Source organism: Spea bombifrons, chromosome 2 (genome assembly GCF_027358695.1).
Source record: "Spea bombifrons isolate aSpeBom1 chromosome 2, aSpeBom1.2.pri, whole genome shotgun sequence".
NCBI classification, from domain to species: Eukaryota; Metazoa; Chordata; class Amphibia; order Anura; family Pelobatidae; genus Spea; species Spea bombifrons.
The window spans coordinates 26,497,448-26,611,004 of NC_071088.1; the positions used below are offsets into that span (position 1 = coordinate 26,497,448).

Below are 113,557 nucleotides of genomic sequence, written 5' to 3' on the forward strand. Positions count from 1 at the left end.
GACAAAGAAAGGACCCTACAGCAAAATAAGTAGGGCTTGAGCACCTATCACTGACGATAATACACACACAAAGGCACTGTAAAGATACTTCTTTAACTAATAGAATACATTACATCCCATTGACCTGGTTTTCAGGCACTGTTCCACTGTCCTGGGTAGCAAATGCTACCGGAGCTCCAACTTGGCCGCTTCCTGACACTCTACAGCAGAGAGTGTATGGTGGGCAGGTGATCTGCCCCAGACCCTGTGTCCTCCTGGATCTGACCATGCCATTCCCACCTCCTGCTACATCCCAGCACTCCCAATTTGAAGAACTGAAATGTTGGCGAGAGTTCAAAGAAGGGCTACTAAGATGGTTAATGGTTTGCAGACTAAACATGTGTAAACATAGGAGGTGTGATAGAAACATTTCAATACTTTAAGAAATGTAAACTATTTCAGATATATAGACTAGAGCTTTTAATTTGAGAAACAAAGAAAAACTGTTGCTGCTATTAAATGTCTGAACATTCAAAGACAACAATTGTTAATTATCCTAATTGTACATGATTTCAAAGGACAACTGTGAAAAATGGAATGGAAAAGAACTCAGTATCAAGGAACCATTTAGATGTATTAGTCCCTCATGGTTAAAATCTGATAAACCCCTTATCCAAAAAATAACATATTCATTCTCCATTTAATGGGTCAGAGTACTATGCACACATAGCTTGGCCCACAGCCATCCACAACACTGGTCCATTCTGTTAAGTGGAGTTGGGAATTAGAGTCATCTTGATGCCATAATTTGGATGCAGTTGGCAGAGTACAACAAACCAAGCCCGAACTCCTGCATTTCACGTGGATAATCCTCATTACCTGTATCCGTGTTTCATTTATTTCTTATAAATTATTTGAATGTCACTAAAGAGATCCTTCAAATAAGATTTTTTTTATATATATTTAAAACCTAAGCAGGTTTGGTCTTATTCTGACAAAATGCTAGTGGCAAAAGAATCTATGTATTCACCACCATGATATAAGTAACTTAGATTAGATGAATCAGATATTTACTGCTTTAAGGGTTTCCTGAAATGTTCTGTTTACTATGAGGTTACAAGAGTAAATTCTGAAGACCTCTAAAGATGGCTTTAACTGACTAATGCCAATAGATCAGACCAAAGGTAATTTTAAGGTTGTCTGGACAAGTTTTACAGAAGGAATATGCATATGGGAATCTGAGAATGAGGCTTATCCTGGTGATGGGCAGCTGGGATACAGAATACGATTATAGTTCTAATATTACCTTCAATGGCAATCAACACTTCATTAAATATGCCTTCGGATGGATATTAAATCTTTTTATTAAGTTGTAGAGTCTTCTTTTATTAAGGTAGGTGATACAATTTTAATTGCCATATGATTTCTCAAGAGAAGTAAAATAAAAAAAATCTAGTGACCTAATTTAGTCTGCATTTACAGATGATGTAAGATTATATAAAATAGAGCCGGATTATTTACATGATTGGATTTACATTTGTGTGGTAGTGTCCTTTCCTAGGTCTGGTCATCGAATCCCCCAAAAGCACACAATATTTTTGGGGAAATACCCTGATTGAGCCACTTGTGCTTTAATGAGGACATTTAAAAACATACACTGCTGGGTTTATTTAATATTGAAAGTTGAAAAACCAGAAGCTGTGTCAAAAGTTTCATGCCAGGGTCAAGCCAAACCAAGTTGACCAGTGATAAATATGGCAAATACCAGTTTTACCTACATAGCTAAATATAATCCATATGTATTGTGTCTGTCAGGTCCATATGGCTGGATGAGTCTGGTGTGGTAGAATTTGGGATGAACGGGAACGGAGATTGCGAGCCAGATCTTCTGTTCTAGTACCTGACCTCACAAATGCTCTAGTAGATGAATGGGCAAAAATTCCCACAGAAAATCTTCCCAGAAGAGTGAAAGCTGTTATAGCTACAAGGGGAGGGGGCAACTACATATAAATGTCTATGTATTTAGAATGCAAGATATATATATATATATATATATATATATATATATATATATATTGTGTGTGTGTGTTTGTAAAGAGAAATAGATAGTCTCTGCAATTGTTACTTCACAACGGGACACCTTAAAAAAAATTATAATTATAATGCCTTGTGGTGATGTCATAAACTTGGTCAGTGGCATTTTTTGGCTCTCATATACTGTCTATTTATTGTGGAACAGCAATAATGTGAACAACAAGCGGTGATCACAGAATAAAGAACACCATGAAACTTGAATTACCTCTTTAGCAACAGTGGTTATTACAATTATTCAGTATGACATATGCTGTGACATGCTATAGTGATGTCTTACAGCAAAAAATACGGTAATATTTTAAAAAAACCAAACCATGACTAGTGTGGGAGGACAAGGAGGCCATCTTGTGGTAACTGCTCAAACCGCATGGAAAACAATACATGGTACTGGGAATTACAATAGCAGGTTTTCCTAAAATGTCTAAATTAAAACCCCCTTATACCAATGTGATGATGGTTATTATTTATGGTTTTATATAGTGCCATAATATAGTGTAGCGCTGTAAAATGGGTAGAAAGGACATAATAAGTAGTCTTATTTGTCTTACAGAAACAACAGGTGAGGAGGGCCCTAGTCAAACGAGCGTACAGGCCTGAGTATATTTGTCTCTTAGGTGAATACACGCAGTTTAGCTACTCACTGTTCCTACTCAAATTGTCATTCTTTTATACATTTTGTAGCATATTCTAAGTGTGGTATAAGTAATTTTTGGAATCTTACAAAACATTTGACCCCATCAAGTATTAATTTCGCACTATGATGTCATATCTGCTTCTGGAAGACGAGAAACGCACAAGGAGACACTGGTAAGTAGATGGTCTTCTGCATTTAGTCGTCATTCTTTCACCACAGTGTTAAAATAGCAGTAAGAGGTGCAGGCATAGTGTTTAGGACACCCCTTCTATTTACTACACACACATTTAGATCATCTAGACAGAATTGTGCTTTCTGATTGTAGATTTTTAATTGAAACATTTTTGAAGATGGTCCTTGGGTCTTCCCAACAGTGAATTTTAATTCTGAATACAGATTTCACCAGCACAGGAACTCAAGTGCCATCAATGGTGCAAACATTTGCTAAAATCTGTAGAATTGAAAGATCCATCAGTTGTCATGCCAGGTACCCTCCACAAACTGCAATACTTGTGGGTCCTTAGGACCAACGCTATTGTGAAAATCAATATCCTTTTGTACAGTGGAAATACGTAAGGATCATTTTGTTTGTCATTATTAAAGAAATAAGAGATCTGTGAGATGTCATGGTTTATTTAAAAGTAGAATTATTGTAATATACAGTGTTCTGTGGCCATCAGATGAATAATGAATAATGCAATAGCCGTCAGTGTGATTCCTGGTTCCACCGTGTTTAGCAAGGTTTCCAACACAAATGGAAATGGAGTCATTTGATTCATTAGGAGCTACTGGGTGTTTGCATTAAACAACATGCCCGTGGCTGCATCAGATGAAAGAGTGAACACCTTTCCCTATACGTTTTCTGTTAAAATTAAAGAACAAATATAAACACAAAGGTTAGTTTATAGGTTTTGTTTGTCTCATTGTCAGCTATAATGTCAAAGGTCTCCCTAAAAATGTAATAAGTAAATGTTTTTATATATGGACTATTAATGGGCTACTATATATTTACAAAGGTTGTGCTTAATGAATAACAATTTGGTTCTTAAGCTGTGACCAATATTATAACAATACAGAGAAATATAGTAAGGTCTGATCATTGGGGTCTAGGCTTGCTTATATCCCCGGCATCCCATCTTCTGGCAATCTATTGTAAATTATAAAAAGAACTGCTTGCTTGGTGGTCTTCGGTTGGTTGTTTAGAGTAAGTATTCTTGTCTATGACCTCATAGGATTGAATCAATGACCCACCTACCATTAAGCAGTGTTAAAAATGCTTGATTTGCCGTTCAGATCCCTTACTAAACCCTGATTCTAGAAGACGACCACTAAAAAGCTGGGAATGTCCAGGATTTAGCACAACTTAATTGGATATAATTTTACATTTACATTTTAGACCATAAAGCTTGGGGCTTGATTCAGAGGAGTTCACAACAATATAACATGGGCAATATAATCCTTTCAATGTCATATTAAATTAATTAAGTACGTACAAGCATTGAATGGAAGCTTTAGTCAAAGTTGATACTCCTATTGGGCCAATTTAAGAAAACAAAGTCTAATGATACATCTTTTTCTATGTTGACCTAACAAAAGGGATCAAACCCAAAATGCTTAATTTGGACTAAAATGGCGAGATCCTTTTTTTTTTTTACTAGCATTCAAAGGATTAAAACATATTTTGCTGTGTATGAATCAGTAGATTGCATTCATCACATCATGGTTTACAGGGCCGGCCGAAGACTTAACGCCGCCTGGGGCGAAGTTTAAAACGCCGCCCCCCCCGCCGACGCCTGGGGGGGGCGTCATTTTAAACTTCGCCGACGCCATAATCTACGATCTCCCCCCGGTATTTACCATTAAACAGTCCTGCGGCGAGTCTCCCTGCTCTGCCACGGTGCCGGCTTGTAATGCTGAGCGCCGGAAATTGACGTCACTTCCGGCGCTCTGCATTACAAGCCGGAACCGGGACCGAACAGGGAGACTCGCCACAGAGGAGAGAGAGAGAGGGGCGCCGAGCGGGTAAGCGAAAACCACTCGGTGCCCCTCTCTCTCTCCTCCGCTTCAAAAAAAAAGCAAAAAAAAAGCGCTTGGGGCGGCAAAGTGCCGCCTCTTCTAAAGTGCCGCCTGGGGCAATTGCCCCAGTCTGCCCCATTATAGGGCCGGCCCTGATGGTTTACTAACAGACTTTTAATAGATTTCTGGAGCAGGAAGTTTAATGTAACTGCCTAATATAAATATATATTTATTTATTTAAGTGATTTTCCACCAAAAAGATTGAAATATTTGTGACATGAAACCAGCACAAGATGATTTCTATTACTGGTGAAACTTCTACTTCACAAATATTTCTTTTTTCAAGGATCACAACTCAATTTGGTTCTAGTAAAATTAAATTGATAATCTCTACGTATTTATAGAGCTTTACACAACTGAACCTGATTTGGACAGAGCTTTGCAGTAGTTTAGACATCAAATAAATGCTTTCTCTACTGTGATTTGGATGCACTCATTAAATGCATACTAAACATAGAAACATAGAATTGAATGGCAAATAAAAAAATTTGGCCCATCTAGTATGCTTATACAGTATTTACTGATCTAGAGACTCGCACCTTCATCAGTCCTTGGTCTTAGATTCAGGATAGCTTTATGCCTATCACATCCACGTCTAAATTCCCCCACTATATTAACCTCTACAATGTCTGATGGGAAGCTGTTCTGTTTATCTACCACCCTCTTGGTAAAGTAGAACTTCCTTACATTGCATCTAAATCTCTGACCGTCCAGTTTTAGGCTATCGCATCTCCCCTCTCTTTTCTTTGATTCAGGCTCTCCATATTAGGAGCCTTTAGTCTTTCCTGATCATTTTTATCCTGCAAACCACTTATAATTTTTTTTTATCCCTCCTCTTAACTCTCTACAATATGTCAATACCGGGGTCTCCAGAACTGTACACAGTACTCTATGTGAGGCCAGAGATCTGTAAAGTGGCAGAATAACCTCTCTCTTTCTTCTACTAATGCCTCTAGGTTTTTCCAATGCCTTATTGCATTGCTTGCATACCTTTAAATTCTGAAAAAATGTGACCAGTTAGCTGATTTGAAGTGAGAATGAGTTTAGTGTACAATTAGTTTTATTAGAAACAGACTTGGTTTTAGACGGTTCATAGAATTAGCCCCGTCTGCAAATGTTTAGACATGTCTACAGAAATGTAGCTCATCATTAAACGCCGAAATAAACACCTTGCAGAGAGAGAGAAACACAGCATACCAGTGACAATTTAACCCTCTTAATGTCATAGCATTACAAAAGAGCCACCTTGCTACTACTGCATATAAATATATGCCACGGAGTTACAAAAACGTATTCATTACCCCAGTACTTTCACAGTCACTTCCTTGTGGATAATTTCTTATCTAATTACATCTTTTCATCAACATAGTTAATGCATAACTATAATTGTTTTTAGAACATAACTATATTGGTTGATACATTTTATTAGCTGTAAAAGCAAAACAGGTATATTCATTTAACATGAAGTGATTAGACATCAAACATCAGCTAACATCATCAAGTACTAGAGTAATCACACTACTGGCTGTATCACATTGGTTTTAATGAGCTTCATCTGTGGCAACTACCTGTGCTAATATCATTTAGGTGCAATGGTTTAGATGTATAACCACTGCATTGGGCTGTGATCAGGTTTTATTTTTGGATTTGTGCCCTGAGGGTTGACTTTCTCCCTTGTGTTTCATTTAAGCATGGTATCTTCATTTTCATGAAGCATCTGGTTGTAACCTAGTGTAGGTGTGCTATGGAATCTTCCACCATTGTATAAATAAATGTAATGTAACAGGAACCCAGGTTACAGTCAGTTCCTCTCTTTGATGTACTACCTATTCACCATTATTCAGTGAAGCTGTAATTTACCACCACTGATCCTGGGAAATTTACTCTGGGATTAAGAACCAACATTTATTGTAGTCACGACCAGACTGGGGATAATTAGCTAGTCAGTTGGATATGTACGGCCACACATTATGTTTTTATGTGCATGTAGTAGGTGTCCGAACATATCCAGCCAGCAGGCCACACACTGTAGCCCCCAATTTAGTTCTATTCATAGACATTTTAAGGGCTGCCCCCATCCTCTGGAATGCTCCTTCCTGGCTAATTCGACTATCCCTTTGCCTTTACTCCTTCCTCTCTTACTGTCGGTCTGTACTATTGTCCAGCAATATTATTTATTTAGTGTTTACACTAAGCTTATTTGGTTGGGACTTTTGCCTCTTGTGTTATACTCCAACTTCTTCTAGACTGTAAGCTTGCAGGGCTTGTTATGCTATGGAGTTTATGTTAAGCACTTTCTTATGCCCTGTTGACCCATTGTACAGTTCTATGGAATGGGATGGAGCTTTATAATCAATACAAAATGATAATAGTAGTATATGCCCATAAATATTGCCAATAAATCTGTAAACTTTTTTGTCTACTGCAACTCCTGGTGTTTCCTTGTTGATTGCAAGGTTATTTATAGACATAACCAGGACAATACAACAGCAAACATATTGTTCCATGTTTCTGCAATGTATGTCTGTTGTATGACGCAGTCTATTCGCTATAGAACTGACCCGAATTTTCTTAATAGATAAAAGTGTGACAAAATATGCACATAAAATGTGTTTTATTGCTGTTTAGTGGCACAATAAATCTCAGTTTTACTTATATAGAAAAGTTTCATCATTAGTCACAACGATGTTATTTGTTCTTCTGCATTCCCTATATTGGATTAAAATACACTTAGTGACTAAATACAGAGCGTTTTATGATATTGATATATAGCCTATATATTTATTGTGGTAAGGTTGCCCTTGACCCCATAGTTCATATCAGGACATTTGTCTATGATGTTCAGCAGATACCTGTGGGTTTGACCATTATCATGGAGTGAGAACAATCTCCACTGCAGACAGACTTCCAGTTGATGTAGCCCTTGGCATTCAGATGTACAAGCTGGCAATTATCATACCACCATCCCCCGTAGCTGCTGGCACAGTGAGAGCTGCTTCTATCCTGGTCCTTGTCTTTGGTTGAGAACTTCATGTTATCGTGTATATTACCTGCATCATAGGTGGTGAGATAGTCTGGGGCTGTGCCTGAGTATCGACCCAGACGAAGGGAATATCCGTTAACCTCTTTGTCAATGCTGAATACATCATAGTCCGCATACCACTCTTGATCTGTCTTATCTTTCAGCAAGAAGCGTACCATGTAAACCCGCTGGGAGGTAAGAAGGTGGATATATTCATTGCCCAACCAGTAATCCTGAAGCACATTGCCAAAACCATATTTGAAGGTGGACCAGGACTCCAGCCAAGTGAGTTCAGTTTTCAGGGAGTTCCTTTGTACCACAGTCCAGCGGTTACCATCTTTATCAACTTCACAGTGGACTACTAAAGGTGGTGAAGAATTGGGCTTGATCACATACACTCCGCTGGGACTGTCTTTGGGGAGTGCATCACAATCTACAGGGAAAACTATACACCACAAATAATTTAGACAACAGAACTAAGAAATTTTACCCTCATTACATAACTTAAATGTTCTCACAGTCTCACTTTTGAGCATACAACTAAGGACCCTCAGAAGCTCAGGCACAGCTTGTAGGGGGCTAGAAAACGGGTTCTCAAAAGGACAGAGTCTCTGCACAACCCTCTCCCCCCGTTGGAGGAACCGGGGAGAGCCTGTCCATGTGGTATGCAAAAGGACGGAGCCATGGCATGCACCACGTATACAGCCTCTCCCCCATTCCTCCAGTCTAGGGAGAGGGCTTTGAGGAGGCTCTGCCCTTTTGGGACAGAAGGAGACATGTGCATGGAAATGGTCAGCAGATAGAAAGAGTGTCAGACTGAATGAGAGTGTGAAAAAGACCCTATGATGCCTATCCAGCCATAGGTAGTTCTTAGCGGCAGTAAATAGATTAAAAGCTATGCTGTGCAACTATTTGTCTGACTCATTTTATAGTGATGGAAGTTATGCTATATCAAGGTAAATGTCTGGCTCAGCATTTAGTGATGGGAGTTATGATGTACCGCCATCAGTGCCTGGCTCAGTATATCGTAATGGGAATTATGCTGTACTGCTGTGTGTATCTGGCTCAGCATATATTGATGGGAGTTATGCCATACCGCCGCCTGTGTCTGACACACTATACAATGATAAGAGTCATGCTCTACCACCTTCAGTGTCTGGATAACTATATAATGATAGAAGGCATGCCGTATCACTGTCTGTGTCAGGCTTGCTATATAATGATAGGAGTCATGCTGTACTATTGTCAGTGTCTGAATCACTATATAATGATATGAGTTATACTACACCATCAGTGCCTGGCACACTTTATAGTGATGGAGGTTATGCTGTACCATCCTCAGTGTCTATATCACTATACAATGATCTGAGTTATGCTGTACCATTGTCAGTGTCTGGCCTGCTATAAAATGATGGGAGTTATGCACTAGACAGTGTCTAGCTCAATATATAGTAATGGGATTTACGCTGTATAACATATTTCAGGATCACTATGTGCTTATGCTCACTATGAGCTGCACTGCATCATATCTGTGTCTGGCTAACTGTATACTGAGGAGGGCTATGGTATAGCACCTGCAAATGCATAATGGGGATTATAGTACACAACCTCTAGAGTGCCAAAGGTTACTTTATTGTCCCATTCTCCCTAATGTCCCATGAGGCTCATGCAAAACACTTTCTTAGGCCTCATCCAGCACAAAATATGACTAAATCACTGGGTTTGGAGAAGTTCTAATATTATTATTTACCTACTTTTGCTAGAAAAAAACCTTTTTCTCCTCTCTTAAATTTTGACCTTAAGAATATTCAAATAATAACACATTAATAGTTCATCATAAATATTCTATTGTAGTGATTCTTTAATAGTAGCAACCATATCATTCTGTTGGTGATATTCATGAAAACATTCACTAATAAGGAGGTAAAGACATTTTGTATTAAATTACATGTTTCAACTGTAATATAACAGTAAGAAATGCATCTTTTGGGAGATGATACCCTGGGACTCAGAATCAAGTTCTGATACCTATCAGATAAAATGTTAAAATATCTTAACGCATGGTAAAATTATAGGTATAACATAAAAGAGAAATATAACACAATGTTTACATATTATGCATCTTTACACTCAAATTACCCTTAATTACAATACAATGGGATCAGTTTTGTGGCAACTGTTGTGTATGGTGCTGGGAAGTCAATTACTTATACTCAGGGGATATGAACCTGAGTGCATAAAATGTATTTGCATATGTAAGTGCCTATTATATTCATTGGAGAAGCACTTTTCAGGGATATTCTGCGCCATTATGAAGGAAAAAATACTGTCTTCGGTTATGGTACTTATTTAATTTACAGATCTATATCCACTTCTAAAGCTTGTTTCTAAAGCAGACAGTTTTCTTATTTTACTATGCGAAATAAGAGTAGTGGAGCTTATCATTTAGTGTGTTGCTGTACCAACCGCTAACAATATGACCCTTACACTGGCAGTAGTTGGCTAAAATTAAAAACATGTATGTATTTAACACAGACTTTCATTTAGACATTTTGATTTGTGCTCACGTTTTTCAGGAAGCTCAGGAACATTCTGTTCTTCATCCACTGAGTCGACTGGTGCCACAAAGAGGTATACAACGGATACTGCCAGGACCCAAAATAATGCCAACAAGCGAGGGTAAGCTAAAAAAGGAAGCACAGTGAGATAAATGAAAGGAAAGGCAGGTGTGAGATGAGAAAATGCTACTGAGGCCGGGAATCTCCATTTGTTCACAAGGTGATCTATATTGAACCTCAGTGTGTTGAAGGACTTTCTAAGCATCTCACCCATTGCCTGTTCTGGGTAAATGTAATGTAACCAAGCAATGTTGATCCATATGACACTGAATAGTTTACCCCCCTTCACCCCTGCTCCTACACCCATGAAAGTTCACACACAAACTCAAAGGGAAGAATCAAAAGTTGTCTCAAAGTCCACTGTTTGTATCCAGTTTATGGAGTTTACTCTTCTAACCAAAGGTTATGAGGCTTACTGTTGTTGGGAAATGTTTAATAAGTAACATCTGGCACATGGTGCTTTATAACTTGAGATATTAATTATGTTGTGACTAAATCTGTTTATAGCCAACCATGACCTTCATTAGTTATTTTAGGGGTGAATCTAGGCATTGGGGACTCTCATTTGAAAGCACTTTTGGACAACTTTTTTTCTTCTTAGGTTTAACCTTTCAGCACATCCCAAAGTGCCTGTTACCAAAGTGTCATGAATGATGAGCTATTATATGCTATTATATTGTGTTTTGCCCAGTTTTTCTGTGAGTAGCACTGATTACAGAGCTGTCACTTTCATGGTTTTTAGCATAAACTACATGGAGCTTGCGTTTTTTCCCCCCAGTTGTAATTACTTAAAATATGTTTCCTTTCACAGTTTACCTAACTCTGCTAGTTTAACCTAATTACTTTACAGTCCTGAAATCATCCCCATTCTCTTCCCATCCATACAAAGGCAGCGCAAAGTGTGATATGAGCCTGAGTGACATCACCAGGGGTGCTCTGGGGACAGGGCTCAAGCAGGATGCAGGGGATGTCTGCCCTCCAGTTAAGCTCTGCAATAAACATGTGTTGAAAGCAGCCCAGTGTTGAATGCATTTCATGACACAAGCCAATCAACAACAACCATCAACTTAACAACAGGAGATAAGTTAATGGGGAACAATACATCTGCAGATTCTTGAGAAAAGCTTTATTGAATACATAAACATGAGAAATGTAGGCTCTGGGATAAGTGAGAGTTCTGGCAAAGTAGCCACAAAGGCCCAAGATCCTGGTGATATAATGACCAGTGGGTCATATGTATTTATCCAATGGAAATACACAAATTTCCACCCATTCACTGTGCACATGCTCAGCGTCATATCCAGAGGTTGTCTTTGGGATATAGACGTATGAGTGCTTCCAGCATTGCTGCAGAGGTTGAAGGGGTGGGGGGGTCAACCTGTTTGTGCTTAGACCATACGCCACACACTGCATCAAATTGGTCTGCATGGCTGTCGTCCCTCTTCTAAAGATGCTGCACAAGAAAGCCCGCAAACAGTTTGCTGAAGACAAGCAGACTAAGGACATGGATTACTGGAACCATGTCCTGTGGTCCGATGAGACCAAGATAAACTTATTTGGTTCAGATGGTGTCAAGCGTGTGTGGCGGCAACCAGGTGAGGAGTACAAACACAAGTGTGTCTTGCCTATAGTCAAGCATGGTGGTGGGAGTGTCATGGTCTGGGCCTGCATGAGTGCTGCCTGCACTGGGGAGCTACAGTTCATTGAGGGAACCATGAATGGCAACATGTACTGTGACACTGAAGCAGTGGATGATCCCCTTCCTTCGGAGACTGGGACGCAGGGCAGTATTCCAACATGATAACGACCTCAAACACACCTCCAAGATTACCACTGCCTTGCTAAAGAAGCTGAGGGTAAAGGCGATGGACTGCCAAGCATGTCTCCAGACCTAAACCCTATTGAGAATCTGTGAGGCATCAAACGGAAGGTGGGGGAGCGCAAGGTCTCTAACATTCACCAGCCCCGTGATATGGTCATGGAGGAGTGGAAGAGGACTCCAGTGGCAACCTGTGAAGCTCTGGTGAACTCCCGAATCCTCCTGGTCGCGGGAGCGGGGTCTTGACACGCCCCGCTCCCCACCCATTTTTTCATTTACATGGGGGTGTTACCCCGACATCAGCAGGAATGCCCCCGACGTCAGCGGGAACGCTCCCAACGTGAGTGGAACCGCCCCGGCATCAGTGGGACCGCCCCTGACGTCAGTGGGACCACCCCCGATGTCAGTGGGACCGCCAACCGACGTCAGCAGGAACTCCCCTGACGTCAGTGGGACTACCCACCGATGTCAGCGGGCTAGTCCTGGCCGCATCCCACAAGGGATGGCTCTGGGTAGGCGGAGCCAAGAAGTTCCCAGGTATAATTACTTTGGTGCATTTTAATGTATCTTTACATTTTGTTATAAAAGAGGCAATGATACGGAAAAACATTTTTCCTCTACATTTGAGCTGTAGTCTAATGAACTTGTATCAGTGGTGTAGTTTGTTAAATGGAAATTATAAAAGGTAATAAATGTTACATTTTTAAAGAAATCCCTTTCTTTTCTATTTAGGTTAAATTATACCTAAATATCGGCCATGATGCATTACTTAAATATTTGCCTCATACTCACCTATGCCAAAAAGATATTTTGTATATATATATATATATATTTCATCCTGTGTTTACTTGTAGATTTTTTTTGTAGAAAGAAGTAAATTGGAAGTGGATACACCCTGTGGTGTACACAGCTATCTTAGCAAGGTCAGCTGAAATGTTAAAACACAACGAGTGTTTATGGGCTTTGTAAATACCTTAAATCTAGACTTTGCACTGATTTTATTTCTTTTGAAAATCGCAATAGTTTCTCCAACAGTGATAAGGAAATCGGAAGGACAAGTGGATTGTGTTAAATGGTAAGACTTCCTATCCAGACATTTCAGTGCTAAACAGGGACAATGAGCTTCATCAAAATGGGTAAGTGCTTTAATTCGGTGAGAGATCGACATATCCCAAAGTTTGCAGGCATTGCGACAATTCATTCTGCTTTACGTACTTTGGGGCTTCAATGTGCTTTTATAAAGTTCATGGTAGGAAAATATAGGCACATTTCTGAGTCGCTGTATGATCATAGAGCTTACTTTGGGCTGCTAACATCTTGTTTTCCCCAAAGCAGGTCTAACTTTACATGTATGTTGTATGTTGGTGTGTAGGTATGCGGTGGTGCTGCAGATAGGTTGTTCCCTGTGTTTGCAAGCAAATGTATATGGTTTAGTTTGCCTACTAACCCTATGGCCAGCCATTAATCTGTGTCACATTGCAATTGTAATATATTTGAAAATGTAAATAAAGCTCAATGTATACTTTTGTGTATTTCTGTGAACTTAAACGGAATTTAAGATTTGAAATATGGTATATATATATATATATACGGTATATTCAAATGAGGAAAAAAGAGGTCATAGAAGACCAATTTGAAAACTAGACGGTCAAGAAATGCTATCCTAAATAAAGGACAAGACTATGAACCAATTAAAAGTTTTCACAGCAGACGCGATGAGCCAAATAGTTATTATCTGCTGTCAATTTTACATTTCTATATTAACAACAGAAAATATACACATAAGATTTTATTTCACAAAATATTAAAAGGTTAAATTATTTTGTTTAAAAAATGAAAAACATCTATATGACACAAAAAAGGAAACATGGTCAGATATTGCATAGCCTACTGCCTTGAAGGTCTCTCAATTTAGTCCTTAGGAAGTGTTAAGCAATTTTCCTAAAATATTTTAATACTACTTCTATGTACATTAATTACTTTAATTCATTTTACATATCTCATTATTAGGAGTTCTCCGTTTTCTGTGGATAATTGCTTTCCTCAGCACTGTTTCAACAAGACACGCACACAGGAGGCCAAGGAATAATGAGGAGAAAGAAGGGCAAAGTATGTGTGATTCATGCATACCCGTGGGAAATATTTGCAAACCTGTTTCTGAAAATATTAGTTATTTTAAAGCATGAGTAGCCAGTCACAATATGGGAAGCTGGCTATTACTATGCTGCGAGTGGAGAGCTAAAACTCCCATTATGATAAGTCTGAAATAGATTTGTTTTAAATTATTTTTGTTTGCTACTTTTCTATGTAAATTCTAGCTAGGCATTATTGGAATTGCAGCACCATTACAGCTGGGAGGCTACATGCTGTCTATGTCTTCCAACTGATAAAGTAAATCACCACTATAAAACTTAAGTATTCATTTTATTTATTTTATTTTTAATCATTATTATTATTTTATTATTTATTATTAATTATTATCAAAAATCAGGATTCCAGTGGGGTGGATGGGGATCTAATATCTTATTTTCTGAACTGCTGATTTTTATATGTGTTCTGAGTCAAGAACATAGTATTAGTTAAACATATTATTATGTCCTAAAATGTTTGAACTGAGGCCACTGACAAATACCAGTGAATGCCCAATAGGGCTGGACTGGCGATGAGGGGGCGGCCCTGGCACTTTAAGGGCACGAGCCGCCTGATGACATGCGTGGCTGCATGCTATTTGTTTTTGCTCACGTAGGGTGTGGATGGGCATGTCCATCTGCTGGCCACAGGCTACCAAGCATTTGCCCAGTCTATGCCTGCTGCCCAAATAGGAGTTCAGGCATTCTCTTCTGGGGTGTGAGTGCTGAGCCAAAAAATAAAGTTTAGAATAGAACTCCCAAAAGGTATATACATAACCTGCAGGGATCTACAATGACTCTCCCTCCTGGCTGATAACACATGCTGCAATCAGAAATGCAGGGCTATAGGGTTGGTCAGAGCAGGGGATGGGTGGCCCAGCAGGCAGCAGTACAAAATACTTCAACAGGGCCAGCCTGACATCAATACGCAGGAACACAGTGAGGTTAGAGTAAAGTCGCGGCTGCTCACACAGTGTACGAGAAACTTTAAGGAAAAGCCCTGGGCAAGGTAAGACAGAGACAGAGTTGTGTGAGATAGAGTAGGATATGACAGAGTGGGTATATTTTAGTGTAAGTATGTGAGAGGGTGTGTGTAAGTGTGTGTTAGTTACAGGAAGTGTGTGTGTATATGTTATAATGAGTGTGTGTAAATGTGTATATTAGTTACTGGGCGTCAGGTGCCATGGGGCCACTCAGCTATACCCACTATAAGGTGTGGTTATGAGAGAAATCCCAGAGGGTCCCCAAAAGGGATTTCCGGTTCAAAAAGTCAAACAAATAATAATGATAAAAAACAAAACATAAACATGAACATTTTTTTCAAAAAAACTTCACTGCCTCATAACACGAAGTTTTTAAACATAAAAACACTTGGATAATATGTAAGGGGGCATTTGGGTCATTTATTTATCTAAAGTCTAAAAACAGTATGAAAAAACCTTACATGTCCTTGAACAAAAACAACAAAAACTTTGTGTGGGAGCACTAAACATACAAAAGGTGAACCATGGTAATGTCAAAAAAAGATCCAGTCACTAGGTTGTGAAAACCTTGGTCATAAAAGGCATTATTATTAAGGAATAATTTTGTAGATACTGCAAACAGGAAGCAATAGTACATACATTTATATGCTTTATATCTCTACTACTTCATAGATTTACTTATTATACTATGAGTATATATTTATATCTATAGATTTTGCAGTACAGGTGAGGATTACAGTAATACAGTAATTGCAAAAAGTGTAGCTGTCCAAGGTTCTGAAATGTAGAAAAGACAGAACATGTTTGCATTGTGTTGCAGATACGCAAGTTCTTGGGATCAAGCATGTAGACCGTTTGATCTTCAGAAGAGAGCTGGCCCCGGGGACAACTGACCATTTAGTAGCCCAAATAACACTTGCCAGAACACAATTCACAATATCCAGTCCTGTCAAACACATTTTCACAAAGCAAAACACACAGGATAAAAAGCGTCCAGCTACCCAAATGTACAATAGACACCATACTAGAGATATATTGAATTGCAAAAGCAATTTTGAGGCCTCCTCTGATGATATTCAACCATAACTTCTACAGTCTCCTGACTGGGGAGTCACTGGACTTTTAAATACTATTCATATGAATATTGAATTGTGTTTTATTAATATTTATATTATAATTGACAGGATTTCTGTAAAGCGTTATATAGAAATGTAAATGATTATATAGTCCTCTGCATCTTCAAAGTTAACGATTAAGTGCTAATTATGCTGTCCTGTTCCCTACTGTCTTGACTAAATTTTCCCAATTACAATTTACCCTGCAGGTCAAATAGCCCTGCTATTTGTTGTGTTATTGTGTGGCTATGACAGTATTGCAGTGTCTTGGTGCTATGTGTATCTATTTTACAATGTCACTATGAGATGTCCTGTTCTTGTATTGTAAAATGTGGCAGTGAGTAGATGTGTTTTCTAGCTATGTTCTATAACTATGAATGGGCCAGTGTGTTCATCTTAGTGTGGCTGGGAATAGATGCAGACTCAGTCCTCTTTTATGTGGGAAGGGACCTGACAGTCCTACCTAGTAGCCAAATTCAATAATCTCCCCGGATACATTTGCCCCTTTGCCCATCCCCTTGCTATTTGCTTGCAGAAGATGTGTTTGGCTCAACACGTGGTATACTTACTCCTAGTCCAGGGGTGTCCAACCTGCAGCCCCAGCTGCTGACGGACTACATCTCCCATAATGCTCTTTCAGCTAAGGAGCTGGCTGAGGAGTATGGGAGATGTAGTCCTGCAGCAGCTGGAGGGCCGCAGGTTGGACACCCCTACCCTAGTCAGTTCCAGCACTGTTTTTTTCAATGGGAGTGCTTTCCTGCTTTAAGCAGCCAATCAGTGGTGCAAATAACACCACAGAGGAGATAAAGCACTGCATCTCTGGAGCTGTAGCTTCCACCATAGGTCATTTTTTTTTACATTTTTCTTTCAGGTTACATTATTTGTTTAAAAGGTTGATTGGGACCCTGTAGTGCTTCTTTAAGAAAGGATTACAAACCTAATATATAAAATAGATCAGTATTAACACATAGGACATGTGAATTTTTTCTGTGGATCAATAGTCTTTTCCGTGTGTGCTTTTCCTGTTTTAGAATTACCAAAAGACTGCAGTGAGGTCAATGGCTATATGGCAGATGGGGTGTACGTTATCCAACCCGAAGGCATGCATCCATTAGTGGTATATTGTGATATGACTACAAACAGTGGAGGCTGGATTGTTGTTCAGCGCAACAGCTTCAACACAGAGATAACTTGGGACGAGTCCTGGAGCACCTATAAGTATGGTTTTGGGAATGTGGAGAAGGACTATTGGTTGGGGGCAGAATACCTTCATCATATCACCAAGCAAAAGGTGTATCAGGTACGTTTTGTAATCTTTGACCAAAACAATGAAGAAAAGTATGCTGACTACAACCTGTTCAGTGTAGAAGATGAAGCTCATGGTTACACATTACGACTGGGCACGTACACAGGCACTGCAGGAGATGCAATGTCTTCTACACAGAGTGGGACCACACATGACAATATGAAGTTCACAGCCAAGGACAAAGACCAGGACATTTACAGTGCAAACTGTGCAGTTAGCTATGGAGGTGCATGGTGGTATGCTGCATGCTTTGCCTCTAAACTCAACAACAAAAATGGTATTCACTGGCATGGACTGTGTACTGGGAACTGCAAAGGATCTGCTGTTTTAATACGGCCAGCAGATTATTGCATCTATCTTTGAGTTTAAAAAACACGCGCCAAAAACATACATTATACCCAATCAACAAGAATGTGTAGCTATAAATATGTATATATATATATATGTACTTGCTAGGAGACTCGCTACTCACATACATCACACAGACCATAACATCGAAATGGTATTATCAGGGCCGGACTGGATATGCGTTGTCGCATGCTACGTTTTTATGCTCACACAGCACGTGGCCAGGCATATCTAGCCACTGGCCGGGCATATCTAGCCACTAGCCGCACTGGAGCGGCAAATCGGGTGAGGCTGTTCGAGCCTAAGTATTATAATGCTTTGAGTGCTGGTTATTTATGCAAACGGCACTCATCTCTCTGCCACAAAAAGTTATTAACACGTGGCTGGTTAGATGACATCCCTAATGAAGAGGTAGCATGGAAAAGAATGATCAGGTTTCTTGTAACTAGTTAATATAACACATATTTTCACATTCTCTAAATTATGGCAAAGCCAATAGCGAGGATTACAGTTTTTTTTACTTATTGGGTTTTTTTCCATTTGTATTTCCCACATGTGTCATGTACCACCTCAAACTTTTTGAATTACCTAATAAAACTGATTCACAAAGAAAGCATTGGTGTCATGTTACAGTAACAAACCCTACTCACAAACTCCTCAATCACAAACATGCTTATTTCAAAAGAATAGATGTCATAATCTAAAACTAGATTAAAGCATAGATACAATATAAGGAAGCTTCAGATCAGGGGAGGGCTGGCAGCCTAAGGCCTGGTGGCAAGTCTAATGAAGTGGCTCATTGCTCCACCTTACTGAATCAGCCCACTATGCATGCCCATCTTTTCCTGATTTTCTAACGCATATTGATATAATGTGATGGGATTGGGAGTACATAAGTACACGGGAGGCCTGAAGCCACAATTTAGTGCCACTAATCATTTTTAATAAGATATGCAGCTTGGAATAGAGTAATTAACACAAAACTTTTCTGCTCACTGATTTCAAGGCCTAGAAAGTTTTGTCCTGAAGTGACTACAATTTCAGGAAGTTTTTTTTTTATCTCTAGATAAGTAAAAATTAAATACACACACACACACACACCAGGCCAGGCTCTGCCACGCCGACACCCAGTCACACACACCAGGACAGGCTCTGCCACACTGACACCCAATTGCTCCCCGGCCCAGCCAGTCCCTGCTTTAGATTACTGAGAGGATGCATTCATAGGATATGCAACATGCATATGATAGGCAGATATCCTGAATATAAGACCAAGGACTGATTAAAGTCTTTATTCGGGCAGACCAGAAGGGTTCTTATCTGCTGTTTTATACGGTTCTATGCAGATTGTGTGGAAAGGCAGAAGTAAAGTACAAAGCTTCAGCAAAAATCAGGAAACATTACTTCAGGCTAGGTAACAGTTGGTTGGCCTGTGTACTCATTCCTTGGCCTATGATACATTACCACGTCAGTCTGAGACCAGTTTTGCTTATGTGTGTTTATTTTTCACATTCACAGCACATACTAGAAATGGATTGTTTTACAATTTTTACAAAAACACAAGTAAAATGAACATAGGTAAACCAATACATGATAATAATAGCCAAAGACGCCACTTGTTTTCATACTCAATGCACATAGCGCTCAATGAGGACTCCTTGAGAACATTTACAAATGTAACTTTTGGATAGAATTTGACATAACCTAAAACAACCAGTATTACTTTCCAACAGCCTCTTAAGACTGTTTTTTGGTCCTGTTGCTTTGGTTTGTCCAGGCTCCATTCCCTCCTAATAGGTGACAGGGTGCAAGAATTAACAGAGGTCCGTTCTCAAAACAACATCGGAAGTTTATTACACTTTGCAGTTAAGATTTTATGTGATTTGGGTACAATGCAGTCAATGCAGATCTGTTCTTTTTAATTAAGCTAATGTATGCCTTATCTGAAAGGGAACATCATCATTGAGATGTTACAGGATTATATTTACTAACCCAGATTAACACTATATTAAATATACTTTAATATGTTTTGCTAATATTCATGTCTAATACAGCAAGACAGCCGGCAGACCTTGAACCGCAGATTACAACAAGATATTTATGGATGGGGCAAATGAGTTTTACTGTTAAAAAATTCTAGATCACAATTTGATAGCATATTTACTAAACTAAAGATAATGTAAGGCTTCAACGAACACAGAGTATACACAAAGGAAAGCATTTTGCAAAGAATTTGCCATTATGACCGTCAATGTTCCCTCTAATTTTTAGCAGTTGGTATGTGTGCACTGAATGTTTGTGCAAATGTACACCTGAAAGTCTTTCAAGATAATTTTGGCACAGCCTCCCTCTCATGGCTAATAAAAATGTATTGCCGTGTTTTAAAATAATAAGCGATTATATTCTATACTTTTATAGAATCTATAACAATTATATTCTATACTATTACGATTTTATTCTATACTTTGAAGTTTGAACTACTTTGTTCAGTTTGTATATATTTATGTATAAGGCGTTAGAGCAGTGTGTATGTAAATGTAAGTGTATGGTGGTAGAGTGTCTGTGCGTGTATGTATGCATGCATGTTGGTGTAAGGTGTTGGTGTATGTACGTATGTTTTTATGTATGTATCTATGTATGTGTGTAAGGGTAAGTGTATGGTGGTAGAGTAGCTGTGTGTGTATGTATGTGTAAGGTGTTAAGAGTGAGCAAATGTGTAAGTATGTATGTATGTATCTGTAAATGTAGAGCTCTCCCTGACCATCATCATATCCCCCCACTTCATAATTCATACATAGGCCCCACTACAATCATTTTCACCCAACCACCAAAATGTCATCAGTCCATACTGCATCACAATCACCCCCCCTTTATCTTCATGCCCCCTAATGCACCTCATCATCTCCATACCCACCGAGCATTATTCCCCATCATCTTCATACCCTACCGTTTGCACACCCCCTTCACATTCATACAAACATACTTCTCACCTCCCCATCCTTGGCCTCTGAGTCGGGCACTCTGCAGTGCGGTGTTCCCCTGTACGTTTGCCTGTCAACGCCACGCCAGATTTGACGTCATATCCGTTGCTGCGCTGACAGGCAGAGGAGCAAAGGAAGACTGCACCACAAACTGCTAGAATCAGAAGGCAAGGACAGGGAGGTGAGACATACTGTTTGTTTGTAACCTTTTGCGTGCACATAAATTTCTGTTGTGCACTGGCTACAAAACATGTGTGCGCACACAGCTTAGAGGGAACATTGATCACTTCTTCAGTTCTGAATAAACTACCACCATTGGTTATTATAGTTAGGTGAGCAGTCGTGAGTCCAGCACCTGGTTTATCAAAAGGGTAGAGGTGCAAGCCAGAGCCAAGCCAGCTCAATACCCTTTTTGGTATTCTCTACAAGCTAATGATTGGCTCGTTTACTTACAATTAGTTATTGCTGTTAGGCCTACAGAAAGATGCATAGTTCAATTTAAAGTGTCAGGAACTTGCAGCTATCAGGTCACTTTTCAAGTTCCTACCGATGTCAGTGGAATCCCAACTAAACTGATGGGTTCTAACTTCAGCAGGGCTTTATGCTACAAAGAAAATTAATTATCAAGTTATGACAAGTTCCAAGTAGAGATTCTTCAACAGTGCCATGCCAACTTGCTGCTACGTTACTTTCAAGGACATTCACTGTTTTTTACCACGAGAACCCATGCCCAAATGCAGTGTTTATGAGTCATTAGTAAAGTCATGTTGCAGAACGCATCGAGCAGAAAACAGGGCCATGCTATACATCCAAAACACCTTTAGTGAATCCTACCAGTGTTGTTAGTTGTGTAGTGGGTACATTGAGGGAAAAAAAGGACTTGGCATCAACAGATGAAGAAGAAAACAGGATGGGTAAAGCAGTTGGATCTAAAACAAGCTGTAAGTAACATGTAGCTGTTGGTAGAATGGGGCTCTCATGATGCTCTGATGTCTCAGAACTGGACGTGACAGTTTCACTGGTGGCCTTTGTGCCAGGATAAGCTTCTAGACAGGTCTTCTCAGTAGCACATATATTAACTTTTAGTGTTTTGATGAAGAGGACTGGTGCTCAGGAATCATTTTAGATATCATGGAAAGTCACCAAGGGATATATACGAGGGGTGCAACAATATGTTAACGTGAATCTTTCATTTGCCTCTGCATCTTCTGCAAAACCTCCTGCATCCTTCGCAACTAGACGAAAAGGGAGAGATAAATAGATCAAAATAGTACATGCATGTTTAAATCAAATAGAATATTTACTCCACTGCTTTCTATGTTTTTTTAAAACTATTTGTGTATAGGGGTGCCTTTTAACTTTTCTGACTATTGGGCTTACTTAAGTGTCTTTGTTATTTGCAATGTTGTGATCTAATTTGTCACTCGGTTGATATGAGGTAAAATGAGCATTCTCATGAATGAGTGCCTGTGGCATACCCCCACTTTTTCCATACAGCTATAATAATGTATCTTTCTGACACAAAATAAAGTTAATGTAATAATTTTACCTATGAAAAAACACCTCCAAAACTGAGGAAGAGCAGGAATTGTGGAATAGACCGGAAATCATCTGATAAATATACTTCCAAAAGTAGTGCCAAGTGAAATGGTCATCCAGTTTTCCCACAATACTTCATAACTGGGATGATGTTATTAGCAGCAAAGTTGCATACAAACATATACATTGGAAAACAGTAATATTTAGATTTCTGTTTATATAGCAACTTTTATTAACAACCTAACATGTTTGTTTAAAAATACATTTTCCTTATATGGTAAATATACTTTGAGTTTAACTAATCTGTCCAGTTTATAAAACACTAAGCTTGAAGGACCTAATGAGGATATAGGGATCATACAAATATTTCCAATGTACAAGAAATAATATTGTGTAGGAAAAGTACTATTTAATGTTCCCAGAAAACTGGCATTGCCTCTCAGTTTTTTCCTCAAAACGTGATTCCAAAAATACATACTATTTTTTTCAGCCCTGCAAGTGTTGAAAACAAACCAGATGTCTTATACCACCAACCATATGCATAACGTGCCCAATTAAATGTAATTAGCACTGTAGTGTACAAATTGCTGAGATATGTTTGAAATCGCTAATGTTTATGGTACTGTTCCTCCAATACATTCAGCAGTTATATATATATATATGAATATATACACATATATATCTATATTTATATATATATACACAGGCGGTGATTAGGGTTATTGCTCAATAAGTCTGAAGCATAGCTAACATACCCAAGACTGGGAAGTATAGGAATTATTCTCTCATCTCAGTATTTTATAAATAAAATAAATGGAACTCATTGTTACAGCGTTCATTGTTCTTTTAATCCTTATGGTTTATAGACGTTTTGAATAGACCGGTATCCTTCAGTGAAATGTAAGGACTATGCCGGGACATTGAATCATCACTATGCGTGCACTCACCTCCTCATCTTTTTCCCGAATCAGTCTCTGGGTCTCATGGTCTGGTGATGGAGGCACACTTGGGATTGGGAAGTCAGTCCCACTCTCTCTAGTCAGCTTACTACAAGGATAGACAAACAAGGAAAGGTATTCATCAGGATCATGTTTTATAATGTAGATATCCAGATCAAAGGCCAACCATGATGAGTTCATCCAAAGTGCCTCTTAGTTGACCATAGTACAGGGCTGGGAAAAACTATTTGACCCTTCCCAATTTCTTCTGGTTTTGCATATTTGTCACACTTAAATGTTTCAGATCATCAAACTAATTTAAATATTAGACAAAGAATAGCAGAGTAAACACAAAATGCAATCCAACCCTACCAGCCCGCTTAGTTATTAAATCAAGCAATTAACCAAATGGAATTGATAATGTGGTTCAATTTCACTAGTCACAACCAGGCATGATTACCGCCAGCCTTGTTGAATCTAAACACAAATTAAAGAGAACCTGTCTTGCAATGAGAAGTAGGCTAAAAGAAAAAAACACACAACGCTGAGATCCAAAGAAATTCAAGAACAGATGAGAAACAAAGTCATTGATATCTATCCGTCTGGAAAAGGTTACAAAGTCATTTCTAAGGCTCTGGCACTATTTAAATGTGCCAAATAGACAAAAATAGGATAGGATTCTTCTTCTGACCACAACTTTATATGCATATTAAGGGTCACCTAGAATATACGCAAATAATTAAAATAATCACATATTATCCTACATAGTACTACAACAATAATCCCTGAACATGTCTTTCCAGGTCTGGTCCTCATCCAAGTCCTCTGTGAGCCTCATTTATCCATCCATGACCATGATGATCACCTTTGAGCCCCTGCCCTCCCTCCATACAATGTCAACATAATGTCAAGTTACGCGCTGAGTGCCCCCTTCCCACACTTGGTAATCCCAATTTGAAAAAAAGCAGACTGGCTTTCCTTGTAGACATTTGGCTCATCCCATCCCTGACGGTCATGTCAGAATAGGTTACACAGAACATGCCATTATTTTGAGTATTGGGTAGATTGTGGCAAAAACAGAAAAACGTGCATATACTTATTAGCATTTTATTTCATTGTTAATAGTGTGTAATCACAATATGCAATTATTAAACCAATCAATATTTTATTAAACTTTCAACCAGAACAATTTTTTAATATATAAGGAATGATGCATTCCTTATTGCAACAGCCATTTCCATTCTACATGTACAGGAATTACTCTGTTTTTTCCTTTGGAATTTCCACTTTTTGTAATAGGCAATGCAAAATGAAGCTACTTGTAAGCAGAATCCCAACAGTAGTTTAGGTCTACAAGTCAAACAGTTTAGTTTTTATAAAATAACTGCTGTGCTAACGAGAATCAAACGAACATAGTAATCCTGAAATTTTGTCTCTTCTCTTCATCCCGACCCTTGAAAAGGCCCTTAATCACTAAAGTTCCACCAATGAGGGACAGTGAGGAATAAATAACCTAACTGAGGGAGAATAATCATCTTGTCTTCAATACAAGTTAATACGCAGCTGTTTTGAAGGGCAGAATGTTTAATGTACTTAAAATTATGTATATTTATAAATGTATAAATGGGCCTTTAACCCCTTAAGGACCGGGCTCATTTTTCGATTTGTACCCTGTGGGACCGCAGCTGTTTTGACACTATTGTGGTGCTTGTGTTCAGCTGTAATTTTCTCCTCACCCATTTAGTGTACCCACATAAGTTATATATTGTTTTTTTCAGGACAAGATGGGCTTTCTTCGGATACCATTATTTTGATCGTATCATCTTATTTACTATAAAAAAAATAAAAAAAACATGGTGAAAAATTGAAAAAAAACACATTTTATGACTTTTATTTGAAAAATCTTTTACTCACCTAAAAAAGCAAGTAAAACTAGCTAAATAGATTCTACTACTTGTCCTGAGTTTAGAAATACCCAATGTTTTTATGTTGTTATAGGGCAATAAGTACAAGCAGCGTTTTATGATTTCCAAATCTTTTTTTAACAAATCTGGTCAGTCTGCCTCCATCTCCTCTTTGGAAGATCTTTGAAGCCGGTTAACTCAATTTAACCCCCTCAAACCATATATTTTTGAAAACTAGACACCCCAGGGTATTCCAAATGCTGTTATTTTAACCCTTTCCATGCACCAATTATAGAACTACACTTTGTCAAACTTTGTAATAGTAATTTTTTTTATTTTTTTTTTCACACAAATTGTACTTTAGTTATAGATATACAGGTCCTGATATATGTCACTGTAAAACAACCCCCCAATATGTGTTCAGGAACATCTCCTGAGTACAGCGATACCCCACATGCATGGGTTTGTCAGATTGTTTGGCTGGTAAAAGGCTACTTTTGGGGCATGCGTAATCCAGGTGGTCATTTGGTCATTCTGCCTCCATCTCCTCTTTGGAACATCTTTGAAGCGGGTTAACTCAATTTAACCCATTCAAACCATATATTTTTGAAAACTAGACACCCCAGGGTATTCCAAATGCTGTTATTTTAACCCTTTCCATGCACCAATTATAGAACTACACTTTGTCAAACTTTGTAATAGTATTTTTTTTTTATTTTTTTTTCCACACAAATTGTACTTTAGTTATAGATATACAGGTTCTGGTATATGCCACTGTCAAACAACCCCCCAATATGTGTTCAGGAACATCTCCTGAGTGCAGTGATACCCGACATGCATGGGTTTGTCGGGTTGTTTGAGATTTAAAATGCCACATTTGGGAAGTGCGCTTTTTTTCTCCATTTTGGTCAGTCTGTACCTATGCCCTATCTTTGAGCTTGGCCACTCCAGTTTACCCCATCAGCCATTTTTTATATATATTAGACACCCCTTGGGTATTTGAAGTGCTTTTATTTTAACTCTTTGTTGAGATTTTTGAGAAATTTTAGCACTTGCTCAAAATAATAAACTTTATTTTTTTATTTTATTTTTTTAATACTTTTTTATATTTTTTTTTACACATTTTGCAATGTACTGGATGGTTCATCTAGTGACATCACTGCATAATTATTTTTAAATGTTAGCACTTTTTTTTTTTTTTTTTTTACATTTTTTTTTTTTTTTTTGAATATTTTACTAATCACATAGTGATTAGAAAGCTGGGCTCCATTGACTTGCATGGTTGAATGCAGTACCTGTATTCAACCTGCAAGTGGAGACAGAGTTCTCTAGAGGGTCTGGAGACCGTCTAGCTAACTCTCTCATCTTTATTGTTTATTTTCCCGGGCCGCCGCCATCTTTCTTGATGGCGAAGATCACCGGCAGCTGCGGCTGTGACCGCTCTCCGGAGCGGTCACAGCCCATCCAAAGGTAAGTGTTTGGTGTCGCTGGATACCTCCTGATCGAGGCATTCCAGCGACACCATTTAAACGCTTTTAAAACGGGCGTCCGCCGCTATACAATGTATGGCGGCTGTTTACGCCCCGGGGAGGGGCCAGACATGGCCCCCGATGCCGATCTCGGCGTTACTGAATGCCTCGACATCGAGGCATTACAGTAACGCCGTTTAAGCGAAGAAAGTGATCGTTGATCACTTTCTAAGCTTATTTAATTTTATGACGGTTCAGGACCGTCAAAGGTCATTTAGCGACCTTCATGTCATGACGGTCCTGAACCGGCAAAGGTCGCGAAGGGGTTAAACTTTACTTGGGCCTTCCTCACTACACTTCCTCACTATTTTAACCATCCAGAAACATGCTTGTGTGTGAATAAGGTTTGGTATTACTTTGAGTTTCACATGTACTTGTGTTAAGACAAGACAAGAGCAGATGATTCTAAATAACAAGGTTTTTAAGCAAAAACCCTTCAGCGATTGCCAGGTTTGAATGGTGAGGCATGATTGTAATCGTTAACATCAATGGAGTTTGAAGTAACTAAGTAGTATAGGAAACCTACAGAGAGATTTTGCAGGCCTTTGTCAATGGTTTAACTCCACCATATAACCAAAAGTATATGGATTCACCTCTACCTATTGGGTTTTAGGCTTCAGCCACACCTATCGTTATACGTAAGATGTATAAAATCAACACATGGACAGCCATCTTCATAGACAAACATTGGCAATGAATACTGAAGAGCTAAGTGACTTTAAGTGTGGGACTGTCACCTTTGCCACAAGTCAGTTCATGAAATTTCTGCCCTGATACTCTGTACCATGTCTCACTACAGAGTTCCAAATTGCCCCTGGAAACATCAGCACAAGCACTATATGTCAGGAGCTTTATGAAATGGGTTTCCACGGAAGATCATTATGCGCAATGCCAAGCGTTGGCTGGAGTGGTGTAAAGCACACCAACCACTGGACTCTGGAGTAGTGGAGACGTGTTCTGTGGAGTGATAAATTACACTTTAATATAAAGTCTGGTTTTGGAGGATGCCAGGAGAACACTACCTACCAGAATGTATGCTACCTACTGCTACAGCATACAAGGACTATGACTGTGCCCCTGCGCACAAAGCAAGGTCCATAAAGACATGGTTTGATGTGAAGGAACTCTAGTGGCCTGCACACAGCCATGGCATCAGTCCTCACAAATGCTCTTTTGGTGCAAATTCCCACAGACACTCCAAAATGTTGTGGAATAGTGGTTATAGCCACAAGGTGGGGGAGGTAGCTCCAAATTAACGCTCATGGTTTTTTTTGGAATGGGATGTCCAACAAGCTCATTTAGCTATAACGCTCATGTGTCTACATACTTTTGGTAATATAGTGTAAGTGACAAGAATGAATGCTAGATGTGCATATTAATAAAAATGATCTGAAGGGGAAAGAGGTTATCTTGTAGACAAACCATAATGAAATGTGATCAACAAAAAGGGCGTTCAGTTAACCCCATATATCTTGAGGAAAGAAAGAGGGAGAACCAAGGAGAAAATGATTAAAGGACCAGGTGGGTTGGGCACCATAGGGTTATAACACTTAAAGAGCAAGAACAAATAGATGGGGTGGGCTTGAAATATGATCAGGAGAGTTTGGGAACACAGGGGATGATTAAAGGATACCAACCCCACCTCCTTGTCTGCTTCCTGGTCGGGGAGTGTGTCTGAACTGAAGGCCAACAAAAGAATGTGCAGCAGCAGGTGAAGTGTCTAGGGACAAGAGCCAGGATTCAGTGAGGGCCAAGAGACTGTGTGTCCAATTGTATAACAAAAACATGTATCCATGTGATACAGTGTGCATGTCTTTAAAGATGGTGAAAGCCCATATGCCAACCCTTGTCGATAACTATTTTAAAACAGTGATGACCGTTCAAGGACATAATCAGTTAATCAACCAATCAGTACCCAGCAGAAGAAATTCTTGTATGACTGGAATGCGCTGCACTGTGTGCCACCCTGTCATTATGGTTGGTTTTATATCAGGTTCAGCATATGTTTACAGTTTGTTTTAGGAATATCTTTGGGATTAAGTCTTAAAAAGGTGCCCAACATCTGAGAGTAAAAAAGCTGGGACATTGGGGACATGGCCTCTTCAAGGGCTATGTCCCCACGGCATACTCTCAGATTGCCGAGTATAGCACTCAGGAATTTTGGATTATCCCACTGGAGACAAGACTGTTGGGGTTTGGATTAGTGAGAGGATACATTTGTGATCGTAACCTCAGAATATAGACGTATGTGAAAACAGACATCTACAACAGATGAGAACCATTTGGACCTATTAGTCTTTCCCATCAGGTCTATCCCATCACCATGAGGTATTTGAAGGGAAAGTGAAACTAAAAAATTATGTTCTGTCAAGTTTTCAATACAGGATTGTATACGTTAATGTAATGCAGTACCGCAGGAAAGGGTTTTTCTTCACGTTGTGAAACTATACCGAGCTGTTCATGGAAGAGAAAATGCAATCCTCCTTCTGCCAATGAAGGCCATATTAATTCATGTCCCAACAGACCTTCGTTAGATGGTTAACTGAGAGAGACATTCTACTGTTTACCCAGAAAAGGTTATCCTGCGAGAAGGGGGCCGAGCTGGCCCTGTATGATGTATAATTTAGTCGGCGAGGTGATATTCAATAAATCTCACTGATTTATCTAAAAAAAACAAACAGGGAAAACATGCCTATTCTAAGAAGAGAGACTCACTGGGCATGGCCCTTTAAAATACATGTAATCTGTGGAAAACAGAGTAATTCTCCTGCAAACCCCTGCTGTAATGAAAAATATTGTATTTAAATATTTACAATACTAACACAGGAGTGACAAACTTTACTAAATCAAAATTTTATATATATATATATATATATATATATATATATATATATATATATATACACAAACACATAATACACACACAGTGATCCTGGCCTTTGGGTCAGTGCGGGGAAAACTCCAGGTCACGGGAGATTTGGGTAGCCGTTCCCAGGTCACAACTGCGAGGAGGCTTCTTGTGCCCCTTGTATAAATTTGAAGTGGGTAGGTAGTTTAACCCCTTCATGACAACAGTTCTTTTGTACCCTAGACATGAGAGCTTTTTTGCCATTTTAACCATACTATTTCTATATGTATAGTCCAACATTTGGTATGAACAATATATTTAGAGAAAACTAAAAACGTAGACCCCCCAGAATGCCTCAAATTCCCTCTGCCCACCAATGAATCTAACCTGACACTAAACCCCCCAAAATACTGAAATCGAAATGTATATAATCAGCATAGATCATTGATCTGAACAGAAAGCTGTTACTAGGACTGGATTAAATGTTGACAAAGATTGGTTAAAATGTACATAAAACTAAATCTCTTTTGTTCCATCGAGTATTTGTAGATGACAACCCACAGTGTATGTAACATGCTCTGCCCAAGGATCTAGCATGGAATTGGTCTGTTTAAAGTATATTAAATACCTTAATCAATTGATGTACTTGGGTAACTTTAAAATCACAATCTCTATGATATGGACAGGAGTTACAAAGATGTATTACATCTGCAGACAATCATCCCTCTACATGCAAACTGCCCCTATGCACGTACTTGCGGTTCCTTTCTCTGACCACACGTTGGGTTAAACTCTGAATGCATTGTGCTCGGTAGTTCTCGTAGTGGGTCTCACGCGTGACATCTTTCAAATCCTGCATGTGAGTGCGGATCAGCATGGTTCGTAGCTTCACAAAGTCACAGTGCTGCTCATTTTCCACTGAGTATAAGATGAAGAAGGATAAGTTATGGTGAGGACATGCATGGGTGATCAGGATATATTAGGATTACAAGAAATGCAGGGACCTGTTAAAGTTTCTTTTTTTAAATGGAGCTTTGTGAGATTTTGTGCATTTGTGAGACTCATGTGAGAGGAAGCAGTAAGCATAATATGTGGTATTCCTAAATATGCATTACATTTGTGGCAAACAGCTGAATCAGCCACAGAGAAATCAAGAGTGAGAGGTACAGGAGTGTACAGAAACAGCATAGGGGTTCAAGAAAAACCTACTAGGACTTTCTAGGACTCAGGCTGCACATTATGGAGTCCTAGAAAGTAATGCTGCAATAGTGTTTTCAAGGGGGACTCCAGTTATGTTGATACCTATACTGTGAATTGCCCCAATGATTCGACACACGATTAAGGGAAGATATACCCGGGACTGCTGGAGATCAAAGAGATCTGTGGGGAACAATAGGCAGCCTCCCAACTGCTGCTGATCTACAAATTATGGGAATATTGTTCAATTCCTGCCGAAAATCAACCCATAGGTTGCTTTGCTGTAGAGGACTATTGAGTAAGGCAAAGTATGAGCAAAGGGTACTGATTAATGATCCTTACCTTCCACTACTCCCCACGGATATATCCGACCCCTTACGCGCCTCCCATTCACTTCCACGACAGTGTTGGAGCCAATCACAGCAAAGGGAATGCTTTTCTAGAGGAGAAACAGACAGGTCACTCATAAAAGAGAGGCATCCTTAAAAGAAAAAAACATTTTTCAGTTTATTTCTGCATTGTACTCCGTGGGTTTGCAGTCTATCTATCCCTGGGCTTGTAAATGATTTAAAATCTATTACTGAATACATAATAACATCTAATATGATCTAATTTCATGTTGATCCAGAAACACTTCAAATTAGGATGAATTCAAACATAAGGTATTTTGGCAATGCTATCCCTAATGAGCTAATCGGCTCATGTGTTTATAAAATTCCACCAACATGTAGAATTTATTCGGGCTACAAATTGTACTTTTGTACATGAGAACTGAAGTATTAAAAGCAAAGAGGGGTTTGAGTTCCAGCTCTCACTCCTCAATTGTTGATGAGCCAGATAAAGCCAAGCGTTGGACTCTAGATTATGCGGTCTCACTCATCTATAAAGACAAGTAATCTTTAGATCTGGACTACTTAATCAGTTGTGGTGCATCCTGTGCTGTCACCTTCAGCTCCATGTCTTGAATTTTAAACTCTTCATCTTGGTCTGAGTCACAGTCGGGGAATTGATAAATCCGGATTCCACAATAATCCAACTCATCGCGTATCTACAAGAGAAGAAAATTATCACATGAGTGGAAAAGTAAAAGAAACATGTTAAAAGAGCAGCACCAAAAGAAAAGTCATCCGTCCACAGAAAATTATCCCAGGGGATCATCAATATGTTTTTTGGCAAATGTGAGAAAAGCCTTTCTGTTCTTTTTGGTTAGCGGTGGTTTCACCTAGCAAATTTCCCATGGATGCCATTTTGCACAGTCTCTTTCTTCATGTGGAATCATGAACACTGACCCCGACTAAGGCAAGTGAGGCCTGCAGTTCTTTACATGTTAGTCTGGGTGACTTCCTGGAGGAGTTATTGATGCGGTCATGGAGGAAGTTTGGTAGGCTGACCATTCCAAGGAAAGTTCACCACTGTTCCAAGTTTTCTCCATTTGTATATAATGGCTCTCACCATGGTTCGCTGGAGTCCCAGGGCCTTAGACATGGCTTTGTAACCCTTTCCAGACTGGTAGATGTCAATGACTTTGTTTTTCATCTGTTGATTCATTTCTCAGCATCCTATGCTGCTTTTTGACCTTTTATTCTACTTCACTTTGCAAAACGGTTTCTATTTAATTTATGTTTAGATTCAACATAGCTGCTTGATTTGGTTGATTTAGTAACTAAGAGGACAATTACTTTTTTCATATAGGGTCAGGTAGGGTTGGATACCGTTTTTTCTTCTATACATTAAATTATCATTTAAAAACTGCATTTTGTGTTTACTTGGGTTATCTTTATCTAACATTAAAATTAATTTGATCATCTGAAACATTTCAATGACAAATATGAAAAAAATAGAAGAAATCTGGAAGAGGGCAAATACTTTTTTCACAGCGCTGTAGGCCAGTGGAAAATATTTAGGAATACCGTTTTCCATCCATGTGACAAAGCAATGTTACTTTGTTCCAATACCTTATTTGCATCAATGACCAGATGGTGATGTCATAATAAGGCACCACCAACCACATAAAAACATTGAATTTTTATCTCTACTTAACAATTAAACTAGCAGTATACTGTGTATTTTCCATTCTCCAAGGAGCATGTTAGAAATATTCTGTCATCTGACATGCTTTGTTAGTTTCTTTGTAACCCTGTTGTTCAGCTCTGAAGTATGTGCTCTTTATGAATACATTATCCTAATTCAGTGAAGTCATTTCTTTTTAAACACCTGCAGAGAACCATAATCTTTTTCCCTTGTCTAAGATAATGAGATATAAATATCACTGAGCAGTTAGATCCCGATGAACATTGGTGCAGCCATATTATTGGTGGATGAACAAGTTCACGGAGGGTGGCAGTGATATTCAAGGACAAATTGATGCTGGTGGACATCGGTTGGAGAAATGCCCTACCAAAACACTTACACGGGCACCCCTGATTTAAGTAGTAGTGTTTGTATTGTTTGAAGTCCATAGCACTGTGTTTTGGAAGATGATTAAATTACGTATTTCCAGCCACCTGCTGGATCCAGCCCACAGCCACACATTAAAAGACCTGATCTCCCACATGAGCATCAGCAAAGTACCATCTGGCACCAATCCACTAGGCTCCAAAGCTTTATCACTTTAAAAATATCTTAGATTGTGTTGAAACCTTTGAAAAATAAAGATAAGACATACAAACAGTTACACTTATGCCACAACGGTAGATAATAGATGGTAAAGATCTTTAGTGAAAGTACCACTTTAAAATAGTGGACCCAGAGACTTGGCTTCCACAAAGACAGGGGCTTATTTGCTTATCAGACTCACCCTCTGCTTTTTCTGTAGCAGCTCGGCAGTTGTTAGGCTGTCGGCTTTCCCCAGGATTGGGACAATGTTGACTCTGTCCTGCAGTGCACGCAGAAACTCTATGTCAAGAGGACGCATCCTGCAGAATCAGACCTAATGAGTTATAAAGCTGTATTGCAGAGTTTCTCATAGTATATGCTATTTAAAGCTAAGCTATCAAACCTGAGCAATCCACCTTTGGAGCCTGTAACTTCTGTGGTTTTGCAATTTATTGCACATTAATTAACATGGGCCCTGAAGGTGATGTCTGCAAGTTGCTATCTAAGTTGGAGTTGTAGAATAAGCAACATAGATCACACAGTTTATTTACGAGATATTGGTCAATGGCTATGGTGTTTAAAAATCAAGGTCTCAATTCAATGAAACATTTGAAATGTCCTAACCTCTCTGCGCCTTGTAGAATAAAAGGAAAACTTTCAAATGACATTAGAGCAAGGCAAATTACCACAGCAAAATCTCATTACAGGCAATGAAGTACAACCAGTAGGATGAGTGCTTTTATATGAGTACACACACTATGTACACTAATCAGCCATAAGATTATGACCACCTGCCTAATATTGTGTAGGTCCCACTTTTGCTGCCAAAACAGCCCTGACCTGTCGAGGCATGGACTCTTCTAGACCTCTGAAGCTGTGCTGTGCTATCTGCGCCAAGACATTACCAGCAGATCCTTTAAGTCCTGTAAATTGCAAGGTGGGGCCTCCATGCACGCATTCCTGGTGCCATGTGTTCTCCAGGAAAGCGATGCACCCTGCCATCCAAGTAATGTAAAAAATGTGATTCATTAGACCAGGCCACCTTCTTCCATTGCTCCATTTCTTATGCTCACATGCCCATAGTAGGCGCTTTCAGCAATTTGAGCTACAGTAGCTTTCCCCAAAGTGCAACAATGTGCCTTGGCCGCCCATGACCCTGTGGCCGGTTCACTCTTTTTTGATACTGACCACTGCAGACCAGAAACACTCCACAAGAGCTGGAGTTTTGGAGATGCACTGACCCAGTCGTCTCGCATTCACAATTTGGCCCTCGTCAAAGTCACTCAGATCCGTAGGTTTGCCCATTTTACTTGCTTCTAACACATCAACTTTGAGGATAAAATGTTCGCACTCAGTGTTATTCACTTCACCTATCAATAGTCATAATGTTATGGCTTATCGGTGCATGTAAATATATTTATAAGGTATTGAGAGTTTTCCTCTCTTCTTCTGGTCTGAAGCAATACTCCGAATAACACAGGAAAACTCTCTACAGCTTGTCTTTTAAATATCATATTAGTCCAAAAAAAGGTATCATTGCATACTGCAATACTCTGTTTTTTATATTATATCTACTGGACTAATACTGCAAGACCCTATGGTCATCCCTAAAAAAACTAACCAGATGTCGTTGAGACCCAAATACAGAAGAGATATGCAAGATGGGCCCTAATCTGCAGCAAATGATTTTTAGGTACATCGTGAAGGACTAGTTTGTTAAAATGCTATGATGCTAACCAGCTGTAGAACATAAGGAGTTAATCCAAGGTATTTATAATGTGCAGCTTCTACAAAAGTAGAGGTCAAAAGTGTTTCTTCATTTGGGACCAGAACACTAATCTGAGTTTGATAACAGCCATCGTAGCCACAGGTGACACCAAATGCAACTTTTTTCACTTTTCCTTTAAAGAATGGATATATCTAAAGGGTAATAATTATTGGATTAAAAACGCAGTCATTAAAGACAACACCAGATGGGTATAAGAATTCTCTCAGAGGGCGTTAGTAATTGCTGGTTATGGGAAGAAAGTGGCTTTTGTTACGAAGTTACAAGGAACAGGCTGTTAAGACAAACTGTATCCTTAGAGTATATCATTTGTCACCAGCCCTGCTGTATAGAAGATACAGGTTGGAAAGGGTTAATTCACAGCCTTAATATGCATAAATCACAGCAAGAGTCTGAGTCTGATTATCCCAGAGAACCACAAAAAATGTGTAGATCACGGTTCAATTAAGATCATAGCTTCCCAAAATGCACTTTTGTAAACAGGATTTCTGATTTAAAATGACACGTGATCACCTTACCTACCTACTGTATGTCACAGTGTATGAGAAGAAGCAGTGATGTATGAACAAGTGTTAGCACGTACCCGTGTCCTAGAGGTGACAGGAAGTACAGGCAACAATGCACACGGGTGTCCTGCAAATTCTTACGATTTAATCCACTCTCGTCCCTGAAGTACTGCTCAAATTGTTGATCAATGTAATCAGCTATTGGCTTCCAGCTAAAGGAGAAATAGACAGCTCTGGTAACAATCAGCATGGGATCTGCTTTATAGTTTAAACACAGACAGCATGGCCAATATCTCACCAGGACATGGGATAAAATAAGGTCCTTAAAACAAGATTTCAGATGGTAGATGAGACGTCTTAGCCAATGTAACCCAACTTTTTGTTCTATGCTGGCTAAGGTATCTCCATATTATCTCTATCCTCTAACCTCTGCCCTTCACCCCCAGACTATGATCCTCTAGTCTTTCCTCCATTGCTTCAAGAAGAAGAGCCTACAGCACTCAAGTTCCATCATCCCGTTACTATCATCTGTCATCGATTGGTGCTGTATGTATGCTGTGTGTAATAAATTAACATATTTAAGACATAGAGGCTGGGATTCAGATTGATCTTTGTTCACTGAGACATTTAAAAACAAATTTCTAACATACACATACCAATTTTCATTATTTACAGCATCCCCATAGCCTGGGGTATCAACCACTGTAAGACGCAGCCGGACTCCCTTTTCTTGGATATCCACCGTCTGCTTCACTATCTCCACAGTTTGTGTTACACATTCTGCAAATAAATAAGAGCAATTCCAGTCATATTCAGCAAAGATAGAAACAAAAACGTGACCAAGAAATGTGGTTATTTGCCAAGTACTATTGTCTGAACGTGAAAAGTTTTGGTGGTGTTATTCAGCAGAGTAACATTGGGGAAACCGTGACAATCAGATTTACATGGACAGGGGCGGACTGGCAAGGTGGCAGACAGGCAATTTCCCCCCGAGCTGGTCCAAAGGTCTTCAAAAAGTTCAGACTGGCCCTTTGTGAACAAATTTGGACTGACCCAGGGAGGCAGGAACGCAGATTCCTTATTTTATCAAGAGGGCAGGTATAAGGACAATAACAGAGATTTTTTAGGGAGAGAGTTTTAGGCCAGAACTGGGAAACGTGGAGTTCTCCATCTGTGGCTGGACTCCAATTCCTATCACGCACTGTTTATGTTCAGAATTGTATTTCAGCTCCAAGACTGTATGTTACTTGTCACTGCTGTACATTGAACAAACTGAATGTTCTACTTGAAGCCGGCAAAATAATCACATGTTTAGTGGTCATCATCATCATCACTTGACAATACCTTCTGGGCACGGCAGCTGGCGATCCCGATACAGATCCGTGAGGAAGAGACTGTTAATCAGAGTTGATTTTCCAAGCCCCGACTCCCCTTTTGAAATAAAGAGTAAAAGAGTCAGTAAATGCTGCCAGCTTAGGACCCGCTTCTGTGAGATATACATTTAGTGAACACGCTGAAGCACAAAAGTATAGGGTCATTGATGCATTTGCAGTGTCAAGTGGGCTCAGCAAACTTCTACTTACTCTGCTGACTTCAAAACTTTTGTAATTAAATTACATTAGTCCTATTACTGTTGAATGTGCAAACCTTTTGAAAAATAATTCTAGAATCAAGTAAAATTTTGCCTCATCGTTATTTTTGCTGGGAATATGTAATAAAATAACTAGCACTCAGCATGCACCAGCGTACTTATCATCACTTCGTTATCACTGCCAATTATACCGTGCAGGGCAATTGTATGCAATGTATCGGCTGGTAGGACGCCACCTGCGACAATTCAGCTGTCACCTTCACATTTAATTCAACGGAAGTATACAGGGCAGCACCCGTACAATGTATAGAAAGGACTCCTATTGTAAAAGCGGAACCCCACTACACTATGCAATACATACTATAGGTAGTAGAGATACAGTAAGTCCCACAAGATATTGTTGAGAGGATGAATTATTCTTGTGATGTATCTTTGATTTGATGACACAATACTTCAGTCTACATTTCTATGAACCTCTTCATTTACTTGTCATATTTTTCCAACACGGATTTGCAGTGTCATACGCTTTAGCACATCTAATAAAACCAGCTAGCTATTTGAAGACAGTAGTTGGAACAATGTCGTATAGGGGAATATGATTATAGCCCTGAATGTATAAGCCAACATGTTTTCTGTCTGAGCTCTGAGTCAGCCAAGTGTGGGAGTCATAGCTGTCACTGACATGTAAGGGGCTTCTTAACTCTGCCGCTGATTACCTGCAACCATCAGAGTGAATTCAAAGCCTTTCTTCACATATTTTCTGTGCACCTGGTTGGGAAGGGTGGCAAATCCAACGTAATCCCTGTCCTCCTGCAGGGAGAAGATATACATTCATCAGACACTTTATATTTGGATGTACTAGACAAGGCATTCCCATGTGTTATTAAAACCACTCTCCAGAGCTGCGGTCGGTTGCTTACAGGTGGGGGATTTAAGAAGGAAATGTGCAGACACAATCGTTTTAGTTTAGCTATTCCAACTCTGAGCTGTTTAAGGCTGCTTTGTAAAGGGTCTAATATTAGGGCAAACTGTAAGTAAGTCTACTACTGTAAAAGAAGAGTCCGCCAGGGACCCCCTCTCATTGCAAATTAATCAAAGATGTGTAAAGAAAACATACCGGGGTGTTTGGTATAAGGAGTGATCAATAACAGAGCCAGCTGGTAAAATTTCCAGTAAAGTGACCATACTGTTGAGAACTGTAGTGTATTTAAATTAGACTTGTGCATTCGTCTTCGGGCGAACATGAAAACTAGCACGAAGAGGCCGTTTTTTTGTTCGTTCCGAAGGAACGTAGAACAGAATACAGTGCCGGCAAACCGTAGGCGAAGACGAAGACTCACAATCACGAAGAATCTTCGATTCTTCGTGATCGTCTTCGTTTTTGCCGCGCAACCGCCAAAATTTCAAACAGGAGTGAGCTGATCCTCGTCTGTCCAATCAGCTCACTCTTGTGACGTAACGCTAAGGGTCTCGTCCAATGCCTGTGCTGCTGTTTTTTGAATTCTGAAGGCGCCTTTATAAGACCAGAGCTTGCCTGAGAGATCCATTCATTTTTCGCTGTGACTGCTTTGGCAACACTGCTGTGCTGCATCCGAGCGTTACAGAGAGAGATTGTTCTGTTCTGTGTGAGACTGGTAAGCCTTAGCCTGCCATTTCTCACTGTGTACTTCATCCTCACTTCAGTGCTACTTAATTAATATATTTAATAATAATAATTTGATTAATTTAATTTTTTTTAAATTAATTTGTCATCAACTTTAGTGTAAGTGCTGTTGAGTTGACAGTGCACCCAGTGCCTCAGTGGCACTGGGGTGCCCTTGCCCTGGGCTGGCACTAGTGCCTATTGCCTGTCCTGCTTAAATAAATTAAATAGAATTTATAAATTACAATTTAATAGAATCTATAATTTAATAGTTCATTATAATATTATATATATATATATATATATTTGTCAGTCATATATATATATATACTATAGTATACTAGTGTAGAGTGTACTGTAGACATTCATCTACTAGTGTCTAATTTAAAATCAGTAATATTAATTAATATAATTAATAATTGAATTCATTATAAAATTATATATATATTTGTCAGTTATAGTTAGTAATAGTATACTAGTGTAGAGTGTACTGTAGACATTCAGAACATCTACTAGTGTCTAATCTAAAATCAGTAATATCAATAATTCTCTAATTCTTTCTTATCTTAATAGTTAATTAAATTAGCTATAAATAAAAGTAATAATATTAATTAATTACTACTAGCGTATAGTTCAGCTAATCTTATTAGTACTGGTGCTGCAGCTCTATAGTTTGTGCTTTGTTTTAGCAACAGTAAGAGACCAAGTCAATTTTTCTTAATTAATCTTTCATTTTATTTCATTTGTTTTGCTCACCTCAGTCCATCAGTGAAGTGAACTTGTTGGGCTAGTGAGTGCAGCCGAATAAGTGCTGTGTTTTTTTTTGATCAGCAAGCAGTGACGTTAACTGTTTTGCAAAGATTTTCTCATTTATTTTACATTTTATTTCAATTTTATTAAAAGTACCCTTAGTGTTTTGCTCACCTCAGTCCATCAGTGAAGTGAACTTGTTGGGCTAGTGAGTGCAGCAAGCAGTGAAGATAACTGTTTTGCTGTGACATTTTATTTTATTTCTAATTCTTTTCAAGAAAAATTGACTGTGACGAGCTGTACTAAGCAAAGCTTCAAGCTACTAGCTGTAGTACTAAAATAATTCTAATCTTCTTTAATCTTAATCTATAATATATTATAAATAATAATATTCTAATTCATAATCTATAATATAAGTAATTCTAATTCTAAATTCTAATTCATAATCTATATTCTTCTATCTATAATACATAATATATAAGTAAATTAGTTCTAATCTATTAATATTATATAACTTAATATTAATTAATAAATCATATACTGAATCTGATTTAACCTCACTTTAGCTTAGTGGGTTTGAGAGCGTCTGCCTAGAGGTAGACTTATAGTAAGGAAATATAGCTTTAGGCTAGCATAGTAGTAGGCTAAGCTCTTAGGCCCGTGTAAATTCAAATTAAAAATAAAATACTGCTAGTTATTAAATAGTTAATCTTGAGTTAATAATTTAAATAACTTTAGGATTTTGGCAGATTGCACACAGCACAGTGCAGTAGTGCATAGTTTTACTTTTTAAGCAGTAGCACTGAAGAGAACTTCCTCTAATTTTTTTGTCTTTAATTCATTTTTCCTTTTTTTTATTTTTATTTTTTTTATTTTTTTTTTATAGTTTTTTAAACACTACACTACACTACACTACACTACACTACACACACAACACAAAATTTGAAATGGATCCTCCTTTTGGGACTAAGGAGGGACAAGCTCCATCTACCACCACCACCACCACCACCACCAGCAGCACCACCACCAGTTCTAAGATGCAGCCTTTGCGTCAGTCTAGTCGGCCAAGTAGGCCAAGCTCTCGCTTATCATTTGGGGAAGCATTGCTTGAAGGATCATCAAGTAAAGGAAAGGCACCAAAAGCAGGCAGTAGTAGTGCGGCTAGGCCCACAAGCTCTATGGTTTTTTACGGAAAGCCTAAAGCACCAGAAGCACGTTCAAAGTTAAAGGGTAGCACAAGTAGTACCAGCCCAGTGACTAAAAAGAAGTGCCTTTTGCCCCAAGCAGCATCTTCCCCATCCACCAGCAGCATGCAAGGTACCAAGCAGAGCCAAATTAGCAGCAAGACTCAGAGGGGTCCCAAACCAAAGCGATCTCATTCCTTTGTAGGGAAAACCACCACCACCACCCCCACCTCTACCGCCTCTACCACCACTAGTGCTGCGCCTACTGTTCCCACTGGTACCGCCACGCCATGTCCTCCTAGTACCTCTAGCAAGCCACCAAGTCCTTACAAAATTTTTGTAAAGACAGTTAGAGAGAGGGCTACACATAGTGGAACTCCACCTAGCGAGGTAGCAGAGGAGCCTGAGACTGAGAGGCCAAGTGCAGAGTCTATTCTTCCTGCTCGCACTACTACTAGTCACGAGTCTCACGACGATATCAGTCTTAGCTCCAGCCTAGCAGGAATTCCATTTGATCTGGCTAATGAAGAGCTAGACTATGAGCCAGAGGAAGTAGAGGAGATGAGTGGTCAGGAATCAGATTCCTCAGGGAGCAGTGTCCAAATGACTAGTGCACAATTTTCCCCTGAGCCTCCACCTTCTCCGCTACGATCATCACCATCACCACCACCAGCAGCAGCAGCAAAACCTAGCAAATCTAAAGCAATTAGCAGTCCCACTATGGCCAGTACTGTTACCACCAGTCCCACCACCACTAGTTCTGCCTCTGTTCATCCACCCCGAGCAGTAAGAGCAGCACCCAAGGCACACTCCAAGGCTATGCGCGCCCCAATTTGGGAGCACTTTGAAAATGTTGAAGAAGGGCGCTATGGAAAGTGCAAACATTGTGGGAAGCTAATAAGCAGAGGGAAAGTGTCTGGCCATTTTACCAGTGCTAGCATGAAGCATCACCTCAGCACTCAACACAACGCTGTGCTATTGGGGAAAGATGCAGAGGTAAAACTTAGTGCAGGCAGCATAGCTGGTGGCCGTGGAAAAACCCCAACAGCTTATTCTTCTGAGCCAATAGCAGCAGCAGCAGCAGCAGCAACTAGTGCTGGCAGCCAGAGACCAAGGCAGGTTGGAGCACTGCATGCCCAGCCCACCCTGGAAGAATTTGGGGCATTCCACTCCAAGAGAACGATGCCCAAACAGCAGGCCAATAAAGTAACGCGACTTATTGGTCAGTTCATTGCTGTTGGAGGGGCATCCTTCTCCATGATTGAAGGGGAGCCTTTCAAACAATTGATGGCGGCTGTGGCTCCACAATACACAGTTCCGTCACGTTCCACTTTCAGCAGGAACATTGTCCCCTCGCTGTATCGGTCCTGTGTTGCAGCAGTGAAAGAGGAGCTTTCCAAGGCTGCTGGTCAGTGTGTTCATTTCACTACAGATTTGTGGAGTGCACCTAGCGCCCAGCATGCCTTTCTTTCTTTGACAGCACACTGGTGGCAGCCCGGTGTGTCTAAGGAAGTTGCTGCAGCAGGCTACCGATCATTCCTTCTCCATGCAGAAGTGATGGATGAAAAGCACACTTCCCAAAATATTCTGCATGCGATTAGGAAAATGTTTAGCCTTTGGGTGGGAGCAGAGGCGGGCACCAATGTTGAAGTTGGTTTTGTGGTAACTGACGGAGGTGCCAATATGGTGAAAGCGCTGCGAGATGGTCATATTGTTGGTGTGCGCTGTGCAGCCCACATCATCCATCTTGTAGTGAAGGCAGCAATGTCAGAAGGAACTAATGTGGCAGCAGTAGTTCTGTCCCGCTGCAGAAAGATCGCTGGGCACTTTCACCATAGTGTTAAGGCTAGCCAACTTTTGAGGGAAGAGCAAGAGAGGTCAGGTCTTCCCGTACACTGCCTACGTCAGGATGTCAGTACACGGTGGAACTCCACGTTAGACATGCTAGAGAGGATTTTGGAGCAGCAGAGGGCAATCCATAATCTTGCCTCAGAGCACAATATTGGGATTACCTCTCCATTGAATAGGGAGGATTGGACAGTGATCGCCCAGCTAGTGGCAGTCCTTAAACCATTCAGGGATGCCACAGAAAATTTAAGCTCAAACACTGCCAGTCTGGCCCAGGTAATCCCAGTGTTCTCCCATCTAGGCAGCAAGATGGATGTGTTCCTTGGAAACCGTGAGGCTGTTCAAGGTGGCACTCTACATCCTGACGTAGCAGCCATAGTCAGGAAGCTGAAGGATCTGCTAAAAGTACACCTTCGCAAGCGAATGGAAGAGAGTCCCGAAATGATGCTAGCGTGCCTTTGTGATCCAAGAATTAAGGGAAAGCTAGCTTTGAAATTCAATGTTCTCAGTAGCTACCGGGAGCAATTGGTCAACAAGGTGCGTGACTGGCAGCGTAAAATGGGAATGCTGTCCGAGGAGGGTGAGGTGCAGGAGGAGGAAGAGATGATGTGGTCTGCTACCCCTAGCAGCAGCATCAGCAGCAGTGCCACAAGCAGCACAACACAGCTGAGTGGAGCAGCTGCGTTTTGGGAAGAGGCACTTGGCAGTATAGTTGGACCATCTGACAGAGCTAGCAGCAGAAAGGAGAGTAGTGCTGCTGAAATGGTCAAACTTTACCTCTGTGAAGTTCCTTCTGCTCCTAATGTTGATCCTCTTAGCTACTGGGATGAAAAGAAGAGTGTGTGGCCTGCACTCTCATGGGTTGCGCAGCAGCTTCTATCATGTCCGCCAACCACTGTTCAAAGTGAGCGCGTGTTTTCTATGACTGGAAACATACTGAGTCCACAGCGCTCACGCATGGCACCTCATCTGATGGAGCAGATTGCCTTTCTTAAATTCAATCTGCCCAAATTGGGTTACCCAGCTCTTAGCTTGGAAAGTTAAATTTTTTCTCTCTAATGTTTAAGGTAGTTTCTCCCCCTGGTTGCACTTGCTGCGGTGTGGCAATGCCTGCTACCTCCGCTGGTGTAGCCAATTTACGCTAGGGCCTAGTGTCTGAGTTCTGTAAGTCCGCTCCCAAACGCCTAGGACTGACAGTCTTTGGATGCTTTGCCCTGGGGTGAAACAGGTGAGTGGGTCGTCAATTGCCCACTCATTCACCTTTTTCCGTTTCCAACGCTGCTGCTGGTGGTGGTGCCAGTATCTTTTGCCAGTTCGCTTCCTGGCTGAAATCATGCCTCAGATGTCCCTAATGGAAAGGGTAGTTTCTCCCCCCTGGTTGCACTTGCTGCGGTGTGGCAACGCCTGCTACCTCCGCCGGTGTAGCTAGCTTACGCTAGGGCCTAGTGTCTGAGTTCTGTAGGTCTGCTCCCAAACGCCAAGGACTGACAGTGTTTGGATGCTTTGCCCTGGGGTGAAACAGGTGAGCGGGTCGTCAATTGCCCACTCATTCGCCTTTCCCAATTCTGCTGCTGCTGGTGGTGGTGCCAGTGTCTCTCTTCAATGCCAGTTCGCTTCCTGGCTAGTGTCATGCCTCGAATGTCCCTGATGGTAAGGGTAGTTTCTCCCCCCTGGTTGCACTTGCTGCGGTGTGGCAACGCCTGCTACCTCCGCCGGTGTAGCCAGCTTACGCTAGGGCCTTGTGTCTGAGTTCTGTAGGTCTGCTCCCAAACGCCAAGGACTGACAGTGCTTGGATGCTTTGCCCTGGGGTGAAACAGGTGAGCGGGTCGTCAATTGCCCACTCATTCGCCTTTCCCAATTCTGCTGCTGCTGGTGGTGGTGCCAGTGTCTCTCTTCAATGCCAGTTCGCTTCCTGGCTAGTGTCATGCCTCGAATGTCCCTGATGGTAAGGGTAGTTTCTCCCCCCTGGTTGCACTTGCTGCGGTGTGGCAACGCCTGCTACCTCCGCCGGTGTAGCCAGCTTACGCTAGGGCCTTGTGTCTGAGTTCTGTAGGTCTGCTCCCAAACGCCAAGGACTGACAGTGCTTGGATGCTTTGCCCTGGGGTGAAACAGGTGAGCGGGTCGTCAATTGCCCACTCATTCGCCTTTCCCAATTCTGCTGCTGCTGGTGGTGGTGCCAGTGTCTCTCTTCAATGCCAGTTCGCTTCCTGGCTAGTGTCATGCCTCGAATGTCCCTGATGGTAAGGGTAGTTTCTCCCCCCTGGTTGCACTTGCTGCGGTGTGGCAACGCCTGCTACCTCCGCCGGTGTAGCCAGCTTACGCTAGGGCCTTGTGTCTGAGTTCTGTAGGTCTGCTCCCAAACGCCAAGGACTGACAGTGCTTGGATGCTTTGCCCTGGGGTGAAACAGGTGAGCGGGTCGTCAATTGCCCACTCATTCGCCTTTCCCAATTCTGCTGCTGCTGGTGGTGGTGCCAGTGTCTCTCTTCAATGCCAGTTCGCTTCCTGGCTAGTGTCATGCCTCGAATGTCCCTGATGGTAAGGGTAGTTTCTCCCCCCTGGTTGCACTTGCTGCGGTGTGGCAACGCCTGCTACCTCCGCCAATGTAGCCAGCTTACGCTAGGGCCTTGTGTCTGAGTTCTGGAAGTCCGCTCCCAAACGCCAAGGACTGACAGTGCTTGGATGCTTTGCCCTGGGGTGAAACAGGTGAGCGGGTCGTCAATTGCCCACTCATTCGCCTTTCCCAATTCTGCTGCTGCTGGTGGTGGTGCCAGTGTCTCTCTTCAAAGCCAGTTCGCTTCCTGGCTAGTGTCATGCCTTAAATGTCCCTGATGGTAAGGGTAGTTTCTCCCCCCTGGTTGCACTTGCTGCGGTGTGGCAACGCCTGCTACCTCCGCCAATGTAGCCAGCTTACGCTAGGGCCTTGTGTCTGAGTTCTGGAAGTCCGCTCCCAAACGCCAAGGACTGACAGTGTTTGGATGCTTTGCCCTGGGGTGAAACAGGTGAGCGGGTCGTCAATTGCCCACTCATTTGCCTTTTCCAATGCTGCTGCTGCTGCTGCTGGTGGTGCCAGCATCTCTTCTCTGCCAGTTCGCTTCCTGGCTAGTGTCATGCCTTAAATGTCCCTGATGGTAAGGGCAGTTTCTCCCCCCTGGTTGCACTTGCTGCGGTGTGGCAACGCCTGCTACCTCCGCCAATGTAGCCAGCTTACGCTAGGGCCTTGTGTCTGAGTTCTGGAAGTCCGCTCCCAAACGCCAAGGACTGACAGTCTTTGGATGCTTTGCCCTGGGGTGAAACAGGTGAGCGGGTCGTCAATTGCCCACTCATTTGCCTTTTCCAATGCTGCTGCTGCTGCTGCTGCTGGTGGTGCCAGCATCTCTTCTCTGCCAGTTCGCTTCCTGGCTAGTGTCATGCCTTAAATGTCCCTGATGGTAAGGGCAGTTTCTCCCCCCTGGTTGCACTTGCTGCGGTGTGGCAACGCCTGCTACCTCCGCCAATGTAGCCAGCTTACGCTAGGGCCTTGTGTCTGAGCTCTGGAAGTCCGCTCCCAAACGCCAAGGACTGACAGTGTTTGGATGCTTTGCTCTGGGGTGAAACAGGTGAGTGGGTCGCCAATTGCCCACTCATTCGCCTTTCCCAATTCTGCTGCTGCTGCTGCTGGTGGTGGTGCCAGTGTCTCTTCGATGCCAGTTCGCTTCCTGGCTAGTGTCATTAATCAAATGTCCCTAATGGTAAGGGCAGTTTCTCCCCTCTGGCTGCGTCTGTTTGCGGTGTGGCAACGCCTGCTACCTCCGCCGGAGTGGCCAGCTTACGCTAGGGCCTTGTGTCTGAGCTCTGGAAGTCTGCTGCCAAACGTCTAAGACTGACAGTGTTTGGGTGCTTTGCCCTGGGGTGAAACAGGTGAGTGGGTCGCCAATTGCCCACTCATTCGCCTTTCCCATTTTTCAATGCTGCTGCTGGTGGTGGTGGTGGTGCCAGCATCTCTTCTCTGCCAGTTCGCTTCCTGGCTAGAGTCATGCCCAAAATGTCCCTAATGGTAAGGGCAGTTTCTCCCCCCTGGCTGCCTCTGTTTGCGGTGTGGCAACGCCTGCTACCTCCGCCGGAGTGGCCAGCTTACGCTAGGGCCTTGTGTCTGAGCTCTGGAAGTCTGCTGCCAAACGTCTAAGACTGACAGTGTTTGGGTGCTTTGCCCTGGGGTGAAACAGGTGAGTGGGTCGCCAATTGCCCACTCATTCGCCTTTTCAATGCTGCTGCTGGTGGTGGTGCCAGCATCTCTTCTCTGCCAGTTCGCTTCCTGGCTAGTGTCATGCCTCAAATGTCCCTAATTGTAAGGGCAGTTTCTCCCCCCTGGCTGCCTCTGTCTGCGGTGTGGCAACGCCTGCTACCTCCGCCGGAGTGGCCAGCTTACGCTAGGGCCTTGTGTCTGAGCTCTGGAAGTCTGCTGCCAAACGTCTAAGACTGACAGTGTTTGGGTGCTTTGCCCTGGGGTGAAACAGGTGAGCGGGTCGCCAATTGCCCACTCATTTGCCTTTCCCATTTCCTTTTCCATTTCATTATTTTCCTTCTGATACACAACCAACCAAACATAACACACACAATAACACATATAACACATATAACACACAGTGACATCACACATAACACACATACACACACACTTACAATGCACAAAACACAAGGACCTTTTCCTTGTTATTTGCCCTGGCCTTCACTCACTAATAGCATTACATTAACACTATAACTCACACTTCACCCTATAACATTTTTCCATCCACATACCTGCCAACAGACCCAACTTTTTCAGGGACAGTCCTGCTTTTTTCCAGTCCTGTCCCATCTAATTTAGCTAAACTAGGTATGCAAAATGCAAATACACATAGGTAGTTATAGCTCGGTAGGTAACGCTACTATAAACATTTAATAAATATAATCAAGTACTAAATAATAAATCTAACTTTAAAATACATTTAAATAAACCCCTATTTTTTTTAAAAAAAAAACATTAAAATTAAATTATTATTATTTAGACATAATCCATCTTTAACCAAACCAGTGCACTGCTACTAATCTTAAACATAACCGTACATTAACCCTAAGCTATTTTTTAGTTCTTGTCCAACATTTTTCCATCAGCATACCTGCCAACACACCCAAGATTTTGGTGGACAGTCCTGCTATTTTCCAGTCCTGTCCAATAAGTAAGTTGGGTTGTTGCAAAGTATGCCATTGTAAATAGGTAGCAAATGTTAGGCATGTAAAGTGGTCCAAAATCAATTTAAAAATGTAAAATATTCCCTATTCTTTTATTAAACATCTATGGACAGTACACCTCGGTATGTGTGTGCAACTCTATTGGTCGTTTCGGCAGGGGGCTCGCCTGCCATCAACGAATGAAGTGCATTCTGCAGTTCTGCAATTCACTCGTTGATGCCAGACCAGCCCCCTGCCGAAACGACCAATAGAGCTGCACACACGTACCTTCACGGCAGCTGCTGCTGCTGTGATGTGTTATTAACCCCGTATTAACCCCTGCTAGGCAACCAGGAGGAAAACGAAGATTAAACGAGCACGAAGAATGTCCGCGAATATTCGCCCGAAGAGAAGACAGGAACGGGCGAATATTCGCGGAATACGAAGATTTTTTTTTCCCCGAAGACGAGCACGAAGACGAACACGAAGAGCCCCCTGGTGCCCAAGTCTAATTTAAATCACTGTACTGTGTCCCAAACACACAACGTTCTTGAAGCTATCAGATCTGAAATAGTATTAACTGACATAAACAGCGGCACCATGTGGTAGAACCGTGGTAGTGCAAGGACAGAACACATGGCTAGAAGGCAGAAAGGCAGAGCAGAAAAAGAGAGCTAGGCCTTCTCATCCAACATCAGTGCCTGACCTCACAAATGTTCTACTGGATGAATGGGCAAAAATTCCCACAGGAACACTCCAAAATCTTGTGGAAAGCCATCCCGGAAGAGTGGAAGCTGCAAAGGGGGGCCAACTACATATTAATGTCTATGTAATTAGAATGTGATGTCATAAAAGCCCCCATTGCTGTAATGGTCAGGTGTCCCAATACTTTTGTACATATAGTGTGTATGCATATATATATATATATATATATATATATATATACACACAGTTGGTTATTGAGACCCACAGGTATCACCATTAGAGCATCATATACAGGCTAGCTTAATACTCTCTTATTTGAGTCTTGGTTGGATTTGTCTAGATTTATAATCTATCTGTGTCATTTCATGAACCCACGTCCATTTAGTAATGGACTGTGCAGCGTAGCCGAAATAATTTGACAAATACATTTTATAGAATGAGAGCTAAGCCCTGAAGGTACATTCTGAAGCTATAATGTCTTTTGAGCTCCAGTGCTCCACCAACTGTATAATGGAAGGGTATGAGACATCATCAAAGTTGAATATTAAGTTAAAATAACATTCACATAGAGAAGTTCAACAAAATGAAAAAGAAAATTAGGAATAAGTATGGTGTACAAACGTATGAATGGACGACATGAAAGATGTCCTTTGTGAATAAAACACCAACTGGGGTACCACTGTTATGACAAAATGAACTCTTCTAGCTACCTTCTGGGTTTTTTTTGGCAAGCATGTGACATATGACAAGTTCCCTTTTGGCAAACACAGCAACATTGTAGTTTATGGTTCTTTTGTATATCGTTGTTGTTGTTGCATCAATAATGGATGTGCCCATCACAATCTTAGGTAATTTATTTGTTGTATACAGACATTTTTAGGTATCTGTGGGCATACAGTAAAAATGGATGATGCTGGGATGAGAGGCATGCAGTTTTAATTTTATTAGATAAAATAGGACATCATTCAGGTTTATGAAATGTTCTGCTGTTTTAAATGGTGCTTTTACAAACAATTTGAAATGAAATCAATGCACATTTTATAGAAGTCATTTTATATTGTGTTTAGCCAGAAACCCTAATTCCCACTAAAATCAATGTGTCGCTATGCTAGAAACATGCAAATAAAACAATTTTAAAAGCTGCAACTCTTGTGCTCTCCCAAGTTCAGCGTGGCTTTTTGCTATCAAAGTTAGACAAGGGACTTTACAGTATGTTCTTTGGCCTTTTTCTTACCTCACATGAGTCGTATGGATCCAGTTTGCCCCATGGACTTTTGGGTCTGGATGGACTGGGTGGAGGCATCACAGGACATCCCCACTTTGGGGGCATCACAGGGAGAGTCTGACTGAAATCTCGTACCTCTTCAATGTCATCACTGATGTGTCTGACAACATTGGAAATCTCAGATTCTTCATTGTTGTGGAAGTGTTTCTCGGGCTCCTTGAGATAGCTTTCCTCCCTTTGCGCCAAGTAGCATCTCTGCTGATCATGCTTTGGTCTTTCCTCTTCTACCTGGCATTCCCATTGAAATTTCTCCTGATCCATGTGAAGCTTGTCTTGTTGACTCTGCCATAGCCTTACTTCTTGCTGTCTCTCTTTGCGAAGCCTCTCTTCATCTTGCTGGTCCCTTCGTAGCTTTTCATCCAGATGCTTTCTGCAGAGCCGTTCTTTCTCCTCATGTTGCTGTTCCCTGGGGAACGTTTCATCATCCTTGTGTTGTTCTTCCCGGAGCTTGTCTTCTTGGTGCTCTCGTCTAAGCCTCCCTTCTTCGTCTTGGTTTTTACAGAACCTTTCCTCCTGTTCTTTCTGAAAGCCTTCCTGCTGCCTCTGGCTCTTCGTAGGACTTTCTCCAGGGAATGCCTGGATTAACTCTGTCAACTCTGCCTCTTCCGAATCATTGCGCAGGAAATGTCGGATCTGCCAGATAAAGCCAAGTCAACATGTTATTTATACCTTTATTACCTTTTCTGATTAAAGTTCCACACTGTGGAACAATAGCTGAAATATAATTGAAAGAACCTGACAATATACATTATACCGGTAAATTAAAACATGAGTAGATGAGTGGTTCTCAAACTTCTGTCCGTATATCTGGGCTCCAAGATAGATATGGTAGCATCTGATACATATTCATTCTTTATTTATAAAAACACACCTTGGTTAAGATTGACAATTGTGAGTTTTATTTAGATACATGGTGATGCAACCACCAAAAATGACATAAATTGCTCAGGTATTTAGGAGGCAGGTAGGAAATGTCCTATTTTTTTTTAAATATCAGTGATATCACCTTTACTAAACCCTTTAATGGCATCCCTTTCACCTCATGTTCAAAGTGTTATTGGTGGTAATTTTGAGCTAAACTGCAAACTGGTCTCTGAGAAACACTTGTGTTATCCCAAAAGGCCTTCTAAGATTTAGCATATTGTAATTTTCATCGCATTAATAGTACATTTTCTGGCTTTTCATTATATCGTCGATGTTGAATTTGTTGATGGAACTGTTCTGAAGATGAGTGCCCATTGATCACTTCCTGAATAAATCAGAGTGCTGCTTTATTAGCTAATGTTTCCTGATCCTGGTTAAGAAGAACATTAAATGGAACAGTATTGACGGTGTCAGCTAAATCAGAAAGCACGGGCTACAAAAACAAACAATCAATACACTGCATGGTAATTACATCAAAACCAATGTGACATTGTCCCCCCTAGCCTGCCTCTGAGGCCAGCTGCTCCTCACCCAGAAAGAGCTAACAGTGTGTTCTTTTACTCATTCTGAACATCTAGGCTTTCACTTTCCATTCATATGTCACACTGCTCACCTGCCGTAATATCTCATGATACTCACTGGGTTTCATGAAGCCCATGGAACAGCACAGCTTAGGTGGAGTGGGCCTTGACAGAGCTAGGTGGTGTGCATAAGGAGTGATTTAATTTAATTGGTTCAAATTTTTTATGGGTGGGGTCACTATCAAGGTATATAAGTGGCATCCATTTTGTAAACGGTCACTTAACTGCTTTTCCAAATCCTGGTTGTCCCACCCTCCATCCCTTTACTAGTGGGTTGTGGGGGTGACTACCCAGTTTTGTCACAGCGGCGGGGATAGTTGGGGATTATTGTTTAGTACGGTGGATTTTCTGGTTTGGTTTACTAATTTGACTTGGTTTAAGTTAGTTTGGTAGGTTTCGAGCTGGCCTGTGGCTCAGAATCTGGGGTGGTGTAGGGGTGACTCGGTATGCCCCTGCATTGGTGGTTTGGTTAAGTTGGTGGTGTAGGGGTGTCTCGGTATGCCCCTACATGGTTTATAATTTGGTTAAACGGTCTTGGTATGCCCCTATTGTGGTCAATGTGTTAATGTGGAAGCACCTGGTACGTGTTGGTGCCATTGTTATAAGGTTAATATGTTTATTATGGGGGGTCATTGTCATTGTTAATAAAAGGGAAATCTGTTATTTATATTTTAACCGTGGTGCTCTGTTTTGACAATGACCTTTAAATATTGTAAATGTTAATAAAGCTGTGGAAATTATATTTGCACAATAAAGTGTGTGCATCATTATTGAATATAGGGTATGGCCATCCTGGGCAAAAACTCAACTATGCGCTTGTCATGCTCCTTGTCCTTGTGACTAAATGATTCCTATAATTGCAGGTATAAAAAATGCATAATGCAGGAGAGCGCTAAATTTAACGCAGCTCTGCAATGTTACAGACGCCTTCTGGTCATCCTCCCTTACATACATCTTGACTGACACTATTTCCTGGCAGCCAGTGCTTTCACACAACTGACCAGTAAAAGCCTACTAAAACTAACGCTCTCACTCTGCTCATTAACAGCCATCACTCTCAAACATTGCTCACTAATGGCCAGCAGTCTCACACCGCTCACTAGCGACCAGCGCTCTCACTCTGCTTAACTGACCAGTAAAAGCCTACTTAAACTACACTCTGCTCACTAAAGGCCAGGGCTCTCACCCTGCTCACTAACGGCCAGCGCTCTCACCCTGCTCACTAACAGCCAGCGCTCTCACCCTGCTCACTAACGGCCAGAGCTCTCACCCTGCTCACTAACGACCAGCGCTCTCACCCTGCTCACTAACGGCCAGAGCTCTCACCCTGCTCACTAACGACCAGCGCTCTCACCCTGCTCACTAACGGCCAGAGCTCTCACCCTGCTCACTAACGGCCAGCGCTCTCACCCTGCTCACTAACGGCCAGCGCTCTCACCCTGCTCACTAACGGCCAGCGCTCTCACCCTGCTCACTAACGGCCAGAGCTCTCACCCTGCTCACTAACGGCCAGCGCTCTCACCCTGCTCACTAACGGCCAGCGCTCTCACCCTGCTCACTAACGTCCAGCGCTCTCACCCTGCTCACTAACGGCCAGCGCTCTCACCCTGCTCACTAACGTCCAGCGCTCTCACCCTGCTCACTAACGGCCAGCGCTCTCACCCTGCTCACTAACGGCCAGCGCTCTCACGCTGCTCACTAGTGGCCAGCGCTCTCACGCTGCTCAGTAGTGGCCAGGGCTCTCACGCTGCTCAGTAGTGGCCAGCGCTCTCATGCTGCTCACTAGCTCCCAGTGTTATAAAACTCCTACACTTCTCCCTCACAGCCAGCGCTGCTCGCAAGGAACTCCACACCTACCCCTCATGCTCATGTTTACTCCTTTTTACAGTAATTATCTGTCCAGATATTCCAAGCATTAATCAAGTGGGGTTCCACTCCTCTCTCCACGCTCAGCACGTCACCTCTTACCCGAATGCCTCTTACGTCCTCCGATGCCTGCTGTGCCCTTGTGCCTGACCTTTACACTGTCTGATCCCATCAGCTGCACTCCATCCTGTTTGCTACCATGTCACCAAATCAATAGAGGGAAACAGGGTGCAGTCTAATGGAGAAATGAGCTTCTAGTGTCCGCAGTTTCGTGTTAAGTAATCAATAACAATATAAAATAAATATCTATAAAAATAAAAAGTGTAAATAAAAGTGGATTTTTTCTTTAATACTTAATATAGTGGCTTTTACTCAAACCGAGATTTTTTAAACATATTCTGATAGTTGTTGCAGCATCTAAAAATAAGGCAAATACATTGCCCCCCCCAGCAAATTATCCATTGAAAAGAATGGCATTATAGGATGGAGTGTTTTCAATAACCTTTATAGGGAGTCAATAAGAGGGAGGGCTGGGTTCTAATTATCCGTTACTTTTTTACTATTTCAAAGTTACGCGAGACCCTACAAATAGACAAATTACAAAAAAATAGATTTATTACATTAACGAACCAGAATCACAGTAATATGGTAACAGATACAACACTAATCCTACACTAACTGTAGCCCAACATTTATCTCAGTGGTGGTAAAATATTATTATTATTAATAATAATATTATTGTAATAATAATAAAAGCAAAAAAAACTATAATAAAAATAATAATTGTCTGTAGTCAATTTCTCAACTACAGTTTTCGGCAAAATGTCAAATGGCTTCTTCCCTCTGCTACTCCAAACAAACCTGAAAATGATCTTTTAACCAACCATCCATATATACACAGTGATGCATATTTACATAGAGACATTATCTGTCTATGTAAACATCATAAACAAATTCAAAGAACGGAACTTAGCTGCTTACCGCTGTTGACAATTATTCACTCATTTAAAGTTGGCACAAAGACTTTAAATTAGTGAACTCAGAACAGCAGAAACTAAGAAGAAACGAATATAACAAATATACTCAGTAAAGAGCATGACATTTCAGCAGAATATGCCTCATTCTATTTAATATTTGGATACATGATAAGAGGTCGAGGTTTGAAAGACTGCTGAGGAAATGTGTAGATGTATCAAATCTTTACATTTTAAGCATGTACTCACTCAAAATGCCAAATCGTCAATGAAAGAAAGTGATCAGGAGTCAATTTAATGGTTAACTCTATATTTTTAATACATATACATAAAGGCAAACTGGGACCTGTATAACCAGGCACATAAATTTGATAAATGCGACCTCGAGCACAGAAACACTTAAAGAGCTTTCATGATCTTTGAGCAGTAAATGTCTACGCAGTCCTGCACAGTTTCTCTCTAAGATACATTGCTTGCACTAAGATCGCAAAATATTATTTAGTGCTGTACTATAGTGAGGGGTCATGGGAAGCAGTGTGTAGGGGTCCCACAGACTATATAGATGCATAGTTGGGGTTTGTACATAAGGTGATGCTAGAGAGGAAACACTCACCTGGCTCTCCTCCTCTCCATTACTCCCTGTTTCGTCACTACTGTACTCCATATCCAAATGCAATGTCCCCGGGGATCCTCACGGCTTATATAAATATATACATCAGCTCTGTACAGCCAGGAGGAAAAGCAAGCATCCCGCCTGCTCGGAGACACATTACACCAAATAACCTTCCTGATGTATCGCAGTACCACAAAGCAATTAACACATACCACGCCAGATGACTGCAACTCAGGACATCAACAGGAGTTCCATTGTAAATGTTAGAAATACGGAATAATCACCGATCATCATCATTCCTACCAATGCACTGAATTTTAGAGCAAAAAAAAAAAGCAATATGGTCTATTAAGTCTGAAAACATCTTAGTATATCTTGAAATCTTTAAATCATTTTAGCTCTTTAGAAGATTATTTATGAATAAATGTTATTAATTTTTGTAATTTTTTTTTTTTCAATTTAATTTCAGTCTAAATGCAGGACACTTTTGGGGAGGTCAGAAGATGTTTTGCATTTTCTACAGGAATGCCTATAGAAGAAAAAAATCTCCAGGCTAGTGATTTATGATTTGGGTACACGGGGTACTTGTGGGTTGCAGTTAGTGAGCAGACCACGGTATATCTGGCACTCAAAGGATTACAATATAGATGTTTATATAAAAATATGTAATATGTTATATTGGCAATATGTTATGCTGTCCCTAGTATAATTAAAAATTCACACAATATGTCAGCGTATTGATTAAAGCCTGCCGGGCACAGCATAGCTCCTATTGCCAATGGTGACAAATCCTGGGAGAAGATCAATATATCTAGAGACAGGTGATGGGTGGTTTTACTTCCTAGGGTTGTCAGCGTATTGTGGTCACATGAGAAGGGCTGTTTGGTCAAGGACTGGGCCATGAGAATACATTGGGAAGGGAAGCCGCTGCCATGAACAGTTACTATCCATTGTAAGTAGTAGTAGAGAGTGGGCAGATTTACAAGAAGTTAAGTGCAGTTTATTTAAGTTCTGCATGTTAAATTACTCTAGGGCTATAATAAAAGTTGCTCCATTAGTTTTCTTTTAAAGTTGTGGAAAGCTGAAGCTTGTTGAATGGTAGGAAGATCTAGATATACGAAACTGAAAATGAAAATGATTTTAGTTGATATGGATCAGTAGGTGTTAAAGGATTAGCGAGGCACCCACTATGGAGGGAAGGATATGAGAGATGAAGATATAATATTGGATGGGGCTGTGAGTTGGGAAGCATTGATGTAAGAAGGAGGATTTGGAAGCTGATTCACTGTATAGTAGTTTATAGTATTCGTGTAAGGCGTAAGTAGTGTTCTAGATGAAAGAAAAAAAAGTATTTGCATGTTGTCTCCATCAGTGTCCCATGTAAAACAGTCATGTAGTTCACTCATCGAATGTAAACTCATCACAAGTGTTCAGATGTCCAGTCTTGACTTCCATTCCGGGCTACCCTTCACTTTTTGTCACAATCACTCTAAACCTCCTAATAAATTGTAATCTTGCAAACCCCCGTCTCTTTCTGCACCAGTATGTCTTATGCTCATGTTATTATAATACTGCTATAAATCTTTTATCTTTCCCTCTCTGTAATAAAGCTGCAGTATCTGCTGGGCACCAGGGGAGAGCTTGTTAAATTCAGCCCTGGAGACAAGTCCCACTAAGTGGCCCAAAATACAGTCACCAGACCATATGGAAATTTCCAACATACGATCCCCATGTACTTCATAGCTAGATAGCACAGCGAGGGTTCATAAAGGAGCCAAGTAAAACACACATACGTTACCAAAATCTGACAATTGGAGGAGTCCTTGGGGCAATATACCCCCTTGTCAGGTTGTACTACGGCGCGTGATAAATAATATTTATTAATAATAATAATAGTAATAATAAAAATACTGTATGGAGCCTTACGACTTAAGAATGGCTTTCAATTCTTATTTTTTTTCATAGAATTGATCTTATGCACGTCTAAGGATCCTATTAAAATTCTCAAGGTTGTATTAAAATTCTCAAGGTTTGAAATTGATGCCAACGTTCTAGCTTATGCGACCATCAACTCCTGCCACAGTTCCTTTACCCTGGTAATTATATTTCTTTTGTATTCCATCCTACTTTTTACATTTCATAGTTAAATTTACCCAATCATATATATCATTAAAACGTATCTATACTTTAGGAAAATTACATTTTTTTTTTGTCTTTTAAAGCCTGAAATATGAACATCGAGTCGGCTTATCAGAAATGGATGGAATTACAGACTATGCTGCATTTTATTTAACTTTTTGAAAATGAAAAGCTGTCCAATTACATTCAGTAATAAAAAGAAAGTTGATGAAATGTCGACCATCTGAGTGAGCTTTTTGAACTAAAATTATGTTTATTTTCTTGCACTTTATAAATCAGTCATATGATAAAAGTAGTGTTAAATAAAGCCAAATCCATACAAGTTTTATTATAATCCAAGAATGAAATATTCTTAATCTTAAAATAGAAGGAAATGTATTCATGTTCCCAACCTCCAAACCAATTTAGCATTTTCTACTATTTTTAACTCTCGAGAAGGAATTTTAAACTGAAATTATAAACTGTGGAACAAAGTTGCTGACATACCGAGACATTTTGGGCAATGCTAAGCTTCCAACTTTGTTGGAACAGTTTGAGGAAGAACCTTTTCTATTCCAGCGTGACTGTGCCCCAGCCTACAAAGCAAGGTCCATAAAGACATGGTTGGATGAGTTGGGTGTAGAAGAACTTGACCGGCCGTACAGAGTCCTGACCTCAACCCCATCCAACACCTTTGGGATGAACTGGAATAAGGTTGCAAGCCAAGCCTTCTCATCCAACATCAGTGTCTGACCTCACAAATGTGTATGTATGTGTATATGTATATATATATATATATATATATATACACACACACACTATAAATACATATATTTTTTTATTATTAGTTAAATGCACAAAATCACAATTTGTGAGATCCCTGAAAATTTAAGAATATTTCTTCCTATAGGGGGTAACCCTAATATGATATACTAATTCATCTTGGCAGGATGAACCTAAATAGAATCACAAAGGTTTAATGATTACAATAAAAATGTACACATTTTTCTTAAATAACCTGTCTATTGGGGAACAAAGGGCTTCTGAATAGAGAAAGAAAGAGTACCTCCTTTAAACAACTAATGTAAACTCGGACAAACTGCAGGTAAAAAATTATCCCATAGTTCCATGAACTGAACCGAGGCTTATACTGGTCATTCAGTGTCAGATTGGGTGCGATGGTGTGCGGCCAGTGGCTGGATAAAAACAGTGGCCGGTCACACCCAGATGTTGGCCGCACTTGCGTCTTCAGGAGACCCAGGTCTCTAGCGCAGCCCAGATTGAACATACAATGACCTTTCTACCATATGACCAAATGGATGACCCACTGTTGACTGTTTCTATAAGAGCAGAACGGCGGGGACTATTCTATATAAGGGACAGTGAATAAATACAGGCCCTGACTATTCCTTTATTGCACGTTAAACAATTATGATGTAACAGCATATAGAGACCATAAAAGATTCATATAATAGAAATCTCTTTTTTAAGTGAGCTTTCGTACTACTATGGCATCGCTCCTGTAACTAATACTGTAAAATACAGACCCTTCATTACAATTGTTTTCTTTATAATTCTAGGTGCTTTTGGAAAATGTATAATCACTGCCACGCTGCACAATGATTTTTTTTATAACTGTATGATGGATCTAATTTAAATACAGGGGGTTGACAGCAGTAATGTTGCTTTGTCCCGCTAAACATATGTCTGTTATAATTGTGGTCTGGAATGTGATGTAAATCAGCACTACTCACAATCTGATGCAGAAAATCCTATAATCCTCTTTGTGTAGTAGAAGGTTTTCAGCTCCAGATAACCAAGCAAGGGTTTGTCAATGAGTCGGTTCGATACAGGCTCGACGGCTACCTTCCCTGAAACGCGTGGGTCTGATATTTTTTTTTTAAACACTGGAATTACGTAAATAAATCCGTATTTTCCTATTGCGTAATTGTAGCAACATAAACCCTGTAAATATGTTACTAATCTGTGTTCTGCTATGCAAATTTTATCTTTGAAATTGTGCAATAAATTGGGATAAATGCATGTAAAAGTTTATTCTCAAGATTACAATGATTTGAAACACTTTATGGAAAAGTCAGAGATTCTTCTAAGCAAGGACCTGAGTTGAGTCTGCATAATGTACAGTTGGTGAGCTGACTTGTAAGGACTCCCTTTAATTTTTTGTGGTGTCCTCTATGCAAATGCATTTACCCCCCCAGATATTGCCATTCAGGAGATGAGTTTGTTCAAATACATTGATTTTATGTAATGGATTGCCTGCTTCAAGCAGCAATCAGTGGCCTGAAACATCAGGCCACAGAGGGGGCGTTTTGCTGCAGCTCTGGCGCGGCAGCTTCTGCTGAAAGTATTTACGTTTTCTTTTTTGCGTGTTAAATTAATGCATTTTAAAGTACTTACAAAGTATGTCCATATGTATTGATTCTTTGGGGGTTGTATGGAAAACTGGAGCATCCCTTTAGCTATACATTACACAGGACCAACCAAGGAGAAACCAACTGCAAGCAATAATGTAAACCGGTTTAGGTATTGTCTGCCAAATTATATACACTATATGGACAAAAAATATTGGGACACCTGACCATTACACCAACAGGGACTTTTATGACATCACATTTTAAATACATAGACATTAATATGAAGTTGGTCCGCCAACAAAGTTAGAAGCAAAGCATTGTCCAAAATGTCTTGGTATGCTGAAAGGGGACTTATCAAGACATTTGGACAATGTTATGCTTCCAAATTTGTGGTAACCGTTTGGGGAATACCCTTTTTCTATCCCAGCGCACAAAGCAACGCTTATAAAGACATGGTTGGATGAGTTTGGTGTGGAAGAACATGACCGGCTGCACAGAGGTCAACCCCATCGAACACCTTTAGGACAAACTGGAAAGGAGATTGCGAGCCAGGCCTTCCCGTCCAATATCAGTGCCTGACCTCACAAATACTTCACTGGATGTATGGATGGGCAAAAATTCTCACAGAAACACTCCAAAATCTTGTGGAAAGGCTTCCCAGAAGAGTTGCAGGTGCTATATAGGGGGGCACACTATATTAACCACTTCCAGCTGTAGCCTATACTAGCGGGGAAGGGACCAGGAATGTGGCTTGGATTCGAGCACCGTAGCTCGCCGAAGCGTAGCTGAATCCGGTGCTTTAACTGTCCTGAGAAGGACAGTGAGTGATCCAGCAAGCCCCTGAAGCATTAGACAAGACTAATGTCCAGAGAAGTGACACACTTTATTGGGAAAAACACAGGCTTATATACAGGTTAGGTGTTAAAAAGGTCACAAATCAGGACACATCTTCCCGCCCTACCCAGACAGTCCGGCGCTGCGCTTAGGCTACCGAGCCCCGCAATGTCCGTATACGTTCTCGGGGTGATCCCGATGGAGCAGCGGCGATCTTAGTGGTGCCGAGGGGGCGGTCGGGGACCAGGAAGATCTGGTCCAAAAAAGCGACGTGATCGGTCAACGGGGGCCGGAGCGACAACAGTTTCCCCGGGACGAACCGCAAGATAGCCGGCACGCGTTCGGCAGCCATGCCGGCCGTTTTCCGCTCCTCTGGAAGTCCCGGCGACCAGGCATCCAGGGGAGGCTTTTCCACCCGAATTGGTCTTGCTCCGTACCCCACCCCCGGGGGGTTATTAGCAAGGTAAATGGTGCAGTAGGTGAGGGCTGATGGCACCCGGGATATGAGGGGTTAAAGTATGTGGGCAGGGCATGTGGAACATGGACAGGGGCGGCACGGGAGGGAGAACAAAGGCAAAGAAGACAGACACACAGATAGATATACATAACTATCACAACAATGATATTAAACAGCCCTTTTCAACCCAGGGTTGTGACACTTTGTCATAAAAGTTATTGTTAATGTAATGATCAGGTGTCCCAACACTTTTGTCCATATAATGTATAAGTCAAGTGGGCAGGGCCATCAGGGCCGGCCCTACAATGGAGCCGACTGGGGCAATTGCCCCAGGCGGCACTTTAGAAGGGGCGGCACTTTGCCGCACCCAAGCGGTTTTTTTTTGAAGCGGAGGAGAGAGAGAGAGGGGCACCGAGTGGTTTTCGCTTACCCGCTCGGCGCCCCTCTCTCTCTCCTCTGCGGCGAGTCTCCCTGTTCGGTCCCGGTGCCGGCTTGTAATGCAGAGCGCCGGAAGTGACGTCAATTTCCGGCGCTCTGCATTACAAGCCGGCACCGTGGCAGAGCAGTGAGACTCGCCGCAGGACTGTTTAAAGGTAAATACCGGGGGGTAGATAATGGTGTCGGCGAAGTTTAAAATGCCGGGGGGGGCGGCATTTTAAACTTCGCCCCAGGCGGCGTTAAGTCTTCGGCCGGCCCTGAGGGCCATATTTTCCAAAGGAGAAACAAGCAGCATTCATCAAGTTGTACTACAAGCTAGATAAGTCATATATCTTAATTAATAAATGACAGTTAATAACAATACCCATGTTTCTTGGCACCATCCGTTTAGCCTATATAATTCACATTGTCCTTTCATTTTTCACATGACCAAAAGTGTGATATTGGTTACTATTTTAACAAAATAGAATTGCCAATGTTGGTTTCATGTATTTAAAAGCATCATTCTATATGTGTACATAAACAGTGTATAAACTGATTGACGGTTCTGTTAACGCAGTTAAGTGCGTAACTTTTAGAATCCACTTCTCAGAATGCTGCAGTGTCCTCTGCTGCAGTGAAACGATATTACTATCGCTCCGTGAGATCCACTCACCCTACAAGAGCAGGTCCCTCTATACCTAATGCATCAGTTTGTCTTAATCCGTCTAGTTTTGTCATACCCTATGAATGTATCTTCTGTAAGAAGCTCTGCATACATTGTTGGCGCTATATAAATATTAGATAATATTAATTACCCGCTGGCATCTCTCCCTGAAAATCATTCTGCGTGGATCACAATCAATAATAATTAATTAGCATAAAAATGTACGATCCGGCAAGAACTGACCCCCACCCCTATCATGCTCAGCCAGTGTTATAAAAATACAAGCTCAATACAGCATAACTATGTTTATGAGGATCGCGGGTCTGCTCAGCCGCACACGCAGAATCTTTGCGCCTGCAATCATTTGTCCCTTAGCAAAAACTTTGGAGATCTGCTTTAGCGGCCATAACTCACTTGCGGAAATGCAGGGTATGTTAACTCCATGTGTGCCGTTATGTTATACGCATCTCAAGCATTCAAACTGTATACCAGTTAGCCTTTCTATAATACATTGTAGGAAAAGCAAATGCATATATATGCCAGTTTCTAAGAGCTTAGCATATATATATATATATATATATATATTTATATATATATACGGTTACTGGCGTATCACAGTGTTCTGCAGCCCTACAAATCACAATAATGTATTTAGAAACTAATTTGTAAGCATGAGAGTCGGACCCTCTTTACCCAATATATCGTTTTTTCTCAGTTTGTCATTTGTAGTTTTGTCATTCCCTTGGAATATATATTCTGTAAGGAGCGCTGCGGAAATACTTGGTGCTATATTAATAAAAGATAATATATTGTATAGAGAAGGTGCATTAAATATCAACAGGTTCCAAAGCCATAATTCATCTTATTGTTCATTTTCACCATGCATTACAGAATCTGCGGGAGCTCTATAAATAAAAGTAATTCATACAGTGTTGGTAAAGCTGTGTTAATGGCGTAATATTTATAAAGTCTGGTTACTGGGCCGATTGCCTCGCACTTCTATTCTAAAACCTTTCGTGTTTCAGATGGTAGCAAGATGGCAAATCCTTTACGCAGACACGCTACAGAGCCTTCAAGGAGCCGTCGAAGACAAAGGGGAGGGTCTTAATGGTGGCCCGCCCACAGCTATGAAAGCACCAACCATATCTGATGATGACATTCCACCTATTTTCAAGCATGTAACTTCTGTTTTACTAAATCCTCAACATTTTCTACTTTGATCCCACCTTTAAAGCCTTGGAGGAGAACCATTACTAGTTCCCACGTGTCCTAAGATGAAAATCCAACCATGTTTATGAAAATATTTTGCAAGTAACCAGAATTTTAACCAATTTACTGAGCTACAGCAAGGAAACCCCTTTACTTTACAACTGGCCATACATCTAGAAAAATGCATTCACCAAAACTACCAACCAAACCTGCATTTAAATTTGAAAATTGCTTTTTGATAATAACTGTATATGCGACACCTATTAAATATAATAATTAACTTCTACAAACACACACAGAAACATAGACCTTCATCAGTCCATTGGTCTTGTCTTAGATTCGGGATATCTTTATGCCTATTGCATGCATGTTTAAATCCCCTCATTGTATTAACCTCTACAACTTCTATCGGCTGCTCCACTTATCTACCACCCTTTCAGTAAAATAAAACTCTTAGTTTACATTACATGATGACTAGGAGTTAAATATACTCTTGATGATCTGGGTTCTGCTATAGACACATTCTTCTTTACTGCACTTGCTTCGATTATGAAAAAAAAATTCACATTTAATCACAAATAAAATCACAGTGAAATAATCACATTAAAAATGTATTTTGATATTTTTAGTAAATATTTACACGTTGAAATTCAGAATTCTAAACTCTCAGAATTTGTTTGGTTTAACTGCAGTAAAAATATTAAACTTTGAATGAATTGTCCTGATCCAGTGTTTTTCCCATTAGAGCTCTTAAGATTACTACTTATTGGCTGCTCACCATACATTTTCCTTCTTGCAAGTCTCTGCTTTTCTTAATCTAATGAGATTTTCTCAGATCCCTGGAATTTTCTTTTTGGCTGCACATCTCAGCTCTGCCACTCATACTAACACCATTCTTATATCCATATTCTCCTTTCCATCAAAGCAACCTTTTCTCCATATAACCTACCCAGTAAAAGGCATATGGAAAATCCTTACCATTTGCTGCAGTGTGAGGGTTCCCCCCTCTATGGATATGTCTCCTTGCTGGCAGCTTCTGGATCCCTGTCCCACAAGATGTCACTGTCCAAGTCTCTGTGATCTGAAAGAAACCTCAATGTGTCCCTATTGTATCCCTTTAAATGTACTTTAGAGAAGGAGGTGCAGCTCTCAGATTAAGGTTTCCTGGTGACATGCTTAGTAAACACAGGCTGATCACTGAGTCTGGCCCTCTCTCCATCACTCTGTGCACACATGAAGCCTCTTCTCCTCTGCAGGTGACATGCCAGGTCCTGCTTGCACTGATTAGCCTGGGGGGGGGGGTTGGGAGGGAGGAATGGGAGCTGCTCATATATTGCTGAGTCTCCTGGCTCCAGGTCAGTGCCAGCTGCTGCCATTCCTGTCTTTGTCCCTCTCATCCTAATGCAGATCATCCTTTGCTGAGCAGGATGAAAATCCTGCCCTGGATTTGCACACAAGAGAAGATATCTGTACCATTTGTAGGCAAGATTTTAGAGATTGAAGAATTGTTTCATTTTTACATTTTAAAATCTGAAAATTACAGATATTTAACCCTCTACCTATTTAGTTACATTAAATAACGAACTTTTCTATTCTAAAAATATACCAGCAGGGGAAGCTCAAGTTTATTTATTCACTTTTTTTTTTATCCATACCGTATTCATACATTACAGACATGATAACCTTTCCAAATTCACATCACAATGCCAATGCTTTACCCCAACTGTATAAAGCCATCGGTTATTTCAGCCTGTGCCACCGTCACAGTGGGCCGCTAACCTTCCTAGCGCCCCTATTCCTCATCCACCTTCTACAAGCCCACCCTTTGCTTCTGCTGCCCTGCTACTTCCAAGGGTGACCCCCAAACTTGTTTGCCCCATGCAGATTGTTCGCTGTTCCTTTAGCTATCAACAATATATAAAAGTATTTAACCTTAAAAAAAATGAAAGTAAACATAAGTCTCTGCCATCACGGTTAGTCAAAAGCTGATATGATGTCATAACCTGCCCCTGCAAGGGCGCACATGGGGACAATGTACTCTCCATTGATGTCTTGACATAGATATTGTCTAGCCTCTATTCTGTCTCTGCAGGTCCGACTGCCATTCGCCTCTCAGCCTTACAATCCAGCACTCCCCTCCAGCTCAAGTTTTGAGGGATCCTAAGCAAAAATCCGTACTGGACCCTCATTGCTAACACAAGTGATAAAAACATTCCCTATGCATGATCTAAGGGGCACCACATTGAGGATCACAAATGTTATTTTGTGAGAATCCTGTATAGAACTCTCTCTGTCACCCTCTCAGGTCACCCCTAAATTGAGGTGTGGCATAAGAAGAAGGTAGCACTGTATATTCTCCTAAAATCTCTTTAGGACCCCTGTGCCTCTTTAACCCCCTGTTGTCCCTCTTTTCAAGTAGCACATAATGTTTACTGGGTTTGAGTCACAGTCTTTTGCAGCCCTGTAATGTGTGAAGAAACTGCAGAAAATAAATTCTAAATGCTTTACGTAAAGAGACACGCCAGCCATCATATGTACTTTAACCCCTTACGGACCAGGGCCTTTTTACGTTACAGTTTTATTGCTATCTCTTTCTTATTTAGTGTACCCACACAAATGATTTGCCATTTCCCATGCCTTCGGCTACTTTCAATGCAGCAGATATCTTTGTTCTTTTTTCAATTAGTTTTTTTAAGAATGCGCATAAAAGTACTCCCAGACTACTTTAATATACCGGCACATTCTTATTTAGTGGACCTGTCAGGAACATTAAACTGTCCTTTTAAAAAGCTATCCATAGGTGGGGCTGCCACCCTGGAATAATTAGTAGAGATACGCACTGCTGCTTACTTCTTTCTCCCTCATACTTGTGTTCTCTGTGTTGCTGAATGAAGTGGACTAAGGTATGATGTCATATCCCTTACTCCTCAACATTTTGATTGTCCAAATTAAGACACCTTTGTTGGGGTGCGTGACTGGAGGAGAGGAGGGTGGGACTGCAGGTAGGTTGGGGCAGGGATGTAGACCAGAGTGGAGCTACTCTTCCAAATACCCTAAGAGCCACCTTGTAGTGCTCGGCTGCAGAGCATTCCATGGACACCACATGGCATGGAAGCTCTTGATGGGTGTCTCCGCTGTAACAGCACAAATCTCCCCAACCAGCTCATTAAAATCAATGGGAGTGCCCAATGCGGGGGCACGTATAGGGTCTATGACACTTTATATTGAGGACTGTTGGCTGGTAAATGACAGGGCTGTATACATCAGGTTAGCATCGACAAAAAACAGGTTTATTTTTTGTTCTGCTTTTATCTCTTTTTGTTCCAATAAACCCCCTTTATCTGAAGACCTGGAGGCTGCCATTGTTATCAGTTGAGATATTTTGGGTGATAATCCCTTCTCAAGCACCGTACTGAGCAGATGCTTTATGACAATGCTAATGATGTATGTTTCTCCATAGACTTTCATTAGTAACAGCGTCAGACTAAGTCATTCCCATAGACAGTGTGATCAGGTGGGCAGGGATAACAGAGTTAGGACATATACAAATATATACAAGTGGCATACTAATGTTCCCTTCCTTGTACTGGAGTGTGTTTCCCCTTCCCTACTGCCACTCAAAGAACAGATGTTCAGGGCAAGGGTCATACATTGGTACTATTTGTATACAAAGTTATGGGAGCTGTAGTCACCGGTGGGTCTTGAACTGTGAGTGCCTTGGTATTTGTTGGTGATGAGATGTGGGGGCTAATTGTACCAGTACATGGTGAGGTACGGGTACCAGCATACCGGGAAATCTCTGGCTTCAGTAACCTGTGAAAGGTGGGTAAGAGGTACCACTGGTCCCGCTGAGATCGCAGGACACACTCCATTTTTGGAAGTTCTCAGGTATGGGCACCAGCTGTACATTCAATACATTTGGGTCACAAGGTTTTTGTATCAGGGATAAAATGAGAAGGACTAAGTGATGTACCATAAACATGTAGCGTGACCATGATACCGTGTTACAGCGTGTGTGGAAATACATGTAGATTTTCAGTAGGGGGTCTACTGAAGTACAGACAGACCTGTTTATTAATAGGAGGATTGGAGTTGTATTGGAGTTAGATTTCTGTAGCATCTGGAGTAGTAGTGGTTACCCGTCTATGCCTGATGGTGCTGGCAGAAAACCTAAATGAACAGGGATGCATTCTTTCCATGTGTATATAATATAAAAATGCTGGTAGCCTCTATAATTATGTTTTTATGTTTATTGTCTTTTTATGTTCCAAACTTTATTCACTACAACAGAGGGATTCCACATGATGCTCCAAAAAGAAAATCTAGTTTTAGTTAAAGCAGCTGACCTGAAAGAGGCAGTTTGTAAAAATCTGAAAATAGATAAATATTGCGGATATAAATGACAATCCTGGTGTAAATGTATAAAGGAGCCCAAGCTATAGACTTTTCAGAAGCTCATTTTAATGATCCCTGCATGCCTTTAGGTAGTAGGTAGAGGTTGATGCTCTCTCCTTGTGCTGGGGTAACGAGTCAAGAGGTACCTTCCAAAATGCTGTGTAGCAACAAACCCAAAGTCTGACCGAATATAATTTAATTCCCCAAACTGGCAATGCGCCTCTTTGGCTTCCCCTGCTCTTTGGAGAGCCTCAAATATTACACGATTTGATTTACTTCCAAAAACTGTAAGTCTGTAAAGGACAAAACGATATGCTTGTTTATTCCAATCACCTTGAAGATGCAGGGAAGGCATTACAAATTAAACAAAGGTGGATCCAGTATACATTCTGGCCCTGTGAAGTTTTGCTTGGTTAGATATGGGAACCAGACCAGTGTATATAGGCAAAGAATGCCATGAAGGCGAATTCTGGCCAAAATTTCTTCCATGCCATCCCCAAGCAGTTTCTTGGCTCTGGAGTTCTGGAAGATCTATTAGCTAGGCCACATAGAATATGCACCATTACAAGTCAGGTTAAAAATGTTGCCAAAAATCATAGAGCCGTGTAGCTGAGGCATGAATACACTAAGGTATTAATATTATGTATTGTTTTATATCTCATGCCATCATTATTGGGGAAACAAGAGATAACTACTCATGTCAGACACGTACGTTGCGTGTATTTGTTGGAGTTTAGTTATTATTTTCCCTTAATATGTTAGTTTCTACCTAATGAAATGGTGAATATTACACTTTATTGATTATGCGATGGTGTCACAATGAAATTCTCTCTCTTTCTATATATAGTATAGTAAAATCAAGACGTGATCCAGTTCATTCATTTCTGCAATGTAAAGCACGGTTTATGAGGTGTTTATTTTTTATTTTTTTTAAATTAAAAGTAATTCTTGATTAGGGTTGGATGTAGACAGTAAAGTTGGAGTCTTTAGTTGAAGTTGAAGCCTTTTATTGGGCCAACAAAATAAATAAAAAAATTATATAAGCTTTCGGGACCTGAGGTCTTTTCTTCATATGAAATTATATAAATTCGCACCTGCCCATCTTTTACGAAAGGCTTGCTCTTTATGATTGCATGCTTAGTGGATAATGAACACATCTTCTTCCATTACAGTTTCCAATGTATTCTTATTCATTGGGTCTAAATGTGTTAAACCCCAACATACAAACTCAAAGTCAAAAGTCCTATATAATAATAACACAAACACTGAAATTAACAGGACAACTTTTATTTATTTGAGAACTATTTGTTTTGCAGCAAAGCAAGAAAACAGTTCAATGTTGCCCCCCCCAAAAAAACGGCAGATTTTGTGTCACACTAAGTTTGTTTTCCCCACTTTTCCTCTATGCAAAGGTGCCAAAGGTTTAAGTAGAACATTTCAGTTTTCCAGATTGAGTCTTACATGCCAACTTCACAACATTCTGAAGGCAAACTGCAATATATGGCCAATATGGTTTAAATATCTTATAACCTCTATGCTAATAAAATGATTATCAACCAAGCTCATATTGTCACTGTCCATTAAACCATTTAAAGAGGACTATTTGGATGAGATAAGGAAAATATTACGTGTTCAGTGCAAATCGACTTCAAAAGGGAACTGGTCTGAGATGACACGATTAATATGTTGTATTGTTTAGGATCAGAAATTCCCTTTGAGAGTGAGGGGTTGTTGCACGTCACTACAAAACATCCCTACTTCATACTGTGCCAAAGTCTGTATTATTAATATGAACTGAGCTCCCCATACCTATCAGTTGTGATAACAGGGTTTATGCTAAAAAAAAGTCATCCTGGTCTAAAGTAACAAGTTGCAAAAGTGGTCTCGTTATTCCATAAAACAATCCACGAGGAGGGGGCAGTTCAGTTGACATCAACACGGGCTTTGACACGTTTGAGTTTTCATTGATTACAAAGGCTTTCAAAACCCCTGTCCTACTTTTACAGTGACACTGGTGTGGAAAAGCCATCTGTAAGAGTTTACATTTTAAACACCATAGAAGTTACATTTAGCAATAGTGACAACCTCGACAAACAAGACATTTTTCTTTAGTTGTGAAGAGGTTAAAAGCAGATACTTGGACAGATGCATACATATCGTCGGCAGAATGCACACTACAGTGTTTGCCAACTAACAACTGCACTTCTACCTGTATAATATGGGATGCAGTTTGGGTTGATCTTTAAAATATTTGTGTATTTACATTAGTCTTATACTGCTGCCTGTCTCCTCATCCAATGTCCTGTTTAATGAAACAGTCTAGCCTCAAAGTTGTATTTTCCTTTTTTTAACGTATGTCAGAGTTCATTTTGCATTTTACAGCATTCAAATTGGAGCATGCATTGTTTAGTCGATAGAGTTAGAAAATCAAACTTCCGTTTCCTCCGGCTAGCCTTACTAAAACTAGGAAGCATTTGTATGTAAAGCTCTTGGCCATGGCCAGTAACATTGCCATTGACGTCCCTGAAGCAGCAGACAATTGCATGCATGCATGCTAGCAAAATAGGAGATAACATACGTGTGATTAGCCACTGCTAATAGGTGTTTTACTAAGCATGTGTAAAAAGCATACTGAAGTATGCTCCATGCTTTCAGCACTGGCAGCTGGGGGAGGAGTTAAATAAAACAGAAGTCTCATATTCTAACTCCAATAAGTAAAGAATGCATGCAAGAAAATACACTAGAGTCCAAGCGAATAGGCTATAGCGCTCCTTTAATATTTCACTATGATCAACAGATACAGCATTTTTTGTGAACATCGTATTACCATTTGTTGAAAGGAGGGGCGCACAAAATAGCTTCACCCCAAGAAAGACTTCACTAGTCACTTTAGCACAGAAAATGTGAAGAGATGTGATTGTCCTTGTAAGTGATTGAGATGTTTTCAGGTCTGCCATATGTTGTGCTATGATTTACTACGTGTGTGAAATCGGAGTACATGTCAATATGCAACTCAGAGCCCAGCAAATACGGCTACAGAATCAATGCACTGATTCCGCAAGCCAGTAACATTCAAAGTCAACTGATATATAGAAATATAGGATCGGTCAAAGTCTGGCCAAAAAATAGATTTTAAAAGAGAAAATGGCTTAGATCTCCATCTAAGAAAAAACTGCATCTGTTAAAACTAAGATCTCTTACATTACGTACGACAATATAAGGCCAACTTGAAAAGAATCATTCTCAGAAACTTCTAGGAACTAAGGTGCAAAATTGCTGCATTAACTGTGTGAGTGCCAAAGGGATATGTGACATTGTATGGCATGAAAACCCCTTTAGGACTCACTCTTTAGCAAAGAGTGTTTCAGGTGAACATGGATTTCCACGGTTGCAGTAGGTAAACCAAGAATTAGCATGAAGTGCACTTTGATGACATGAATTTTAGCAAAAAGTCTAACTAAGTCTTCCTAAAAATAAAGACTTCAAATTAACCTGCAAGACACACTAATCAATTTTAATTAGATAGAAGCAACTAAAGTTAAGTTGCACAGCCCCTCAAATGGAAAGTCTTAAACTATGGGTTTTATTCACAAAAGTTGTGAATATATTGAGGCGAGAAGAAACATCTAATTTTGTCAGTCTGACAACAAATTGCATTCTTGGCTAGTTTCTCTTAAAAGCAGGGTTGAGCTCACTCTGCCTACTGCATAATTAAAATGTAAGATCATTTCATAAATTTATCAATGAAATATGGATGGCTAATTTGGAACATAGGCCATGTCACCTAAACTCAGTTATAATAATATGTGTGTCATGAAAGCAAGAAAAGTCTAATTGAATGGGTTGTACAGGTCCTCGTAGAACTGACTGTAGAACCCACTGAACTACGCATTATACAAAGCTGGCTTCTGCCATTCTTTGCAGAGCTTAAGCAGGCTTAGCTAGGCCCATCCTGACGTATAACATATGCAATAACAGTGTTAAAGTTCAAAGCATAGACAATGTTACATAGCTTTGTACAATGGCGGTGCCAGGATTATATTGTATAAATATAAAACCTGTACATTTGCAAAGGAGTTGCCCTTACTTGATGAAGTTAATGCATATTTCAATGCATTTATTGTTTTGGAACAAAAGTGTGTTAATTTCATAACTGGCAATTAGAACAGTTTGGACCCAGGCTTCTCAAATCTTTAGCCTGTTTCATGTATAGAAATAACATCGGTTTCTATATATTTAAGCCCGGCTCCTAAGATTCTGCACACATTTCTCAACCCCTTGGGTAAAGAGAGCAGCAACTATAATCCAAGGCACCCTGTTAATTGCCTGTCATGATATTGGTTTGCAGTAGGTCTGAGATGTGGGAGAAAAAAACTCAGTCCTAGGCTTACCAAAATAGCCAGGAACACCCATAGAAGCCTCAGATCCATTTAGTGAGACTTTATTTAACACCGAACCATATCTATGAAGAGCAAATCTGGTGCAAAGTGTTCAATATGGAGCAAACAATGGAAACATTACTTGGTATCCATGGTGATTGCTCAACATTCAACAATTTGAACTCTCCTCCAGAGCTGCTATTCTCCAGATGGCCTGTGCTTTCATCGTAGCTGTTACACATAAATGTAAATGGAAATAAGGCAACAATGTAATAAGTTTTTTTCCTTCTCTTTTACATATACAGGTTTCGCCAAAGTGACAAATGTCAGCTTAAGAAATTTTAGTAATTTAAAATGCTGGTGGTTTTAAAAGCTGAAAACCTATTTTTAAGTGCTGTGTTGGCATCACATTAAATGTGTGGGGAAGACTCAGGGTGTGATGGTGATCTTTCATATAATGTAAGACACAAACGTCCTGCTTGGCTTCAATGATATTCTCTCTCCCGGTGCATTGTGACCCTGAGCAACCATAGTGCACTGCATGGGTAGGGAAAAGATGAAGCTCTTCTTGGCAACAAGAACAAGGTCGGCACAGGTGAGTCTACATTTTTACAGACATTGGAGAGGCTATGTACAGAAAGCTATGCACATTCTAAATATACATACATAAATTTACACAAGGTGCACAATGCTCCTTTCCACAAAGTGTCAATAGTATGAGCCGCCATGCAGGGTAGGATGTGATGAAATGGCGCCTTTCTAGACCACTTGATGTTACTTGTTCGCTGAAAACATTGGACAGTGCTATGATGACAATCAAAAACCTACTTCATCCGGACCAGGATGAACCAACAGAACATGGCACTGAACAAGAACATTGTTTCTTTGGAATTCCCAACTACTTCCAAGTGCCCTCTGTGGGCATGTGAGCTCTAACTCAATAGGGTCCCCTTTGTGTTATTTGGAAGTATGGGCTGAAAAACACTCTATGCAAGGTAAGCAGTGTAAACCCCAAACACACACTGGGGTGTCTTTTTAAAATATTTGGGAGAACATTCTCACTGAGGTTACTCAGGGATTTCAGGGTGCACATGCAGGGTGCTTTCGCCCCTCCTGTAAAGCTCCCAGAAGTTCTTTTCTAGCTGCTCGAGGTGTGAACACAGGGGCAGCTGCATGTTCAAGTGTTTCAGGAGAGAATCCAACCACAAGTGGAGCTGTGAGAAGCTTGGTCTGCAAAACATAAAATGATAAAAGTGTATTAACATTTCTGGTCCACAGAGATATATTATTTGTGTTGGGCACTGCTCTAGGCCAGACCCAGGGCCATTTCTACTGAACACTTGGGGAGATAGAGATCTCTAATGTAATCAGCCCACTGAGCAGAGTCCTGCTCCATAGAGCATTATGCCACTGGTCTTGCGCCAGAGGAGCTGCCGACTCCTGGACCTGCCATCCTTGGCCAGCTAGGTTTAGGCCAGAATATGCCACTACTGTGGACTAATGGCGTTAGGACGGGACCCTTTTTGTAATGACAAAAGGAATCAAGAGAAATGGCCAGTAACAGTATAGAGAATCAACTCGAACTGTTTGCACATTAAGTCTTACTGCTGAGAGCTGGAATAATGGCAGTATTTATACAGTGGAAAGGATGCAGCAGGTCACAATTCAGGATTTAAAAATGTACCGTTTCTCAGGATCCAGGTCACAGCACAGAACTGCACTGGGGAAAAATCCGGGTGGGCATGTTGGTGGGCAAAATCTGTCCAGGAATACACGAACATTTAGCCCAAAATCCACTGTGCGGGGTAGATAATCAGGGTCGGCACTCACGCATCCAATTATCTATAAGGCAAAAAACACACATTACAGATGAAGCCTGAATGTTTATTTATAGTAAAAGCATGGGAGTTTAAGAAATCATAAAAAAACAGAAATGATGCTTTGCACACATTAAATAAAAGATTAAAATATGAATTGCAATACAGATAGTCAGAGCAGAAAAAAGAATAAATACCTCGCACACCACTATTCCAAAGGAGAAGACATCCACCGACTCATCGTAACTTCTCCCTAGGAAAGTATCAGAGGAAAAGGAATTTAAGTTACTTAGAACCCAGTATTGTACACATTCAGTACAGAAAAAAATATTTCCTGTGTTTAAAAAGGTAGCGAGTGCAGCTCGGGTCCTTAATACCACTTTTGGGATCAGAAGCTGATTTACCTGAAGGCAGAGGGGTTTTGTTTCCATTGGAATTTTGTTATAATGTAATGTATGTATCATTTTATGTAATTTAATAGTTTAACCCCTTAACGACAACAGGTTATCCTTAAACCCATTAATGACAATCCATTGTGAGCCCGTGCATGAACAGGCTTTGTTGTGAAGGGGTTAACCAAATGCTTGACTAGTACTTTATTTACTTGGTTTATATGCTTAGCAACTGTGCATATGATTGTTGATAAAAAAAGCCCAAAACCTGAAGCCTTTATGATTCTTAATTCTACAAGAAGACTCTGCTGAAACTCACAGAGCATTTCTACATTTACCTCCCAGCCCTCACAAAGCTCAAAGTGCTGCCATTTCTCACCATTTATCATCTCTGGTGCCATCCAGTATGGATTCCCAACAACAGTGTAGCGTTTCCTCCTGTCTTTACGTAGGTCGCGAGTTTCTTCTGTAATCAACCGTGCCAAGCCAAAATCAGCTACCACCAAACTCCCATCCTATGACACAAACAACAGCTGATTAAGAAGCAAGATCCTCAGACTTTCACAACTGGCAACAACTGACGCTTATAGACAACAAGCCTGCTGAAACTGAAACATTCCTTGATTTAAACTTTGAAGAAACAGCGCACTTTGCCCTGGCAAGTAAACGCCTATAACCCATTTTTTCCATTGGCATCTAATTTATAACGTGAACTATGATTTGTATGGTATATCTAGTGACTGCATAAGTGGAATAAGTCCACGATTATATAAGATTACCTCTCGCACAAGACAGTTGTGTGAATTCAAGTCCCGGTGGATTATACTCATAGAATGAAGATATGTCTGTGGAGGAAGAAAGACAACTATGTTAACTACAAGAATTCAAAGTATCAAAAGATCCAACGATTAGGACTAAAAATCATAACTGAAGAGCTAACAGAAGACGAAGATGGTCTGTTTTTTGGAACCAGAAATTAACGAACAAATCTCACCATTCCAGCAGCTATGTCTCTGGCAAAACGGACCCTCTGGTTCCAAGGATACTCTGCATCCTGCAAAGAGTTGTGTACAAGTTCATCAGCTAATAATAATAAAAAATGATAAAAAGATGACCTAAAAATGTTAAATCACCATCTTTGCTCAGTGGTATACTATGTTGAGGATTCAAATCAAATGTAATCTTTAGAAAGGAACTAATGATACATCTGTCAGAGTCAATGGCTTTATAAGTTATTAGACCAGAGTGTTTTCCTTCAAGGACACCATGTGAGTTATAGCTGGATAACAACACTTTTTATCACTGACCTTATATGAAAAATGCTTAAAAAGAAAAAAAAAAAAAAAGATACACAACATACTAAACTCACCATATTCTTTATGGCGGTACGCAGGGTTCCACCTGGGATGTATTCAGTGATAAAGTTCAGTCTTTTGTCCTTATAGAGCACCCCAATAAATCTTAGTACGTTTGGATGTTCCAAACATCTCATCACCTTCACCTGGAAAACAGATATCGCTGGTGACTCAACATTCTGAGCTCATTCAAGGGGTAAAATCTGGTCAGGGCTACCATTGTGAAGTTGGCACCTTTCCTGCAGGGGCCCCGGTGAAGAGGGTGTCGTGAGCCACCCAGCACGGTAACATATCGTGCATTACATGACCCAGCAGGAAAGCGTAAGGTGCCAGATTCACAATGGAAGAAGATAGGCAGCGGAGAGGCAGGTCTCTATGAGGTGGTGGTCGGGGGGGAGTAATGTATGTATGAGTATACAAGTGTATATTGTATTTTTTATGTAGTATTTTACTGGGGCTAATATATCAAAATAAAAACATGATTGTGGAAGAAAAAAAGTTGGCTCTTCATTTTTGTCTGGCTCCTAGATCCAAACCAAATTTGTCGACCCCTGCGTTATGTTATGTTATGTGAAAAGACCCAAACACGTTCAGCTGGTAAATTAGAAAATTGTCTCCTACTAACACCCCAGCCAGTGCCTGAGATGATTGTTTCAGTTTGTCTGAAGAAGAGATCTCAGGTCCTGAACGCTTTACATAAAAAGTGTAAAGGACTCCATTTTCTCTTATTTCACTATTATGGCTATATTCAGTTTTCCTCTCATGAAGCATTAAGATACTTGGAGTTGCCCATAAAAGCTCACCTTAAAAAGTAGGGTTTTTCCTCTAATTTAAGCACAAGAGGCTCTTAATTAACCTGTCTGATAGACAGCAAATACCTACTTGGGAATAGGCACACATAACTCCACTCACCTCTTTTAGAAATGTTCTTTGAGTTTCTTCATCAAACCTAATTAATTCCTTCATCACCATCACTTCACCAGTCACACGATGAGTAACCTAAAAATACCATGCAGACTGTAAGGTTAACCAGAACAAGCAATGGCATTCTTAAGATTAAGGAATATTGTTTACATTCATTTTAAGATACTAACCTTTATCGCTTGACCAAAGCAGCCTCTACCCAGCACCTCCCCAGGGATAAGGTCAGACGGCCGGAAGATTCGATGGGAACCAGTGACACCACGGACAGATTCAGAGCGGGACATGTCCCTGCGCGTGCAGGCAGGGGACCCCACACAACTAGATCCAGGGGACCGATCTATACTGCAACTGCGCCTTAAAGAGAGAAGGAGAAGACACATCAACCCAGGCTGCCATGCCTATGTTACAACTCAACAACTGCATCTAGAACTGCGCCTCTGTTAAAATATATCTGGCTGCTAAGCAATTGGTTATATTAAATTGACATTTACATATTACAATTACATTTAAAAAAATGTAGCCTTGCTTAAGGTATGTGGATAATGCTACATTTAAAGAACCTTAGTACTGAAGACATTTTAAACTTCATTAGAATCACTACTGTTCTAAAGCACACAAAACAACAGTGTAATGGATATATAAGAGGGTACCTGTGATTTAAATATAATTAATCATTAAACAGTATTCAAGAGATGTGTTTACAAATAATAAAGATTATAACACCACACTTGTTATTCTGTTAATATTTACTGTTATTGTATATTAGCAATCAGTTAATTAATCAGACGAAGCAATAAAATCATTTAACACACAGATTTTTGGGTGTGTTGGTTATTGCAATTTCAGATGTCAGGCTAACGTTTTAACATGCAAACCATATATAACTTATTCTTGATTTTGAAGTTGCCATGCTACACAGCAATCAGTGTTCAAAACCGTGACTAATGAATCTTTCATTGGGTATATACTGATTAAAGTCAGAAGCAGAATTCATGCATGAATATTACCAGTTTTTTTGTGGTATGCAATCAAGAGCACACTACAGTCTTATATACCCCTTTAGCAGCCAGATACTCTATACATGAGGTTATGTAAAATAAACTATCAGTTAATATTATATAGGGGCATATAGAGGTTTTATTTTTTTCTTATAAGACGCTTCTCAAACCCCAAGAATATTTGCTTTATGTGAGTGAATGTTTTATTAGATTGTATACACTTTTTCTACCATTATAACTTCTTAATTTTCGTTATTGTTTTAATTTTAATATAAATTATAATCTGAAGTCTACAAAGACTATGAACCTCCTTATGACTTAATATTACCTCATAAATTAATGTGCATAGTACTGGCACCTGTGTGAAACTGCACACCATTATTCTTACATTCTAGGAAATGTTATATTTTTTACCCAATAAACCAAATAATGGTTTAGTTCAGATGTAATATTTGCAGCTACTGAGGGGAAATAAGTAGAAAATTTTACTTAATTTACTTAATTTTACTTACTAATAATACTTTATCCCAATTTTGGGATGATTGTGTTCCAGTTTTTTTTTTTATTTTCCCACTAGGCCAACATGAATTTTACTTAAGGTGGACAAGTCAGCCATATTGATACCATATACCATACTGGGATAAACCAGACCCATCTGAAGACACCAGAACAAATGACAGAAGGAGAAGAAGCACTTAAACATATTGGGTCCTGTGTCACATTACTACAGATGAGCTGGGCCAATGCAGATGTTGAGCTTGAGACTTGCACATCTCTAGTTCTACTGCATGGCATGGTCATATCTACTATCATAACAATAAAATCAACACAGAGTCAGAAAGTAGGCTTACGTGACAGGCTTCTGCCGTCTGACTGCAGTCTCTGTGCAGCTGGTGGGCAGTGGGGTTGTCTCATGTGGGTCATGCTCTATAGTAAGCTGTAAGAGGCGGCTTGTCTCCTGTAATAAGACATCAATCTAAAAGAGAAAACAGGAAGTTTAACAAGAACGCAACCAGAAAGTGAGTAAAAGACAGAAAAAAAAGTGTATAAATAAAAAATAAAAAAATATACCTCATCCAAGGGAACACTGCGGATGGGAGTGCCATTAATTTCCAGGATTCGGTCTCCAACATGGATGGAGCCTTGGATATCAGGACTTAAGCAACCGGCATCCAGTCTGTCATAAGAAGCAAGGGTTAAAAATAAAAAGATAGATAAAATATGTACCTGTGTTGCAGGAGCTTTGTCTAGCAATATAATATACAGGAGAGCAAACCTTGTTTTGCATTTTTAATGGCCCAGCCAAGCATGTTTCTCTTACAAGAAGGGTTTAGTTGGCCCTTGACTTTGCATACAGTTGACACGAAAACATGTTTATATGAATAAATCCTACAGTGCTCCCAGACAGTCATAAATAAGGTGGGTATTACATTATGTGTATTTGAACACAACTGTATATATTCATAGGCTGAGACTGATCACCTCGTCTAAAGCATAGTCTACTCAATAAAGATGAGACGTGTAGCTGGATATCACAGACACCTGTGAAAATGTGCAGGCCAAATCAAACAGTTTGTATACTTTACATAGGCTTGTGACACAATATATAAGTGACACAAATGTATTTGTGCATGTTTTGGGTCACACTGCCCTGCTCCCTCATCTCCCTGGAAGCCCCTGCCAGTTTAAGATAGGTTTCCATGGAAACTGGTCCAAATAAGATTTTACGCAAGGAGGACTTGGTTCCATAGAGTCATTCCATTACTGTTTAAAGTTATAATAATGGGAAATAGGAAACAAAAAATGTGTGTATGGAAATGAATATATTAACAAGCGATATGGGAACCAATTCCACAATTCTGAGTGTGATTTGTATTTATTTATTTATTTTTTACACACACAGGTAGATCTGTGAAAACATCAAGAAGTTTGTTGATTAAGCCTTGAGTTAAATATATCTTAACATTCCAGATTTAGAACTGATCTCACAAATGCTAATTTAGGAGTTGTCGGTGTTCCACCTAGAGATTGGTGAAGGCCCCAAACATAGACATGAACTGACCCATGAACTAAATGGAACTTTAGTAGGCCCCAAATCTTTGAGCATATTCCCAAATCTTACTCAGGTGAGCTAAAACAGCTCCGTGTGTCTACTCACAACTTCCTATTTCATGATATTCATTTAATGCCTTGGGATCATTAGCTTTCACTAGCAAACACATGCATTTTTTAACATATCTTATATGTTTGATAATGACAAGTTTTTTTCACAAAAAAATCCTCTGGAAAAAAAAAGACCTTGTTTTATAATCAGTGTTGTATTTTATTCAGACCTGTGCTTCCAATGCTCCGACATAGCACTTTTGCTGTCTACTATAGCTCCCCGGACACGTTATAATGCACACTTGCATACATTTAAAAGACTTGCCAGACTCTGAACGGCAAGCCATCAGGTGGACACACATAGCTGCTTGTGCTCCTCTTCAAAAGTTTTGTAGAGGAGCTGGTTCAAATAGCGGCAAATCTTTGTAGATGACATACCCCATGACTCTCAAGCAGTGTTAAGGTTGACTGAGCATCATGGGACATGTTCTACCCAACTCCGAGCCACAGACTGATAGGCAGGTGAGTATACAAGATTTTGTTCTGATGTTACACTTCACAGATAATCTGTTAGGTGTTGTAACGATTAAAAACAATGTTTTATGCCAAAAACAGTGGTTCTGATCTCCCCCACATAGGGTGGTCTTATTTTCAGGACTTTTCTTATAATCAAGCAGGTACGGTATGTAGTAATTTTACTCCTGCTACAGAACACTGCACAGAGTCTGATATGAATAACAACTGGTTGTTTGTTAGTACAAGTATCAGAGAAATGGATTCCCTTTTATATTGGGCATTGCGGCAGAATTTACAGGCAAAACTCGGATAGATGTATCGCATTCCCTATAATCCACCTCAAAGCTACTTCTGTAAACCTCCATGCGTTCTGCAGCATCTGTTCACCTGTGTGGTGTCTCATGTATAGTTCATGAGGAGAACAGGAACAAAGTAATGTTCATATAGCTGCAAGGTTTAAAGGAAAACTCAGAATACACCTTGTGAGTATCTGTTTCCCTTTTCTTCAGAATCTGTTGTTTTTACGCAATTCAAATGATGCACCTTAAAAATATTTGCCAATGTCTATTTATTTCGAGAGAGAGCATTTTTTCTGCTGTGCAGTTCCTTTAAAAGTGCGGTTCCACTAAAACACTAATTGCAATCTCTGCCATTTTATTATTTAATCTAAACACGGAACCCTTGGGAGGAATAGCTACAACCAAAGAGTGTCTGATTTTGTGGCATATGACAATTGAGTGCTCCTGGCAAAAAATAATAAGACAATTCTACACAATTAAAACATATTTCTGGTAAGGGTTTGGGCACTAAACACTACAATGAATTCTGCGTTTAGTTACAAAACTGTTAAATTTAACAAAGCAGGATGGGCTAGAGAGGTACTTTGAGCATAGGCAGGAGGAGCAGCTGTATTAAATGTTGAACAATTCTAATAGCTACTGATCTGCTAATATGTTACAGTGAACTTACTGCGCTCCAAACAAGAACGAAACAAATACTCACTCACGGACCCGCACTGTATGAGAATGCTCAGCGCAGGATGGTGTGATGGAAACCGACAAACCGCGCCGGCCGTCCGAGGCGGGTAACGACACCAAAGTGACTGTGTGAGGTGACCGAGATGTTGGAGAGTCAATCACCGGTGTTACCGAGAGCTGGTAATAACAGGGACCACTAATACAGGGAAAACAGACAGAGGTTACTAAAACATCATGGGATACTTCGTAGAACATTACAACTACGCACCAGTAATGTTTCTTACCTCCAAACTAAAAAAATATGCATTTTATTTTGCATTGAGTTCACAGAATAGACTGTTCTGGGCTTAACTGTAAAATACCATGAAATCTGCAGGCTGCAAGTTTTTGGGATATTCTCACATCAGCACAGCTGTGCACATTAAGATGAAAACGTCATGAAAAGATTATTTCACTTAACACAACTCTCACCAGTACAACTTGGACCTTTCCACCAGAGCATATGTTTCTCCATCTCCAATGAAAGCCCCACATCGGGCACACAGAAAGCACTCTGGGTGATACTTATGCTCTCCTGCTACCTACGAAAACAAAAGAATAGATACTCAATTTAGTTCAAAATATGGAATTAGCTTGCACGCCTTAAGAGAGACAAAACAAAACTTGGATGCAGGCAATACAATGTGTATGAGTTTTCTACATTATAACAGAATTCATTTGTGATAGGTTTAAATGTAATCTCCATAAGGAAGTTTGTATCTGCTGGTGGAAACAGTGTTGACCACAAAGGATGTCTTGTCCAAAACTGATATGCATGAAGACACCAGCCTGCACGTCAATGATACATTTTTAAAAACATTTTAATATAGTTGTCATTTTTTCAATAAAGAAGAAATGCTTAATAAAATTCAGTGGGCAACATGGCTGATTTCTATATTTCTTTATCAATGCACTTTTTCAGCAAAAAGAGAACAATGGTTACAAGATTTCAAAACGTAATTATATAGACTGGCTTTAGAAATCCGATACGGGGAAGGAAATTGCCACATACTAGAAAATACGTAAATTTTTCATTATTTCAGACAATTAGCCTGTTGTTATTCGGTGCTTACCATAACCAGCCCCTTTGTGATGTGCTCTGAGCAGCCGTGGCACATTCCCCCAAACCGGGCCCAATAGTGCCTCTTGCAGAACAGTCTCCCATCCTTCTCGTAGTACCGGTGTGACAGGGACACCCCGCAGTCGCTGCACCTGAAATAAAGGTCACAGTCAGATCTGAAAACAAAGCCAGAGGACATCTTACCAGTAATGCAACATTTCAATACCTAAAATAATTCCCGACAACAGACATTCGGTGTGTATAGCTGAAGCTTAAAGCTATGGAAAAGTTCTAAATATATGTCTTATTGGATGTTTAGCCTTTTACACTTTGTTTTATGGTGGATTGGAGTTCCCAATTATTTATTCTCATTTTGCATTTTGTAGTCAGTGATCACTATCTGTCTTCTTACTGTTGTCTGATCACCAAGAAGTAAATCAGAATTCAGCTTCCACTCCAGTTGGTTTTAATTGGGTGCCACTCAGCGCATGGATTTTGCAGCAACAAAAACAATGAATATATTTTATATGTTGGATACCTATCAAAATGTATGAGATGCTTGCCTCAGTCTGGTATTTTATACATGCACTTAGAGCCGAATGAAACCTGACCCAATTATACTAAAAGCCAAAGCAATGTTGCGGCTGAGAAGACAAATCAGATTTCCATGGCAAAGAGCCCTTCCTGCTTGATGGGCCAGAAACCGCGGCTCTGTTAGCATCCATCTGAATCCAACCCACATCTATAACTCTTCCTAGACTGGCCTTTTCTTTATGGTGGGCACTTCCCGTAGTGGACATACAGACACGAGCTCATAACCAATACATACAGAATTGCATCACCATCTAAAGCAATACATGGGAATTTGAAATTCAAGGCTCTACTGTAGATTCACACAAAGTAAGCAATAAATGCCATTTTCTGTCCTGCGGCAGCCATGAGGAAGAGGTACGAAGAAACCTAGCAAGCTCATTTGCTACGGACCGTCTCTTTTATGTTGTCTGCACAGTCAACTCTCATTTAACTCTTCCCATGGACGCCCCCTACCGGAAGCTCATTTCAAAAAGAATCCTCCCTGTGGACATTGATCAGCACTTTATTTGTATATTTTCTCTGTTAAAGGGATGTATTCTGGCTTGTCTATTACAGGAAGTCATTCTATTTAGGTGAAACGTTAGATAGACTGATGGTGAAGTTCCTGTTACATTTTAAGTACTAATTCATATATAATAAGAAATACCTTATCGGTTGATATAGATTCCATTATGCAATACATACTTCACAGACATTCAAACCGTGGGGAAATGCTTATCGGACTAAGTTATTCAAAAAGGGATCATAAACGCCACCAGAAGATTTAAGCACAGTAGTGACTGTTTTTGTTATTTTTTTTTTTTACACCAAATTGTGTTTTAAAATCAGCTTATAATGTGTGTTGTTCTGGAATGATTCCATTAAATTGGGATTTGGCCAGATGTGTTGAAGAAGAGACTCAATCTTAATAAATATGGAGTAATACATTTGGGTAATAAAAACATGCATGCTAATTATAAGCTAAATTGGGTCAAATTGGAGAAATCATCACCTGAAAAAGATTTAGAGGTACTAAGTGATAATGTCAGGTAACAGCTAATAACAGACTAATAATTAATGCAAGTGCATTAAAAAGGCTATCAATTCAAGTTCTGACAATATTATTATTAAATTAATACAAGTGCATTAAAAGGCTATTAAGTAATGTTCTGTCAATATTATTATGTATTATTAATATTAATTAATACAAGTGCATTAGAAAGGCTATATTATTTCTATTATTTATACTAGCTTGGTCTCATTTACAATAAGCAGTTCCAGTTTTGGAAACCAATACATAAGAAAGATGTGATAGAAATAGACAGAATACAGAATTAATAAAGGGCACATGGATATAGCCATGAGAAGCATTCATAACGTATTTTCACTCTGGGTATTGGTCGTTATTAAAGTAAAGTATGAGTTGCATGGAGGGTCTTTATATGTTAAAATAAATCATAGGAGGCATTTATTACATCTAAACAAAGTAATTTCCTGAACTAGTTTTATGAACTATAAATATATTTAATGTATTCATAATAGGTCCATTTAAAAAATCTCACAGATGATAACAATCCCATTTGCAGGATTTTGTAGAGGGTCACAACCAAAATCCTCAAATCAGCATGAAAACGAGTGGAAAAGTGCTCAGAGCAACGTGGTTACGGTACATTTACAATATTATTATTATTATTATACTTTATTTATGAATCACGGACAGATTCCGCAGCGCTGTACAAGATGAAAATTTTACAGATAACAAAAAGTACAATACAGCAATTGACAAACAGATACAAGAGGTATGAAGGGCCCTGTTCCCGCAGGAACTTACAATATGAACAAAACCAGCAGGTCAGAGTCAAATTCAAACCAATAAATATTCTACTGCAGTGACGGCGGCACCCAAGTTGTTCTAATGACAAGCCTTACGGAGCCTTCACTAAAATTTGGTCATTCCATTTGAAAAAAAGACCTTAGAGGTCCTAAAAGCTCATGGGGCATATTTTTCTGTGATAGTTCAATAAGTCAGGGCTCGACAAATCCCAGGCGCCAGGTCGCCATGGCGACCTAGGTTTTGTCAGCCTCTTACATCCAGAAAAAATTGTGGATGTAAGAGGCTGAGTCACCACACGGGGGCGCTGCTGCTGTCTGCCCAGCACAGCCACTCCAATCCCGCCCCCGAGCCTGAGATCACTCCCACGGAGTGAGCCTGTAGGCAGCTTCAGGGAAGTGGGTTGTGTGTTTATTGGGTCCCCACACAAGTGTGGTTACCTGACACAACACCCCCCCCAGCTGCCTGATCGCTCCATGAGAGACAGTGCAGCGTTAACCCCTTCAATGCCGCAGCATTGAACGCGGCATTTAGGGGTTAATTCCCGTTTTGTACGGGGCTCTGCTGCTGGTGGTCTGCCTGGAAGCCCAGGCAGACCAGCAACAGCAAAAACGAGCCCCCACAAGCCCTTTGATGATTCCTGTAGGCATGGAAGCAGACAGCAGTCATCAAAGACTCCCCTCCCTGCAATGGCTGGCCTATAGACCAGCAATTGAGTCCCAGCTGCCAGAGGCAGCTTCAGGGACAGGGGGAGAGGGTTCTTCGGTCTCCACATGAGTGTGGAGACCAGCCCCAACACCCCCCTGCTGCCTGATCGCTCCCTGAGAGCGACAGTGCAGCGTTAACCCCTTCAATGCCACAATTGTGTGACACATTCGTGGCATTGCAGGGGTTAACATTTGTCCCCACAAGCTTGTGGGGACTAAATATCAGTCAATGCTTCCAGGTCAAATGCTTTGAGTTTAGTAAGTGGGCTGATGATGATCAGATCACTCCTGACCAACTGTTAGTTTAAAAAAATCCTGGCTCCTAACTTTTTTACCTGGCGCCTAGATTCACAACAAATTTGTCAAGCCCTGCAATAAGTTATTACATTCAAGTAAAGACTCCATATCTTCTCTTGGACGGACATGGCTACATCCATTATGTATTATTATTATTATTATTATTAACGGTCCTTATGAAAACAATTACTTGTAAAGGTGGTATACCCCAGTATAACATTACATAACGTACCACTGTATAAAATCACCAGCTGGGAAGCTCTAGTACCATGAAGTAGAAGAAGAGTCAGCAGCACCAGTCTGTGTTACCAACATCGAACACAATCCTGTCACTAGGGAATAATGTCCCAAGCAATTTCAGCGTGGGACAATGTTACATCCTGACATAAAATGTTGAAACACAGGCAGGTCTGTCCTGCACAGTATGTAAAACTAGAAAATAATTTCCGAGCCATACATTGCAACCTGCGTCAGCCTGAAACTCGCACTGGGACAGCTGCATAGTTGCTTGCAAAATCGCCTACTTCCTGCAAGGTGTGCGGTGTAATTGTACAGCAGGATATGTAACCTCACAATATTACTTTCTTTCTCATTTCTGTAAAGTAAGTAGAAGTGAAACTATTGTAGAATAACATTATACACAGCTACACTAAACAGAGTTACTCCCGGAAGCAAAAGCTCACTCTTTAACTACGCGGAGCAAACTTGTCTCCACGTGTACTTGCTGGGTTGGCCCATGACAGCAAGACACAACTCACTGTTTAGTTAATAAACCCCAGTGTATGCAATCTTTCCAATGCCACTGATGGAAATGAGTTCCATGGAAGTAAAGACAGTCAAGTTCAGTGACAATTGTTTGGTCCTTATTGTTCCAGAGAGAAAGAAGTCACTCAGTTGACAATGCGTTACCATTTCCATTTCAAACCAGGAAACATTCATAGCCTTATTTCTATCCCATGCACGTGTACATTCCCCCACTGAACTAAACCATTGAGATTGTTTAGTTGGTTCTGATACTTTTATGACCTTCCTTTTCATACCCTCTAACCTGGTTCATATTGCTCCTGTCCCTCTCCAGCAGTGAAAAACATGCACGTCACAGTTTACTTAATAACATACGCCCTTGGGAAGCTTATACGTCGTATATGCATCAAATATTGATTATACTCTTTTGCTAATGAAAAGAAATGCTTACGTCTGTAAAGAGACGTGCGTCAGAAACTAGCTTCCTGCTTATTGGGTGCTAGGGTTATATTTTCAGTGATGACCTCACCGTCCAGCAATCCGAGATATATCACTGCAAACTCTGCCACGGACCTTGAGTTGCATGGATTTTTAAATTCCAACCACATTGCTCAAGAATGCTAAATATTTGAAAGGTCTTATCATACCGGGAGAGGTCGGCAACTTGCAGCCCAAAAGTAAAGAACATCTTGGCTAGTAACATGCTCTAAATCTCTCCAACATGGTCACCAAACAGAATCGTATAGAACACATTTAACAAGGGCAAAGGAAGCATCTAAGGTTGGAGTTTTAATCAGTATGTCGGGGAGTTTGCAGGAGAGGTGGAAGTTACCAAAATGTCCACTCGGTGAGCTTCTCTGGCCCTGTATAACACATTGTATGCAATATGCAGAAATATGCTCTTCTTGCATCACAAGTTAATTGGGTTTGCCCTTCATAATGTATAGTGAAGTCAGGGAAACTCACACAAACTAGCTGGCTAGTCAATACAACTCATGATTGGGATGCTGCCATTGTCAAGGACAAGGTAGTAGTAGACATGCTAAGAAATGCTAATAAGAAAGGTAGAAAAGTGCCAATCCAAAAAATATTGCACCACTTAGATTACTGCAATTGTCACTGCTGCGGAGTATCGGGAGACATTCATACATAGATGGCTAATAAGAATGAGGGACGTCTATACAGTATAAGGGATGCTGTGATCTGGGTACCAAAATACAGACAATGGGAAGGTATGCAGTGTTGCCTGTCCCTGTATTGACAAGCAATTAATCTCCCCTTCCCACAGTCAGCAAACGTCCAGTCACGCCTGCATTCACAGTCATATGGCTTCTTTCCTGTGGTTAGTCTACAGCGGTTGCGAACGTGAATTACATATAGATTTACCGTATTTGCTTGATTATAAGACGAGGTTTTTTTTCAGAGCAAATGCTCTGAAAAATACCCCTCGCCTTATAAATCGGGGTCGTCTTATAATCAGACCTCAAATAGGTCTGACTATGAGACGACTAAGATCCAGATCCCCCGCAGTTGCAGGGGACCTGGATCCTCCTGCCCCCCCCCCGCCCCATTTACCAGTACTTCTGAGTCCCCGGTGTGTAGCTGGGGCAGCGTGTAGATGTCTACGCGATTCGCGTAGACAACTTCCGCTGCAGCAGGAAGGAGGTGTGGCTAGCAGCGGGGGTTGTCTGCGTCCATCGCGCAGACCTTCCCCGGCTGTCAGAGATCAGAGTTCCCCGCACCAATGCGGCACCGGCACGGTGCGGGGAACTCTGATAGCCGGGGAAGGTCGGCGCGATGGACGCAGACAACCCCCGCTGCTAGCCACGCCTCCTTCCGGCTGCAGCATAAGTCCGTGGGATCTACACGCTGCCCCGGCTACATGACAGGGAAGTCAGAAGCACTGGTAAGTTTGGTGGGGGGGGGGGGCGGGGGATTGTTAAATGCCACTCTGCCTCCAGAAATGCCTTTTTAACCCTCTATACGCCACTCTCCCTCCTGAATGCCTTAAACCTCCCTATATGCCACTCTTCCCTATAATATGCCTTTTAACCCTCTAAATGCCATATTCTGGAGGCAGGGTGGCACATAGGGGGTCAAAAGGCATATCATGGGGCACAGTGGCATTTAGAGGGTATAAGGCATTTCTGGGGCAGATGTGCATAACTGGGGGGGGGGCAGGTTGGAAAATAGAAGGAAATAAAACCAAAATATTTTTCTCAATCATAGCTTTTAGTAAAAAAAAATAGTTTAGATGAATTAACATTTACTGGTAAAACTTTTTTCCTATAGGGTGGTCTTATATTCAGGCTTTTTCTTTTTTTCCTAAATTAATATTCAGATTTGGGGGGTCGTTTTATAATCAGGGTCATCTTATAATCGAGCAAATACGGTATTTATTTAACATCCAGACACTATTTTCATTCCTAAGTCATTTTTGAACAGTAAAAATGATATTCCACCGCGCTAATAATAGCCAGAGCTAACAACAACATAAAAAAGTTCACTAATGCAGAAGACGTACAGAAAAGATAAGAGAACGTTTAAAAAAAAAAAAATGTAAACAGCCGAGTATCTCCACAGTCTCCTTACATTAAAAATATAGGTGTCCACATCATGCAAATAGATTAGTATGACTGAAACATGTCTGAACACAGCAATTTGCAAGAAATAGTTAATTCAATAGGGCATAATGAATTCAATCAACAGAGAAAAGGCCAAATATTTGCTAAAGGCTATAGTCGATTTGCGTGAGCTGTCTTACAACCAACGTATAAAAATTTTAATTAAAACGAGCATGCCAGGGCTCCACACAGCACAGTATGTATTTTACACGTTTGTTTGTTTTTGGTTTTTTTTTGCAATATAATTTTGCAAACGTAAGAGAATAATAATAAAAAAATACACATTAAGGGTTTGACAGGGAAATTAAATGAATAACTGCATATTAAATAAGTATTGCTTTATACAGTAGTGCTTTTTTGTATTCTCGGATAAGGAACTGGTTAATTTAGAACACACAAATGGTGTGCACTGTACCTTTAAGAGACAGCTGTGTCATCCTATTGTCCTGGTTTGTGAAAGAAAACCGATGGCCAACTATGAATAACCCTGGAATCCCACAACACCGCAGCCTGCAGGAGTGTTCTGTATGATATGGTGGCTGGCATTCAATTCACAGCCTGTATGTCTCACTGCAGATGATGTATCTAATTACATACATACATATATATATATACACACACACATATATATATATATATATATATATATACACATACATACATACACACACACTTGGTGATAGTGTTCAGCACTTGTCACTAACATATATAACTACAAATGACATTAACAACTCAAATGTGATACACTCTATACAGAGTATGATGCAGTCAAAGTGACACACATAGACATTTGCCAAAATGAAAATTGAAAAAAAAACAAAAAAAACAAAAAACAAACTTTTTTTCACAGGCTAGTCAGTAAGGAGAATCGTACCGTTTTCAGTATACTTATCTATATGTATATATTTGTATACATTTTAGAATCTAAGATGTGTGTGGTGCTGTATGGCTGAAGCCACAATGCAGTTGTGAAACACTAGTAACGAGTCAGATGTTAACTACTCTCATGTGTGATTTTACCCCTTTGGCACTCAGAGAGTTACAGGAAATTGTGTATAATGTATGGATTTGCTGGGCTCTCTCCATTTCCCATATGGCAGGCACTTTCAGTTCCCATCCTCTGGGACTAGCAATAGTTCAGGTTACCAAGTTACCGTCGCTCCACATTGATTGTTGGCTGACTTTTTTGGACAGATCCACCTGTACTTGCTGGTGTGGAGGGCCATTAAGACTGATGAAGATAATGTCTGGCACACTTCATAATCAAGATGAATGCAATGACAAATGATGTACTGCCAAACCCTGTGAGCAGTATACTTACTGCTCCATTTAACAACTCCCAGGACAATCCTAATCCCTGCCATAGTCTTTCTGGGAAGAAACCCCCTAAGGCTCTCCTCTTTCCAGATATCAAACTGTCATCTTAATGTTTCCTTATGGGAGTATATGTAACAGCTTTATATATTATATAAAAAAATATATATTCTTAAAAAATATATCCTTCTGGTTTATTACGTAAAATTCAGTTGAATTTTGTGATTGGAAAAAAAACAACATTAATCAGCTAAGAATAGTAAAAGATATCGCTATGGAGGCATACCGAGGTATTTTGGAAAAATATTTAACTATTCCCCCATGTGATGCTTGAATAGAGATGGATTAGTTCTGCCCATGGGTTGTTGCAGTGTCACTTTAAATAACTCAATTCTCAATGGGAAAACTCTAGAAAATATCCGCTCACTAGCAAAAGAAAGAGAGTTAAAAAATAACAACTTTGCATGTAAAGCCAACACTTGCATTCTTTTTGTCATTTGTACGGATATTCATTGCCTTATTTCAGATATTTTAGAGTAATAAGTAAATAACCGAAAGGAATTTCCCAGGAGTAATAAGTGACTTAAAGGTTCAGCTCAGCAGCCTCCTCTACTACACTATAGAAAGGAAACGTCATCTCAAACTGTCACTGTACTTGGTACATGGTTGGCACTCTAGCCCTTTTTGTTTTTTCCCAACCACCAGCGCTCTTAGGGTTAATACATATGCCATGACCACACATAGCATGAGCAAAATGTATTATTAATATTATTAATATATATTTTGCATAAATTTTTTTTGAAAATGTAACATAAAAGGATAATTAATTTGTATACTATGATCCTGGGCAACTTTATGGTTTATGTGAAGTGAGACCTAGAAGTAAGTCAGAAGCATATTTAATACAGGCAGGTCTCTTAACTCCTTGATTTGCTGTGAACGTTCTGTACGTTTTTTCCTGCTCACTTTGCATAAGCTGTTCGCAGCAGGAGCCACGCTAGTGGGAACCAAGGAACAGCTTGGGGAGGCTGCAGCTTCACGCTGAGGCTTTGATGGTTCTGGTTCCATTATAACGTAACTCTCAGCTGCAACTTGCACTTCTCTTTGGCCTTCACAACTAGCTAAGCCGGGATTTGTTTCAACAATTAACAATGTTCATGCCCTGGATCTTGTTACGGAGGGCAGGATATGATGGGCACCGAGCTTCTGCCTCTGTTTACATCCCACGGTGGGGGTGGAGGGAATAAAGGACCAGCTGGAAACAATTGCCACCAACTGAAATCCATAAATGCTCAATCTTACTGGATGATTGCGCTGTGACCCATTCACTCCCCCTTCATCACTGACCTTGGGGTTACTTCATGAATGTTTGATGCCCTGTAGAACGTTGGCAAGAAAAACACTGAAGCCTCCAGAGAAACATGCAAAGTAAGCAGTAATTTGTGGTCACAATAAAAAAAGAGCTTTCTCATGTATAACAATGAGGTAGGGTGTGTTACTTTAGTAAAGGACAAAATTGAGCAAACTTCAAATCTGAGAGTTCATTCATCCTGTTTTTAAAATCAATCACAGTCCTAAGTATATCTCAAAATGTCGCCACTATAAACTGGGCTGAAGTAGCCCCTTCCAAAAATTCTCTTTTTAAACCTCCTGCAACCAATCACCTTTCACAAAATGAGAGATGAGCTTAATAGGAAGGACGTAAAGATGGCTTCCCCCGGATGTAAAAAAAATGTATGTATTTATTACATATTTTAATATACAGAAACCTCTACATTACTTTTTAACTATATTCAACAACCTTTACATGGCAACCTCTTAAAAAACATAGAAGCGTTTCTTTCTAAATACATTTTCTTAAAAATTTAATTATTTAAAATACATCTTTTAATGTTAAGTCTCTTTGCCCTGCTCTAGTTTGCAGGCAAGCGTGCCATAGGGTTCATTTCTGAAGGCTCTTACTAAAGGAAAACTTGTGCTCCCCGATGCCTGTGTATGTGAATTGTCTTCTGTGCATGCGCTCCATATCCAGCAGTAATTGCCTGCCAGGAAACAGGCAGCAGTAATCAGAAGGACGAGAGCATTATGCCTTCCTTTCTTTGAAAGGAAGGCATAAGAGAAGAATAAAAAGACCATTACAGCCTCCTTTAATACCTGTTTGGAGTGAGAGATCATTTATACTGCATTTCCTATTATCAGGAGTGTGGAGGAAGCAGAATATCGTGACATTCGTTACTTCCCCCTGTGTCCTAAATAGCTGACACTTCAGCCATTATATATACTTTAATTAATACGATAGCTAAAAGGTTTCTTTTCATGGTGTCCCCTTTTCTTCAAGCAGTGGCATAAAACGTGGACAGAAGAAGTGGGGAGCTCAATCTTCACCCTAAGTTTTTGCAGCTTCGATGAATACATATAAAAGTTGTTATACATGCATTGTTCAGGGACTCCCTGGGATACTGGGGTGTCCTCCGCTGGAAGACAGCATATACTTTCTACTTGCACCCCGATAAGTTTAATCATTTTATTGACAGATCCTCCTAAGTGATATACTAAAGAGGTAGACACTTGCAATCACAGGGAACTTACTTAGTTTAAATCCTTTTAAATAACCTCATCCTATGGAGTGGCAGGGATTACAGCGCAGTATACGCTTTCCATAACTTTCACCAGATACTTGTGTGTAGGTTTAAACTTGAGACTAGACTACCTAGGAACACGTCTTCCTTTTTACAGTGATCATGAACAAAATACTTTCCAGCAAAGAATCATCCTACAGAAGTGCGGAAAATATATCCACAGTCGGAGATCAAAGTCACGTATAAAGAGACGAACAGAAGCACAGAGAAAGGCAGCTCTCTGAAGCAGTTTGCCGACTCCAGGGGTAAAAGTGCTTCACTATACTCACTATACTCACGCAGGAAGACAATGAGTCCCAGCAGTGACCTTGTGATACTATAACAAGGAAGGGGCAGACGTGCAGATTGATTCTTATCACTTATTTGTAATAGGGATTGATATCTCATACACTTCCGAACAGCAATAATTCACAATGGGGTACACAGATCTACAATGCAATCCTTCTCAAATGGTGACCAGTAGGTCGAGGAGGAGAAGAAACTTTACTGGGGAGGTGGTAGATAAGTGGAACAGCATCCCAGTAGAAGTTAACACCGTAGGGGAATTTAATTAAACATCCTTGGGATAAGTACATGGCTATCCTGAAGACCAGACAAAGGTTTGAATTTATAAAGCAGGTAAAAACAGGCAGACTAGATAAGCCAAATGGTTCTTATGTGCCCCAAATTCAATATTTTTATGTTCTATATTCTGTCAATATATTTTTCCCTATGAACTTACAGCTAATTTGACCATTTCAATGAATAAATAAAATTTTAATTTACAAGGCAATGTTATCACCCACTAACTTCTATACGACAGGGCTAATCTCATGTTTGCAAAGTAAATTGTTTACATTAATAACATTTTAAAGATGTGCCACTGAAATTGAATGCAAACAATGGAAGATTGTTTTCCTGTCCACTGAAACCTGTCTGACACTGATTTTCTCTCCATGTCATACGCTCGTTCCCCTTCCATCACATAGAAGAACCGTGCATGCGTGAAAAGCATTAATAAGAGGCGGCAACTCTCTGATTTCTCCAGGGGGTTCTATATTGGTTCCCATGCAGTTGTTCCTTATTAGAGCTGAAACAACGAATCGATAAAATCGATAATAATCGATAACGGAAATCATCGATAACGATTTCCGTTATCGATTAATCGAGTGATCAATTCGTTGTTGGAGCACTCGGCTCCTTTTACTTACCTCCGCGAGCGTTCCCCGCTTCTGCTACACGCTCTGCAGTCTCCGCCTTCTAGCTACGTGACGGATGTGACGCGTTCCGGAGGTAAGTATTCTTCATGTCTATGTGCACGGATCGCACAGAGCCACTCGCACAGAGCGAATCGCTCTGTGCGAATGGAGCCACTCGCACAGAGCGGTTCGCTCTGTGCGAGTGGCTCCACTCGCACAGAGCGGTTCGCTCTGTGCGAGTGGCTCCATTCGCACAGAGCGGTTCGCTCTGTGCGAGTGGCTCCATTCGCACAGAGCGGTTCGCTCTGTGCGAGTGGCTCCATTCGCACAGAGCGGTTCGCTCTGTGCGGGTGGCTCCATTCGCACAGAGCGAACCGCTCTGTGCGAGTGGCTCCATTCGCACAGAGCGGTTCGCTCTGTGCGAGTGGCTCCATTCGCACAGAGCGGTTCGCTCTGTGCGAGTGGCTCCATTCGCACAGAGCGGTTCGTGAGTGTGGGTGCAGGGCAGAGTGGGGGTGGGGGTGCAGGGCAGAGTGGGGGTGGGGGTGCAGGGCAGAGTGGGGGTGGGGGGTGCAGGGCAGGAGACTGGGTGCAGGGCAGAGTGGGGGTGGGGATGCAGGGTGTGAGTGTGGGTGCAGAGCAGAGTGGGAGACTGGGTGCAGGGCAGAGTGGGGGTGGGGATGCAGGGCAGGGTGTGAGTGTGGGTGCAGGGCAGAGTGGGTGCAGGGCAGAGTGTGAGTGTGGGGGCAGGGCAGAATGTGGGGGCAGGGCTGGGTGCAGGGCAGAGTTAGAGACTGGGTGCAGGGGCACAGTGCAAAGTGCTGGGTGCAAAGTGCCAGTGCTGGGTGCAAAGTGCCAGGGCTGGGTGCAAAGTGCTGGGTGCAAAGTGCCAGGGCTGGGTGCAAAGTGCAAAGTGCTGGTGCAAAGTGCTGAATGCTGGGTGCAAAGTGCTGGATGCAAAGTGCCAGGGCTGGGGCAAAGTGCTGGGTGCAAAGTGCTGGGTGCAAAGTGCCAGGGCTGGGTGCAAAGTGCTGGGTGCAAAGTGCTGGGTGCAAAGTGCTGGGTGCAAAGTGCAAAGTGCTGGGGCAAAGTTTCTTGAACAGTAATAGTCCACCTCTTTTCAGAATGTTTGGGGTTATTTTGTTTCATAAATATTGTGTTTGGGTTCTTGTACTTTGAAAATATTGTTTTTTATTACATCATAACAAAATAAGAATGTTAATGTAAATTTTAAGTTGTTTTTTAACATCCAGTTCATTAAATTCTTTTAAATAAACGAAAAATTTGCATATTGTTTTTTTTTATCCGATTAATCGATTAATCGAAAAAATAATCGGCCGATTAATCGATTATTAAAATAATCGTTAGTTGCAGCCCTATTCCTTATAAATTAATATTTCACTATTGACCATGCTCCTAGATGATCTAAACACTGGTATGTAAGAATGTTACAAAAGTTGTGCAAACAGAGTTCCTTATAATCAGCAGTAGACAAAGAGAGCGTTGTGTGACCCTGACTCATATCCTATGGAAACAAACAGAAATTCCCATGAACTGATAAAACTGCCCACATAATCACACTGCATGGAAGCCTCAGACAGATAGTACTGTAACAATGACAGCCATCCTAAGTCACAACTTCACTAAAAGAATGAATGTATCATGGCCGGCAGAACCCACCCCAGCTTTTAGGAAGCATTCATGCAATTGCCTGTTACTACTTCCTTTGACCTTAGAGGAAGTGATACTTAGGTATGCTTCCTGCTTTCATTAGAGGAAGACAGTGGAGGAGGAAAAAAAGCCAAATCTAATTTACTCTAACTCAAATAACTAAGGAGTATGTGTACCTATTTGCACACAGTAAAATACATTGGAGTATATGCAAAATGGACTCCAAAGTACACTGAACATGAACTTTTTTCGAAGAGTGCCAGATTTGATGAAGTGAACATGTGTGAGGGCCGACCATTTTGCCCGACATTCTTTGAACCATTAAAATGAAATGCAAATTAACTATTTTATGCAAAGTTTATTGAAAACGGCATACTTTTCATTTTGTGACTTGGATGACAAATCTAAACAGGTGTTAAACCACTCTGCCTTTAATATAAAAAAACAGGAAGCTGAAATATGTCAGGAACATTGTAAAGTACATTACACAAAGTAATAAAGGTTGTCTGTCAACTTTTAAGTTCAAAAAATGTGAAGAGGAACATAACACCAAGTATACATGTGTTCAAATATATTTATAACTGATTTAGACCAACTGACATTAACTGAGATTTTACAATGTATTCATCTCAATTGGAAAAAAAACTTGCCTGTATGAAGGGAGAAGGAAAGCCCAAATCTCGCGACGTCAGAGATCTTGCGAGATTTGGGCTTTCCTTCTCCCTGCGCCGGCTGATGATGTCAAGTCCTGCGGCGAGAGATCCCAGGAGTCCTGAGCGGCGCTCGGGGACTCACTGGGGGGGCCGTAAGATCTATATTTGGGCAACTTATCTGTGGGGCCTTATCAGTCCGGAACGCGGGCCAGACTTTGGACATGCCTGAACTAGGTCTTGGGGTCATGGAATGAAGTAAAACAATTAATCCTACCTATCTATCTAATTTTGACATAATTTATTCAAGAACACACGCAGGTATTTACATTGATAATGATAATTTTTTTTTTAATTAGGGAGCAGAAAAGCATCACTTTTTGAGACAGAAGCGTTTGGAGAAATGTGGATCTACTGCTGGATGCCTCCTTAAAAACAGATTAAACAAACATGAGCAAATTCATTCATCCAATGTATCCATTCTACCCCTTACCTCCAAGGTCATAATAATTGATGGGCACATAGGAAATACCCTAACAGTCTCACAACCAACTTCAAATCATTCCTTTGCTGCACCCAGGATGCAGCTACGTAGGAGTAGACCTTCTCAGCCCAGTGTGACCACTATGTATCTCCTCCAAAGCCCGTGCTCAATGATCATGGAGGAAACTTGAGAAAATACTATATTATACAGCGCCAACAATTTATGCAGCACTTACTAAGCGTTAGCCTATAAACCCAACACTTAGCTTACCGTTTACAACTGATTTAATCGGTATCTATAGCTTCTGTGTAATGCTTAGTTAAATAAGCATAAAATCATGATTAGCCAAACTGATAAGCTCTGTTAGCATAAATGCCAAAGGGTAAGACAAGAATACAGAAGGGAAGTTATTCAGGCTATACAACTATGAATTTACAGACATTTGACTCTGGAGGCACATTGTACGGGAGGAGGTTAACGTTAACTGGTTTTAACAAGGATAAGTGGATTTAACAATCATTGTTTTTCATCCTGTATTCATTAAGCAATTCTAAGAATGTAGTAAATTAAATAGTATTAATACAAATTTCCCTAAAAATAACCCAGATGAGCAAGTCCTGTGCTGTACAAGAATTACTAATGCAATGTGACACATAAAAATATTGCACATCTCATAAAAATGAAAAACTGTTCAATGATTTGATATTAATCCTGACACAAGAGCTAGCACTCTATTCTCTATGCCAACAACCGAGCAGTTCCCGACGTGCATCCTACTTACTGTCTTTTCAGAGCCTGCTGGTTTTGCTCCATTTCCTACAAAGTCCTTTCTCACAGCTGCCTGACCTCTCTGCCTATCCCGCTGTGTTTCCCCAGCCTCCCCGCTTGTGAGTTATATAGAGGAACAGGAAGTTCTGTACACACAGCTGTTTTACCAGCAGACACAACACCCCCACCTAACACACATTCATCAGAACATCCACAGCTTCCGCTGAGCCGGTTTCACTCTCACAGGTTGCTTGATTCTGGCTATCTGCACTCGATGTCGTTTAAAGCAATTAACAGAACGATGTTTCCGCAAACTGCTACATACCCTCGCCTACAATCCCACTTCATATCGGTATCATATACGAGAACAAAAAATAGCAACAGCAATTTGCTATGAAAGGAGCACTCGGCGTCAGGCGTAGCTGCTTGATGAACTACAAGTCACACAACCCTCAGCCAGCATTCAAATGAGCACTGGTAGGCCATGACTTATTTCTATTGGCAATATTGCATCCACAACACATATTTATATAAAACTTATTTCCATTTATAAATATTATCATAGCCATACCTGGGAACTTACAGGCTCCAGCTACCCGGAGCCTTCCCTTGTGCGACACAGCCAGGACTGCCCACTGACGTCGGCGGGAGTTCCCGCTGACGTCAGGGGGCGTTCACGCTGACGGCAGTGGGCAACACCCCCATTTTAAGGGAAAATGGGTGGGGAGCAGGGCGTGTCAAGACACTGCTCCCGCTACCCGGAGGATTTGGGTCTTAACCTGGAGAACCGTAGAAGCAATGCTTCAACCGGCAAACCCGGAGATTTCCCAGGTATGATTATAGCACATGTGTGATTTTAGTTGTGCTAATCGTGTGCTTGTAGTACCTTTCTGAATCAGCCCATATATACCATACGTACCAAACCCTTGATTTATGCGTAACTTCCAACATTTGCAAATATTTATAAGGAACATCCCCGCTGTGGAGCTGTCAGCTAGAATACAGTATTTGTGTCTATGGGGATTGCTCCATATTTACCAGCCTTTTGTTCACACAGACCATACTGAGATGCTAATGAGTAATAGTAGGAGCACAATGGTAAATAGAACATATACACATGAGATATGCACTACACCAGGGGTGGGCAATTAATTTTCCCATGGGGCCACATGAGAAATTGGAATGGTTTTAGAGGGCCAGACCTCTACAAACTACAAACTCCGAAGCCTTGTCCATTTTGTTAACTTATGTGCTGTTTAATAAAGTTATTCAAGCCTACGTCATTGGTAGAGGTGCTTGAATAAGTAAGGCCTGAATAACTATTAGCACAGCACAGAAGTGAACAAAATGAACAAGGCTTCGGAGTGCATACCGTATTTTTCGCTCTATAAGACGCACCTGCTGATAAGACGCACCTAGATTTTAGAGGAGAAAAAAAAGGAAAAAATATTTTGAGCTAAAAAATGGGCTAAAATATTTATTACAATAACTGAATAAGCTATGAACACAGTAAGGCACACGCAGTAAGACACACACAGACACAGTAAGACACACACAGACACAGTAAGACACACACAGACACAGTAAGACACACACAGACACAGTGAGACACACACAGACACAGTGAGACACACAGACACAGTAAGATACACACAGACACAGCGAGACACACACAGACACAGTAAGACACACAGACACAGTAAGACACACACAGACACAGTGAGACACACACAGACACAGTAAGACACACACAGACACAGTAAGACACACACAGACACAGTGAGACACACACAGACACAGTAAGACACACACAGACACAGTAAGACACACACAGACACAGTGAGACACACACAGACACAGTAAGATACACACACACACAGTAAGACACACACACACAAACACAGTAAGACACACACACACAGTAAGACCTCCCTCCCTAACCCCCCTTCTCAGTATCTCCCCTCTAACTCCCTAACCCCCCCTTCTCAGTATCTCCCCTCTAACTCCCTAACCCCCCCTTCTCAGTATCTCCCCTCTAACTCCCTAACCCCCCCTTCTCAGGATCTCCCCCCCCGCCCCGGTCACTTACCTTAAACTCCTGTGTTGGAAGCGTGAGGCGTTTGTCTCGGGTGCCGGCGCTTCACTGCTGATCGCCGGCGTCTGACGTCATATGCCGGCGCCCAGCGTAAAGCGCCGGCACCCGAGACAAACGCTTCCAACACAGGAGTTTAAGGTAAGTGACCGGGGCGGGGGGGACACCGGACTCATTGGTGAGTCACCAGGACACTCTTTGCGGGCCGGTCCGAGCTATTCAGCGGGCCGGATGTGGCCCGCGGGCCGTGCTTTGCCCAGGTCTGCACTACACATTTAAATTATATATAAAACTATTTATGTGTGTTACAAAAACAAAAAGCAAAACATATACACATTTGTAAAGCGCTATCAACCAAGGCTGCATCCCCATTGGGGGATAGGCAGCCCCTTCCTGGCTGAAAACAAGGAGAGCTGGATCCTTTCTGAAATATCCCAGGGCAGCACCTTACACGTGTCTTGAAAAAAGTTTTTCCTTCCTGGGCTCTAGCATCTTAAGCTTTCCAATGAGGCTAGCGTGTCCTTCACCAACTGGTACAGACAAAATGTTTAGGAGTACCGTATTGGCTCAGATATAGGCCGCACCCTAAAAGTTAGGTGCTTTTTTAATGAAAAAGGTTTCTGCCCCCCCCTCCCGAGATATACTGCCACTCTGTCTCGAAGATGTACCCCCCCGAGATTTGCTGCCACTCTGTCCCCAAGATGTCTCCCCCCCACACCAGACTTACCGGTGCAGACTCCATGGGGTCTTGCGGGGCCGGCGGGGGACATCTATACATAACACTTCAACTTCCGGTGCCGGCACTTCCGCCGTTCACCAGCAGCGGCGATGCGAGCAGAAACAACCTCCGCTGCCGGCACGTCTGCAAGATGTGCTTTAAAAATCTCCCTTGCCGGGACTCCCCCCGTGGGAATTCCCAGCAAGGGAGATTGTTAAAGCACATCGAGCAGACGTGCCGGCAGCGGAGGTCGTTCACGCTCATCGCCGCTGCCGGTGAACGTCTGCATGATGCGCTTGGACAATCTCCCGTGCTGGCACTCCCCCCGTGGGAAGTGCTGGCAGGGGAGGCTGTCTGAGCAAATCCGAGAGTAGGATGCAGGTCCCCTGCACCGCTGCGGGGGATCTGTATCCTAACCCCGCTGCCTGCCCGTGCCCGGGACTGCATGTCCCGGGCGTCGGGCGCTAGACCCCGAATATAGGCCGCACCTCCACTTTAAAGACTTAAAGTGGGGGGAAAAAGTGCGACCTATATTCGAGCCAATATGGTATATCCACACAGACTCGCTATGCCCGCCTGTAAAAGAGCACAAAAGCTGGTGGTACCACCCCGATCAAGAAATGGCCGCATAGGAATAAAGCAGCATCCGTTGCTGATCTAAACTTTTTGTGAATGACCCCTGCGTTATTAAACCCTAAACCCAGATACCAGGGGGTTTATGGGCAAGCTTTTCAACTCTGGTATTCTTTCTAAAAGAAGGGCATTAGGGAAACCTCATCATATAAATCAATTTATTTAAACTACCTACTCTTTTCTTTTTCTAAATAAATTTGATTTGAAAGAGAAACTGTAACATCAAAGTGAAGTTCGAGTGGCTAAAACTAAATTATCTCCCACACTTAACTCACCGAACATTTTCACCATTCCCCCTTTCAAATCTACCAGAAGCAATAGGCTTCTGCCAAAGGAGAAGAGCAATTGTACAGATAAAGAATACAGGAAGTTAAGATCACCGTGATTTACTTGGAAATTGCTTAATTTAATCCGTAAACACTGTTTTAGTTTAAGTACTTGGGCAATTGTAAGGAGCATTTTGAGAAATGACGTATGCGCTTTAAAGAAGAACTAGGAGAAACTGACGTTAAGTTTATTAAATTTTTTCTATACTGCTACTAAGAAATTCATTATAATAATGCACAAATTCATTATTATCTTTTATTTATATAGCACCACCAATTTACGCAGCCCTACATGCATCTTCCCTTCTCTGAATTTCTTTAACATTTCTAAGACAAGGGATTCTGGGTAGGCGCATGCAAATAAGGTCAACAATATTTATTTGCATGCGCCTACCAGAATCCCCTATGGTTGTGGCAGCACTTCTGGCTTGTCTGGTGTCTGTACATGAGTGTTTAATAATGCTTCTACTACACCCTTAATTTTAGTGCAAGGGTTTTCCATCACCTTTACCCACCATAACCTTTGTAATGGTAAGACAAGTTAGAAATATTAAAGATACACAACATATAGCCTAGTTATAGTGTGTGTTAGTATGAATGTGTATGTGTGTTAGAATGAGAATGTTTGCCAGTGTGTACCTTGGTTACTGGGGGGGGGCAAGTGGCTGATGGGCTTTCCGGTATTTGACTATACATCTTTTAACTCTCATAAACCAATGAAACCAATTTGAATGGTCTGATTAAGGAACAGGTGAAGCTGAAGAAGTATCCTTCTGTTCCCGACATCACATAAACCCTGAAATTAGCACTGCGTGAAATTTATGTGATCTTAGTGCTGCTCCATAAGGAATCATATAAAACAACGGTAACAAAAAAATGATATAGACCCACCGGAAGCAGTCTGAGTGCCAATCAGCTGCCAAAGCCTGAAGGTAGCACCCATCATAAATACTCTGTCCACAACTGGCGCATACTGGCAGTTCATTACCTAAAAGGAAACAAATAAAGCTGGTTAACAAAAGGAGCAAATAGTTGAGGGTATGTCACTGACTATCAAGTTGCTTGGAACAGATTTTTAATACAAAAAGATGAAAAGTGACCTCCATCCCCGATGCTTCTTTTGACGTGTGCGGTTGCTATTTCCCCAGCCGAAATTTAGCTTGATATGCGCTGGTAAAAGGGTTTATGGAATTTTCAATAAACGTTGGACAGTGTCTTGCTGATCTGGTATGATGTTATGAGCATTACCTAAAATGTCAAAATATGGAATATCTTATTCCAAGTGGGTGGGGTAGGTTGCTGCAAACAAGCCACAATGCTCAAAACATGGAATACTATTTAGTACGGCCTTTGTCATTTGTTTGCCAAGGCAGCTAAATCAGGTCAATCCAGAAACAACTCAGCAAATCCACCACCAGCTGAATTGCACAAAGATGCTGATATTTCTGCTGCACTAAGTACACACTGGTTTTAGTTGGGTTGGCCAGGATCAGAGGAGCTTATCTCAAGCATGCTATTATTGGACCAATGTTTTGGTGGAACTGCAAGGTAAGTCAACCGATGTACCTAATGCTCAGAATGGACTATGACTAGTGCAAAGAAGTGTTTTGCGATGATTCTTGAGGTAGAGTTGGATTATCACCGGTATTTTATTATTCACCATTCAACAGGTCACAGCAGATGTCAGAAGACTCCCAATTTCACTTAGATACCTTATAGTTACATGTCTTATGTACAACGCAGCAAATATATAAGCATAAGGGGAAAAAAATACTGGAGTCTGGATTCCTGTGTCAAGCTGGTGCAGTGACGTTGTGTATAAATAGGGACAATCAAGTTTTTTAATAAAGAATAATATCAAAGGTGAGCATGAAGTCAGTGGAGGAAAACACATTTACTGATTTACTGGAATTAGAAGCCAAAAGAAACATTGGGTCTATTCACTAAAGGGAGAGTTGACAGGAGAGATATGGTTTAAACTGTTTAAATTCACTATATTTTATGAAGGTCCATCTAGAGCAAGGTTTATTGATCCCTTGGGTCTGTAATGCCCTCTGCTAATGGACAAAGAGGGAGCCTAAGAGAGTAAGAGATCCCTAATACATTGTTTATAGCAAAAAATCACCTGCAGACAACTTCAACAGAGTGACTGAACTACAAGGTACGCAGGGGATAAAGTAAGTAAAGCAGTAAGTAATCTAGTATAACAACAACATGGATGATGAAGAACAATGTTTCAAATAAATGAATTTAATTTGTTGTTGTATTCAGCCATCTAGCCAAACAGTATCAGAAGAAGCCAGTTATCGTAAGCCACAACTATATAAAGCTACAAAGCTCCAGCTACCAATCACGACCTCCTGACCCACCTATATTCCTATAATCCTTAAGTAGCATAGTTAAAGGGCACCAAGTTCATCCACAAACACCTAGACCCAACCAACAATGCCAGTAGATAACCTTATACCACAAGGATAGGATCATTTAGCAATCTCTCACATACTAATCTATAACATCCATTAAAGCAAACCTCAGAACTTCCACATTTAAAAATAGACCGTCATTTAAAACTGTATTATAAATGTCTAGGCTGGCTGGATGGATGGCATGCACTGCATTTTATCATTGTTCACTGCGTAAGCACTCGCAGCACCTATTAGGACCCCCTGTATCTGCACTATTCACTGCGATAAGCTGCATCTTCCACTATTCTTTGTATTTGCTGCGTTAGCACTACATCTCTATATATTTATCACCTTTGTCAGTATACACTAAACCTACAACTAAGTCGTTAATTGGCACCCAGCAGACACATCATTATGGGAACTACCCCTTCACCATTATCCTGCCATTAAAACATACATTCCCAGTAGCCACTACATGCACAGTTACATACCTCAACACCCTACTTCTACTCGTAGCTATCCATTTCATCCTTGGGTACCGCAATTTTAACAACTCGCTTCAAAGGATACACCATCTATTAATATACCCTTTCTTTGTACGTCATCTATACGTTAAGATGCACTTTACGACCACTAAAAAAACAAAACTAATAATTCATCATCATGTAGATATACCACCACCAGCTACAACTTTTCTTCTACTCACGATATAAAAGCTGTTTCTCCTTATATAATAATATCAGCTTTCTGCACGTCAGTAAAGAAAGATAATCCTGGAGGTTTACTGTTCAAGAACGGGCAGTTCTGTGTGTAGTCTGGAACATGAGCACCTATGCTTCCCATAGTTAAATGTCCAGATCACTTACCACCAAATGCAATGGATGGGAATGCGATGAATAAACAGAACAGATTAATTGGTAATGTAAGACGAGTGCCAGTAAAATTAGAGAACATGCAATGGGATCCATTTGTAAACAAGATTATATGAGCACAACAAATAGAACAAAGTTCATTCACACACTCAACCGTGTAGTTAGTGCATCGTGTTAGAGTGTCGGTCCAAAAACACAGGTCAATGTTATTTCTCTGCAGAAAAAAATAATTAACGTAGGGATGCGGACAGATATGTGGAAAGCATCACGTTTGGGATTTAAAACGCAAGAATAAATGTGTTACTTATTAAGTTACAAAGCGAAAAAACGATAATAGAAATCCATCAAGTAGAAAGAAGCAACTAAATACTACAAGTATATTAAAATTATTACAGCTACGTATGTTTACTACTAAAGAGAGAGCAGAAAGTTATCCACATTATCCGCAATCGCCACTTCTGCTGAATGTACAGTTCACATAATACCGCGTACTATTAAAAAATCCCTCTCTGCGTAACAGAGAATATTTCCGCTGATGCTTAACAGTGTCTTAATGTAATTTGTTTACCCTAATCTTGTGTACACTCCTCACAGTATCCAATGCAGCATTCATGCTGATGACACAAATGGTTATTTAAACCCTCAGTCTTCATACATAACTCACCCTGTGCGCTATTTCTGTATGAGACGCTTATCAGAGAGCACTGGAGACATGGAACCACTTTGTTTTCATTGAAGACTAGGCTATTTACCAGCTTTGCTATTCACAATAATCGGTGTCCACCAATGAAGTGTATCATATTTATAATTGCAGAGTACTCCTATAATATACAACTGCTACCCACAGTGCTGTATAAAAGTATTTTCCCCTTCCTGATTTCTTATATTTTTGCTTATTTGTCACGTTTAAATGTTTCAGATCACCCAACTAATTTTAATATAAGACAAAGTGAGTCCACACAAAACACAGCTTTTAAAGGCTCATTTAATTTATCAAAGGTTAAGAGTTAATCAACACCTACATCACCCATGTGAAAAAGTAACTGCCCCAAAAACCAAAAAGTGATTTGCCACACTTGGCGACAATAACCAAAATCTTTTAGATCGCTGTGGAGGAGTTTTGGACCCTCTCTTTTTGGCAGGATTGTTTTAATTCAATCACATTGCAGGGTCCACAGAATATTATCCCAAGAGTCTTGGGGAGCAATCAAGATGTTTTTCGGCAAATGTGAGACAAGTCTGTGTTTTCTTTTTGGTCAGCTGTGGTTTTCGCCTTCAATTCTCCCATCGATGCCATTTTTGGATGGCATTCGTAAACACTGACCCAAGAGAGGCCTGCAGTTCTATACATGTTAGTCCGGGTTCTTTTGTGACCTCCTGTACGGGTCGTCGATGCGCTCCTGGAGGCTGGCCAATCCTGGGAAAAGTTCACCACTGTTCCAAGTTTTCTCCATTTGTAGATAATGGCTGTCACTGTGGTTCGCGGAAGTCTCAGAGCCTTAGACATGACTTTGTAACCCTTTCCAGACTTATAGATGTCAATGACTGTTTCTTATCTATTCTGGAAAGCCTTTAGATCGCAGCATGTGCAGCTTTTTGATACATTGTAGCCTACTTCTGACAGGCAAATACTTTTTTTTTTTTTTTTTTTATAACAGCACTATATATTGCAGCCCTCCTTTTCAAGCATTTTTACTAGGTTTAAAATTGGTTGCAATAATTTAGAGTTATCCCACCGCAACATTTTGTAATATACCATCAGGCTTTCTCCTCTCTACTGATGTCACACATGCCAGGTTGTATTTCCCAGCTGGCAATCTTGATAGCTTTTTAAATAATTGAGGAACGTCGCATTTTGTCCAATCCTTAGGCAAAATGCCAGAGGAAATAGAAGCCACTGAGAAATATTTAAAAATAGCTATTACTGAGCTAAGCATCCCATGCATCATTGAGCAAACAATGTCTGGCATGAGTACATTAAGGGGGGAATCTTTACCTGCACATTTTAAGTAAATACCAAAGTTGCCATGCACTTAATATTTATTTCTTATGGAGTTTGTAATGCAAAATACTTAGAGCACCAAATGATGTGTAACCATTGCCTCTTCTATTCCCATGTGATCAATCAGTTTATAACGCTTATTGGTTGATGGTGCCCTCAACACCAGTTTGCTCTTCAACTAGACAGAAATGAAGAAGCTAGGGTCAACATTTATACAATTGAATAATGAGCGGTTTATGGGGCAAATCTATTCTTCATCATCTGTCATTGATTTGGTTGAATCTGTACAGCCCCAAGTGTGTGAAACAGCAGATAACTCTCTTGCCCTGTTTTGTTTTTAAAGGCAGTGTATAAAGACATTGTGCATGGCACCTACATCCACATTATATCCACTACAGCAGGCCAGGGATAAGTAAGGAAAGGAGAAATGACCATGTTGCCTTTTGCATAGGCTCACACTATTGCTTGTGTCTATGACCTTGAAGTTAACGATAATACTTTCTGTGAAGAATATTGTTTTTCCATAATTGGCTTTGATTGGTCATCAATTTAAATGAAAGAAATTCTGAATTGTAAGGGTACAGAAGAAAGAAATCCTGTTTCAGATATACTGAGAAATTTGATTCCAAAGGAAAGCACTAAAACTGGTTTAATCTGGAAATGAGTCTCCAAAGAACTTATCTGATTACCATGTAGAGACTTAAGCAAGGTCAAAAGAAGGACCTCTTAGTGGAAGTTATACGTGACTCAATCTTTTTCAGGGTGAAATATTTTGTACATATGTAAACAATATGTAAAGCTTTTCAGGGATTAAAGAAAAGTGAATATAGGGTAGGTTTACCATATGTTTATGAGAGAATTACTAGCACCTCTGTGCACGATGCCTTCCAACCTTGTAGTAAAGCTTCACCAATGTAGAGCCATCACCATACCTCCACATCACTAGTGTTTTTTTTTTTTTTTTTTTTGTTTTTTTACTGAATCTGTCCCCCACTCCCTCTACTATGTGCCTCTGTCCCCCACTTCCTTTACGGGGGTATTATTTCGCCCCTATCTGTGCCTCCTTTTCTTGCACATCAATGCCCCAGCCTTTGTTTCTTGGTCCCTTGTGTCTTTTTCTCCCCTTCTTCTGTTAAAGACAAACGGAATTCAAGTGACAAGGTGTCACAGATAAACATGACTGCTGCAGATTAATTCTCACTGACATAACTCGTAAGGGGCAATTCACAAGAATTCCACACTAAATTCAGAGTTGTGGACTTTGAAAGACCATAAAAACACAGCTTACCAGTAAGACATCTAAGACTATTCTATCACATGACAAAACTTTTTCCATGATAGAAACAAAGTAACATATTAGTGTACATATTAGTGTACGTCACATGGTACAGGTTTGGTACAACCAAGCATCATCAGATGGGGACTAGGGCCCATTCATCTGATGATGTAATCCAACAGGTAGTATGACATAATGCAATAGATTGTATGGATTTTCAGAAAAGTGGGGACCATAATTCTTGTAGGACACATTAGGGCAACAGCTGGAGAAACCTGCTCTGCACCATTCACACTAAATCTACCAGCATTCACTAATTAACTGCATCGACTGCCATTTAGCATCACTGTGAACATATTCTACATCTGATCCTCTAACCCAACATGTAATTTTGACTACATACCAGTGCTTTATGTAGCTGCGCACTGAGAATTGGTCACCATACATTATACTACCCTCACCATTGCAATCATCCAGCACCCATCTCTCATATATGTGCAACCATCGTCAAACTGCCAGCACCAAACATCACTTGCAGCATCCTCCATGATTTACATTTCGAATATGCACATAATGTACTGTATACAAAATGAGCTTTAATATTGCTTATACCCAGAATGTCACCATCAAATTCACTATCACCCATTAACCCACCAGCAATCACTGCATCCCTCATGCCACACTTTTCTATAACCCACAGCAACTCTTATTGTTCACTTTGTCAGCTTCCACTGTCACTGTGGATCAGTCTCATGTGCGTCTAACCACTGGATTCACCGAGTGCATCCATCACCATGCGCTGCACCAGTATCCACAGCACCCCTCACTATTCACCGATACCGACTGTCACACGGTCCATCATCCCCGATCACTTGCCTGGTTGCGTCTGCATCTAACACCAGCGAATTCACCAGAACCCGCCGCCTCAGCACTTTCTGCATCTATCACAACCCACAGCCAGTGCAGCATCTTTCACTATCCACTCCACCACAAACCGATTCTCTATGAAAACGCGATGCATCAGACATGCCACTGACTGCTCATCATCACCATGAGTACACTCTGCGAGCAACAGCCATATTATCCAGATGCTGCTCATCAATCTAGCGCCATAAGGGTTAATGCACTTGTTGGGTACCATGGCATACATCATCATTCACTGCATCAGTACCAGAAACCACCACATTACTAGCATTTAATGTACTTCTTCTTCATCATCATCATCACACACCCCCACTATGTGTATACACCAGCTCCCCCCCCCACCCCCAATGCACTTCGCCAGCACCGTGCAGGTTTAACCGTCTGGGTGCCCATTTAAAGCTTTTATAATATTAGCACTAATAACGGCCAGTGTGTCACCATCACCAGCAGCCACTCACCCTCCTCCTCTCCCATGTGCTCCTCGCTCCAGGTGCAGCAGAGCAGCATTAACCTCATTCACCCCACGTGTGTGAGGCCGCAGACCGGGGTGCCAGCCCGTCTCTCGGTCCCCGAGCGGCTACTACCAGGGACGGCGTGTGTCAGGCTGCAGGGACGGTGTGTCCCGGTGCTGTGCGTTACCCTCAGGGCTGTGGCTGCTCCCTCTGTCCCCTCGCATGGGAAGCACGGCTACCCACAGATGCTAAACAGCAGAATGGGAGGAGGAGGAAGGACAACCATGCAGATTTCCCTGGGAAAGCCTGCGTGCACCGAGATGTGCATTATGTCATATACACGGTCCCGGTGCTGACAGCCACTCAACGGCAGCGAAATACCAACAGCGATTCCAGTCTGCGTCAGGGCCGGGCATGCTACAGCATTACGTCATCTCCAATAAGGAAATGAGGGGCAGAAGCGGAATCGTGTGGCAGGTGCATACCCTGAGCAGCCACCGCACCAAATACCTGGGACAATGCGGCTAATCCTAAGTGACATGGCCTGATATTTCTCCCGGGAAGTATTTAAAGATATCCCATGAATGGATGCCTTGTAAATATAAAGAGCTCCTCAGGCTGCTCCCATTTTGTAGCTTTTAGTTTATGAAATACTTTGTGCAGGTTTTGGGAAATTACATCAGATGTAATGATTTTCACTTTTTTGATTAGAATTTACACTTGTGCACGTGGATTTGTACTTGTTTTAACTGCAATTGGCTGCTTTGTACGAATCTCCGATAACGAGGGCAGTTTCCGGCAAAACTGCAGAAAATTCGTTAGTATTCGTACATTCGTTGCCATGTGTAGCCGCCATTACGAGCTGTTTTGGCGCCATTCAAACCTTGATGAGGTGAAGTGGGAGGGGCTGTGTATAGGAGGGTACATATCAATAACTGATAGAAGCAGATAAAAAAAGCAGGTGGTGTCATTGAGTGTTCTGGCTGTGATTGATGGGTCCAACAACCTGTGGGAGTTTTTCCTTTTTTCAGGCATCAACCTTCTCGAAGAGTAGAACTGTTCCCAGAGACAGGTGGGGCAGGGGCATCCACACATTGGGGCTTTCCATTTGAGGGGTATGTCAAAGCAGCAGTCAAACTGACACGACTGCTTGGTCAGCTTATAGCTGTTGAAGGTGCTTCCTTCCCCATATTTGAGGAGGAGCCCTTCAGGCAACTGCTGGAGTCCCTTGCTTCCTACTACCGCATCCCCCGTCACACCACCTTCAGCAGGACTGTAATGTCCTACCTTTTTCAGTCTTGTGTCGTTGTTGAAGGACAAGCTGTCCAAGGCAGCTGGACAAACCATCCACTTTACATCCATCGCATGTACAGTATCTCACAAAAGTACACCCCTCACATTTGTGTAAATATTGTATTATATCTTTTCATGTGACAACACTGAAGAAATGACTGCTACTGAGTGTACAGCCTGTGTAAACGTGCTGTCCCCTCAAAATCACTTAACACACAGCCATTAATGTCTAAACCTTGGCAACACAAGTGAGTACACCCCAGTTAGCCATTTCCCCTCCCCAGTGTCATGTGACTCGTTAGTGTTACAAGGTCTCAGGTGTGAATGGGGAGCCGGTGTGTTAAATTTGGTGTTATTGTTCTCACACTCTCTCATACTGGTTACTGGAAGTTCAACATGGCACCTCATGGCAAAGAACCCTCTGAGGATCTGAAAAAATTGTTGCTCTACATAAAGATGGCCTAGGCTATAAGAAGATTGCCAAGACCCTGAAACTGAGCTGCAGCATGGTGGATAAGACCATACAGCGGTTTTACAGGACAGGTTCCACTCAGAACAGGCCTCGCTATGGTCGACCAAAGAAGTTGAGTGCACGTGCTCAGCTGCATATCCAGAGGTTGTCTTTGGGAAATAGACGCATGAGCGCTGCCAGCGTTGCTGCAGAGGTTGAAGAGGTGGGGAGTCAGCCTGTCAGTGACCAAATCATACGCCGCACACTGCATCAAATTGGTCTGCATGGTTGTCCCAGAAGGAAGCCTCTTCTAAAGATGATGCACAAAAGAGCCCGCAAACAGTTTGCTGAAGACAAGCAGACTAAGGACATGGATTACTGGAACCATGTCCTGTGGTCCGATGAGACCAAGATAAACTTATTTGGTTCAGATGGTGTCAAGTGTGTGTGGCGGCAACCAGCTGAAGAGTACAAAGACAAGTGTGTCTTGCCTACAGTCAAGCATGGTGGTGGGAGTGTCATGGTCTGGGCCTGCATGAGTGCTGCCGGCACTGGGGAGCTACAGTCCATTGAGGGAACCATGAATGCCAACATGTACTGTGACATACTGAAGCAGAGCATGATCCACTGCCTTGCTAAAGAAGCTGAGGGTAAAGGTGACCCCAATTGGGGTCCAATTTGGACTTTTCCACTTGCAGTGTGCTCACTTTTGTTGCCAAGGTTTAGACATAAATGGCTGTGTGTTGTTATTTTGAGGGGACAGCAAATTTACACTGTTATACAGGCTGCACCCTTTACATTGTAGCAGAGTGTCATTTCTTCAGTGATGCCACATGAAAAGATATTATTATAAAATATATACAAAAATGTGGGGGTGTACTCACTTTTATGAGATACTGTAGAGCCACTAGTGCAAAACATGTCTTTCTTTCCCTGATGGCATATTTGGAGGATAGTACCACTATAGCCGGTGTAGGCACAGGGGGTAAAAGGATGTGCAGAACTGGGGCAGAAGGAATAATTATAGATTATTCCTACTCTATGCTGAGGTTATGGATGAGTAGCACAGATCAGCTCACATTTTGGAAGCTCTTAGGAAGATGCTGGTGCAATGGATTAGACCACAGGCAGGCACAGTAGTAGAAATAGTGGTGACTGATGGGGCAGCATATATGTTAGATATAGCACAATAGCTGTAGATAAACATAAATGTTTTGTTCCTGTTCAGTTCACTTATTCATTCTGCCTTTCCCATGAGAGAATCCTGATTTATATGACCAAACATACCTTTCCTTAATCTAAACCTAAGGTTTTTCTACTGCAATGCACGATATCCAGCGTTGGAGATTTAATTTACCATTCCAACCCACTTTTTTCAGCTCAAATGACGTTTTTTGTATAATTTTAATATCCTTGGGATGTATAATATAGGTTTATAGATTTTAGCTGTATTAACAACAACAACAAAAAAAATAACCATATTACTTCCCTACCGCTTTCCCTCACGTGGCTTATTCTCCAAGGTTTCTTGCCATTTAAACATACATTTGAATAAAAAAGAATCAACAAATACATAGTTTAAAAAGATTTCTTTATTCCTTTTATTTTAAGCAAAATTACTTTTAATAACTTTTTTTCAGTATTATTTTTTACAAAAAGTGTTATTTTTATTTTTAAACTGGAGGCAGTAAGAGAAGGTATACACTGAGAGGAGGGGGTGGTCAGTAAATTAGGACATCCACACATCACGCACACCCCTCACACCCTTAGACACAGCGGGGTGGAAGACTTAAGAACTTCCTGCAGCTTTCTGGTTACTGAGGAAATGCAGATAAAAGAGAGCGGGAGGAGGGCCTGAGAGAAAATAGGAGAGACCGCACTCTACCTTACATCTCACAGCTTTTGTTATGTGTAACATCTTCAGTGCCTAGAAAACCTAGAATCTGTTAAAATTCATCGGCACCACAAAAATAATAATTAAAAAAAAGCTAAATTTGCATTACCTCCTCTCTCTACTCACTGCCGCAGCTAACCTCATCCTTTACCCCGAGAGGGCCTGTACAGGGTGTCACAAGCCCTCCTAGTAGTAAAGACTTAATACCTTGACCTCCTGCAGAGCACGGCTGAAACCCCCCACTAATGCTCTGCATTTTGTCACTATGAAAACAAGATTAAAAATAAGAAAATGTTTCCACGTATGTAGCAATTGTAAAAGGCAGATATGTTTTTCTCTCGCCCTCCTCCCTCTAAGAGAGAGAAGTCACACACTTTATTAATACAAAATAACAACAATAATAATAAAGAATAAAGATCCCATACAGATGCAGGCCTATTGGATCAGAATAGATTGAGTTCCAAATATAACTTACAACAACTTAATGGGGCAGTGATGGTGAGAGACAGGGGGGAAAAAAACTGAGCGCAGCTTACGCTGCTGGAAACATCAAGTCAGGAGGGAGCACATCTTCGCTCAATATTTTATATACTAATGGGGCAGGTTGG

General features: G+C 40.9%; 4 protein-coding genes across 6 annotated transcripts; 1 reads left to right on the forward strand and 3 right to left on the reverse strand.

Moving 5' to 3' along the window:
- Positions 1-3,324: 3,324 nt before the first annotated feature.
- LOC128474849 (fibrinogen-like protein 1-like protein) lies at positions 3,325-10,730 on the reverse strand. Its single transcript, XM_053457255.1, has 4 exons — positions 10,634-10,730; positions 10,373-10,489; positions 7,636-8,250; positions 3,325-3,569 (listed from the first exon to the last, which is right to left on the reverse strand). Exons 1-4 carry the CDS (start codon positions 10,728-10,730, stop codon positions 3,559-3,561), a joined length of 840 nt encoding a protein of 279 aa, XP_053313230.1. The 3' UTR covers positions 3,325-3,558.
- A 2,384-nt stretch (positions 10,731-13,114) lies between these two features.
- Positions 13,115-18,725, forward strand: LOC128474851 (fibrinogen-like protein 1-like protein). Its single transcript, XM_053457257.1, has 4 exons — positions 13,115-13,165; positions 13,278-13,378; positions 14,253-14,351; positions 17,501-18,725. Exons 2-4 carry the CDS (start codon positions 13,360-13,362, stop codon positions 18,136-18,138), a joined length of 756 nt encoding a protein of 251 aa, XP_053313232.1. The 5' UTR covers positions 13,115-13,165; positions 13,278-13,359; the 3' UTR covers positions 18,139-18,725.
- Positions 18,726-22,197: 3,472 nt separating this feature from the next.
- On the reverse strand, positions 22,198-64,422 carry LOC128474842 (septin-4-like). Of its 2 annotated transcripts, none has more exons than XM_053457246.1 (12): positions 64,155-64,422; positions 50,091-50,774; positions 38,254-38,347; positions 37,291-37,377; positions 36,603-36,726; positions 36,024-36,158; positions 33,857-33,974; positions 32,006-32,107; positions 31,402-31,498; positions 30,618-30,780; positions 23,591-23,690; positions 22,198-22,339 (listed from the first exon to the last, which is right to left on the reverse strand). In XM_053457246.1, exons 1-12 carry the CDS (start codon positions 64,155-64,157, stop codon positions 22,280-22,282), a joined length of 1,767 nt encoding a protein of 588 aa, XP_053313221.1. In that variant the 5' UTR covers positions 64,158-64,422; the 3' UTR covers positions 22,198-22,279. The 2 variants fall into 2 exon arrangements, with proteins under 2 accessions (XP_053313221.1, XP_053313220.1); XM_053457245.1 differs by lacking the exon at positions 64,155-64,422 and adding an exon at positions 55,100-55,165.
- Positions 64,423-71,859: 7,437 nt separating this feature from the next.
- Positions 71,860-109,614, reverse strand: LIMK1 (LIM domain kinase 1). Of its 2 annotated transcripts, XM_053457243.1 has the most exons (16): positions 109,318-109,614; positions 102,272-102,368; positions 82,145-82,283; positions 81,504-81,613; positions 81,058-81,228; positions 78,508-78,613; positions 78,288-78,412; positions 76,609-76,792; positions 76,427-76,513; positions 75,529-75,660; positions 75,154-75,213; positions 74,939-75,004; positions 74,539-74,674; positions 73,965-74,020; positions 73,635-73,792; positions 71,860-73,180 (listed from the first exon to the last, which is right to left on the reverse strand). In XM_053457243.1, the coding sequence occupies exons 1-16, from the start codon at positions 109,373-109,375 to the stop codon at positions 73,018-73,020; spliced, it is 1,848 nt and encodes a 615-aa protein (XP_053313218.1). In that variant the 5' UTR covers positions 109,376-109,614; the 3' UTR covers positions 71,860-73,017. The 2 variants fall into 2 exon arrangements, with proteins under 2 accessions (XP_053313218.1, XP_053313219.1); XM_053457244.1 differs by lacking the exons at positions 102,272-102,368; positions 109,318-109,614 and adding an exon at positions 97,625-97,719.
- Between the last annotated feature and the right edge of the window lie 3,943 nt (positions 109,615-113,557).

Excerpts from the sequence above, each read along its gene's own strand:
- LOC128474849 (XM_053457255.1), bottom strand. The coding sequence starts at position 10,730 with ATGGGTGTAGGAGCAGGGGTGAAGGGGGGTAAACTATTCAGTGTCATA. Across the intron at positions 10,490-10,633 it reads TTACCCAGAACAGGCAATGG|CTTACCCTCGCTTGTTGGCA; the intron begins GTGAGATGCTTA and ends TTCCTTTTTTAG. Across the intron at positions 8,251-10,372 it reads TCCTGAGCTTCCTGAAAAAC|TTTTCCCTGTAGATTGTGAT; the intron begins GTGAGCACAAAT and ends TGTGGTGTATAG.
- LOC128474842 (XM_053457245.1), bottom strand. The coding sequence starts at position 55,150 with ATGGAGTACAGTAGTGACGAAACAGGGAGTAATGGAGAGGAGGAGAGC. Across the intron at positions 37,378-38,253 it reads ATTCACTCTGATGGTTGCAG|GGGAGTCGGGGCTTGGAAAA; the intron begins GTAATCAGCGGC and ends TTATTTCAAAAG. Across the intron at positions 32,108-33,856 it reads TGCTACAGAAAAAGCAGAGG|ATACGCGATGAGTTGGATTA; the intron begins GTGAGTCTGATA and ends CTTCTCTTGTAG.
- LOC128474851 (XM_053457257.1), top strand. Across the intron at positions 14,352-17,500 it reads TGAGGAGAAAGAAGGGCAAA|AATTACCAAAAGACTGCAGT; the intron begins GTATGTGTGATT and ends TTCCTGTTTTAG.
- LIMK1 (XM_053457243.1), bottom strand. The coding sequence starts at position 109,375 with ATGAGGTTAATGCTGCTCTGCTGCACCTGGAGCGAGGAGCACATGGGA. Across the intron at positions 75,005-75,153 it reads GAGACATAGCTGCTGGAATG|ACATATCTTCATTCTATGAG; the intron begins GTGAGATTTGTT and ends CTTCCTCCACAG. Across the intron at positions 73,181-73,634 it reads GACCTGGATCCTGAGAAACG|ACCAAGCTTCTCACAGCTCC; the intron begins GTACATTTTTAA and ends TATGTTTTGCAG.